Source organism: Rattus norvegicus, chromosome 5, assembly GCF_036323735.1.
Source record: "Rattus norvegicus strain BN/NHsdMcwi chromosome 5, GRCr8, whole genome shotgun sequence".
NCBI lineage: Eukaryota > Metazoa > Chordata > Mammalia > Rodentia > Muridae > Rattus > Rattus norvegicus.
This window is the reverse complement of record NC_086023.1, coordinates 146,481,111-146,601,480: the sequence shown is the minus strand read 5'-3', so window position 1 is coordinate 146,601,480 and position 120,370 is coordinate 146,481,111. Positions and strand designations below refer to the sequence as shown.

The 120,370-nt window shown below is 50.2% G+C and overlaps 2 protein-coding genes across 2 annotated transcripts; one reads left to right on the top strand and one right to left on the bottom strand.

Annotated features, from left to right (window-relative positions):
- The first annotated feature begins 6,703 nt into the window (after positions 1-6,703).
- Azin2 (antizyme inhibitor 2) lies at positions 6,704-33,294 on the top strand. Its single transcript, NM_001014261.3, has 11 exons — positions 6,704-6,829; positions 6,927-7,047; positions 7,573-7,769; positions 9,146-9,319; positions 16,725-16,897; positions 18,647-18,781; positions 19,416-19,581; positions 20,267-20,426; positions 21,842-21,954; positions 30,025-30,239; positions 32,949-33,294. Exons 3-11 carry the CDS (start codon positions 7,665-7,667, stop codon positions 33,085-33,087), a joined length of 1,380 nt encoding a protein of 459 aa, NP_001014283.2. The 5' UTR covers positions 6,704-6,829; positions 6,927-7,047; positions 7,573-7,664; the 3' UTR covers positions 33,088-33,294.
- Positions 33,295-56,465: 23,171 nt separating this feature from the next.
- On the bottom strand, positions 56,466-85,132 carry Trim62 (tripartite motif-containing 62). Its single transcript, NM_001427672.1, has 5 exons — positions 84,112-85,132; positions 70,398-70,493; positions 66,992-67,248; positions 65,145-65,260; positions 56,466-58,728 (listed from the first exon to the last, which is right to left on the bottom strand). The coding sequence occupies exons 1-5, from the start codon at positions 84,517-84,519 to the stop codon at positions 58,178-58,180; spliced, it is 1,428 nt and encodes a 475-aa protein (NP_001414601.1). The 5' UTR covers positions 84,520-85,132; the 3' UTR covers positions 56,466-58,177.
- Positions 85,133-120,370: the final 35,238 nt, after the last annotated feature.

Sequence of the window (120,370 nt, the reverse complement as noted above, 5' to 3'; positions counted from 1 at the left end):
AGGGAGGGAGAGGGGAGGAGCTGAACTCTTGTCTCCAACCCCCAAGGTATGCTAATGTCTTAAGCGGGGGCGATGGCTCAGTTTGCAAAGTATTTGCTGTACAAGTTTAATTCCTGGCACTCCAACATAAAAACAGTATGTATGTATGTGTGCATGTATGTATGTATGTGTGTATGTATATGTGTGTATGTGTGTGTATGTATGTGAGTGTGCATGTATGTGTGTATGTGTGTATATGTATATGTGTGTTATGTGTGTGTATGTATGTGAGTGTGTATGTATGTGTGTATGTATATGTGTTATGTGTGTATGTATGTGAGTGTGAGTGTATGTGTGTGTATGTATGTGTGTATATATTGTGTGTATGTATATGTGTGTTATTTGTGTGTATGTATGTGTGTGCATGTATGTGTGTATGTGTATATGTATGTGTGTCTGTACGTATATGTGGTGTGTGTGTGTGTGTAAACCCAAATGCTGGCAAAGCAGAGATGGGAGGATCCCTGGGGCTCTCTGGCCAGACAGCCCAGCCTTGTTGGTTAACGTTAGATTTAATGAGAGTTCCTATCTAAAGTGATAAGACAGAACGTGATTGAGGAAGACACCAGGCCTTGACCTCTGTCGTCCACAAGCACCCCCCACCCACACACACACTTCATCGTCACACACGTAAGAGTAAGTTAAAGTTGTAACTGGCAGGACTTCGTCCTTGTTTGGCACTTGTCAGAGCTCAGTGAGTCAAGTGGAACTCATTGTGGTAAGTCCCAGTCCAGTGTAAGGCTTGTCCTCCACTACAGGAGATTTTGAGCCTTAGAGCCAGACTCCTCCAGAGTGTGACACGAACACCCTCAGAGAGAAGACAGCTGTATGCTGGGGCAGCAATTCTCAACCTCTCTAACTCTGTGACCCTTTAATAGAGTTCCTAATGCTGTGCTGACTCCCAACTACAAAATCATCTTCATTGCTACTTCATACCTGTAATTCTGCTGTTACGAGTCATAAATATCTGATATTTCCGGTGGTCTTAGGCGACCCCTGTGGAAGGTCATTCAGTTCTCCCCTCCAAAGGGGTTGCGACCCACAGGTTGAGAACCATTGCGTTAGAGTGATGTACCCACAGGCTAAGGAACGCCAAGGATAGCTCGAACACCAGAGATTGAGAAGGAAGGCAGGGTTTGATTCTAGAACAGAGGGGGGAGGAGGGGGAGAGAGAGAGGGAGGGGGAGAGAGAGAGAGAGAGAGGGAGAGAGAGAGAGAGAGAGAGAGAGAGAACCAGTCTGTTGACACCTTATTGCTGATTTCCAGCCTCCAGAAACGAGGACTGATACATTTCTGTTGTTTACAGCACCAGCTGCTGCTGCTTGGTTCCGACAGCCCTAGGAAATTAATTCAGACACAGTTTTGGGAAGCCTGAATAAATAAACATTTTGCCAGCTCTCTAGCTCCCAAGGGCTCTCTGTACAGCAATCAGGAAGGTTTGATGATATGGAAAGGAGAGACAGGCAGAGAGGAGCCTGGGCTGGATGCCAGCAGGAATGGATTTCCATTCGCTGCTCGGCAACTGAGAGGCTAAACGTCAAGGGTGAGGGGCTGAGGAGAAGTCCCAGTCAGTAAGGCAAGCATGGGGACCCAAATTAGAACCCAGAACCCATACACAGAGCCAGGCATAACATGTGTTTCCAATACCAGTGCTGGGAAGGAGGAGATAGGTACAACCCTAGTGTTGGCCAAACCAGTCAACTCGGTGGATTATAGGCTAGAGAGACCCCGCCTCAAAAAGACATGATGGATGCAACCCGAGAACTGACACTTGAGACACTCTTCTGACCTTCACTAGTGCATGTATCCATGTGCTTATGTACCTACACATAGTACATGTACCAACACACGTGCACACTCGCACACACACACATGCAATTAGATTTAAGAGTCACCACATTTTTTAAATTTTTGTTTTGTTTTGTTTTGAGACAGGATTTCTCTGTGTAGTTGCGGCTGTCTTGGAACTTGCTCTGTAGACCAGGCTAGTCTAGAACTCAGAGCTGCCTGCCTCTGCCTCCCAAGGACTGGGATTAAGGGTGTGCACCAACACTGCCTGGCTCTTTCTTTTTTCTCTCTCTCTTCCTCTCTCTCTCTCTCTCTCTCTCTCTCTCTCTCTCTCTCTCTGACAGACAGGCTTTCTCTGTGTAGGTCTGGCCATCTTGGAACTTGCTCCTGAGCGATGAGAATAAAGGCCTGTGCCATCACCACCTGGCAAAATATTACTTTTTGAGTGATGCTGGGGGAGGGGGTGAATCCAGGGCCTCTCACATTTACCAGAGCCTTACCTCCCCACCCAGCCACTAGGCTCCACCCTTACCTGCTGTGTTATTCTAGGCAGGTTACTGAACCTCTCTGAGCTTCAGATATCTCATACACAAACTGGGAACAGCTATGGCTCTCAGGACATCAGATTGTTTCATTGATTCAACGATGTGCTATTTACTAAAAAGAGAGAAAGAGAAAGGCAGACTCTGCACCCAGTCCAGGGTGTAGATTTCACCTCCTTATTACTAATCCTTTACGGATTACAGATGGGTAGACTGGATTCTGATTTGTCCATTCACAGAGATGCTAAATGTACCTACTGTGTGTCTATTAATCCCAGGCAGACTTAGCCCAGGGCACCCAAATGCAGTCAGCTCAGCGAACACTTGAAATGTAGAGCCAGGATACGAAATTGCCAAATAGCAGATTAATTTTAAAGCTGGGCTTGATGTTGAATGCCTGTTGGGCCAGAAGTTCAAAGTCATCCTGGCTACATGTCTAGTTTGAGATTAGTCTGAGTCACTCGAGACCCTGTTGTGAACAAAGAAACAACCCAAGTATCCCAAGATACTCCACAAACCAAAGAGCCAGATCAAACAAGCAAAAGTCACAACCACAAAATGCAGTAGAAGCCAGGTATAGGACCTGACATCTGTAACAGGAAGCCGAAAGCCTGGGGGATTGCTACGGGTTTAGGTCCAGCCTCAAATACGTAGCAAGTTCTAGACAAGTCTGAGCCACTAGTGAGATTTCTTTTCAGAAACAAAACACAGAGTCAGCAATGTTCGGGCGTGTTTCCCTTCCTCTGAGTCTCATCTTTGGAGGATTCTCCTGTGGCTTTCTTTTTTTTTGGTTCTTTTTTTTCCGGAGCTGGGGACCGAACCCAGGGCCTTGCGCTTCCTAGGTAAGCGCTCTACCACTGAGCTAAATCCCCAGCCCCTCCTGTGGCTTTCAAGGTCCACTCTTTTCCCACACTTGATCTCAGGAGAACCTTGCTCCTTCAGAGAGAGGAAGAGGACTCGTGGACAAGAACTGTATGTCCCATGCTGCAAATGGTTGCTAGCTCTCAGAGCAGGAACCTGGGAGTGGCTCTGTGCAGTGGATACTCCTGAGCACAGAAAGTGAAAAGCTTCCAAGCAGAAGGACCTAGAGAAAGCGGTTTGAACCCAGTTGGTTCACAGGGTGTAAAGCAGGCTGCTCAGTAGACACATATGGCTCTGGTAAGTTGAGGATTGGAAAATGGCTCTCTCCGACTTCATGGTCCCACACTGCCCCACTTGTGGAGTGTATTTTCATTAGGTTGTAAAATACGTCTTGGGGAGATATAGAGGCTGGTCAGGAAGTGCCTCTGGCTTCACAAAGCCCACAGTCCGGCAGGTGAGTGAATACTGACAGCCGATCAAACGCTTATCTCCACTGGTTTGAGACTCAAGCTCTCTCTTCCAGATGACTATTCTGTGGCCTTTTCCTGCCCCAGAACCACACTGTTTTCAAGACTACAACCTAATAGAATGTCTTGTGACATCTGGGGGAGGAAGTCCTTTTCTCTCCCTTTTTGATGATGGGGATATAAACGGGGCCCCACACAAGTTAAGCACAGGCTTTACCATAAGCTCCACATAAGCCACTTGCTTTTCTCTAAGAACACCTTGGCTGTTCTTCAAGAGGTGTTACAGATGGACTAGTGACTTGCTTTTCCTTCCTTCCTTCCTTCCTTCCTTCCTTCCTTCCTCCCTTCCTTCCTTCCTTCCTTTCTTTCTCCTTCCTTCCTTCTTTTCTTTCTTTCTTTTTTCTTTCTTTCTCCTTCCTTTCTCTTTCCTTTCTTTCTCTCCTTTCTTTTCTTTCTCTCTCCTTTCTTTCTTTTTCCTTCCTTTCTTTCTCTCTCTCCTTTCTTTCTCTTCTTTCTTTCTCTCTTTCTTTTTTCTCTTCTTTCTTTCTTTCTTTCTTTCTTCTTTCTCCTTCCTTTCTCTCTCTTCTTTCTTTCTCTCTCCTTTCTTTTTTCTCTTCTTTCTTTCTTTCTTTCTTTCTTTCTTTTTTCCTTCCTTTCTTTCTCTCTTCTTTCTTTTTCTCTTCTTTCTTTCTTTCTCTCTTCTTTCTTTCTTCTTTTTTCTCTTCTTTCTCTCTTCTTTCTTTCTCCTTTCTTTCTTTCTTTCTTTTTTCCTTCCTTTCTTTCTCTCTTCTTTCTTTCTCTCTTCTTTCTTTCTTTCTCTCTTCTTTCTTTCTTCTTTTTTTCTCTTCTTTCTTTCTCTCTTCTTTCTTTCTTCTTTCTTTCTTTCTTTCTTTCTTTCTTTCTTTCTTTCTTCCTTTCTTTCGACAAGGTCTCCTGTAGCCCAGGCTGGCTCTGAACACTCCTGGTAGCCAAGGATGACCTTACACTTCTTCTTTTTTTTTTTTGGTTCTTTTTTTCGGAGCTGGGGACCGAACCCAGGGCCTTGCGCTTCCTAGGTAAGCGCTCTACCACTGAGCTAAATCCCCAGCCCCAACCTTACACTTCTGATCCTCCTGTCTCCACTCCTACTCCTGAATGCTCTGATTACAGGCAAGTACCAACATATCCTGTTTATTTGGTGCTAGAATGCACTGTTAACTGAGCTACATCCTCAGCCCCAGACATACTTCAAACAATAATTAAAAGGCAGTTAAGATTATCTGTAATTAAGATTATCTGTAGATTTCTACCAAATAAAACTTGACAAGTCAGTAGCATTTGTGAGGTACTTATTTTATGCCAAGGGTTTTTCTTCCTTCTTTATTTTATTTTTTTTTAAGATTTATTTATTTATTATATATAAGTACACTGTAGCTGTCTTCAGACTCACCAGAAGAGGGCATCAGATCCCATTACAGATCCATGTGGTTGCTGGGATTTGAACTCAGGACCTCTGGAGAAGCAGTCAGTGCTCCTAACCACTGAGCCATCTCTCCAGCCCCCTTCTTTAAAAAAAAAAAGACTTGCTTTATATGTATGAATGTTTCACTTACATGCATGTGTGCGCCACATTTGTGCTTGGTGACCAGGGAAGCCAGGAGAGGGCATTGGATACCCTAGAACTGAAGTTAGATGGAGTTCACATGTGGGAAGTAGGAATTGAACCTGGTCCTTTGCAAGACCAACAAGTGCTCTTAACCTCTGACCCATCTCTACAACCCTATCAAGGGTTTTCTTAAAATTTGTAAAATTTTTTTTTTCTTTTTTGAGACAGAATTTCTCTGTGGAATCCTGGCAGTAGATCTCCTGTAGAACAGGCTGGCTTTGAACTAAGATTTGCTGGGATTAAAGGCATGTGCCATCACATCCGGCTTAAAACTTGTAAATTCTTAATGTAGTGTACATAACACATATAACAGGACATTAATCATATGTGTATAATTCGAGGAACACACACACACACACACACACACACACACACACACACCTTTAACCAATACCAAACACCCCAAAAAGTTCTACTATGTCCCTTCCCAATCAGTAGCCACAGGCTCAGAGACAAGCAGCATTCTGACTTCTACCGGGAGAACTCTTGAATTAGCTTCTGAGCATCACCGTGTGCACGCTAAGCGCTCTAAGGAGTCCTGCTCTCAGTCTGTGCTTGGAGTGCACAAATCTGAGATGTTTTATCAGGCAAAAAAGTGAAAAGTAGAGGCAGGAATCTCAGCATCCGATATTAAGGCTCAAAAGATGGAGGAAGGGGTCAGACAGAGACAAGAACTCTGAGTCCCATTGCGTTTCGTGGCCAGGGAAGGCTCGACAGAGGAAGACATTACACTGGACTCTGATGGATGAGCAGGAATTTGTGTATAGAAAAGGAGACATGCTTTGAGTCGAAGCCACATTTCACCTGAGTCTGGTGGATTCTGAGAATGAAGAAGGGAGGCATCGCCCCGAGCTTGTGAAGCCTCAAAACCCCTCTCTGAACACATATGAGCTGCCATTTGAGTTGGGAGTTTAAGATGCCTAGGAGAGGCGATAAAGTAAAAGGTCATATTACAAAATAGGACAGCGAGAGGCTTGGGCTCCAAGGAAGAAGCCAGAACTTCACCAGGGGAGGAGCAGGGAACCATCGACTTCAGGCAGGGACAGAAAAGTTTTCCAGAGTCAATTTTTGAGATTCAGGACTCAAGATCCGCGGCTCCGACTACGTAGTCGCCTAGGATTCGAAGGATTTCCCCGCGTGGACCTCTGCGGACACCAGCCAGGCAGCTTGTCTAGCTGCGCAGCTTTGCGGAGTAGCCTCGCAGCGCTGAATGCTTTATGCCCGAATCGACCAATGGGCTGGCGGCACCCGGTTGCCCTGGCTACGGAGCGGACAGGGGCGGGGCCGGAGCACCGGGGCGGGGCTAGGGCGGGGCTTATATAAGCGAGCGGCGGGCGCAAGGCGGGGCGTGGGGTCGGTGGCTGCTGGGCGCGCGGGGCGCAGGCCGCGGGGCCGGAGCCGGGGGGAGCGAGCGAGCGGAGGCGCCGAGGATCCGATTCACTCGCTGGGGAGACCTATGGGCCGAAGCCGTGTAAATGCGTTTTAAGGCGAGTGCAGGAGATGGCTGGGGGGAGCCTTGGGGAGCGGGTGCCCACTAGGCTTTGGGCGCTGACCTGTCCCCTGGTCCCCCTTGCCTCCTCTCAGCAGGGGCCTCGGCTCCGCAACTGCCACTCCTCCTCGGGGTGTTGCACAAGTTTCGAGGTCACCGGCGACCCCCCCTAGCAGCGCGCCTGGCTCTGGCCCCCGCGAAGGAGGACGGGGCTTGGTAAGGAGGCCTGGGGCTGGGGTGCGGGACCCCTGCCCTGCACTCGAGGGAGCGGTCCCGTGGACAGAACCACCGGTGGCTCTTAGAGCATTCTTAGCGTGTCAGAACCAGCCTTTTATAAATGGGGAAACTGACCCAAGGTCATGAAGCAGAGAGCAGACTCGAACTTAATAAGCTCACGGGTTTTGGCCCTTTAGGTAGTCGTGGTCCGGACTGGAGGATTCCTTCAGAAGGAAGGCGACATCCTCACCTAGGTTTCTCAGATCTGTCCACCACACTTTCTTTTCCTTCCAATCCCAAATTTCAGAACTGGAAAAGAACTCCAAAGCAATCCAATTTAACCGATGGGGATAATTGAGGCTCTAGCAGAGACATCATCACCGTTCCCAGCGAACCTCAGCTTCTCAGGCTTGTGCTTGGGGGTGGGGTGGGGTGCAGAGCATGACCGTGTAGGGAAGCTAGGCCCGGGGAGGTGAGGGTGCAGCCTGCTCCCCAGCGGTCTCCTCCATCTCCCTCTCCCCACAGTGTGTTGCATACTTTCTAAGGCGGTGGCCAAGGCAGCCAGCGGTGCTCCAAGGCAGCAGTTTCATCCAGCCCCTGGGCTCCCCCTGCTCAGCATGGCTGGCTACCTCAGTGAATCGGACTTTGTGATGGTGGAGGAGGGCTTCAGCACCCGGGATCTGCTGGAGGAACTCACTCTGGGGGCCTCCCAGGCCACCACGGTGAGGGGATGGAAATGGGTGTGGGTTGATTGCCTGTCCTCTCTCTGTAGGAGACCCCTCGTTCTCTCATTTGGTTTTGGTATTTACTTGATATTTTCTAGACTGCCCCCTTTATCCCCAATTCTTGGTCCTTGCCCGACACCTGCCCTCCCTGTGTTCTCTGCCTTGAGAAAAGAACAGCATCACCACAGTCGCAGCACTCGAGGTGGGAACTTAGGAGTTCCGGCCTTCTGCTCTCTCCCCTCCTACAGGCAGGCGTACCCAGCTCTGTGAAGCTCACCTGTAAGGCTCTCGGAACTTCACCGGAGAATCTCCGCTTGTAGTTGGTCCTTTCTCTCCCAAGCCCCCGGGACCTTCTCCTGGTTCTCTCACGTCCCGCAACTCTCCTCCAAAACAGAATCCTACAACAGCTCCCCACTGCTCTGTACCCACAGCCACACTTCTGGCTCCATACTCCCAGGCTTGTGCTCTGAGAGTTGCGGCGTGTGTGAGGCTGTTTCGCTGTGCCTTTGCAGGGCTGTGCCCTCGGGGCACTTCCTCTCCTTTACCTGTCTTCCGTGTTCCCTCCCACCACCGTTCCCCTTTTCCAGATTTGCTTCTGGCTAGTTCTGTAATCTCTGCCTCCGTGGCCACTAACCTATTTTGTAGAGAGTCCCATCTGGCATTTATTAAAGGGAAGTGTAATTAGGTAAGGGCTACTCTCTTCAGTTCCAAGCCCTTTCCAGGTTTTTGGCCTTTCCTCTCTCTTAATTATTATGTTGGACACCAAGTGGGTATTTATTAAAAGAAAAAAAAGTTGCATGGGAAAACGAGTCCCAGGGAGGGTTTACCTCAGTCTCATCCATGTCTGTGAAGACCAGGCAAATGGGATAGGCACCTGTGTGACAGCGGCAGTGGGCTGTGAGCCACGGTATTTGCCTTTTGTGGAGCACACCCCTGTATGTACAGGTCTGCTGCTTTAAAAGGACGTGCAGAATGCGGCCAGAACATTAAAAGTTATGGATTAAAATCTATTATGCAGAACACATATATGTTATATATAACTATATAACTATATATGACTATATAACTCTATATTTAGGCTGAATGACAGGAGATTGAGAATTTGCCAGACCCAACAGAGGGCATGGTGGGAACACAGGCTTGGGGGGGGGGGGATGGGAAAGACAGACAGTTGGCTTTGGCTGGACTGAAAGGAGGGACTGGAGCTGGTCACACAGCCTTAAGTGTCAGTCCTAGATTGCCTTCCGTCCTGGAGGACATGGGAGCCTCAGAAAGCGACAGCAGGGTACTGGTGTCCAGTCTCCGGAAGGATTGTAGACAGCATGCCCAGGGAGGGAGCTGGGTCTCACATCCGTTCGCCTCTTGCTGTGCAGGGCAAGGTGGCTGCCTTCTTCGTGGCCGACCTGGGTGCTGTAGTGAGGAAGCACTTCTGCTTTCTGAAGTACCTGCCTCGAGTCCGGCCTTTTTATGCTGTCAGGTGCAACAGCAGTCTTGGCGTGCTGAAGGTCCTGGCCGAGCTGGGACTGGGCTTCAGCTGTGCCAGCAAGGTGAGCCCTCTGTCCCTCCCGCACACTTAGCCTTCACGCTCACCAAATGTGGTCCTCCCGGTGCTGGGGATTCCAGGGAACAGGAGGGATCTGTACTAGGCCATGACCTTCCGGGAAGGACACCTACTCAGGAGAAGAGGAGGGTCCAGGGAGGAGGGAGGAAGAACTTGTCAGCTCTGAAGTTTCAAATAGGATCCTGAGTTGTCCCTGGGCACACGGGTTGCCTTTTAAATGGGTTTGGGTTTATCTTTCTGTTTTATATTATGACTTTTTTTTTCTTTAAGATAGGGATTCATGTGGTCCAGGCTGACCTTAAACTCACTATGTAGCTGATGCTGGCCTTGAACTCCTGACTCTCCTAACCTCCATCCTCCACAGTGGTGTGGTATATCATCATGCTGGGCTGTTTTTCTTCTTTTTAAAGAAATAGCCATATTTTAATTTTTCTACTTAGAAAAAAAATAAATCTAATAGCAGTTTTAAAACGGCTTGGCTTAGAGCAGTAGGTACTAAGCTTGAAATCACAGAACAAACCAAAGCCACCCCTGTGTGGCTGGTTTTTTCCCCCCTTTCATAAGCTTAACATGTGACTGTGTTTTTCAGACTAATCTGCTCAGAGTTTTGTTGTTGCTGCCGAAGGCCGTCTTCCTAATTTGATTTCGGCTTTTAATTCCCTCCTGGTGGCTTCTGATTGGCTTTGTATGTGTGGTCTGTAGTGGAGTGAGTGGTGGCTGTCTGGGTGGGGCTCGCAGTGTGGCGCTGAGCAAGACAGTCTGTTCATTCACCGAGTCTCATCCATTCTGTTATGGCTGGATTAAGAGCCTTCTCTCTTAAGTCTGTCTCATTCATTCACTCAGCAAAGTGCTCTCCCAACTGAGAATTTAAGTGTGAGCAAACAAAAACAAAAACCCCCTTCCGGAAAATTAAGCGATGAAAACCTGTGCTATTGTAGGTAGGAAGTAGTGAAGTCGGGTGAGGGGGTTTGTTTTGAAGCAGCGTCAGTCCCTGTGGACTGAAGGCTAGGCTAGAACTCACTGTTAACCACAACCTGGCTTGGAGCTCTCAGTCCTCCTGTCTTAGCTCTCTAAATGCTGGGATTCCAGGAGGATTCATATCACCACACCTGGCTGGATTGCATTTGTAGGTAGTCGTCCGAGGAAGGCTTCTCTGAGAGTTTGCATTCACACTTGAATGAGGCAGAAGACTGAGCCAAGTGGCAAATGAGAGGAAGAACTTTCCAGCCAGAGGTTAGGGCCAGGGCCAAGCCCTGAGGAGGAAGTCAGCCTGCTGGGCATGCCTTGTGGTGTCAGCACCATCATTCTCTTGATGCCTCCTAATGGCTGCTCTGAGGAGATCAGCATCATGACTGGGTGACATGAACAGAGTCCTTGAAAGAATTCTTGGAGAAGAAAAGACAGCTAGCCTGGCCAAGCTAGAATGATTGCAAGTTAAGGAAAATGCATGCACTGGGGTGGGAGATGAGCAGGCAGGTTAACCTTGACGGTTAGCTGTTTCACTCGTTGTGGTTCAGGAGTCTCTTCTTTGTCTTCTTTGTAGGCCTTGTTCTCCCCCTCCCCCTCCCCCATCTCTCCCCCACCTATGTGTGTGTGCGCGCGCTATGAAGGCTTTGCTCCCCTGTGGCCTTCCATAGCAAGGCAAGTTCCTTCCAGAGGCAGGAGACAGGATCCTTGTTCCTCTGAACTAGGGTTGCCAAATAAGGCAAAAGTCCACTGACTGCAGATCCCTCAGTTTCTGGAAACTCAGGAGTGAGGTGCTGGGTCCTCTAGTTTCAGGGGGTAGCCACCAAAGGACAGATTTGTGGGGTATTCGAGTCTTAGAAAAGCTTCAAAGACAGGAGAAAGGGGTATGCTGAATGTATCTAGCACTGACTGCTTCTGCTGGGTCGGGCTCTTTGCCAGGAGTTTTCTGCAAATGATCTCATTCTCAAAACGGCTCCGTGAGCTTTTTCCTTTACTGTGAGGTCATTCTCTTACCGGGATTCTGACAACAGTCCCCGGAATACATATTTGATAGATAAGGAAGTGAGTCACAGAGCTTCAGCCACCTGCCCCGGGTCGTGCCCTGGGAAATGCCAGCTCGAGTCTGGCACTGTGATCTCAGCCTCTATTGGCCCTGCCTTTTCCAAGATTCTTGGAGAGGGTTGTCTGTGCAGTGTGGCTCGTGAAAATGTTCTCTCCCACAGTGGCGGGTCACACATTGCTTGGTGCGTTTTACTTGAGTGGAGGCCTCTGGCACTTACAACCCAGGCTTTCCATGTGCTAGGCAAGCACCGGACCCCTGTTCCACATCACCAGTGTCCTTACAGGTGTTTTTTTTTTTTTTTTTTTTTTTTTGGTTCTTTTTTTCGGAGCTGGGGATCGAACCCAGGGCCTTGCGCTTCCTAGGTAAGCGCTCTACCGCTGAGCTAAATCCCCAGCCCCTTTAACAGGTGTTTTAAGGGTGGAGGCTGCCCTCTTCTGGTGGGTCACAATCGGTGACCGTGCTTGATGGTATCTTACCTTTCCGGACTTAGGGACCATGGATGGAAGTACAGACAGACAGGCAATCAGGCTAGAGGCACAGGCTGCAAGTGCTCTGAGCCTCCTCCTACTTCCCAAGGGACTCTTGCCTTTGATCTGGCCTCCTAGCCTCATTCCGGATTAATGTACCTCCCCCAGCCTACTCCCTTGCTCCCCCTTGTGGCCGAACACGGCAGAGCTGTCTGGTTTGGATACACCTAAGAATTTCTTCTAACCTGGTACTCAGGGATCAGAGAGGATGCAGTGACTATATATATAATTTTATATATATAATATAATATATAAATATAATTTAGATGGGATCTTATGTAACTGAGACAAGTCCAGAACACTTGATCCCCTTAATTCACTTACTGAATGCTGAGATTAAAGTCATCAATATACCACCACACCCAACTTATTTGATCTTCTCTTTCTTCTCCCTCCTCCCCCCTCTCCCCCTCTCCCCTCCTTTCTCCTCCTCCTTCCTCCTCTTTTCTTCTTCCTCCTTCTTCCCTCTTCTCCTTCCTTTCTTTTTCCTCCTCCTTCTTTCTTCTTCATTTTCTCTTTCTCCTCCTCCTCCTTTTCCTCCTCCTCTTCCTCCTAAATTTTAGATAGAGTCTAATTATGTAACCCAGGCTGGCCTTGGACCTGTAGCAGTGCTGAGATGATGGGCATGAACACTGCTCCTAGATTCTGGTGAACACCTTATTTTCAACATGATCATGTAAGCCCAGCGTAGTGGCACATGCTTGTCATTCCAGCACTCAGAAGGCTAAAAGTGGGAAGATTGTTGTGACTGTAAGACTGGTCTGAGTTATATAACAAGAACCTACCTCAACACAACAACAACAACAACAAAATAATAGCAGATAGCAGCAACGCCACACCCTGGTCCTCGCGAGTATTCAAGTGGCGTATTGATTATCCACTCAAAGAGGACATGAGGATGCTGGTTCTATGCCTTGGTAGAGGGCCTGTGTTCCAGGTTTGGTAGAATAGTGTTTAGGAACACACTCGGCGGCTGCCTGGAAACGCAGTAAGCATCTTGGGAGCCAGAGAACGCCTGTGGTGTGGACTAGTCCCAGTCAGTCACTTCAGTGCAGCCCACAGGCTAAACATGCTTGGGAACGTGTTTGCATCTAGTCAGGGGAACTCTTTTCTGTGTCGTCTTTTAACAGTGTTCAACCCAGCAAGTATTCTTTCAGATAAGATCCAACAACAGTATAAGTTCTGAGAGAGAGAGAGAGAGAGAGAGAGAGAGAGAGAGAGAGAGAGAGAGAATGAATTGGTCTCTGGATCTGCCTTCGCCCCCAGAGATCTATCCTGTGCGTATTTTTCTCACTCTTTCGTCTGTGCAGGGCTCTGAGCGCTGGCTCCTCAGGTACCTGCTGTTTGGAATATGCAACCCTCTGGACTCAAGCTCTCCCACCACCTTAAATGCCGTTCCCTGTTGCCTGCCTCCCTTGCTTGAATGGTCACCTCACACCTGTCCACTCATTCGGTGCACCGTGTCACATCCTCGCCCCCCACATCCATCATGCCATCCTCCCTCCAGAGCACCTCTTCTGTCCTTTCTAGAGCGTCTTTGCCATTTCTCTCGGGTGGTTGTGACAGGCACGGGCCAGTCTCCACAGAATCCCATGAAACCTTTCCTCAAGGAGCCAGAATAAGCGCTCAGACCTTTCACTTGAAATGCAAGACTGACTCCCTCCCTCCCTCCCGCCTTCTGTCAGTCCCTTCCACAGGGTCTGCAATAGTCCAGGCTGGCCTTGAACTCCCAGTCCTGCCTCAGCCTCCACGTGCTGCTATGGCAGGTGCACATGGTCACATCTGGCCGTGTGCCTGTCTTTGGAACTCCTGAAGCTGATGTTTCATTATGCAGGATAGCATGCAAACCCACACACGGCTTCTTGGTTCCTAGGTGGCTGGCTCTGCCCACATCCTCAGCCCTCATCATTCCCATGGCACGACTCCATCCAGGCCACTCCAGCATTTCAGCCCTCGGGTTGGCCTCAGAACCTCTGTGGAAGCTGCTCCCTCTGCTAAACTATTGTCCCTGACCTGGCAGGGCTCAGTGGGGGCTCCACTTGCCCTTCTGACCCCCGGGGCTGTCCTTTGTCCTTCACACCCAGGGCTCCTCATTCTCCAGTGTGTGGCACACGTCATGATACCTTGAACCCCTCAGCCACTCTGCCATTATTGTCTATGTCTCTCCCCCACTAGTCTGAAAGCTCTGAAGAGTCAGAGATCCAGTCTTTATTCACCGCTTGTTTTTTTTTTTCAACACCTGTCACAGTCTGGCAAATTAATAGAGGCCCAGGAGATGCCTGTCAGGGTAGGCTGAGCTCTGACAGTTAAGCTGTATGACTTTGAATTAATGACTTAACCCTCCAAACCTCCAAACCTGTCTCGTAAGGTGGTTTATGAAGATTAAATGAGAATGTATAGGACTGGAATGCAGTGGCTGAACAGAGCAGGTCTTCCCCGAGTGAGGCTTACTGTTGACATATTTATGACCACACTTGTTTAAATCACAGGCCCTCACAGGGCTACCTCTGCCTCTTTGCACCTTGTGTAGGGGGAGAGGGAGCATTTTCATAGTCACCCAGACTTGGCTTGGTGACAGATCTGTGTCTGGGATGTGAGCTGTGACAAGTCCAGCTCCAGAGATCAATCTTTGTGTCCCACGATGCCTGTTATTGACTGATGCCTGTTATTGACTGTCACCAACGGCAGATGGACCCCGGTGTGTGTGTGTGTGTGTGTGTGTGTGTGTATTCACGTGGTTATCCTGATGTCCCGTGGACCGCTGGAACTTAACTGCTTTTAAGCTCAACAACATCCTTTGGGCAATCTCTCCCTGCTCCTCAGCTCCTCAGCCCCTCAGCCCTGGACTTAACCATCCTGCTCTCTGCTTCTCTGACTCTGGCATTTGTACATTCCACATCGTTAATGGACTATAGTTAAAGGACTCATTTGATACAAGCCTTAGCACCTGAGTTTGTAAAACGGCAGGTGATGGGGCTGTGGTTGTGGTCGCAGTGCTGGGAAGGCAGAAGACCAGGAGCTCGCCAGAACTTGCTCTCTAGACAGTCTAGCTCCATCAGCGAGCTTCCAGGTTCGTTGAGGGACCCTGGCCCAGAAAGTAAGGTGGTGAGTGACTGAGAAAGAAACTTGATGTGCCTTTGGCCTTCACATACGTGTGCACACACATGCACCTGCACACATACACGCAAACATGTATACACCATGCATATGCCATACACTAAGTGAGTTCATGCATTTTTTCTTTTCGTGCCCAGTTCATTTCATTTGCTGCGATGTCCCCTGTGTTCTTCGCTCACGTTATAAATGATAGAATTCCCTGCTTTCAAAGGAATGAATTGGAGTCTCCGATATTTTTGTGGATGGAGATGCATCGGCGAACAGATGTTTAGCTTGATTTTGTGTCATGTCTGTTGTGGTTGGTGCTGTATTGAGCTGGGGAGCATGGCCATCTCTTTGACTTCAAATCCTCGGGACGTTACCTGTATGGTGTTTCTGTATCATGTAGCAGTTTCACGATGACGTTTTCTACATGGCTATAAAGTATTTTGATCCCATTTATCTTGGTGCCTTCTCTTTTCTCTCACTCATTTCAGTGGGTCCTCTTTTTTCTTCTTTTTCTTTTCTTTCTTGGTTAGGGGGAGGGCCTCACCCTGTAGCCCTGTCTGGCCTAGAACTCACTATGGCCACGACAGCCTTAAACACAGAGATCCGACAGCCTCCCCCCCCCCCACCCCATGCTGGGACTAAAGGTGTGCATCACCAACCATACCTGGCTTTGTTAGTAACCGCCTCAGGCTGGGCGGGGCCTCCTAAGCTCCTCCCCCTCGGGCTGGGCCGGGCCTCCTAAGCTCCTCCCCACTCCTCAGTAAGATGTTCACAGCGGGTCTTGAAGGTCTTGTGCAGGTAATCACGGATGCCGAGTACTTTTCATCTGATTTCCCAAGCGATATTCATGAAACATCTCAGTTTGTCAGAAGCCAGTGATTCTATAACCAGTGTGAGTTAGAAACTGCATCTCTGTCCTTTTAAAAAAGATGACTCATTTATTTTCACCCATATGGATGGATGTTCTGCCTACATGTATGTGTGTGCACCGTGTGCATGCCTGGTGCCTGCAGAGGATCCTCTGGACTTGGAGTCATGGATGGTCGTGAGCCACCACGTGGTGCTGGGAATTGAATCTCGGTCCTCTGCAAGAGCAAGACGTGTGCTTGACGGCGGAGCTGTCTCCTCAGCCCATGTGGCTCCCTTTACCTTTTGGAATAAATACACCGACTGGGTTAGAATGAGATTTTCTGCTTGCAGGAGAAGAGTAAGTAAATATGCCCTGCCTTTGTCACGAACGGTGCAGTACACTGCTCTCGTGTCCGTACATGGCAGCCCTGCCGTCAGAGATCCGGTAGTGAGTGTGATGTGGCCGTTGTGTGTCTGCTGTCTTCAAGAGCTGCCACAGGGATGCTGTACAGCTTCAGTCCTAGCCCTCCGGAGGCGGAAACAGGGAGTTCTCTGAGTTTGAAGCCAGCCTGGTCTACAAAGCCAGTTTCAGGACAGCCAGGAATATGCAGAGAAACCCTGTCTAAAAAACCAAAACCAGGGTTGGGGATTTAGCTCAGTGGTAGAGCGCTTGCCTAGCAAGCGCAAGGCCCTGGGTTTGGTCCCCAGCTCTGAAAAAAAGAAAAGAAAAAAAAAAACACCCAAAACCAAAAACCCCCCAAAGCCAGCCAACGAGCCAACAAATAAGAAAGCTAGCCCACCTATGTTGGTCGTCAACATACAGTGTGCTCCTCCTCCGACTCCCCTGCGGCCTCCTCACCACGACCTTTGGAACTCCGCAGGCAGAGATGGAGTTGGTCCAGCACATTGGTGTCCCTGCCAGTAAGATCATCTGTGCCAACCCCTGTAAGCAAGTTGCCCAGATCAAGTATGCTGCCAAGCACGGGGTGAGACTGCTAAGCTTCGACAATGAAGTGGAACTGGCCAAGGTGGTCAAGAGCCACCCCAGTGCCAAGTAAGCTGAGGGCCACTTATGCAGGGAGGCTGGGCTGCTGGGTGAGGGTGGAGGGGAAGGGGTGGGGAGCTGGGGAGAGGTCCTCACCCTGGATGCCCTTGGATTGCATCACACTCACAGGAGGGTGGGGTGGTACCCCTGGAGGGGAGCCAGATCCGGGACAGACTTGTTATAGCCCCAGGTAGAAAAGGCCCAAAGGATTTCAAAGATCAAGAACCCGCAGCTTCAGGAAAGATGATATTTGAAGTGGGCTTTGAGGAAGGAGTGAAATCTGGGGCGGCATAAACAGCCAAGCAAATTCGTGGGGGCTGGTAAACAGTATGGAGCGGCTAGGGAGAAGCACCAGCAGCATGTTGCTTCTGCAATGGGCGCCAGATACTTTAACTGGGCATGGGGGAGGGGCCCAGGGCAAGTGCAGTGGGAATGGGTGTTTGCCCTGGTTCTGACTGTTACTAGCTCTCAGGCTTCTAAGGGAATAGTGGGGTGTTCAGGAGCCATTCTGGTTCACCCCAAACATAGCACTCCTCATGTCTGAGGACTCTCCGTAGGAATATATATATATATATTTTTTTTTTTTGGTTCTTTTTTTCGGAGCTGGGGACCGAACCCAGGGCCTTGCGTTTCCTAGGTAAGCGCTCTACCACTGAGCTAAATCCCCAGCCCCAGGAATATTTTTGACATGTGGTTTCCTCTTGTGTGATGTCTGAAAACTTAAGGAAACCTGCCTGGTGTGGGGTTGAATGACCCGGCAAGTGCATCAGAAGTTGATTGGCAGTGTGCAGGGTAACCTAGAAAGGCTGTGCGCTCAGTGACCTCTCAGCTGTGTGGTTCCCTGCCCAAAGAGGAGCAGCTGGGCGTGGTAGTGTGTGTATGCGTGTGTGCGTCTGTGTGTGTCTGTGTGTATGTATGTGTATGTGTGCATGCATGTGTGTGTCTGTGTATGTGTGTATGTGTATGCGTGTGTTCATATGTGTGCCTGTGTGTATGCGTGTCTGTGTGAGCGTGTATGTGCGTGTGTGTGATATGTGTGTGTATGTGTGTATGTCTGTGTGTATGTGTGTGTGTGCGTGTGTGTACATGTGTATGATGTTTGTGTGTGTATGATATGTGTGTGTGCATGTGTTTGTCTGTTTGTGTCTGTGTCTGTGTGTATATGATGTGTGTATGTGTGTCTGTTTGTGTGGATGTGTGTTTGTGTGTGGATATGTGTGTCTGTGTGTTTCTGTGTGTATGATGTGTGTGTGGATATGTGTGTCTGTGTGTTTCTGTGTGTATGATGTGTGTGTGGATGTGTGTTTGTGTGTGCACATGTGTACGTGTGTATATGTGTGTGTGTATGATGTGCGTGTGTGCATGTGTTTATCTGTGTCTGTGTGTGTATGATGTGTGTGTATGTGTGTGTGTCTGTGTGTGTGCGCACGTGCATGTGTATGTGTGTATGATATGTGTGTGTGTATGATGTGTGTGTGTGTATGATGTGTGTATGCACGCAAGTGTTTGTTAGTGTCTGTGTCTGTGTGTGTCTGTGTGTATGATGTGTGTATATGTGTGTCTCTCTGTGTGTGTATGATATGTGTGTCTGTGTGTGTATATGTCTGTGTGTCTGTGTGTGTATATGTGTATGTGTGTCTGTGTGTGTATATGTGTATGTGTGTGTGTGTGTATATGTGTATGTGTGTTTGTGTGTGGATGTGTGCGCGTGCATGCGTGTGTGTGCTCGCTCAGCAGGATCACCTCGTTTCTCCACAGGATGGTTCTGTGCATTGCTACCCAGGACTCCCACTCTCTGAATCACCTGAGCTTGAGGTTCGGGGCGTCGCTGAAATCCTGCAGACATCTGCTCGAGAACGCCAAGCAGAGCCATGTGGAGGTGGTGGGTGTGAGGTGTGCACTGGGAGCGGCTGCCCCGCCCAGGCCAGACTCACTACCCTCTCCCTAGGAATTACTTGTGGACGTGCTGGGCCTTCAGCTGGGCCTGCAGCTTTGCCCCAAAGAGTGTCCTCTCTTTAGAAGGAAGGTTTCCTGGCATTTCTTTCCGTAACTCCACAGTCCCCAGAAGGTCTTATCCCGGGAGGTTCTCCCACGGATATGGCTTCGAGGGAGTTCTGCATGCCTATAAGCCAGAGGCCATGACCGTGCTCTGGAGACGTTTGTGTCCGTGCAGGGATAGGACCTCCTTCTCTAGTTCAATTTATTCTGTGTCTCAGGCTCCATGCCCAGTGCCTCATGCCTAATCCACACCCTTGAATAATAAGGGTTTTTCTCTCAGTCTGTAGACGGTGAGACATAAAGCAAGTCTAGAGACTTGCTCTAGCCACATGATACCCTGGGACTCCAGCCTTCATCCCTAAAGGTCTCTCTCCAGAGATGCATGGAGGGCTGGGAGAAGTGCCTCCTTCCACTCCCTGCTTCCCATGTGGCCCTCAGTAGCCTAATGTTCCAGGCCTCAGTCATCGCATCTGTAGCACAGGGCTACCTGGAGCTTGTTTGTCAGCCGGGGTTCTTCCTCCCTTCCCAGTTTTCACATTGGTAGTGGCTGTCCTGACCCTCAGGCCTATGCCCAGTCCATCGCGGATGCCAGGCTCGTGTTTCAAATGGGTGCGGAGCTGGGCCACACGATGAACATCCTGGACCTTGGCGGCGGCTTTCCTGGCTTAGAGGGAGCCAAAGTGAGATTTGAAGAGGTAAGTGTGTGCTCAAGTGTGGCTTCATGGTTATTTTGCAGTGGGGGAGGGGCATGGCGAGCATGTAGAGCCCACTGTGCAGTACCTCTGGTCCAACTGTCTACACCTTGGGCTTGGTGGATTTTATTGCTATTTATTAACCCCGTGATGTGGCTCAGCTTGGCTCATAGTTAATGTCACTTCCCAAGTGCACAGCAGGGCTGGCTGTACCCTAGTTCTGCTTGACTGCAGCCCATGCCCTTAGCTAGCTAGCTAGAGGATCACCCGAGGAGTAGTTATTTTCCAAGAACTCTACAGTGGTCTGAGTATGTGTGCCTTGTTTACCCTCCAAAGAGCTGGTAAAAAAACCTGGTGAGAAGGGCGCAGAAGGATGAAAGGAGTCCTTCTAGATGTCCACAGTGATTAGGCTCACCCACCCCCGACCCCGGAATCTAACCTGCTATATAACATGCTAGTTGTCTATGGAGGAAGGATCCCTGCCTCGGGATCTGGAATCTGCGCACCAAGCGTTATAGGAAAGAATATCCCTTTCTATGTGGGATTATCTGGAGGAGTGAGCTATATGAGGTCCTCACTCCAGCTCCGCCCCCAGCCTCCTGCTTCCTGTCACCCAGCTACCAGCTGGGACCTTTCCACTGCCAAATTCTTCCCGAAATCTCATGGTCCCGCACGGTCTCCTCTCCAGATGGCCTCAGTGATTAACTCAGCCTTGGACCTGTACTTCCCTGAGGGCTGCGGTGTGGACATCCTTGCTGAGCTGGGCCGCTACTATGTGACGTCAGCCTTCACTGTGGCCGTCAGCATCGTTGCCAAGAAGGAGGTTCTGGACCAGCCCAGCAGGGAGGGTAGGTGCAGTGGCAGATGGGCAGCAGTGCCCAGGTCTTCCCTGAAGCTAAGACAGCGGCCGGCTAAGCAGGGGTGGGGCCTTCTGGAGAATGGGTGTTTGCTGTAGGGAAAGTTGCAGTCAGTTCCCCTCATCCCAAAGTAAATTTTATCCCTGTATTCCAGTGGCCCTCAACCTTCCTAATGCTGTGACTCTTTAATACAATTCCTCATGCTGTGGTGACCCTTACCATAACATTATTTTTCTTGCTACTTCATAATGGTAATTTAGCTACGGTTAGGAGTCATAATGTAAGAATCCGATAGTTCCCATGGTCTTAGGAGACCTCTGTGTTAAGGGTCATTTGACCCCCAAAGGTCTTGAATGACAAGTTGAGCTGCTTTCCCTGGTGGGAAATGGAGTCAAAGAATGTAAATGAAGGGTTGGGGATTTAGTTCAGTGGTAGAGCACTTGCCTAGCAATCGCAAGGCCCTGGGTTCGGTCCCCAGCTCCGGAAAAAAAAAAAAAGAATGTAAATGAAGAGGTTAATGGTAATAGAGGTGAGCTTGACCCCATGTCTGGCTCATGGGGTCATAACCTCATAACTTCAGGAGGACATTTTTGTTGACACAGGACAGAACATAGGCGGGGACAGGTTAGGTCATCAGTTCCGGGGCACAGGGTTCATAAGAGCAGGGCTGGAGTTCAGGTTTAGTTCAGGCTGACTTGGAGCTCATGTGTCCACACCACTGGCACCAGTGACTTACTTGCCCTTCCAGATAGACCATGCTTCCCACAGGGATCTGTCAGAGCCCTGTGAGTGACCCGTGTCAACGAGTCTGATTTGGGGTTCACCTTCTGCTCCAGGCTCCTCACTGTGGAGAGCCTCATGCTGTGCTCTCCTCCAGATAGGGCTTGTTGGCAGCAGGCGTGGGGTGAGGGGATGAGGGGTCAGGGGTTGGAGGGTGGGAGACGTGGCTTCAGGCAGCATGGTCAGTTTGTGTGTGCATTCCTGCTTTCTCCTGTCCTTGTATAGACTCGGGGGCTATCCTAGTGTGCTAGCCCACCTGGTTTCTTACTCTGGCACCCCTCCTCCCTGTCATGTGCCTCTGAGAAAGTGGCTCATGTCCTGGTGACCTGAATTTGACTGAGCTGCCTTCCTGCTCTGACTGGGGCCTCGAGGGGCTCAGAGGCAGCAGGGAAATATGGTGTCATGACTCAGCTGCTCCGGGAAGTCTAACCAACTCAGAAGTGGACCCATGCCACCAAAAAGATGACTTCTAGTGACTTTTGTTGCAGGGTCCATGTCACAGCTAAAGAAAAGGCAACCCTTTGCTGCACAGCCCTCTCCTTACTCTCCCACTGCGGTGCCCGCTTCAGACTCTCGGGCCCCTCACGTTCTGCTTGTGTGGCCCCTGTTCTCTCCCTTCCTCACAGAGCAAACCGGCGCAGCCCCTAAGAGCATCGTGTACCACCTTGATGAAGGTGTTTATGGGGTCTTCAACTCAGTCCTGTTTGACAACACCTGCCCCACCCCCGCCCTGCAGAAGGTGAGCCCACCCCTGTGAACGTGCCGCCGCCATCCCGTGCACGGGATTCTGTCTAACTCCTACTTGTTTAATTGGTCTCTGTGATGCCAGGGCTCAAAGCGGAGGCCTCAGAAATGCGGAGTTGCTCTGAGCATGCCTCCCACTGAACTGTGTTCCCAGAGTGTAGCTAAGTGGTAGAGAACTTGACTATCATGCAAGAGGCCCTGGGTTCAAGGCACACTAAAAATGGTTTAAAAAAAACAGACAAAAGATTTAGGCATGGTATGTACTTGGAATCTCAGCCCTCAGGATGCCGAGGCAGATGAATTGTGAGTTCAAGGCCAGCCTAGAATACATAGAACCTGTCAATAATAATTGATGATGATAGTGATGATGATGGTGATGGTGATACTGATGATGGTGATGATGATGATGGTGATGATACTGATGATGGTGATGATGATGGTGATGGTGGTGATGGTGATGATGATGATGGTGATGATGATGGTGATGGTGGTGATGATGGTGATGGTGGTGATGATGGTGATGGTGATGAAAGGGTGATGAAAGGGTGATGAAAGGGTGAAGATTAATGCTCATAGTCACAATGCAGAATATTGTATTTTTCATTCTTTTAGAAAACACAAAGTACTTGTTTTTGTAACATTGGGGTGATGTTGCTTCATAATCTTCCTTTCATTTACACGGGGTGTAGCTCTTGCTGTGCCGCTGACTCCGTTTACAAGGCTTCTCTGTGGCGATGTAGTGCTTCAGCCAAGGCAGAGCCGGCTGCTTGGCTTCCTGTTTCCAGCATAGACTGTCGGGACAGATATCTGTGGTCTTACTCTGGCATTAGTCCCTAGCAGTGCGACTGTCCTAGATTCTCATATGGACAGGGGACCTGGAACAGAGCATTCGGACCTTCAGTGGCTTTAGTGGGCACGGCTGAGTGGGGAAAGACGATCAGGCAAAGCCTCTCTCCCAGGCCCTCTCTACTCCTAATCCCATGGCGGGCGGGGCGGGGGGTATCTGCGCCTCATTCAGGGGCCTCCACATTGTGTACGGGCTTTGTGAGGTCTCGTTCCCGAGTTAACTGTAGTTTCCCGTCACAGCTGCTTGCCTGAGGAAGCCGCCCTGATGCACAGAAGAATTCAGTTTTTTCCATTCTGTAGTTCTGTGATAGTCTTCAGCCTACTATTCAGATTTAGGGACCACAGGTTAGACTGGGCCAGCCTAGGCACTTGCTATTTCCAGTTCCCATTTCCTACTTTTAAAAAAATAATTTACTTATTCTTCGACCATTTCATACATGCAGTATCGCGTCTTGATCACTCATACTCCCAGGCCCTCCTCTCACCCCCCCCCCCCATCTCAATGCACCCCACGGCCACTGCCGCAGCCCAGCCTTTATAAGCCACCAAGCGTGGCTAGAGCTGCCTGCTGGGATGCTGACTGAGCTTGGTGGCTGAGCTTGTGCAGATAACCACAGCTGTAACTCGTTCACGAGTACAAAGGCCGGTTTCCAATCTCTGCCTTGCTGCTTATGACAGAGAGGCGTCTTGGGCCTCGGTCAGAGCAGCACTGATCTATGGTTATAAACAGTGGTTCTCATCCTGTGGGTCGAGAGCTCTCCGGGGGGGTCACATGACCCTTTCACAGGGGTCAGATATCCTGCATATCAGATGCTACGTCACAACTCGTAACAGCAGCAAGATCACAGTTACGAAATAGCAACGATTTATTATTTTAATGTTGGTAGTCGTCACGACATGGGAACTGTGCTAAAGGGTCACAGCATTAGGAAGGTTGAGAGCCGCTGGAGTAGACAATCATTTAGAAGGCACTTTGTCACCGTGTCTGTTTAGAAAGATAACAGTAACTGTTTTCCCCTAGCATCTCTGACCTCTGAGCCATGGGTCTCTGGTGAGGTCTACAGTACTGGGCATGGCACGAGTCCCTTCTGAGGATCAGGCCTTCATAAGGTTTTGTTTCTGTTTTTGCAACAGGGTTTGCCCATGTCTCACAGGCACCTCAGGTTAAACTTGCTCAGATCCGAGCTCTTCATTTCCAACCCATAGTTCCTTCTCTCGGTGGTCAGGACTTGGCATGGTGGGGTCTTGCCTTCCCTGTCTTCCCTCATGGAATTCACCTGCAGTTCTTAAGTCTAGAGCCCAAACCCATTGGTGTTTATCTCCTTTTTTCCCTGTTGTCACTATCGTCCAGGCCACCCCCTGTTTGAGCCACCCAAGTGATCATCTGGACCCTCCTCTGGACCCTCCTTTGCCCCCCCCTGCCTGCCTATCATCCATTCACTACATTGCAGAGAAAATTACTTTTTCCACCCCCTTCAACTCTCCCCCCTTTTTTATTTAAAAAAAAAAAAAAGAACAGGTTCTTGCCATGTTGCCGAGGGTGGCCTCCTATTTTAGCCTCCTGAACAGTTGGGACTGCCACAGCTGAGTGTCGATGCTGGAACCAGAAAGACTTTGGAAACATGTATAGGCAGTTAGAGTTGAAAGGAAATTTTCAGAAAGGGGAAAAGCCCACCGCCCTAATGAACGCTGCTCATCGTCATCCCTGCCCCTCTCATGCTGTGTGCACGCAGTCCCTCATCCCTGCCTGCCTCACGGATGTGCTGGGCACAGTTGATATGATGTGCTTGTGGCCGTGCATTCTCTGTTGAGCATTTCACAAGTCGTTTCTCTCAATTCTTGTAAGAATCCTCTAAGGTTCATGTTACTGACCTCCGAGGGGTGCAGTTCCTTGTTCAGGGTCTCAGACTTGGAATGCTTATTCCCTGCAGACTGGGAGCCGCTTTGGGGTTGGGGGGGCTTTGTTCATTTTTGATTATCTGCTCCAGTCAGAGAAGAAGCTCCTGTGAAAAGACTCCCTTCCTTCTCGTCCTTCCCATCCGTGCATGTCCTCCCTGTTAGAGTGACCCTTCTCGAGCGGTCATCTGACACCAGTGAGATGGAATTGTCTTTAAGAACGATGTGCTAATGACGGATCCCTAAAGTCTTACCAGGCTTAGGAGCATTTTCAGGCCCCTGGCTTACCCATTTCCAGATGACCCTCTGACGGTCTTACATGCCATCACCACTGTCCTACACACTGTCACCACAGTCTTACACACTGTCACCACTGTCCTACACACTGTCACCACTGTCCTACAAACTGTCACCACTGTCCTACACACTGTCACCACAGTCTTACACACTGTCACCACTGTCCTACACACTGTCACCACTGTCCTACAAACTGTCACCACTGTCTTACACACGCAATCACCACTGTCCTACACACCGTCACCACTGTCCTACACACCGTCACCACTGTCCTACACACCGTCACCACTGTCCTACACACTGTGACCACTGTCCTACACACTGTGACCACTGTCCTACACACTGTGACCACTGTCCTACATGCCGTCACCACCGTCCTACACACTGTCACCACTGTCCTACACACCGTCACCACTGTCCTACACACTGTCACCACTGTCCTACACACCGTTACCACTTGTACCCTTCCCATAGCAAGCATAGTGGCCTTTTGTTGGCTAACTCATCTGAAATGACGTACCTTACGATCGTTTTCATAGAATCGTTTGGTTTGTTTATTGCTTTGTCTCCTTTGGTGCCAATGCCTTTACAGAGATGTTTGTTTTTATTTGATGCTGTATGAGTGTTCTCTGCATGTACGCATGTGCACCGTATGCATACAGCACCTGCAGAGGCCATTGCATTCACAAGAGCTGCAGTTAGAGAGTTGTGAGCGGTTGGAACCAGATCCAGTTCCTTGGGAAGAGCAGCCAGTGCTCTTAACCACTGAATCATCACTCCAGTTCTCTCAATGGTTTTTAAAAACAAAATATAGTCTTACCCCAAGACTCTCATAAAATCCCCTTGTACTCTACCATCCCTCCCCCCACCCAACCTACCATCTCTCCCCCACCCAATCTACCATCTCTCCCCCCACCCAATCTACCATCCCTCCCCCACCCCATCTACCATCTCTCCCCCACCCAATCTACCATCCCTCCCCCCACCCAACCTACCATCCCTCCCCCCACCCAATCTACCATCCCTCCCCCTACCCAATCTACATCCCTCCCCCCACCCAATCTACCATCTCTCCCCCCACCCCATCTACCATCTCTCCCCCCCACCCAATTTACCATCCCTCCCCCCACCCAACCTACCATCCCTCCCCCACCCAATCTACCATCCCTCCCCCACCCAATCTACCATCCCTCCCCCCACTCAATCTACCATCCCTCCCCCACCCAATTGTACTCTGTATTTATAGAGTACTGGAATATATGCTGTTGTACACAACTCAATATTTTAAATGTTTGTATATAGCACGTACATCTAGGTACCGTGGAAATAGTTCAATCGGCAAAGTGCTTGTCACACATGCATGAGAACCCGAGTTTAGTCTCCACCACCTGTGTAAAAAGAAAATAAAGCAAACAGGTTTGGTGGTGCACACTTGTAATCCCAGCACTGGGGATGCCGTGGGAGTGGAACTCTGGGGATTCCTAGCCAGTAAAACCTACGCTAATCATCACCAGGTCCCGCTGAGAGAGCCTTAGTCACTGGTCTCTTGCTGTGAAGAGACTCCATGACCAAGGCGACTCTTAGAAAAGAAAGCATTGAATTGGGGCGTGCATGATCATGGTGGCAAGGAGCCGACAGGCATGGCACCGGAGCAGAAGCTGAGAGAAGGGGGAGGAGGGAGAGAGGAGGGGGAGGAGGGGGAGGAGGAGGGGGAGGAGGAGGAAGAAGATGGGGAGGAGGGAGACTGAGCCTGCCATGGGTTTTTGAAACTTCAAAGCTCACTTCCAAGGCCACACCTCCTAGTCTTTCTCAAACAATTCTACCAACTGGGACCAAGCATTTAAACACATGAGCCAATGGGAGACATTCTCATTTAAACCATCATAGAGACCCTGTCTCAAAATCCAGGGTAGATGACTCCCGAGGGATGACACCAGAGGTTGACCTCTGGCCTCTATGTGCATGGGCACACACACACACACACACACACACACACACACACACACACACACGTTCACTTGAATACACAAGAATATGCATATAGGCCATTTTTCTATATACATTCTTCCCATTGAAAATGCTACAATGCCAGTATTTCTCATTATGTGTGTGTGTGTGTGTGTGTGTGTGTGTGTATACACACACATACATACCTATACATATATATACATACCTATATACATACATACATACATACATACATACATACATACATACACACAGATATACATATAGAGAGTAATGATAACAGAGAACCTTAGATTTGGAGTCAGAAAACACAGGTTCGGGACCCAGCTCTGCCACAAGGTAGCAGAGAAGTCATAGGCGGGCAGGCTACTGAATGGCTACTGAAGCCCACCGCTCTGGTTTCTTTGGAAAATAAGGGTGCTGACCTCTGACTCCTGCAGTCATTTCTGGTTCTAAGTGAGGCTATTCTAGCAACCCTCCATATAGTTAGTGTTAGCTCACTGGCGTAAACAAACTCTTCCTGTGGAGGGGCTCTGCTCTGTCTGCAGTTTTAATCAAGAATGCCACCATCACTAGACAGCAGAATGGCCACTTGGCGTGTGCTGGACATTGAGCTGGAGTCATTGGCCTGCAATTTCAGCGTTAGGAGGACAGTGATGGCATTGTGAATCTCGCCTCTCCTTCCCTTTCAGGGGTGAATTTCTTGGTCCCTGAAGGGGATGTTTTTGACTATAAGGATGGACTTGATTAGCTGAAATTTCTTGTCCAGTCTCTGTGTGTCCACAAATAGGGTTTTGATCCCCAGGTTCTGTTCCAGTGTCCCTCTCTGCTTTTGTTGCTGCCCGTCAATCTCTCTTTTCCATTGGAAATATTTTTGAGTGTTTTGTATGGTATAGGGATTATTTACTTTAAAACATTTCAGGTGTGGTTAGGGGCCCATCAAGTCCATGTACCCCACCTTTCTGTACACCCCAGCCCCTTTTAAAGATGGTCTCTCACTGGGCCAGAAGCTCACTGACTAAGCAAGAATAGCTTTCATGGATCCCCATGTCCGCCTTCCCGGCCTGAGGTCACATGCATGTTCTGCCACGTCCAGCTTTGTACAAGTGTGTTGAAATCAGGTCCTCATGTGCCACATCCCCACACCTCCCCAGTGGCTTATTGATTTTTATTTGTGAGACAGTCTTGCAGAAACATCAAGTTCAAGGCCTGTGTGGGCTACAGAGTGGGTTCGAGACCAGCTTGGATGACTGAGGGAGACCCTGTCTCAAACTTAAGAATGAAGCGAACTGTGGATATGATTCCATGGTAGAGCGCTTGTGTAGCAAGTGCTGGGTTCTAGATTCAGGCCTAGTTGTAAACGTTAACTTTTGTACTCCTGATGTAGCTTATCTCCAAGGTTTACTACCTCTGTCTGCTAACCCAGGCCTAGTCCTGGAAGCTTCCAGCCTCCGTACAATCTAACCTAGGCCCCGAATGTTTTCAGCCTCTGAGACTTGCCACTGAATCAGCTCACCCTTCCTAGCTCTCTTTGAACTCTGGCTGGTTCAATCCAGCTGCTCCTCTTTAAGCTGACTGATTCAATCTGGCTTCTTTTCTCGGCCTCTCTTGAATTACTGCTCTGCGTAGCCTCATATTAACTCTTGTAATCTGTTCTAATCTTTGGACTCCTCATTCTCTGGCTTGTTCTGTTTTCCCCTGTGTCTAGCTTGTTCTCTCTGCAATCTGTCTCTATAACTGCCTCGTTCTCTCTTTGTGCTCTTAAGAGCTTCCCTTTCTCTCCTCATGAGAGTTGGGCTTATCCTATGCTATCAAATCTTTTTCTGATTTGTCACTTTGTCTGCCACTCAATTAGGCCTCACTTTCAAACATGGCTGTTTTCTTTCTACAAACTAATTTTACAATCATTGTTTGGGATCAAAGGTGTGTACTAAGGGTTGAGTCACTCCACAATTAGAAAAAGTTTGCTGTTGTTGTTTGTTTTAGTAAATAATGCAGTCTCAGGTTTCACAGTGTGTTCAGGTGTCCTACAACACCTAGTCCCACAAAAAGATAAATGACTGAGTAAGTGAGTGGATAGAACGAGAGACAGAACAGTCCCACGGTGATGATTTCAACATAGAAATAAAAGCAGAAAGGGCTGGCTGTGTGGCTCAGCAGTGGAGCTCCTGTCTAGCACGCACGAGGCCCCACGTTTGACAACCCCAGCATCACACACGGCTGCTCTCTTGTCTGTTTTTAAGCTTGTGCCTCTAACAGACAAGAGGATGGTAGCTTATAACCCAGTGGTGTCCTTTCTCTTTGTTGTGGAGAAGCTTTTAAAGGATTTCCCAAACACAGCACCTGCCTTTCAAGACAGACCATCAACTCAGTGTTTTCTAGAGATTGGGGCTAAGTGGGACCTTTAGTCCCAGCACTCAGGAGACAAAAGCAGGTAGGTGAATTTATGTGAGTTCGAGACCAGTCTACGGAGTCAGTTCCAAGATCACTGAGGTTGGGAGTCAGTGTGTTTGACCCGTGGGCCCTTTGTAGACTCTACCAGGTCAGAGACTCGGTGACAGTCTGTTGGTCTGGGATCTGAGTCATGGCACTCTTATTCCCCTTGGGCTTCTGGCTTCTGTCTCCTGGGCCTGCATCCTAGAAGAGGAAGCTTCAGGGCTGGAAGAGAGGCTGGGAATGAGCTCGTGGAAAGGGCTGTGGAGGTGTGATGCAGAGGAGGTCTGAAAAGTGACCCCTCCGGCTGGAGCCACAGACCCAGGGACAGCAGCAGCCATACTCTGCCAGCCGGCTTTAAATGATCTGTGTGCACTGACTTATTTCCCCTGTCAGTGGCCAGGTAAAGCTGGCGATATTTTTCCCTATTTCACAGACAACCTGAGGCACAGAGAGGTGTATGTTCTTGCCCAAAGTTGCACTGCTAGTGTTGGAACCTGGAGATCGGGTAGTCCTTGAATACCACCCATGTCAGCTGTGGGAGCGACGGCAGGTGTCTGGGGAGGAGGTTCTGAGCGTGTGGTATGTCCATTGGAGCTGAGGTGTCCCCCCTTCTCGCCTACAGAAACCATCTGCGGATCAACCGCTGTACAGCAGTAGCCTGTGGGGCCCAGCAGTTGACGGCTGCGACTGTGTGGCTGAGGGCCTATGGCTGCCGCAACTACAAGTAGGGGACTGGCTGGTCTTTGACAACATGGGTGCTTACACCGTGGACACAAAGTCCCTTCTCGGGGGGACCCAGGCCTGCAGAGTCACTTATGCCATGTCCCGGCTAGCCTGGTAAGAGGGCCCTGCTGTGAGGTGGGTGAGGGAGTTGGGCAGAGCAGTAGGGAGACAGAGCTTAGAGTCTGTTGCTTTGGAATCCAGTTTAGCCACCGAGGTAAGGCCTGTGCTGGGCACTTGGCTACGGTCACAGGGGATGCTCAGCCCCAAATGGGGCACCCAGTCCTATGGCTGGTACTGTGTTAATAGGGGCTTCATCCCGACCAGAGCCCCACGCCTGCTCCCTGAGGAGGTGAGGGTCAGCAGGCCAGTGGGGAAGGAATGGGGTGTGTTCCTCAATGGAGGTTGCTTGTGACTGTATGGGGAAGCAGGGCCGGTTCTGGGGGAGGCCTTGGAGGCAGAAGGATGCAGAAAGCGAGGCAGGGTTGAAGCGTGGTCTGTTCTGGTCCTGGCAGCATTTTCTAAAGATCACTGCAGCTGTAGGTGCAGGAGCGAGGATTTGAACAGATGCAGGCAGAGGTGGTGGCTAAGTGACAGCTCCATGACCTGCACTCACTCTGCTGGTCAGCGAGCTCAGTCTTCTCGTCTAGGAAGGGGCAGTAGTGGGAATCCTGCCTGTCTCTTCTGAAGTCAGAGGTAACTGAGGTGGAGATTGCCAACACCGAGGGACCCTCACGTCTGTCAGGCCTCAAGCAATGAACTCCACTTTCTTTTTTTCACCGCACAAATCGCGGTGAGGGTCAGTGTTATTTCCAGAGAAATCATGTGGTTGGTGTCAGGCTACAACAGGGCGTGGAGGGCAGAGCAGCCGGGAGGGGCTTCTATGCAAGTCCCTCAGAAGTGAGTGGGGTGGACATCCTGAGAGCCCCCAGGAGCACCACAAATGCCAGGTCTGGAGGGCACTGGGAGAGTCTCATTTCATTCATCCATTCAATGTCCTCATCGTGTCTACCCTGTGGGGTACAGGGTAGGCCTAGGCAGTCATTTTGCCATTGGGGTATATTTTGATAAAGCCAAAACAAAACAAAAACCAAAATAAGACAGCACGCAGACTCCCTGGTGAGTCCCTGGCCGTCGTCAGCAGCACCATGTGGATGAGGCTGTGGAAAGTCACCACATGCAGGGGCTCCAAATACTGACGTAGACAGGCAAGTGGGCAGTCAGACGATTTCCCATGTCAAAAATACCTCTACCATGTTTGGCTTTGAGGCCTACTCTGTACCAGGCCCTGAAGGCACAGGAGTGTCTAATGTTGTCAGTTGAACCTAAGTGCTGATCTATACTCAAATATCCTGGTGCCGAGTGGGAAGGGCTCTGGGGAGGGGGCCGTGGTTTGACTGGTTGTTCATTAAAGCTTCTCAGAACTTGACCTTGGAAGCCTGGGAGCCCAGGTCAGCAGCCAAGAAGGTGGCTTAAAAGTAAGGAGACCTGAGAGGGACTTGGTTTTGAAGGCATCAGTTTTTTTTTTTTTTTTTTTTGGCTCTTTTTTTCGGAGCTGGGGACCGAACCCAGGGCCTTGCGCTTCCTAGGCAAGCGCTCTACCACTGAGCTAAATCCCCAACCCCGAAGGCATCAGTTTTTTAATGTAGACCCAACCTATATTTACAGACAAGGAGACCAAGAGGGCAGAGCCTCCCACCTCCCTCTGATTTGCTGTCATATGAAGCAGTCAGGAGGGAGTCTTCCTGCCCTTAGGGGACTGGATGTGCAGGGCACGTGGAAAATGATGTGAGGAATTGAATAGAAGAGGAGGGGTAGACCCCAGAGGTGAAAGGCAAGCGGGTGCGGTCCTGGGACCATTTCTCCAAAGCGCCCTCTAGTGTCTGCCCCGTGAGTGACTGTACGGTGCTAACCTGCTGAGGCCTGGCAGCAGTGAGGGTACAGCCACACCCCCTGCCCCATTGTTGTTGAAGGGATGCCAGGGATGCAGACACTGAGCCCTTGCTGCCAAGGAGAGAGCTGGTCTGTGAGGAGGGCCCGCCATGTCTGTAGGGCTCCAATCCTAGATAATGCAGATAGGACAGCATGGCACTGGGGAGGATGTGTGACAGGTGCTGTGGTGGCATCTGGGGGTGCCCCAGGGAACACGGGGTGCACAGGGGCCTAGCTCCTGGACTGTGAGTCTGGCGGCAAGGTGCTGGAACTGCAAGAGGAGAGCTTGCCTTCCGTGCTGAGTCTGTCAGGGAAGATGGTGGATCCTAGCAAGAGGCAGAGATGAATGAGTGGGTGGCTTAGGAGCTGGGCTTGGCAGGGCGGGGCTGGGTGTGGGGCAAGGTTCCTTGCCGGGGCCAGAGCAGCTGATCAGATGGTGGGACTGCTCTTTCGAGGAAAAGGGGCAGCTGTGAGAGTGGGGCGTGGCAGGCAACGGGCTAAACCTGGGGCGTGAAGATGAGAGCTGGGTTCAGTCCTAGCCCCCCACCCGTGAGGGAGGAGGAGTCTTGAACAATGGCTGTTCCTTTTTCTTTGGTGGGGGGAAACAGAGATGGTTTGGTTTTCCTATAGTGGGGGCGGGGGAGGGGGAGTAACCTGGCACAGAAAAATCTCAATAAATATGAGCACCTTTCCTTTATTAAGTGGTGGGAACCACTGGGGAGAAACACTGAGGACAAGGGCCACAGGCCTCCCTTGTCCTTGCTCTTGTCTGCTTAGGGCTCAAGTGAGAATCCTGTGTGTAATGAGCCCAGACTCTATAGAAGCAGGGGCCACAGGAAGCTCTGGGCCTCTGTCCCATGCCAGACACCATCACCACGCATCTCTTGCTCTCAGGGAAGCCCTTCAAGGGCAGCTGCTGCCTGCAGAAGAAGACCAGGACGCCGAGGGTGTGTGCAAACCTCTGTCCTGCGGCTGGGAGATCACAGACAGCCTGTGTGTGGGCCCTGTCTTCACCCCAGCAAGCATCATGTGAGTGGGCCTGCTTTCCCAGAGAATCCCAGCGGGGCCAAGGAGATGCCTCCGGAGAGGTGGGCGAGGCAGCGAGCTGGTACCCTCTGGCCAGGACTCTGGTGCTCGCTCTGCCGCCCCACGCTCCACCTGTAGTGTTTCTGCCCTGTAAATAGGACCAGTCTTACACTCGCTGTAGTTCAAGTATGCAACATAAATCCTGTCCCTTCCAGCCTCGTCTGCTCTGTGGGGTGAGGGGCCTGGCCATCCAGGGGTGGGGTCCAGCCGTGCCTGCCTCTGTGAGGGGCCTGGCCATCCAGGGGTGGGGTCCAGCCATGCCTGCCTCTGTGGGGTGAGGGGCCTGGCCATCCAGGGGTGGGGTCCAGCGGTGCCTGCCTCTGTGGGGTGAGGGGCCTGGCCATCCAGGGGTGGGGTCCAGCCGTGCCTGCCTCTGTGGGGTGAGGGGCCTGGCCATCCAGGGGTGTGGGGTGTCCTTAATGTTGCTCTCAGTCTCCTCCCCACCTTTGTAAATATGAACCAAATAAATATTTAGTTTTTTAAAAAACACTTTGGTGGAATCATTCACAAAGCAGCCTAGCAAGGCTGAGAGACTGGCCCACTGGACATGTAGGAGCCAGATCCTCACCTCAGCCCCTACTCTGCTCCTGAACCCCAACATTGCTTCTCTGACTCACCACTGGCTTCCTCACAGGCCTCCATGACTGGCATCACGAGGTGGGGGAGTTGAGGTGGGAATCAGAGTTGAGACCTTTCGTAAACTCGTGACTGGCTATGACCTCTGTGACCCTTCACGAAGGCTAAGCCCAGAGAAGCTTCCGAAATAGAGAGCAAAGAAGTGGGGGATGGGCATTTGTTGTTCCAGGACTCAAACCCAGGGCCTTGTGCATGCTGGGCCAATTTTAGCCACGTCACCCTGTCCCCAGGATGTTTTGAGTAGACTGTGCAAGCTGACAAGGCAGTACAATAACTCACACATTTGGCTTCCTCGTGCAGCAACTGTCAGAACAAGGAGGGCACAGAGCATCGCTGTGTCCAGGTCCATGGGTCCTGATGTCGCCTCAGACTGGCAGTTCTCACCAGGATACAGGCTCCTTCCTACTGCCACAGTCTTAAGATGTGCGCCTGGGCTGTGTGTGCTGAGCAAAGCTATTCAAATTTAGACTTCCCCTGGCTTTTGTGGGCATCCTAAAGATTTTTTCTTCCAGATTTAAGGAAAACTGAGACAAGGTCACAGGCCATAAAATTATCTTTATTGTTTTGAAAAACTGATATTTATTGTTTTGAAAAACTGTTATTTATTGTGTGTATGTGTACAGGCACACATGCTATATGGTGTGTGTGTGTGTGTGTGAGTATGCGTGTGTGTGAGTGGTGTGTGTGTGTATGTGTGTGTGAATGTGTGTGAGTGGTGTGTGTATGTATGTGTGTGTGTGTGAGTGTAGTGTGTGTGTGGTGTGTGTATATGTGTGTGTGAGTGGTGTGTGTGTATATGTGTGTGTATGTGTGAGGGGTGTGTATATGTGTGTGTATGTGTGAGTGGTGTGTGTATGTGTGTGTGAGTATGCATGTGTATGAGTGTGTGTGTATGTGAGTGTGTGTGTATATGTTTGAGTGTGGTATGTGTGAGTGAGTGGTGTGTGTATGTGTGAGTGTGTGTGTATATGTTTGAGTGTGGTATGTATGTGTGAGTGGTGTATGTGTGTATGTGTGTGTGTGTGTGAGTGTGCATGTGTGTGAGTGGTGTGTGTGTGAGTGGTATGTGTGAGTGTGATATGTGTGTGTGAGTGGTGTATGTGTATGTGTGTGTGTGAGTGGTGTGTGTGTGTGAGTGGTGAGTGTGTGTGTGTGTATGTGTGTGTGTACGTGTGTGTGTAGGTCAGAGAACAGCTTTTAGTTGTTTCTCCCATTGTGTGGGTCCTGGGGCTTGAACTCAGGTTGTTGGCCACATTCGCCCTGTAAAATGCAAAAGTAACTACCCCTCAGTATATCACAGCACTGAGCCTTCCCCTTCCATTTTCCTTGTCCCCAACCCCTGGCAATACTAACCTTTGCTTCTTTGTGCTTTCGCCCATCTCAGTATGACAATGTTTGTCTTTATGGAGGATTTCTTGGGATAAGCCTGGCCACTTGGCTTCAGAGTTCAGAATCTCGGGCTTATACACGGCTTTGTGGTCATCTGATGAATCTGTGCTATGTGTTCACCATAATCAAGGATATCTTCCTCCTCAAGACTGGACCTCGTCTTCATACATTGAATATGAACACATTGAAAGCTCATGGTGTCAACTCAGGAAAACCACAAGGAGCTACTCTCATGTTCCTCCGCCAGCCACCCCGAGTCATGCCTACAGAACTCCCATGCTGCTCTCAGTGCTACGGGAGGCCATTTCTGAGATGTCCACATCAGCTGTCTGAGCAGATCTGTCCCCACTTGTGCTTCATTTCTGAGGGGAGCGAGGGGCAGGACACACAGGTCATTTTCTTTCTGGAACTGGCCCCTGCTTCCAAAGGTGGAGGGCACTTTTGGAGCCATGGGTGACTGAGCTGCAGCTCAGGACTATGTCGTTACCTCACTGGAGGGCCTTGGTGACTTTCGAAGTGACTTCCTGCTTGGTATGGGACTCATTCAGCTCTCTCTTTCACTGTCATCTTCTGTGTGCTTATGTCCCACTTCCTTTTCTGAAGACAGACCTTGACATGACATATTTGTGAATATTAATGCGCACTCATTTCTTTTAGAAAGATTTATTACTTATATATAAGCGTGAACTTTTGCCTGAATGCATATGTGGGCACCACATGTGTGCAGTGTCCACAGGGGCCTAAAGGGGACGTCAGATCCCGTGAAACAGTGGTTAGTAGCTTCCATGTGGATACTGAGAACAGAACCTTGGTCCCTGTGTGAACAGCAAGTGCTCTTAACCACTGAGCCACCTCTCCAACTCCAGTAATCATTTCTTTCCCAGCATTTCTTATTTCCTTTTCCAAAGAGGAGGAAGAAGGGGAGGAGGAAGAGAAGGAGGCGGGGGAGAGAGGGGAGAGGAGGAGGAAAACATTAAAAGTAAAGGATGCTGAGGTTTTGGGCCTGTTTTGAAGAATTTGGCCATAGATGTCCTCAAACCTTGACCACATGGGCTTTGTCCCCTTGGAGCACCCGTGGCCCTAATAGACGCATTCTGCCGGAGGACCTCACTGAGGGGCATCTTCCTTCTAACACTCCTCACGCCTAGCCCATGCCCTCCGAAGCTTACCCTTGCATTCGTGTGCTCCCAGGAGGTCAGCAGACCTGCTGCTACCTGGAGCTGACACCCAAGCTCTCCCTCTACAGGCTGGTCTCTTTCCTTTCCTGCTCGACAGTCTATCCCTCACACAGAAGCCAGATCCCATGACTCCTGCAGCCTGGTTTCTCTAAGCATGATCCCCAAATCCCCAACCAACTACCTCCGATTTCTATACTATCCCCCATCTCTCTAGTCCTGGTCACGCCAGCCTCCTCTCTACTGCTAACACCCCGTGGCCGAGCTGGTGTCTCCTGATCCCTCTCCTCCTAGGACAGTCGGTGCAGCTCACACTTCATTCAGGTTCTTGCACCCCAGTGTTCCCTTTGGGTGAAGACTTCTAAGCTCAAAGCGCCTTTGAAAAGCGGCTCTTCCCAGTCTGTCCTTCCACATAGCTGACTTTCCTTTTCCTCAGAGCAGCTACCGTCAGTCAGCACGTTTGGCAGCGAGCCTGTCTGTGCGTCATCTCTCAGGCTTTCTAGAATGTGAGCTTCCTGACGGCAGGACCTCCTTTGTCCACTGTGTTTTAATCACCCAGACCAGAGTCAGTGCTCAAAAGTACACAACAAATGAGTTTGTTCAGACTCGTGAAGCAATGAGCACTGGCGTCTGTCTCACAGGATCACTCAGAGTAAGTGGCTGTCAGGTCCATTGCCCGAGGCCTAGCATTAACACCAAAAGTGATTTCTTCAGCCCTAATGTGTCTGTGACCTGTGGCGGGCACAGAGATAAGTCCCTATGTGTCCTCTCGTAGTGCAACAGGGGATGACAGAGTATGGAGTCCTTCATACTTCTGAAACACAAGACCTTGGAAAGACGGTATTTAAAAAAAACAAACAAACAAACAAAAAAAAAAACCAGAACCCCTCTCCCCCGATAATGGGCAAAGAGACACGGTGTTGGTGATGTTGTTACGTCAGTTGGGGCAGAGCAGATGGCCGGCCTTTGCTCATCCTAGCTTGATGTCTGGCTTGGTGGCCAGAGCTGTCTTATGCCAAGGAGTCATAAAAATCAAACCAACTCAAATTCAGGCAGCGCAGTGCAGGGGGAAGAAAACAGACGTAGACCTGTGGATCACCACAGCAGACAGAGGCCTGCCCTCTGGTGCACGGCATGGGTGGGCCGTAGATAACCCTCTTGGCAACACAATCCACAATCCGAGGCACAGATGGAGAATGTCGCCCAAGGCCCCACCAGCAGCATAGTCAGCCTGCAGGAGGAGCCACCACAAGGGTGAGTGTGTGGTGGTCAGACAGGAAAGAGATGTGGAGCAGCTTGAAGAGGGATGTAACTGGAGACCCGAGGGTGGAGAGGACTAGTCTCTTGTGGGTGCCTAGCCTCACCACGGTGAGGTCCCAGCCTGGTCCATGGCTGTGCAGTGGCAGGTGTCAGTGTTGATGTCCATGGCTCATAAGACCACTAGAGAACATGGGGGTGTCCATGGTTGGGGCAGTCGCTGGGGACCACATGGATGCCCAGGAGCTGTGCATAACTGGCCGTGCCCTTCGCTAGGTTGCAGCCCTCTGGAGAGCTGGCCCTATCTCTCACCAGAGGCAGCAGGGAAAGCAGGCCTTGTGCCTTGCCCAGGCAGCACAGTGGAGCTGGCTCTGGCGGCAGGAGTGTGGTTTACTTGGCCAGAGGGCATGTGTCGAAGAGCCGACCCCATGATTCCTCTGCTGTAGGGTGGCCCGGGTGCAGAGGTGATGCCCTGCCCCCAAATTCCTAACCGTCAGGAAACTTGTCCACAGATTCATGAGCTCGGGAGAGCTAGCCTTTCCCCTCACCAGCTACAACACTCAGGAGAGTGGGCCCTGCTCCTTACCTGGACAGCACAGCAGGCAAGTCAGCCCCAAGACTAAGAGAATGGGTGACCTGGCCCAGGCCATTCCAGGCTGCAGCACTTGGGAGAGCTGGCCTAGCACCTTGATTGTGCAGCACAGCAGGAGAGCTGACCCTGCCTTCTACATAAGTCAGACCTGGGTGGCCTAGCTGGAGCAGTGCTGGAGAGCTCCCCCTGGTGGTGAGGGTAAGGGAGAGCCACAGGGTTGGTTGCTCTAGTTCATCAGCTACTACCCAAGCCCAGATCCAGGGCTCTGAGTTGGTCCACCCCCAAATCTGTATCATCTGTGAATGGTTGAGATTCGTGAAAGAACCAGTCCCCACTGTTCCAGAGCTTCAGGGTCCCCATGACACAGGGCAACAACAGGATAACCAGGAGGATCCACTATTGATTGTGTCACAGAAGGCAAAGATCTCAAACCATACCATTGACTCATTCATTGCAACGAAGAGATTTGTGGACAGAGAGATACACTGTGGGACACATTGTGACATACTACAGCTTCCACAACGAGATGTTTTCTAGGTTTTGTTTTTATTGTGAGTGAGTGCTTTATTTGGTCACAGCGGAGGCTACAAGAGAGATGGACAGATATTAGGGGACGGGCAGATGCGTGAGACACAGGTACGTGATGTGAAACTCACTACAAATCAATATAAAGTTAAAAAGAACGGAACAGAACAGAACAGAGCGGGAGACCTGGTGGTAGTTTTTCCTTCCTCTCTCTCTCCCTCCAACCTGGGAGAAGCAGGCCCAGCCACACAGCCTCATGAGGTCACAGGAGATGCGTTGTCTGAGAGCCCTCTCCCCTACCCCAATCCAGGATGCCCACCTGTCCAAACTGGCTCTCTTGCTGCAGTAAAGGGCCCACCGGGGAGGCAACAGTACAAGGATTCTCTCACTTCTTTGCTGTGTTGTCACCCCCTGTGAAAAATCACCGGCTATGACATCCTGGTGATCAGAAAAGTGTTCTGAAACACGAGTCCTATTTTTTAGTGATTTCCCACATTCTGCTGAAAATCCTTTAGTTGATTCCCACTGAGATGCCAATAAACGGTAGAGTACGCTTTCTCTGTCCAGCCTCCTCTCAGCCTTCCGTTTATATTTCAGTTCCTTTTTCTTAAAAAAATTTTTTTATTTATATGAGTACACCGTATCTGTCTTCAGACATGCCAGAAGAGGGCATCAGATCCCATTACAGACGTTTGTCAGCCACCATGTGGTTGCTGGGATTTGAACTCAGGACCTCTGGAAGAGCGGTCAGTGCTCTTAACCGCTGAGCCGTCTCTCCTGCCCCATATTTCAGTTCTTAGTGTCATTGGAATACACTCATCTTAAAAGAGAGGACCTTTGGGCTGGGGATTTAGCTCAGTGGTAGAGCGCTTACCTAGGAAGCGCAAGGCCCTGGGTTCGGTCCCCAGCTCCGGGGGGAAAAAAAAAAAAAAAAAAAAAGAGAGAGAGAGGACCTTTGATCTCTTAGCTTCCAAGTAGCCTTAGATTGTGCAATCGCCATTTCGATGAGCTAGAAGCCATCCAGATAAACTCAGGGTTACAGCTGGTCACAACAGAGCTCTGAAACTTCTAGTTACTATGAGAGAGACATGCGGGCCTATATAGAAGGCCTGAGTCTGGCTTCCTAGGTAGCGTTAGAGGTAGGATTGCCAGGTAAAATACAGAACACCCAGTTAAATTTGAACGTGTGTGTGTGTGTGTGTGTGTGTGTGTGTGTGTGTGTGTGTGTGTATGCGCGCGCGCGCAATGTCTGGCATATTTCTAAGCAAAGACATTACTTCTTTATCTGCAATTCAAGTTTAACAGGGTGTCCTGCATTTTATTTGGTAACTCCGGCAACCCTACCCTAGCAAACCATTCCTTGGACTTGGGAAGTCCCTCCCTCCCTGAATGGGAACAGTGCTGAGACACTTGGCCTGGACGTCCTTAGGCCCTGCACCGCCTGCTTCTCGGGGTTCTCTTTCCACTCGGAGAAGCAGTGAGTGACTAGAGAGGTCCTTTTGTCCAGGACACTGATTTAACATTTAAAAACATAAATGAGAGTGTCAGAGCTGAAAAGCACATTTAAACTCCACTTTGTGGAATCAGAAGTGGGAGGCAGCGAATTCGGCTTCAGGGAACCGCTCAACACTGCACCCAAACCCCGCAGAGTTCCGTTTTCTTGACGTCACTTCCGTTCCCAAGAAACGTCGAGCCATGTGCTCTTGCGCCCTCTGCCGGTCGGGAGGAGGAATCGACTTTACCGACTTGACTGCGAACTGCTAACCCATAGGTGGAAAGCCAGAAATGTGCTCGGCAGCCTCTAGGCCACTAAAGGAAACTCGATCCTTCGCCGAGGGCCGGGCTTCCACGGACAACCTGGTACAGCAGCGACATGGGGCGGGGTCGACCTGGTGTCGGCCGACTCAGAAATGCCTGGGACCCAGGCCCCTCAGCAAGTGGCCCTCTGGTCCATCAGCTACCCTTGCCTTCCAGAGCCTTCCAGAGTCGAGAACCGCAAAGCAGTGTGGATGTTCTCTGCTAAGTTCCTGCAGAAAACTGGAGGTTTTGAATGAATTCTCCATTTCCAAGCGATGATACTGGGCATTTAAAAAAGAAGAATGCCGGGGCTGGGGATTTAGCTCAGTGGTAGAGCGCTTACCTAGGAAGCGCAAGGCCCTGGGTTCGGTCCCCAGCTCCGAAAAAAAGAACCAAAAAAAAAAAAAAAAAAAAAAAGAATGCCTACTGTCAGGCCTGCCTTGGCCTGCCTTTGCCCTTAATTTGCATTATTTCGTTTTACCCATGCAACCCCGTGGAGTGAATTTTATGACAAAGATTCGCACCCTCACTGCCTGTGTCGTAATCTTAATTTTACCATTTATCAGCAGCGTCTCGCAGTGTAAATTACTCTATGCCACCATTACTGTATCTGTAAAAAGGATATATAGTACCTGCTTTATATGTTGGTAAATTAACATATTTAAAACGTATGGAACGGTCCCTGGTGTGTGCTAACCATCAGTGACTACTTGAATCATTTACACTTACAAATGAGGCAACAGAATCGTAAATATGAAGTAACATGTCTAAGAACAGACAGTAACTAGAGGAACAGGTTAGGAAGCCTCTTTCTTCTGTTTCTTCCTGCATGTGCAGGCAGATGGTGATGGGCATAAGTGCTTTTATTTATTTTATTTTTTGTGTGTATTGACTTAGTATCACCCTATCACAAAAGGCTGTTCTCTAGACATTTTAATAACACTATTGGAGATGGCGAGGGTCTTGTATACACCAGACCAGGGGCGCCAGGTTTCTGTAGGAAATGGGAACAGGTGGCTCCAAAATGTACCTCTGGCTAAATCCCTGAACATTTTTTTTCCTCCATCTTTATTAACTTGAGTATTTCTTATTTACATTTCAATTGTTATTCCCTTTCCCGGTTTCCAGGCCAACATCCTCTAACCCCTCCCCCTCCCCTCTATATGGGTGTTCCCCTCCCCATCCTACCCCCCATTACCGCCCTCCCCACAACAATCCCGTTCACTGGGGGTTCAGTCTTGGCAGGAACAAGGGCTTCCCCTTCCACTGGTGCTCTTACTAGGCTATTCATTGCTACCTATGAGGTTGGAGCCCAGGGTTAGCCAGAACATGTTAAATGTTCAATCCCATGACATATTCAAGTGGAGAGAGTTTTAATTTGGTTTGCTCAGGTTTGTTTTAGAGAAAAGCAAGATCTCCAAAGGATGCCTAACTAAAAAAAAAACACAATGGCCTGTGCAGTCCAGAACAAACTTGCTAAGAGGCAGTGGCATTTCATGGGAATGGCGTGTGACAGGAATAGTGGCATGATAGTTCCAAGTCCTTGGGAGCTTGGGGGTGGAACGGAAGGCGAGACTGGGCTGGAGGGTGGGGGCTTATTAGGAAAGAGTGTGTTCTGGCTGTACAAGTGAGTCATCAGAGTTTCTCAAGAGGGGAGAGAAGATGTCATCTGTACACTTTAGGAGGCCTGAAGAGGAGGTGTCAGGCCGTCGCTAAGATTGTTCTCAATGATCCTGCATTCCTGAATGCACATCCTGGTCCAATCCTCTCTCCTAGAGTAGGGCTTAGTGATCCCATCTCTATGACCAGAGTATGTTAGAAGCGATGGCATCAAGACTGATATTAGGTTTCATCTTGGGTACCTACGCTTGCTCGGGGGACGACACCAGCCATGTCCTGAGCTGTGTTGTGGTCAGGTCTGTATGCACAGGAACCGATGACTGACCAATGGCCAGATATGAAGTCTTGTGAGAGTCATCTGAGTGAACCGTGGTGGATCTGTCGCCAGGCTGGGCTTGGGACCATGGCAAATTAGTCTAACAGCTGACTGCAGCCATGTAAGAGGCCGATGGCACCTGTCTAAGCCGTATCCAGGCTCCTGACTCATAAAACCTGGGGTTTTATGTTTTACCTGGTTTCAGGGTAAACATTTCACACCATAGATACTTCTACTGAGATTAGAAGTACAGAGAATGGAGTAAGGTCAAGACCAGAGCAGAGATGACAAAAACTAGACAATGGTCATGGAGGTAAAAGGCAGGAGATGACCTTAGGTGCATTTAGAAAAAGAATGGAAGACATTTGTCCATGCAATTAGAGGAGAACAAAGGGAAAGACAGGAGAGAAGGGCACTAGTAACACGCGGGATGGGATCTGAAGTGTTTTCAGCATACAGGTCGCTGGACATGAGTTAGAAGGAGCTCCTCAAGTTCTGCAATTACAAGAGAGATCAGCGGAGAAGACTCAAGGATGCACAGAGGGAAGACAGCCAGAGAAGAGAGAGGGGGAAAAATAGACTAGACGCTAAGTGCTGGAGCCAACTCTCTTTCCCAGTGAGATTTGCTTACCCAAGTGTGTACGTAGTGTACCGCTCTCCCTGCTTGATCAGACCACATGTTGAGCATGTACTGACCAAGCATCTTCTGTAACAGGCACTGTTTCAGGTACTGGGGACACAAAAGTCGACACAGAAAATCCTCATCCTCATGCCATTCATCACTCGTTCTCAGGTAGAAACAATAAGATTTGATTTGTGGCCACCACTCCTGTGCTGGGTAGCAGTTTCCGTCTTGGAGGATTTTGGAATGCACGCGGATGAGCCTTTCAATGCCGCCATCCCTGTTTCTAGACCTCTTTCGGAGATCTTGTCCTGACTCCATCTCTGCCACTCTCTACAGTGGCTATGTGCCACGAATCTGATTCTCTGTGCAGCAGTATGCACTGTATTTCCAGCTCCTCTCTCACTCTTGTGGCCTGACTCTGTCAACACCAGGCACTGCAATGAAGTCTACATTTTGTGTTAACTGTCCCACATTAATATTCTTTCTTCCGGTTCTATAAGTGAGGTAGGCTAAGTGATTTTGCAGTAACAACCAGTCCCCACATTTCGGTGTTTCAGACTGTAAGATTTAAAAAGGGTATTCTTTTTTTTTTTTTTTTTTTTGGAGCTGGGGACCGAACCCAGGGCCTTGCGCTTGCTAAGCGCTCTACCACTGAGCTAAATCCCCAACCCCAGGGTATTCATTTCTTGTTTATGCCTCTTAAACACCATGGGTCTTCCGGGGATACCACTGATAGTCCCTGAGTCACTCAGGTAATGGAAGAAGCCAGCATTTCAAATAATGCTGGCCACCTGTTAGAATAAAAAGAGAATTTACTTGGGGGGTGTTTTGTTGTCAAAATTGTCCCATCTAGGACTTAGCACCATCAAATTGGCCCAAGTCAGGCACATGGCCACACCCAGGCAGAAGAGTGCTTTCCTACTCAGTGTTTGGAAGCAGAGTAAAGAGGTGACGTGAGAGCTGGAATAGTTATGAACAGCATGGAAAGATTCTTATACCAACTTCATCGCCATGGGTCATCACCACCATGGCCACCACCGCCATGGGTTATAACCACGCTGTCACATTAATCTTCAACATCCTCACCTCCCTTTCATCTGTTGAACTGTCTTAGGTGAGGCATAATCCAGTAAAATACAATCCTGCCCACATCCAGACGACTGGAAGGACTTCCTACTGCCGCCCTTCTGCCCCATCATAGATACTTGGTGGTGGGGGTGGGGCATCGATATTTCTTCTCGGTTCTTCTGTTTCTGGATTGGGGATTAGATGTGGGAGGGAACACTCAGGCGTGGGCCTCAGCCAAGAGTTTCTTATCTCCTGTTGTGGCGTTTCTCTTTATGAAGTCACAACAAATGTTGACCAACAAAGGGTGGCAAAGTGAACCAGTACCACAAAGAGTCATCAGCGAAGACCAGCGTCAGCAAAGCCCAGTGAGGACCAACGAAGGTGGCAAGGTGAACCAGTGCCACACGGCGTTCGTTGTCCACTGTCCGTTGGGTTGTGTTTATAGCCCTTCCAAACGTCACACGTTCTCTCAAGTGTCTGCTCTAGTAAAGCATCAAAGCAGTCTGCTGCCCCAGACTCCTGGCCACCTCCTGACTTTGTTTTCTCACAGTTAAGTCTGAGACAGCGTGGCCTCATGTGGAGTTCTTCAGCTGCCTTGTAACCTGCCTCCCAAACTCATCTCTTCTCTACTCTGGTCTTTAAGAAAGAGTCAGATTTGAACGCAGGCTTCCTGGTTTGAATCGCCTTAATGGCTACCCCTTGCTTTCAGAGAGAAAGACTGATGCCAGTCCCACCCAGCCCTGAGAGCCCACATCTACGTCCTCACGTTCTGTCAGTCACGTGCCTATGGCTGAAGAGCACTTGCTATGGGTTTAGTCTGAGGTGAGAGTAAATATATATCAACTTCAAAGCAATAGTCTAAAGAGAGATTGCAAAAAAAAATCTAATTTTAAAGTATCAATTACACACTGACAGAATCTTATGTATATATTGAATTAATAAAATATAGTCACAAAGCTTTTCAATGTGGCACTAGAAATGTCTCATGTATACTGTGCTATGCTGACTAATGCTGTGCCTGTAAGTTTCATTCCTTTTATTTTAGCTAATAAACTCCCCACCCCCAAAACCCCAAGCTTGGCTTGGTAGCATAGGCCTGGAGTCCCAGATGGTTAGGAAGTTCAGGCAGAAGGATCATAAACTTCAGAAGCTGTAGTGTGAGTTCAAGGCCAGCCTAGACAATTTAGGCTCAAGAGTAAAGAAGACTGGGGATGTAGTTCAGCTGTACAGTACTTGCCTCGAATGTCAAAGCCCAAAGTTGTATCCCTAGGACTGGTGTATGTGAGTGTGTATACGTATGTGCGTGTGAGTGTGTGTATGTACATACATGTGTGTATGTGTGCTCATTCTTCGTTAAAAGTACAAAAAACTTTCCAGGCATGGTAGCATATGTCTTTAATCCCCAGCACTCTGGAGGTAGAAAGAACCAGATCTCTGTGATTTTGAGGTCAGCCTTATCTACAAAGCTGGTTCCAAAATAGTCAGGGATACACAGAGAAACCCTGCTTTAAAAACCAAACCAAACCAAACAAAAAAAACCTAGGGCCAACGAGATGGCTCAGCAGACCGGCTTGCTTGCTAAATTCACAGAATTCATGGAATGGTGGTGAGGGAGAACTGTTAGGAGCCAGGCTGATCAAGGCTTCTCTTGAGCCCTTGTTGTTTGGAGAAAGAACATAGATCCTTGTCTAAAGGCAGGAACACGCTTGGCAGAGCCAGGAATAGCCTGGGATCAGAGCTTTAGGAGAGCTTTCCCTGAGGCTCTGCTGGATGGAGAGGAACATAACTCCCCATCTAAAACCAGGAATATAATCAGCAAGGCCAGTAACAGCCTGGGTCCAGAGCCTTAGGGGAGCTGTGACTTCATCCTAAGAACCCCATCTTCCCATCCTAAGCTATGGTTGTCAGTTCCAAGGCAGTGGAGTGTGCTCCTGTGACACGTGAGGTATCCTGCGTTTCCTTCCTTTGTGCTCTTTGTTTGATTAACTTCCATTAACTTCCCACTGACTCTGTCCCACTCCCGCCCCACTGGAAACTGTATCTAAGATGTTGGACTTCTTAATAAACTTGCTTGGCATAAGGCAAAGCTTGCATTAAGACCTCCTGACCCCAACTTCCCTATCTTCTGTAAATTTTTGATCCCCTGGTCCTTCCTCTTAGGAACCTGACATTGAAGAGCGACCTGCTGGTTCAGGTCAGAGAGACAGCTCCACAAAGTTGTCCTTCACGTATGTGCAAAGGAATGTGAGTGTACATTCACTCCTTTCTCTCCATCCCCCCTTCTCTCTCTCTGTCTCTGTCTCTCTCTGTCTCTCTGTCTCTGTCTCTCTGACTCTGTCTCTCTGTCTCTCTGACTCTGTCTCTCTGTCTCTGTCTCTCTTTGTCTCTCTCTGTCTCTCTCTCTGTCTCTGTCTCTGTCTCTGTCTCTCTCTCTCTCTCTCTCTCACACACACACACACACACACACACACACACACACTCACTCAAGAGGCTACATGGAGGGAACATATGACTCACAGTCATCAGGTCCATGGTAACAAAGGTGACTGAATGAACCCTTCTAGATCTGAGGGGTCCTTGAGGAATGTTCAGTAGAGCCTGGGTAGGGCAGGGGACTCTAAGAGGCCCATAGCCTAGTTCTGGCTAAGGCTCAAGGCAATGGAGCACTTCATGGCTTATTGCCTTGACAGAGCAAAGAGAATTTCTCATCTCTATGTCACACAGAAGTGTCATGAGTGTGCAGAGAAAGCAGGGCTTTCATTGGGTATTTGTGATGATGTAACTAAATAAAAGACAAGTCCCCCTTTCAGCTATAGTAGCCCCCTTTTCCTTTTCCCTTTTCCAGACAGGCTCTTCCTATGTAAACTAGGCTGGCTTTGAATTCACCATCTTCCTCCAAAGTGCTGACATTACCCATACAAACTGAAATAGCCATCGGGGTCCCGGAGTGGTTCACCTGGGTCCTTTCATGGGGATGGAGGGCTGGGATGGGTGAGTCGGGCCCGCCGTCGGCACGTCTTCCATAAGATGCAGCTGACGACCAGCAGCGTGGACAAGGAGTTCAGAGCTGGGATGACGATCACCACAGTTTGCATGCTGCCCTTATCTGGACAAAGGGATGGGGCGTCAGGCGGATTGCTCTCCCAGGGCATGCTATGCCTCTGACCTCTGCAGCCATTTCTCACATGACATTATTGTCCTGTGTCATCAAGGAGGGATGGGACAGGGCAACAGAGGCAGGGATTGGAGGCAAAGACTGTGGGATCTTGGGTGAGTGTTTGGGCACCTGGCAGGTACTTGGTAGAGGCTGTGCACTGAAACGAAGGACATGACGCTAACACCCCATGCTTTTTATACCTTGTCTTTCTCACCCCAGCAAGCCACTTCCACTAGCATGTTCACCAGCTGGGGAAGCTGCAGGGCACAGGAGGAACCACAACCCAGAGCTGCAAGCCTCTACACTTCCATGTCACCCACGAGCTTTCTCCAAGCACGTTCTGAACACCGACGTGAATGGGCCAGGTGCATGGCTCACACCACAGGCTCCCAAGAGTCCCTCAGAAAACTCTAGCTGTCCCCAAGTGTCAAATAGCCTTGGCCTGCATAGCAAACCAACAATTTTTTTCTGTAGACATTTAAAAAAGCTATTAATAGGGTGTGATGGTGCATGCCTTTATTCCCAGCATTCGGGATGCAGAGGCAGGTGAATCTCTGTGAGTTCGAGGCCAGCCTGGTCTACAAAGTGAGTCCAGGATGGCCAAGGATATCATACAGAGAAATCCTGTCTCAAAAAACAAAGAACAAACAAAAATTAAAAAAAAAAAACTGGGGGACAGCATATGCATGCCATTGTGTGCGCGCGCAGAGAACAACTTCTGAGAGCTTGTTTTTCCGACTCTGGTTCTTTGGGATTGAACTCTGACCATCAGGTTGGGCAGCAAGCGCCTTTACCTGCTGAGATCTCTCATGGGCCCCACGGGCCGATGGGAAAACAGGCTGGTGAGGTGAAGTGTCTGACTCAAGGTCACCCAGCTGGAAAGTGGCAAAGGTCAGGTCACACACTGGTTGGCTCCACCACTGCCAGCTCTGCTCTGCCTCTGATTACTCCATAGAGCAGCCAGAGGGCGTCCCTGAGAAGGGATATAACCGAGGGCACAAAAGCCTTCTCTATTGGAAAGAAAAGGCTCAAGCAGGGTCGGGGCTCAGAAGACAGTGAGGACCAGTGCACACAGGTGCACACCAGTGACTTATTTTTCTTTTCTTTTCTTCCTCTCTCTCTCTCTCTCTCTCTCTCTCTCTCTCTCCTTCCTTCTTTCCTTTCTTTCTTTCTTTCCTCCTCCTCTTCCTCCTCCTTCTTTTTTTTTTTTTTTTTGAGACATGGTTTCTCTGTCTGGATCTGGCTGTCTTGGAGCTCACTCTGTAGATCAGGCTGGGCTCACACTCAGAGATTCGCTTGCCCCTGCCTCCCAGCTCAGATCAAAGGTGTGTGTGACCACCTCCAGGCGTAACTTTTACTCAGTAATGGGCCATAGTTGTGAGGCCCCTGTCCTCGCACACTCTCACACAGGGACACCGTGTTGGAGGAGACTGAGCTCATGAGTATGGAAAAGGGGGCAGGGACATGGGCTCTGCTGTCCCACAGCGGGTGTCAGGTAACTGTAACTACTATGTCCCATGAAACAGGAGACCCAGGATGAGCAATCCAACTTTAAAACAGTCACAGCCTTCCCAGGAGAAATCCCTGACCCCTACTCCCTCCATCTCTCCTTCTACCCCATGGTCAGTCTCCCAACTGTTGCCGCCTTCTCTCAGGTCTCCCTGCGTCCAGCTTGCTGCACCCTGAACTTTAGGAGTACACACACACACACACACACACACACACACACACACACACACACACCCCACTTAAAAATGCTGTCACGGCTCCCTGTTGCCCCCAGGCTCCCGGCATGGCACAGCCCATCCCTGCTCTCCTCTCGGGCTCAACTGCTCTGTCTTTTGCTCTCTGCACTGGTTAGTTTTGTTGTCAACTTGATATAACCTGGGCTCACCTGGGACACGAGAACCTCAATGGAGGAGGAATCGCCCTGATCAGATTGTCTGGGAGAGATTGTCTAGATTGGTGATGGCTCTGGGAGAGCCCCGCCCACTGTGGGTGACATCATATCTGGCTCACCTGGGCTGTATGAGAAACCAGCTAAGCATGAGCTAGAGACCGAAGGAGCAAGCAGTGTCCCTCCATCGCTTCTGCTTCAGTTCCTGCCTAGTGATGGATCATGACCCGGAAGTGGAAGCCAAGCAAACCCCTTTCCCTCAGTTGCCTTTTGTAAGTGTTTTATCACAGCAATGGAGAAAGAAAACTAGATCACCCTCACATTCAATCCCGGGAACAGAGGCGTCCTTCCCTCTTCCTGTCCCTGAACACTTTGCCTAACTCCTCCACATTTTCCGGGTCTCAGCTTCAGGAAAGCACCTCTTGTCTGAGTTCCAGTGACCCTGCCTTCTCCTAACCCTCAGTATTTTGCTGTGGTGAGGGGTCAGGTCACTATGCACTTCCTGACAGAGCCCAGGACCCTGTTTGCTGTTGCATACCTCAGTGGGTAACGCACAGTAGGTATGAGATGGGGTCTCTGGCATGGGTGACCACTGTGGTCTGTCAGAGGAGGGGAGGGAGGAAAGGTCCAGCCCTTGCCCACCCCACAAGCAATCTGGAGACTTGGCCAAAGTCAACACTTCTCTGAAGGGATCTTGTTTAAACAGCCCTTCTCAGCTGACCCCTCCCCCAGCTCCCACCCCTCCTTCAGTCCCAGCCATTTGGCTCTAGTCCAAGGCTGTTGTTGGTTTCCCATCATCCCTTTTTGAACACTGAGTTCTGGGCAGGAGGTGAGGGTGGGCTGAGGAGCACATAGCCTGGGTTTTCCCTAGCTCTGCCCATGGCCTTGCTGTGTGCTCTGGAGGAGGTCATCTCCCCTCTCTGGCCTCAGTTCCAACAACTGTGGCCAGGAAAGAATTCTCTCCGCGTGCTTTGCCAGGCAAACAGTGATTGCAGGCTACTCAGGAGCATCGTCTGGGTCCTCCCTGGCTTAGACTCTGGACTCCTCTGTTGAGTTGCAAGATCTGAACTCAGTGTTTTCTTCTGTAACGGAGGGATAAAAATGGCACCTCCTGTTTTAGGCTTATTGTGTGAGTTAAATGAGGTGACAGCTAATAATTATCATGTTAAAAATGTCTCAAGGCCTGGTGCGTGACTGGATTAAACCAATCACAAGATGTGCTGGGACTCGGAGAAGAAAGAAAACAAGGATTTGAATTGAGCCTTGTATTTGAGAGTGGGGGACGAGGCTCAGGAAGCACATGGCCCGTGGTTCCCATTATATAACGGAGGAAGCTGAGATCCTGGAGCAGAGAAGACTTACTTGCCCCAAGTCACACTTAGTTCAACACTATTTGGATCATCGCCTCCCCTGGCCCATACCCGGTAATCACTGGTCCTTCCCTCAGCCGGCCAGGCAGAGAGGAAGCCGGCTTAGGTACCAAAGCAAGTGACGAGTCCTCCTACCTAGCTTGAGTCCAGAGACCCACCTACCTCAAGGTCTACACTCTCCCCATGGTGGGTCTTGGATTTGCAATGAAGATGGAGGAGCCTAGGGTCCCAGAAATGGCAGAGGGAAGGGCTGGCATCGACTTACTGCACAGGTGGGCAGCAGTGGAGAAATTGCAGGAGGACCCAGTGCCCATCAGGGGATGTTGGAGCTTCAGTTCAGGCGGCCTGAATGAGGCAGGTACTCAGGATCTTTGAGTGCGTTTCCTTTCTGAGAGGGAGTGGGCAGGAAGTGTTTCACTCTGGGCCAACAGGCTTTGGCCTCCCGCTGCGGAGTGCTCCCTGCTCAGAAGGGGCCGGACAAATAGATCCAGATCAAACCCTGTATTAAACAGATACTGTAAAAGGATATTTAATAGGGTGAGTGGGTGCTCACAATGTTTTATTAAGTGGGGAAAAGTGAAACATAAATTGAGTACATTTTGATTGTGTGTGTGTGTGTGTGTGTGTGTGTGTGTGTGTGTATAGGTCAGAGGACAAACTGTGAGAACTGGGTCTTTCCTTCCAATACATGGGCTTCAGTGATCAAATCCAGGTCATCAGCATTGACAGCAAGTGCCCTTAGCCATTGAGCTATCTCACCGCCCTTACCCACTGAGCTGTCTCACCGCCCTTAACTACTGAGCTATCTCACTGTCCTTACTCTCTGAGCTATCTCACTGTCCTTACCCTCTGAGCTATCTCACTGCCCTTACCCTCTGAACTATCTCACTGCCCTTACCCTCTGAGCTATCTCACTGCCCTTACTCACTGAGCTATCTCACTGCCCTTACCCACTAAGCTATCTCACTGCCCTTACTCACTGAGCTATCTCACTGCCCTTACCCACTGAGCTATCTCACTGCCCTTACCCTCTGAGCTATCTCACTGCCCTTACCCACTGAGATATCTCACTGCCCTTACCCTCTGAGCTATCTCACTGCCCTTACCCTCTGAGCTATCTCACTGCCCTTACCCACTGAGCTGTCTCACTGCCCTTACCCACTGAGCTATCTCACTGCCCTTACCCACTGAGCTATCTCACTGCCCTTACCCACTGAGCTATCTCACTGCCCTTACCCATTGAGCTATCTCACTGCCCTTACCCACTGAGCTATCTATCTCACTGCCCTTACCCACTGAGCTATCTCATTGGCTCCCCTACATTGATCGATATCCCACTGACTGTAAGGCTGCCTATACAATGAGCTCCCTGGGTCCACCCCTCTCTGTCCTCCTGGCTCTGGTGTTATGGCTGACTCTGTCACTCTGGGGTTTTTACATGGATACTGAGGGTCAGAACGCAGATCCTCCTGTGTGAGCAGCATCGCTTTGTGGACTGAACCATCTGCCCCACACCCTGGCCTTTGTAAAATATAATCACTTGAGAAGAAGACTAAACTTTATGGGCAAGATCCTTCGTGCAGTGACTAATAAAGCAGGAATTCTGCTTTGGACAACTTGACTGTGTTTTCCATAATTATACAAGAAAAACCATTTCCTGGGGAAAGAAGCAGGCAAACGTCTTGACACTGCTCCACAACAGAATAGTCAGAAGGAGGAGTAAAGAATGATTGTGCTGCTGTAGAAAAAATGTAGAAAAATTTTTGTTAATGTAAAGGCAAAAACTCCTGGAAGAACACACATGGACCGTTAGTAGCTGATGGTTTCTAAATGCAGAAAGAAGGGGATTCTGTTCTTCTCTGTCTGTTTCTCTTATTATTTATTTTATGTGCATTTTTTTTACCTGCATGTATGTCTGTGTGAGGAGAGGCTGTCAGACCCCCTGGAACTGGAATCACAAACAGTTATGAGATGCTGTGTGGATGTTAGGAATTGAACCTGGGTCCCCTGGAACAGCAGCCAGTGCTCTTAACCACTGAGCCATCTCCCTAGCCTCTGGTTTGTTTGTTTGCATGTTCGTTTGTCTTAATGAATTTGTTACTTTGTAAATTGTTTCAAATGCAGACAAACCGCTTACTGGGTCTCTGGCAGTTCTCATGGCTTCTCCTTGAGCACAGTCTAAGGTGACCAGTGAGGTGCCTCCTGGCATCCCTCCTTCTATGTAAGCCTCTGTCAGGTGGCATTACATTTATGGTCCTAAGATTTCTCCCAACTTGGAGACATGACCCCAGCTTTGGCCACATTGGCTAGTCCCTGTGTTCTGGGGCCCTCTTTTGTCTGCATCTGGCAGAAGTGAAAGGCTGCCCTTCATCTTAAGACATGTAGCAGTGGAGACCAAATGTGCTTCAGGTCCAGGGCAATGGACTCTGAGGGCCTTGGATGTTCTAGATGTGACCGGTTAAGCCAGGTTTCAAGGGAAGGAAAAGGAGAGACTGAGTGCTCTAGACATAGGGAGGGTGTTACCCAAGCAGAGGTGTGAGGGACCGAAGCACACCGTCCATTGTATTAGAGACCTTACTAGCCCAAGTGCTACAAATGCCACTGTATGTACAGCATCTTCCACCTCTGGAGGAGACTGTGATGGGGGACCATTCCCTTGCACTGGAATGACGCTAGGCGGAGTAAGGGCTGAGGGTCAGGTGGGTGGGCCTGGTCGACAAGAGCCCTGGTATTTCCAGCCTGTCTGGGTTAACAGGGTGGCTACTGCCACCTGCACAGTATCCTATGCAACCCTGATGTCATATTCATCCCAGAGGCTTGCCACAGTGCCTGGAATGCCACCATCAGCTGCCAACCTTCTGGATGACCTCTCTATTAGAAATACGAATGGGTTGGAGATGGACGCCTCCCAAGCCATGCACCAGTTGTCCTGAGAGAATGCCCATTCACACTCAGTCTCCATTCAGAAGACTTCCGAATTCTGCCACTCCCATCCTTCGTCCCAGTCCCTGACAGGCATCCCTCCACCTTGGACCTCTTTCCATGAGGCCCCTTTCTTCTGAGCGCCCTGCCTCCATCCCTGCCCCTACTATGCTGAGCTCACCCTTGTGGCTCCTCTGCTCATCTGGACAGGAGCCCTCTTCGCTGGCTTTTCTCCCTCCCCTGTGAGCCTCCTAGGAATCAGAACACAGAGATTCTAGACTTAGCTTTGTCCCAGGCTGCGAGCCTTGGGCATAAACTAACCCTCTCTGAGCTTATCACCCAGGCTCCTTCAGGATTCAGACTCACTCACATCTGGGTCCATTGTTTTGGGAGGACTGCACCGGGACCTGGTCTTTTGTGCCTTTGACTTTAGCCCCACCCCGTGACTGTCTATGTTTGCTGTGACATCAGGGTAGGACTCTCCTGGATATCTGGTCCAAAGTGTTGACGCTTTTCTCACTTCACCTCATTCCTCGAGTAAGGGAGGAGCACTTTACAGTAATAAGAAAGATGAGAACTGTCAAAGCCTTTAGGGGGGATAAAACCACTGTGTGCGCTGTGCGTATGCATGTGCATGTGTGTGCTTGCCCAGTGTGTACAGTGTGGGCATCGGAGGTCGAGTCTGGGTGTATTCCTCTATTGCTCTCCTTCTTAGTTTTGAGATAGGATCTTGTCAAACCCGGATCTGCCAGTCTTCACCCACTCCCCCTGGTGCTGGGCTTGCAGATGTGGGCCGATGCCCTTAGCTTTGGTGTGTGCTTTACGGATCCAAATTTGTATTCTCATGCTTGCACAACAAGTGCTTCGCCCACTGAGCTATCTCCCCAACTACTGGAAGACCGTTCTGTATTTAGGGCAATTTTTTTTTTATACAAAGACAGAAGAGTAAAACAGGAAAATGAGCAGAGTTCAAAAGAAGAGCATTGACCTTTCTCCTGATATTTCTGTGCGACCCATTTCTGCCCTGCTTCCCATGATCTTTCCTTCCTCCTTCAGGTGGTCCAGAATTTTCAGGATTGGGACCGAGTGGACAGCTAGGATCCAATTCAGCACCTTGGCCAGCTCCCAGGACCTTCACCCAGCCCCCAGGATGTAAGCCTGTTCTAACTGACCTCTTGGCGTGGTGGTCCTGGTTCTAGCTGAGCTGGTGGTGAGCTTGGGGGTGTTAAACAGAGCCGAGACCCAGGCAGGAGGGGAGGAATCTGTCCATGTGAGCAGTCAGCCTCTTGGGATGGCCTCCCTGGCAGGAGGAAAGGCCTGTCCCCAGGGCCTCTGAGGCGAGCTGTGTACTGCCAAGAGACTTTATCTTTGTTGTTTTCTGTCTCTGCCACTGCCCCAGAGAGAGGGACAAAGAGATAATAGCCTCATTTATCGGAGACCAAATAGCCCAAGCTGCAAGACCCAACATTCCACTTTCCCTGGTAATCGAGTAGATCTCTGAACTCTCCCCAGTAGACATGGGGAAACTGAGGCCAGCAAGGGTTAGGAGCCTGCTAAAAGTCACACCTTTAACCCATAGGAACCTGTGGTTTAAGGTCCCTCTTTGAAGTTCAGGATCCTAGTTCTGGTGGCTGCCCTGTCACCCGGCAGTCATCCTCAGAGTCGAGAATGCTCCTCCAGGGAGGTCCAGTGGAGTGCGGCCTTAGTGCTAACGGGCCTGCTTCTAGCCCTGCCAAGGAACAGCTGCGGATCCCCTGGGCAGCGTTGCTTCGAGGTTCTAATGCTGAGCTAATGACACTACCCTCAGGGGCTCCTCCCTGTGGTTAGATAAAGCATAAAAATGTACTAGCACTTTGCTTGCAGGCTGTGTATGGGGACTCAGAATGAGCTTGAGACAATCAATTAGTCCTTCCCTACCCTTCCCTCTCGACTGCTTTGTCATCCTGACAGTCCCAACATCCTCCTTCCCCATATCCCTTTCCCCTTCCCCCAAGCCTCACTCTGTAGTCCAGGCTTCTGACTCCAATGCTGGATCTTCCGGCCTCTAGCACCTCCCCTTTCCTTGTCCACATCTCTCTGCCTAGGAACAATCCAGGGTCTAGTATGGGGTCTTCTCTTTCATCCCACCTCCGCCTTATAAAGACACAGCTAGTGTCTTACAGGATCGGATCTAATCTCCCTCGCCCTGCGGGTAAGGAGAGAAAGAAATGACCCTTTAAGGTAACACGAATCAGTGAAAAGCTAGGAGTGGATCCCGAGATTCCTGTCTCCCATGGCAGAGCCGCGGAGTCACAGCCTGTGTGCTCATGGGTAGCACCCTGGTGGACTTTGGCCAGCATGCTTCCCCATCAGTTGGAGGTAGGATGGACTTCCTTCTCCATAGCAGCCTAAGGACTTCCCTGTTTACCTTGTTCCAAGCTCCACACAGCGTACAGGAGGAAGGTGGACTTCTCAGCGGTCAAGGGAGCACAGGAGGTTAGAGAATCTATGTTGTTTCAGGTTTGACTGCAGGAGGCAGTTAAGGAGAGGCAGGGCCTCTGCAACTGTACATTTCGTAGCTCCCTAATAAAACATGCCAACTCCGTGCTATTAGCCCCATTCTCTGAGGGGAGTCACCGAGGCCCCATGAGGTTAAGTTGTTTTTCCTAAAGTGAAGCCTGATAGAGCCAGGCCTACATCGTTTAAGAGACTAGACTCTTGCTGCTGTTTATCTGCTTTCCAGGATACCCCATCCTCCCTTAGGCAGAGACAAGGTCTTTCCCGTTTGGCGAGCTGGCTGAGAACACAGATCTCACTGTCCGGTGTGGGCTGGAGGCTTCTCGGCCGTCACATCCTCTCTCTGGACTTCACTGTGCTCCTGATCTGAATCCAGCAGGGTTGCCCTGGGGAACTAGAATGGCCACCCTAATGGATGTCCCCTCCCTGGGGTACGACAGGCCGATTTGTGTTCAATCGGAATGAATGGGACGGACACCTGTGCCCTGTGATTTTAATTTAATACAAACTGACCAGAATGCACAAAAGGGGCCATGTTTTAAATAAAAATACTGCCAGGCATGGCCTGGCATCTGGGAGTGAGGGCGAGCAGGGCTCAGGGTTCCTCTTGCTCAGGGAAGCCTAGCGCATGGCAGGTTAAGTGGGAGCCACTCGAGTTCATCCATTCAGGCTCCCTGAGGATGGGCATGCTCACTGAATCCCAAGTGCAGAATTGAGGTCCCGGGACTACAAAGGAAGGCTGAGGCTGGGGAGCCATTTTGTCTATATTTCTGGTGCTACCCACTCCTTAGGTTGTTGCCTCTGGGCTGGGACAGGCAGGGACAAGAGCCATGGAGCAGGACATTTTTAGTGGTTCTGCTTCAAAGCCAAGGCCTTGAGGTGGATTCATGGATTCTCCTGAGTTCTTCACAGTTGGATTCATTGGCAAGGAAATTGTAGATGGGCCTGTTCCACCACCATGCTAAGTTTTGTCTATGGCTGAGGCTGGAAGAGAAAGACTACATTTCCCAAGCTGCTTTGCAGTCTGAGTCTGGGTTCAGACTCAAGTGTCCACGAAAAGAATCCCTCTGAAAGATGTAGAACTGGGACCTGAGTTGAGAGGGGGTGGGGCAGGCTCGGACAACCACTTGCTGGCATGGATGGTGGCAGGCAGCAGCTTGTGGGGCAGCTGCAAACGGAAGCGACACTCCTGGCCACAAGACACAATCCCTCTAGCTGCTGGGAGTTGGTTCTCCCCTTCCAGCCCTTTCAGTGATCTTGCAAGCCACCGGGGAGCCGATTGCAAATTCTTGTCCGATGAAGTCAACTAAAGTGGGTCTCGTTTGTGCATCAGGATCCTAAGGGAGCCAGATGTCAAGTCCAAGGTGGTGCCCACTAACAGTCCTCCTGCGGTTCAGGTCCTGACAGAAAGAACTGCTGCTAGCACCCTCTGTCCCTGCAGCAGGTCAGAGGCCTGGCTGATGAGGATTGGCAGGACCTCTGTCCTCAGGAGCTGTTGGGGACTTGGATCATCCATTGGTGCTCTGTCCTGATGGTATTCTGTATTGGCTTCTAGGTTCCTTATACCTCACCCTGCCCCAGAATCCATGGGCTAGAAGGTGGTGGCATGGTGTGGGCTGCCTGTCTTGTGTGACTTGCAGATTAGTGAGAGAGGAGGAAACCCACAGCTCTCGGCTTGGAGCACGGGTGACAGGAGAGGGTGACCCTCAAATAATCCTAGAACCAGCGTCTCCCTGGGTCCCTTGTGGACTTGGATCAAGAGTAAAGTGGCCCATAATTCTCCTGGTCAAGGGTGAGTCAATTCTTCCATGAGCATAAGAGGATTCTGTATATCTTATGGGCCGCAAGCGACTGATCACATCTGATCTGTCACGATGCTCGGTTAGGTGGGGGGGGGGGCAGGGAGACAAGGGGAGATTCCCTTTCCCTGGAGGAATGGGGATGAGGGGTTCGGCAAGGGCTGCCCTGGGGAGAAGCCATGTCATATCCCATTAGGATCAGAGCTACAGGATATCAACCACAGAGCACAATCTCCAGCTCACAGATGGGGAAGAGGAGGCTGGGGGCGTTAAACAACTGGCCTGAGGTCTCAGGGTGGCCACAGTGGGCCTGCGTAGTGCAGACTCTCCATCTGTCAGGCAAGGCTCTTGCTGGTGGTCACAGCCCCAGGAGGCTTCGGTCTTCCTCTGCCCCGATTAGATGCGGACCGTGTTGATCCGCAGTGGCTGGACGTTCTTGCCGTTGGCATGGCTCTGGCCGGGGCTGAAGTAGGAGCAGAGCTTGCCAGGGAACTTCTCTCGGAAGGTATAGAGCCAGGACATGTCATCGGCATTGTAGAAGATGAGGAGGCCCTGGTCATAGTCCAGGAAGACACCCACCTTGTCAAGCTTGTCACGGACGTTGAGCCTCGTCCAGGGCTCTGTGCACGCGCTGTACTGGTTGCCGTCGTGCATAACAATGCAGTAGAAGCCACGGCTGGGCTGGATCTGGATGCTGCCCTTGCGACTGGCAGCCTCGTGGGCTAGCCCAATCACCCACTGGGTCTTCTCTGCCACCACCACTTCCCAGTAGTGGACACCACTACTGAAGGCCTCAGAGCCCAGCACTGACACCTCCACATCAAAGCGCTTCGGTGAGTCCTGAAGTGGTTGTGGGTGTAGGTTCCCATAGGCCACGATGGTGCAGTCGTCAGACAGGATCAGGCGCTGGTGGGCAGTGCCTGGGTCCAGGGTCAGGGCAGCCGGTACTAGATGGGAGAGAGAGGAGGGAGGAGAGATCATTTAGAGAGAAGGCTGTAGACTTACTATCCACTATCCCTGGGAGAAGGTCCTGGTTGGTGTCCAGGAGGCTGCTGACCTACTGGTGACCCTGAATAGAAAGCCTGCCCTCTTGTCTATTTCTTCCTCCTCTGCAAAATGGAAAGCCTACCATCTTTGCGCCAGGCTGCAGGGGTGTTAACTGGCCGCTCTGTGGTCACTGGAAGATTACCATGCAAAGTAGCAGAGGAGGTCCAGAATTGCTTCAGAGCTGGGAGGGAGCGTGAAGATTAGCCAGATGATACTGCCCCCTAGAGGACAGTCTGGAAATGTGCATCTCTAAGACTAGTGGGATGGGGCTGTTACCAAGTGAGCTGGGATCAGCTTGTCTCAGGAGGGGCTGCTCACCCCCACCACTGACTTCCAAATGCCCTGTCAGACACGCAAGTGGTCGAGAAATCTTTGTATGATGATCCAAAAGTACAAGCTGCCTCCGTAGTGATGTGTAAACGTGAGACCGTTTTCCTTTTGTTTTGTTTTGAATTTTAAAACGCATTGAGGGTTTTGGAACACAGGGACCCATCAGGGAAGGCTACATTCTATTGTTATTGTTCGGAACTAAGAGTCACTTGCTCTTTTGGAAAACACATCTCTAAGGGTGACACCACTGACACAGACAACCCCCAAAATGCTGTTTCAATTACAATATGAGCACCTGGTTACGTTGTATTTTCCAGGGTAACTCTGCACGGGCTTCTACGTACTGACCTTCAAACCATTTAATTATGAACTGGGGATGTAGTTCAGTTGGCGAGGTCCTTGCCTGGCATGGACAAAGCCATAGGTTTGATTCCCAGAACCTCATAAAACGGGGCCTGGTGATATATTCCTGTAATTGAACCACTCAGGAGGTGGAGGCGAGAGGACCAGAAATTCAAGGTCATCTTCTATTCCAATTTGAGGCCAGGCTGTGCTGCACGAGGTGCTGTTCCAAAGAAGTTTAGCTGCAATCTGCTTCTGTTTTCCCTTTATATAATGGTCAGTTGTTATAAACATGCATGCACACCATTGTACGATCACATATATTAAAAAGTTATAGGTATGATCTGAGATTTTAAATTTTGTTATTAAAAAAAAACCCAGACAATATGTCCCTAAAGGTTGTAAATCTCTACTCTTCCATTTAACAGACAGGAAAGTCGAGACCCTCAGGAGCCCTGACTGATCTTAGGTCAAAAGATCCTATTCAAGGCCACCTGGCCCCTGGCCACAGCCTCCCTCTTCATTCAGGCCTAACTCCTTTGCTCACGCTGTCCACCCTACCCCCACCTGCCCTACATCCTCTCTGCCACACAGATCGCCCTAAGAGGCTCTTTCAAAGGTCAACCCTTTAGGAGCCGTCATGGAAGAGGACAGAGCCTCTGGAACTCCAGCGCTCTCTCTGTGTGGCTCTCCTACACGGGGCATGGTCTTCTGAGCACATTTTCCACCGGCTGTGCATCCGAGACCAAGGCCTAGGTTGCAGTGAGCTCAGCTCCTCCTTGAGAGATCAGGGCCAGCATGGAGCCCAGGATGGGCAGGCTCCTGGGCTCTCACATGTCTCTGACAGCGTTGAGCTGGTGGTGCAGGTTGGGTCACCCGGTTCTGAGCTGGCCATACCGGCTTAGCAGGTCTGATTTGACAGTCTCTTGAACGCTTGTCAAGGCCTCTGGTTTATTCCTTCTGCTTACTTTGATAACCTGCTCTGGGAACGGAGGGAACCTGGGACTGGCACTTGTCAGCTAGATGAGTCTTTCCAGGCCAGAGCATGACAGATAGGAGGAGCTGGGAGAAGCAATGGATTATGACTACAGTTCCTCAGGGGCAAGGACGTTTCCCAGCTCCTGGCTCTTTTCTTCTCAGCTAGAGCAGGGTCATGATGGCTCTAGACCGGGATCACTATCACTCCCTAGTCAGTGCCTCTGCAGACTGTACACACACAGAGAAATAAGACGCCCCAATGCTTGTGGCTGTCTCACTAGGCAGCCAGAGCAGATCCAGCATCATGTTTCTTATGAATCCCTCACAGGCTGACTGACGTGTGTGCGTGGAGCTTCTTCCACAAGCTGGGTCCTGGGAATTCACTTCTGCATCTCACGCTTCCTCAGAGCGCAGGGAGCTGTGCGAGAACCAGGAGCCCTGGTATAGAGGGGCCTGTGGAACAATCCTTTGTCCAGGGGTGTGAACAGGGAGGTTAACGGACACACACGTGAACTTTTGCCTGGATTCTGTCAGTCCCTGGGCAGTTGGTCGGAACAAGAAAGCTCCTGCCCTGTGCAGTGTGAAGAACTCCCACAGTAAGAGGAAAGGCTAGAAGGACGTGTGAGCGTGTGTGTGCATGTGTGTGTGTGCACATGTGTGTGTGTGTGTGTGCACACTCAGAAACTATTTAGATACAGAGGCTGCATTGTTCATACTATAGGCAGTGGGGATCTGTTGGGGTGGAGAGGATGTGTGGGTGCTTGGGTCCCAGGGGAAACACCAGCATTAAGGAATTCAGGCTTCGGGCTGGAGAGATGGCTCAGTGGTTAAGAGCACTGACTGCTCTTCCAGAGGTCCTGAGTTCAACTCCCAGCAACCACACGGTGGCTCACAACCATCCGTAATGGGATCTGATGTCCCCTTCTGGTGTGTCTGAAGACAGCTACAGTGTACTCATATACAAAATAAATAAATAAATCTTTAAAAAAAAAAGGAATTCAGGCTTCTATGTCCCAGGTGTAAGGAGATCGGTAGTGGGGAGACCCCAAAGATCAAGGAAATGTCAGGGGGAACCCAGCAAGCAGCATGAAGACTCATGACTCTTAAGCCTGTGTAGGACATTGTGAGCCCCTTCTAGAGTCCCTGCTGAGTGGGTCGGGCTCCTCCTGGTGGTTCTGAGACCAGTGTGGCAAGGAACAGCCTGTAGGCAGAGGACGGCCTGACCCAGGGGAGTCCTGCAAGTATAGGAGGCAGAAACATCCATCCTCTGTGCAGGCCCTGATTCTCCAGCGATGGGGCCAGCTCCTTGGGGCTAGGGCTAGGGCAGAGCCTGGAATTTTCCCTAGGATAGAGGTGTGGCCTGACTCTGAGTGTCTTTTGTACTCTAGAGATTGTGAGGCTACGACAAGGCTCCCATCTCGTCTTAACAAAGGATCCTATCTCCAGACCTTGAAGGTCTCTCCCTGAAGCTGGCTGAAGCAGTGGCCTTCAGAGGGAGCAGTCAGTGATCTGAGGGTCACCCTGGTGTCGCAGCTCCCCGACCCTCTACTCCCATTAAGAAGCCTGAACCCTCAGGATAGTGGCAAGACCCAGTGGAGCCAAAGCCTTTCCCCAGGCTCACTCAGGTCAGAGTTCACCTCTAGCTGTGACATTCTGACATTCTTGATTTATAAACAAAAGGCTGGGTGGGCCTGAGGCCTGCCTCCTCTCCAGGTGTGTCCTGAGTCTCTGAAATCTCTCTAAGGTTTGGGTCAAAAGGCATCCAGGAAGGGTCACAGATTTCCAAGCTCCATGAGGATGCTTTCTGTTCTTCAACTGTCACCCAAGCAGCAGAGAAAGCAGCAGAGAAAGACCGCCCAGGCCCCCAGGCCAGAACACTCTTTGTTCTCCAGTATAACAAGGGTATGATGGACAGGAAATACTCCTGTTTTCCCCCCTTCCAAGCCAGGCCTTAAAGAAGAGATCTGTTCCCACAGGCCTCCCACTTCCTCAGGCCCTCAGTCCTCTCAGCTTCCCTTCACAGTCCCTGCACAGAACAGGCATTGCCCTAGAGAGAGCACCACAGCAATGCCAGGGTCAAGATGATGGTTGCCCTTTCTCAGAAGGGGAAACTGAGGCTCTCTGAGGTCAATGGCTTGCTCAGATTCTGTTTGGTGTGAAAAGTGAGTTGGAACATGAGTTAGGCCTTTCCATCACGTGGTCCCAGAAAGTCTGATGGGCTTGTGGAAAGTGTCCATCATACAGAATAACAAAGAGTAAAGCTTTTGCTTACTAAGTTACAGATCAACTTTACAAAGAAACCAGTTCCCTCCCTTATCTACCCTGGGCAAGGACCAGGACCATCCCTAAAGTTTAGGTGAGAAAACTGAGGTTCAGCTGAGGGGGAGCTTTGCCTTGGGTCGTACAGTGGGGTGGGGAACATTCTAGCACTCACAATGATTCCATCCAGATGAGTAGCAGTGGGGGAGAGGCCAGACAAGGCCGGGGAGACTGAGGAGGGAGAGGAGTGTCTGGTGTCCTTGGGACAATGGGTTGCCTGGCTCTCTGGGAGTTTGCACCTGGGAGTGTGTGATTAGGCTGGCTCGGTAGAGAGGATGGTGGGTGAAGGGCTGGGGGGCTGGGCGGTGGGCTGGAGGTGGTGAAGCATAGAAGCTCCAGAGTAGGGGACAGGTGTTAGATGGGCTTCTCAGGTGACCCAAATGGGCAGGTTGGGCTGTAAGGGAGGGGTAGGCAGGAAGCCACTGGAAGCCATAGCTAGGTCCCTGGGGGAAAGCAGCCCTCCCATCTGGACATAAAAGGCTCTGGTGCTCACTGAGGAGCCGGAGTGACTTCATAGGTCCTGCAGACAAAGAAAGGGGCCCAGCCAAACAGGTCACTGTTGTCTGAAGTCCCAGGGGAATTTACTCAGGGAAGAAGGCTCAGGTCACACACCTGTCCCTTCAGTCTTTTTGCAGGCAGTGTTCTCAGGGCCTGTGGTCCTAACTGAGGCACTTTTGTTTTCACAAGAAGTCTGACCATGGCCAGAGACACTTTGGGTTGCTATAACAGAGGAGAAGGGACAGTGGCATCTCCTGAACAGAGGTTGAAGGTGTTGCTAGCCTCCTGTGTGTTGGACAGGACCACTAGCAAGACCCTGTTGGTCAGTGGTACAGAGGGAGGTACATTTGCTCACTTGTGACAGAGGCAAAAAGGAATACTACCATCCCTGTTGTTTAAAGGATGTAACTGGCTTAGAGGAGGAATGGGGGCGGGGGTATCTAAGGGCCTACAGCAAGGCCCTTCATTCAACACTTACATAGTCCCTACTATATACGCTAGGCACTATTCTAGAAGCAGACCTGGGTCTAACATCTGTCCTTTTAATTCCTTCATGAACAAACACTGATTGCTGGTTGTTGAGGATCAATTGAACCCAGCATCTATGATCTTAAAGCTCAGAGTCCAGAGAGAGTGAGCCCCCACACATGGATCAGGCATCATGACCAGGAAACCAAGAGGGTGGCAGTTCAGCAGAGGTGCTTAAAAGCAAAGCTACAAAGGAGAGTGAGTTTTGGTCGTCAAATACTGACGAAGATGCCAAGATCCCCAGACAAATGTGCAGAGGACAGAGAATTTAGCTGGCTCAGTACAGCCCAGTGTGACGTCTTGGGGAGCTTTGACTGATGGGGTGAGGTACCTATGACAGGGATGGAGCAGGTGACAGCAAGGCAGAAAACATCTAGACCACCTACTCAAGGGGTGCCCCTACTCAAGGGGAGGAGAGACAAAGATCTCAGGGTTCCTGTCTCTGTTCAGGTGTCCTGCTTCACCAGCACATGGTGACATTCCCTTAGAGGCGGGGTGCGGGGGGAAGGCACACCCCAGGAAAGCAGTTGAGTTTATTAGAAATTGTTCTCTCCCCCAACCCATTATTAGGCACTGAATTAGGGGCCGCCTTCAACCCTAGGACAGCTGGATGGTATACTCGATGAGGCCTGTAACCTGTACGAGAGCCCCAGCTCTGTGCCCCAGCATCTATACCCTGGAAGACTGTACTCCGTCTCTGCTGGGGCTCAACTGGCGACATCCTGAGGTGACTCATGCTTCCTTTGGAACTTCTGATTAACCCCCCATCCTCTCTTCCCCCAGATGCCGCTCCCACCCCTGCGACTGCCATATCCGAGGCTTCTGTGATATGTGTAAGTCTCATGTCAGAGCCCTTATCCTGCTAGACTGTCAAGGGCTGGTCACTTGTCTGTCTCTTTTGACTCTTGAGGGACATTCACTATAGAATAAAATAATCAGCCCATCCAGGCGGATGGCCTCTGACGCCTGTGTTAGGACAGGGCACATCTGTCCCTCCGCTTGGGGAACAGGCACAGTAATAGAACGTCTAGCGGAGGGTTTTCTGGAGACACAGGGAGCTCTGCATAAGCTCTGGGATGAGGCACAGCAGATGACCCATCCCATTGCTTAAGCTCCAAGCCTCCAATTCTACACGGGTGACATGTGGATGGCTGTGGTAGGTATCCCAGGACCTGAGTGGGTTATAAGGGCATTAAACATTTAAAGAACCAAACAGAACAGGAACAGGCCCTCTGCTCACTTCCTGCTCTGCCACCTCTCACCTCGGGCCCAGGTGGCAATCCATACTTCTCCCTGTCTCGCCAAGAGGACAGAGTCTCACCTGGGTGGATGTCCTGGAAAAGAGATTTCCAGATGGTGTACTGCAGGGGGCCCGTGTACTTGGAGGTCGGGAAGTCTTCGTACGTTAGGTTGGTCTCATGAGTCTTCCCTTTGAGCCTGGAGGGAGAGCGGGAGAGAAGGCTTTGTAGGGTCTGGTACCCACCTCCAGGGTGTGGTCAGCCATGAGTGATATGTCTGTGGGACTGAGGTACAAGTGCCAGCTTTTTCCATGCCTGACCTTTCTGTTACCTTCGGTTTGCTTGCTCCTCTGTAAAATGGGTACTGTGTGGTTGTTTCTCAGGCTTCTGGGCAAAGTCAAGTGCAGAGGGGTACTGTGTTAGAGCCTGCCTTTCTAGGACTGCATGGAGTACTGGACAGAAAATGCTTAGCTCAGTGGCTGGCTCAAGGCCAACATCTAACACATGACGTTAGTGCTAAGTGTTGATCTCCAGCAAGCCAATACTCAGGGAAGCCATGAATGGGAACTTTGAGAAGCCTGGCCTTGACCCCTGGCTTCCCCACCAGCCCAAGTAGCCTTGACTAACTGATCTAATCTCTGAGCCTCAGACTATACTCGTGAAATGACTATGAAAGTAATGTAACTCTGTATGAGGCTCAGAAGGTTACAGTGATATAACGTCTATGTAGAATGATACATTGTATCCGTAAATCGGCTGAGGAGATGGCTCCTTTCCTAAAGTGCCCGCCTTGCCAGCAGGAGGTCCTAAGTTAGACTCCCCATCACCCACATTAAAACCAAAACAGGTGTGGTGGTGCACACTTGAAATCCCAGCACTGGAGGATTGATTCTCTGGAGGCTTGCTGGCCAGCCAGTCTTAGCCTGCTTGGAGAATTCCAGATCAGTGAGAGACCTCATCTCAAAAGACAAGGTTGGGGCTAAAGAGACACCTTAGTGGTTAAGAGAGCTGGCCCATCCATACATTGTTGGTATACATCCAAACACACACACACACACACACACACACACACACACACACACACACACACAAAATAGAAGCCTTAAAAAAACCCACAGTGGGGGTTGGGGATTTAGCTCAGTGGTAGAGCGCTTGCCTAGCAACCGCAAAGCCCTGGGTTCGGTCCCCAGCTCCGAAAAAAAGAAAAAAAGAAAAAAAAAAACCCACAGTGACTGGGCTGTGGTGGTGTGTGCCTTTAACCCCAGCCCTTGGGAGGTAGAGGCAGGCAGACCTCTGAGTTTGAGGCTAGCCTGGTCTACAGAGTGAGGTTTAGAATGGCAGGGCTTGACAGAGAATCCCTGTCTCAACACCCCCCCCTGGCACCCCCCCAAAAAAACCCTCAAGGTGGAAAACACCTGAAGAATGACAGTTGAGTTTGTCCTCTGGCTTTTGTACATATGAACACAACATTTCTCCACAATGAAACAGCCTAAAATATATGTGACATATAATACAAAAGTGTGTTAAATGACTATAAACATCATCAAATATTGCTTATGCTGTTATAATACAGATAGAATATATATATATATATATATCGTTCTGAGATACGATTTCACTATGTAGCCCAGGCTGGAACTCACTACATAGCCCAGGCTAGCCTCAAACTTGGGACAAACCTCCTGCCTTAACATTGCTAGTGTTGTGATTACAGGTGTCAGTCACCATGCCCAGCTCAGAATATATTATACTCAGGATAATATGGAAGATCTTCAGCCTCAGCTCTAATACATTTATACCAGATTCCTTTAAACGATCATGATGTGATTAATGAATTATCTGCTGGCAGCCCCAGCTCCCTGAACCCCCCTCACTGCCTTGGTTGGGTTGGGAGAGGCACTGGGGAAGCCTGCAGGCAGGCGGCACTTACCTCTCAGACAGGGAGGCCACTCCAGCAAGGAAGGTGTGCCGGTCGGTCTCAGCCAGCCGCTCCTGCAGGATCTGGGCCCCCTCTTGCACCTTTCGCAGTTGCTGGCTGTAACGCTGGACCTTCTGTTCAATATCGGTCAGCGTGCGGGCGGTGTCAGCCTCCAGCTCCTCCAGCATGGCCTTCTGCCGCTCTCGCAGTAGCCGGTGCAGCCGCTCAAAGGCCTCCCCAATGGTGGTCCGCAGGCTCTTGGTAGAAGACTGTGGGGCGGGGTGGGGAGCAACTGTCAGGGAAAGTCTAGGTGGCACCCAGTGTGAATCTTACTGTGTTCAGTTGCCAATGGGAGGGGGAAGCCGGAACACAAAGATGGGGAAGGGGGGGGCTTGCTGGGTAGGAAATGGCACATAGAGTAAGGGAATGAGATGGGACCTGCACACACCTAGAGACACTCCCTTCCCTTAGGCCCAAGAGGAGATGAGGGAGTGACTGGGTCTCTAGCTGTAGTGGGCTCAACTACCTGAGCTCGGTGTTACCTCGTTTCCCTATCTGCAAGAGGGGTTACAAAAGCCATATTGCAGGGGCACGTTTATCACATGGACCCTGGGCAGAAGGAAAGCTAACAAGATGGTGGTTTCTAACAGGCATCTGCATGGAGAGATAGCTTCTGATTGGGCTCTTGGGTTGGGAGGAGTGTTGGTTGGGGATGGGGAGGTGGGAGCAGGCAGGCAGAGGGGGCAGCCAGAGGAACACTGACATTCACACAGGCTACACAGGATGTAGCCACAATGTGGGGCCTGCCTCTGCAATTTCACTTTGTGAGCCTCTGGCTGGCAGTTCATAGAGTCAGAGACCCCACTGTGCTCAGTGCCTGGGGCTCTGTGGGAGGCTCCACAAAGGCTCAATTAGGGCCTGTTCTCTCCTGTGGTAGTTGCTGGCCTGCAGGAAGAGCAGCTGGCAGTGGGCCAGACTCCCTGCGCATGCCCACCCAACACGCCAGGAAGACAAAGAAGGAGTGGACTGAGAAGCTGGGGATGGAGGCACAGACTGCCGGAGGCCTGGAGTCTCTCACCCAGAGAGGATGAGGCTGCCGCTTCTGGGAGGATGGGCTCCACCCACCTCCCCCTATCCTCCAGAGCAGTCTTCCAGGGCCTCCAAGTTTCAGGGCTACCCTGTCTGGTTCCTGCTAACCTGCTTTGCAGCACCGTTCACCCAATGGCTGCTGCTGGTCTCGGTTAGTCTCCATTTCTGTGTCCGTGCCTCAGCAGTTGGGGAGAGCTCCTCCAGAGAAACTTTTGTTTCACTTTTGCAGATGTTAGGCAGGCTCTGTCTCCCCCACAGTGTCCCTTTAACATTTGCACAAGCCCTTCCTAGGTAGGAAGGTCATGTTCCCTGCGAGCATCCTGCTCATGTCCCTGTGAGCATCCCCAGGCCTGATTCATACTGAAGGTCAGGAGCAGTTTGTGTGGTGGAGGGGACAGGGATGGAGGGGACTGGATGGAGGGACTTGCTTAAGATTGCATCACAAAGCTGGGGGCAGACTATGACTCCTTTCTAACGTTATGAATCCAGGACTAGAGAACACGAATGGAGAAAGCGGATGGGAGGCAGAGAGAGGGGATCAGGAAGTGTGGCATATCAGAGTGTCAGCCCAGGAGTTCTGTACACAACCCTATTGGGTCTTCCAAACTCCTTACAACGTCATACATTTTGTCACTAAAACAAGCTTCGGGGAGGAGCTGGGGGCTCAGGTCTGTCTGTCAGTCTCTCCCAGCTGAAATTTCCTCAGTGATAAAATTGGGATTACACTTTCCTACTTCCAAAGGTGTTTTATTATTGCTGTTACTTTCTCATTCAACTTGCTCAATAACTAGTTACTGTAGGTCAGGCACTGTGCTAGGTCTGAGGAGTCTAGCTCTCATGACTCCTTTCATCTTGGGGGGTTCCAGGGATTGAACTTAGGTTGTCATCCAGTTCCTTGGTGGGGAGGGCAGTCCAGTTTACCACATTCCCAGACACACACTGGGTCTGGTGCAGCTGTGGCCATTTCAGAAACACTGCCAAGAACATGTCATCTCAGAGCCTACCAAGGAAAACACAGTTGGAGGAGGGAGAGCAGACAGGCCCCCAAGGCGAGGCCATTGGAGGGCAGGCAGGCGCGGCAGCGAAGCCAGTCAGACACCAGGTGAAATATGGCCTCAAAACCTCCATCAGCATTTCTTATATAAATACACCCAGTCCAGACAGGAAGCCAGGCTGGGGAAAGCGAAGGGGGTGGGGCCCCCAGCAGCACACAGATGGACAGGAAAGGTGGGCAGGAGGTCAGTGGAGGAGAAGGAATGTGGGGGGAGAAGAGGGGTGAACAAGGGGAGTGCAGCCGGAGGGGAGAACAGGCCCATTCAGACAGGTTCCCATCTGTCTCTCCTCATGGGAGCAGTGCGGAGTCGTTGGACAGAGAAACTAAGAGGAGAAACACTGAGGTCACAACCTTGTAGCTGTTTCCCATCTCTCTCCCACTGAGGGGTCCTGCTCAGAGGCCTCTGGAATGTCCTGAAGAAATGTTTGTCGTGACCCTCCCAAGACCACGCTGTGGGTTGGTGACTACAGCTGATGTGCAGATGGAGGTTACCAATGGCTTCTCCAGGCCAGGTGACCCCAAGGCTCTGCTCCAGTGACGCTGGCTTTCATCTTGTAGAGCAGGGTCATCCTAAAGTCATTTCCCAGAGTCCCCCTGTATGGGAAGCTCTCCTTCCAGCCCTGATGTTCTAGATTGAACTGGTCAGAGTCCCTACTGTTCAGACAGGAATAGGCTTTACCCAAGGTCACGGGGTCAGTGTTAGGACTGGATGTGAGAACTCCTCTCGGGTTAGGGATAAAAGGCTCTTTCCCATCACTGTAGCCAGAGACCACGGAACAGAATTTCCTCCCACTTCTCAGAGTTAGAATCAGGTTCCCTCAACATCTTGAGATAAGGTCTTGCCATGTAGCCCAGGCTGACCCGGGACTCAGCATTCTCTTGAGGTAGCATCCTTAGTGCTGAGTTATAGGTGCGCCTCATGACCCCTGGCTTAAGAGTCCTTTTCTCTATGCTTGAGTCCAAGAGGGGAGATGACATCAGTCATGGCTTGGAGGGGACATGCCACAGTTGGCTTCTGGGCATTGAGGGAGGAAATAATAAAGGAGAGAAGGAACAGGAAGAACAAAAGGGACCAAGCAGATGTGTTCAGGCCCTCAGACAGTCAGAAGTCTTCAGAAGGTCCCTGGTCCCACCACAGCTCTGTCAAAGTTGAAGAGAAATGGCCCCACTCTGGCACCAACCTGCTCTGTGACATTGGGGGTGGGTCTCATTCACTTTCTCAAAAGCTCCTACCTCTCTGCTGCCCGCCCCACCCCCACACGGGGCCGGGCTCACCTTGGTTTCTGCCAGCTGTCGCTTGAGTAGCTGCAGCGCCTCTGTGTGCTCCCGCGCGCTGTCCTGAAGGGCCTGAAGCTGCTCCTTCAGTTCTCTCTGAAATACACACAGGGCCTGCATGGGAGAGCAGGCCATACCCAGCCAGGGCAGTCCCCGATGACAGAGGGCCTAGCTCTGTGGACAGCTGGGGCCTATCCTGCCCTCGACCCCCAAGCCCAATATCCATCTCCCCGTATAGTTTACCACCATATCCTGTTCAGTTTGTTCTCAAAATCCAAGGGAGAGCACCTTGCCTCTCAGCCATATCCTAGACCTCTTCTTATTTTGAGGTAGGGTCTCATTCTGCAGACCAAGCTGGCCCAGAACTCACTATGTAGCCCAGGTTGGCCTCAAGCTTGCAGCAAGCCTCCTGTCTTACTTTCTTAAGTAGCTAGGGTTACAGTCATGAGTTACCAGGCCTCACTCTCTGGTGCCCCTGATGCCAAACACTGCATACATTCCCTCAGCCTGCCCCTTAGCCACGGGCTGGCATCCGTGTGGTGCTCTGATGGAAACCCAGGCTGCAGCAACACAGACTCACTGCCTACCGTCTCTGCTCACCTGGCTGGGCCCTGCTCTCAGCCTTCTGCTGGTAGGAGGTCCTGGGAGCCTTCCTAGAGCACTATTGCTACCCTCATTTTCAAGTAGAAAAAAGGGAAAGAGGTCAAGAACCTGGTCCCAAACACACGGCCAGCAGGTACCAGTCAGGACTGTCATGGTGAGCTGGAGCCTACAAGCTCAAAGCCAGGTTTCATAATTTCTGCAGTGATGACACCTAAGGCAATCCACTGTACAAATCCAGACAGGCAGGTTGTCGCCGATAGAAATGAAAACAGGACTGGGGCTGGGAGGTGGCTCAGTCAGTGATGTGCATGCCACACTAGCTCGAGGTCCCGAGTCTGAAGCCCAGCACTGATGTACAAAGCTGCCTGTGGTAGCACATGCTTGTAACTCCAGCACTAGGAATGGGACAAGGGGACTCCTGGGGCTTGCTGGCCAGCCAGCCTAGCCTAGTTGGCAAGCCCTAGTTCCCATTGAGATGTCTTGTTTCAAAATAAAGCAAAATAACACCATGGTTGGTGGCTGGGGAGATGGCTCGGCTGTGAAGAACACTTATGGTTCTTGCAGAGGAACCAGGTTCGGTTCCAGCACCCGCAACGTGGCTCGCATGTCTGTAACCTCAGGGTCTGGGATGAGATGTCCTCTTCTGGCCTCTGGCCACCACATGTGCATGTTATGCGCAGACAAGCATGCTGGCAAACATTCATACACATACAATAAAAATAAATAAATTTTAAAAAGAATAACAAAGATAAACTTTTCTTTTAAAGAGTGGATTGCTGCCAAGCACAGGTGAGGTTGATCTCTGCCTTCCATGTGTGCGTGCGGGTGCACACATATAAATACACACACACACACACACACACACACAGAAACACACACACACACAAACACACACATACATATACACACAGAAATGCACACACACAAACACACACATACACACACATGCACATATATACACACACAAACACACACACAAAAACACACACATACACATACACAAACACACACATACACACAGAAACACACACACATATACACAGAAACACACACACATACACACAGAAACACACACAGAAACACACACGCACAAACACACACACATACACACATACACACACAAACACACACACATACACACACAAACACATATATACACATACACACAAACACACACATATATACACACACACACATACACACAAACACACACACATACACACACATATATACACACACAAACACAAACACATATATACATACACATATATACACACAGAAACACACACATACACAAACACACACATACACACAGAAACACACACAGAAACACACTCACATACACACAGAAACACACACACATACACACAGAAACACACACACAGAAACACACACACACAAACACACACGCACATACACACACAAACACACACATACACACACACACACACACACACACACACATGCATGACCCAACTGCCCCCCCAACCAGGCTCAGGGCTGTGATTTTTCCTGTGTAGAGTTCCATTTAGCTTACTTGTGGTAGCCTTGCTTAAAATACTGATAGTTTGTTCCTTATAGATTTTCTGGCATTAATTTTTATTGAAGAAAACATTGTACTCGGTGTTACCACTGAGGTGTTTCACTTCAATTCTGCCGCTCTCCCTACCTGACTCTCCCCAGTCTCCTCCATCCTCCCTCTCCCTCTCATCCAGCCAAAAATGGCGCCCCTCCTTCATCCAGAGCTGGCTCAAAACTTGGGACATTATTTTGGTGGTGGGGATGGGAATGGGGATGGGGTCAGGGTGAGGGAGGGGGTGGGGTTGGGGTGGGGGTGGATGGGGGGCAGGTGTGGAAGCTAGGCAAGCATATTGCACTCTTACACACACACACACACACACACACACACACACACACACACACACACACACACACAACATACATACCAGCCTCGGGACTTTGCACATACTGTCTTCTCAGGGTTAGTATCTTTCACCAATCACCTAGAATCCTGTCTGACCACCCCACAGACAGGCACCTCCCTTACACAGCCTTGGGGGGGCGTGTCTTTGCTGTACCTTTTCTTTTTTTTTTTTTTTTCCGGAGCTGGGGACCGAACCCAGGGCCTTGCGCTTGCTAGGCAAGTGCTCTACCGCTGAGCTAAATCCCCAACCCCTGCTGTACCTTTTCTTGACAGAAGGAACCAGACTAGCCAGTGGCGCGTGCGTGTTGCTTTCCTCATTCACTGGGCTGGGACTTTTATGAGGGTGGTAATTCTGTGCAGTGACTTTGCTGCTCTATTTCCCTGTATCCTCAGTGTCCAGAGTGGTACCAGCACATGCCAAGTGTAGTTGTTTATTTGACAAATACATAAGTTGGGGAGGCAATAGATGGTCCTCAATAGAGTCCAGCTGTCTGCATTACCGAGGCTCTAGCCTCAGTATCATAGGGAAGTGTCCTTCTGCCTATCTGTCCGTCCTCCTTCCCCATATTAGACCTTCAGGTACTTCACAGTTTACTGCTCTAACTCCCTCAGTGGTCTGCACCTGGTGGCTATCTGGTACTTGTTGGGGCTCCGAGAAGAGGCTGGGTGAGTGAATTTCCATGAAAAGAGACCATGAACGAGTCCTAGGGACCTCAGTCAGCTTAGGCCAGGGGGTGCCAGACAGGAACCCTGTGTAGTCCTGGCTACCCCGAGACTCGCTCTGTAGACCAGGCTAGCTTCAGATCCTCCTGCCTCTGCCTCCTGAGTGCTGGGATTAAAGGTGTGCGCTACCACTGCCCACCTGGATCCTATCTTTCTCTTTCTCTTACTCATCCATCTTGTCAGAGCAGAGGGGATGCTCACGAATGACTGGTCCAAGTCATTCTACAGGAAGAGATGGCTGTGATAACACGAGAAGGAGAGATGGAGAACAGACTGCTTACTATCCCTCACTCATTTATCAAGTGTTTCTTGAGCAGCTACGATGAAACGGGCCGCACTGAGGCCCCGAAGATACAACAGAGAACAAGACAGAGGTGGTTTCTGCCCAGGGGGATCTTCCAGGCCAGTGGGGAAGGCTGATAATAAACCAGAAAAATAAGCAAAGAGCAAGGGGATGACCAGCGTGGTCCACACTCTGGAAAAGGTGACAGAGTGTGCAATGGGCAGGCCACTCTGGATGTTGTGGTCATGGAAACAGGGGTAACCAACAAAAGGGGGGGCGGCATGTTTTATGAGAATAGAGAGCTTCAGCAGACACAATGGGGGAACTCTAGCGGCCATCGCAATGTGAGACAACAGTAGAGACAAACAGCACAAGTGGGAAGAAGGGTTAAAGGAAGAAGTGTCTGTGTCTGAGGACTGGGGGAGCAGGCACACCACCATCAGACCTGTTCCCAGGGTCGGAAGATAAAAGGGAGGGAGGGCAGAAGAAAAGAAGGAAGGACGGGAAGAACAGAAGGAAGGAAGGAAGAAGAAAGGAAGGAAGGAAAGAAGGAAAGGAAGAAGGAAGGGAAGAAGGAAAGAAGAGAAGAGAAGGTAGGCAGGCAGCCCTAATACTGCTAGCTAATTCCTATGGTGTCAATGCTTACCTCAGAGTGGATCTCAAGCCACCAGTGTGAGATTCTTAGATGGACATTGACAGAGACGACCAGGAGCCAGCTCCGTGTCCCTGGCACACCAGAGCCTCAAGTCCTCTCAGATAGGCTTGCTTTCCTGAGAGGGACACCCACCCCCACTGGATTTCAGCTCCTCAGCCAGCACTACCAGCAGCTGAGGGTCTTTCCTAAGGCTCCCAGGCCCCCATTCCTCGACAGGCAGACCTACTTCACCACAGTGCCGAGAGTGGCTCCTTCAGCCCCTGGCAGCCGGGATCCGATCTAACTTGGGAACTAATCTGATCAAGAGGTAGTTGTTTGGAGAGATGGCTAGTACAACATTCTCCCTCATGGTGGTTCCCAGGGGTTCTCTAAGGCCCTGCAAACCACATTTCTTACATTGTTGGGAACATCCTGGGCAAACCACATTTCTCACATTGCTGGGGACATCCTGGACTCCTCATTGATTTTGAACCCAGGGTCTGAGGAAAACTGGTTTTCTCTTCCTTCTATATCCATCTAGGAGACGATGGAAACTCTTCGCCTCTCTACACAAACACAGCAAGGCCTCCTAAGATGCCTATGGCACTGTCAAGGGTGGAGAGAGAGACGTGGGGCTGGGTGGACTGGGAAGTGAGACCTAGATAAACTCATCACAATGGATTTAGAGATAGCGCTGGGGACATCACACCTGCCCTTCCTTACTGAGAACGGGTAGTTCTATCTGGTGAAGAGGACCCACTGGTGCCAACGTGGCTAGAACCTTGGGACTCATCTCTGAACCTGACCAGTCGGCTCTCAAGTTGTGGAGCCTGGTCCTGTCTCCACACCCACTCTTAGTTTGTCCTTCATCCTTCTTTCGAAAGCTCCAGCCTCAGGGCCAGGCCAGGTCATCCGTGCCCTGTGCCCCACCCAACCCCCAGCATCTTCAATGGATATCAAAAGGTTTCTCCCAACCCCCAGGGTTTCTTGAGAGTCTGGAAAGAAGAGCGCAAGGCCTTGGGGCAGCATTCAAGGCCTTCCACACCACCCCCACCTTCTAGCCCTCTCTGTCCGTACCAGTGTTGTTCATCGTGACAGTCATCAGCTCCGAGTGGCTATTTACTTTGCAATGGGTCAAAATGAAATGAAGTGGAAAATTCAGTTTCTTGCCTGTACTGGTCTCGTCTCATCTCAAGGACTCAATACCCACTTTGGACTGTCAGCTCTACCATTAGGCAGCACAGATGCAGAACTCTCCAGCGTTCCAGAAAGTTCTATTGGACAGCATTAAGCATTGTGCAGCGCTTGCCTCCCGGCCCTTGCTCAATGTGGCCTCCGTTCAGGGTACTCATATGACTCAGAGGTCACCTGTCCTGAGAGCCCAGCTCCCCAACTCTCCCCTGCTGTGGGACATTCCTCTGTGTAGGGCCCAGCCTTGCGCTGTTGTGGCAAATACATTTTCCCCCTTTGAGATACGGTCTCAGATAGCCCAGGTTAGCCTGGAAATCAAATCAGCCTGGAGTGAAGAAGAATAACCTTGGACTTCTAATCCTCCTGAAGGTGTTCAACCCCACACCCAGCCTATGTGGTGCTGGGAATCGAACCCAGAGCTTCAAGCACACTAGGCGAGCATCCCATTAACTGAACCCGATCCCCAAGCTCAACACGCTGTATTCCTACGGTAAGGTTACCCATCAGTCTCCCTTACTAGATCTTGGGCTCTTGAGGGCAGGGACCATGTCCTGGAGCTGTTCTCACCCGTAGTACCCAGGACAGGGCCGGCTTCTGACTTTTGCAAGGGGAACCTGCCCAAAGACCTGGACCTTGGAAGGGTCTGGGCTCCCTGATGCTAGGATGGGAGGAGCCAGCTATGACACTGACAGGGGTTAGAAAGACAGAGCAGCCTAGAAGGTCCCAGGCAGGCAGTGCTGGGCCCAATATACAGCCCTGGAAACAGCTAGTCCAGGAAACCCAAACCCTGGAGCCCACAGGGTGGGTGCAGGGTACAGAAGGGAGCTGTGTTTCACTTCCCACTTCTGCGTCTTTTCCAGCCCAGAACCAGAGAGATTTGGGTGAGAAAGTTGGCTCAGTCACCTGCTAGCTTTTGTGTCCCCATGATGTCATCTAACCTCTCTGAGCCTCAGGGCCTTCATCTGCAAAATAGGGGTAAATCCTAGGTCCTATGGTGGGGAACATGAAGGGAGGTAATAATGGTATGATGTATTTAGACCTCCAGGGCACATAACCTGGCACTTACAGGGTATCTGAGATGCTGTCACTGTGTCCCATCTGAGGCTCCTGTCACTACTTCATGTTCTTGTTCCACAGTGTGTCCAGGCAGCCCCTCCCTGCTTCCTGAGGTGGCAGAAGCAGGAAGGGGTGGGAGGGACCATCTGCTCCAACCCCTGCCACTGCCAGGATGGGACACAAATCTAAGGGAAAGACTGACTGGCCCATGGCCACACAGCTTGCCAGGGGAGAGTAAGCCAGAAAACAAGTACTCCTAGTTGAGAGGCAAGTTAGCAAACAGGAAACTGTCAATAAACTCCTAGGTGACAGAACAGCCACAGAGGAAAAACACTGTGAGCATAGCTGCCCTGAGGGGTCGCGAAGATCGAGACAAGGTCTTGGGTGATTCTAAAAACCATGTTTAAGACCCCATGAGCTCTCTGATCCCTTTTTCAACAGCAACAAATTACCAGCACCCTCTGGGTATCAGGTTTGTGTGGCCATCCCAATCAGAGAGACATAGTCCCTAAACTTCCAATAGTCTGCAGCTAGTTATAGAGACAAAACCTCAGATGGGTGGGTGCTGGGGGATCAGGGTTCACATGGGGTCTGCCTGGAATCCAGTGCAGCTGTCACCACTTGGCCATGTTGGTAGCACCTTCCCTCATTTTGGGTCTCTAACCTGTAAAGTGAGTGTGTAATAGCATAGGTCTCAGAGAGGTGCCGGGACATCAAACAGCGAGGTTCCTGACGTGACACGCTGCTCAGGGTGAGCTCGATCTCAGGTGCTACTGTCAAGGCTGTGGAGCCCTGTCCACCAGGCATGACATGGCTGCCATTGTCTCCAAAGCAGAGTGGCTGTGACTGCACGCTCAAGTTTGGGAGGCTAGCGTTCCCTCGCAGAAGCAGGAGGGAGAGGGCTCAACAGAGGCTCACTGGGAATTCTGGCTATCCAGTACCTCCTGCTTCCCCTGCTGGATTAACCTGGCCAGCCTTGAGAGTATACAGGAGGTAAGAGGCTAACTGAACGGGGAGAGCCACACACCATTTGTGTGATCTGTCACCTATGCTAGCATGGGCTTTTCTATGACGTGGCTCCCCAGAGCCACCCATGTCTGTATAAGCAACCTCTCACACATTCTCCTGTAAGGAACCCTAGTAGACTGGCTGGTTCACCAAGCTGGACCTGGGCGCAGTCATTTCTCTGGTTTGCCATTGCCCTCTCTGTCCAGAATCACAGGAAAAGTCATGAGAAAAGCCACCCCAAGACAGAGAGAAACAGGACCTTGGAACGCAGAGAACACTGGGGTCTGACTTCATTTCTGATGGAAGGGCACAGAAGGCAGGTGACAGGGCTCCTCTGGACACTCTTAAGTGGTAAGGACTGGTCAGGCAGGAAGTGGCCGGAGTCAGGCAGGTGACAAGTGGGTAGAGTCAGAAACTGGAAAGGCTGGCTCAGGCTAGCTGGGCTGGAGTGGAGGCCTTGGGTGTCAGTTGTGGGAAGTTAGACTCCTCAGGGCCCGTCAGAGCTGGGTCATGGCAGGAGAGTGAATGCAGGGGCACCTTATAGGACCACATGTGCACCTTATAGGACCACATGTGCACACGGCTGTACAGTTCTACCAGCTGTAAGGCCCTAGGGCTCTCCATTGATTCAGAAGGATCAGTACAGAGGCAGTGATTATGGAGGCCCAGACACCCCTGCTACGAGGTTGTCTCTCTTCCTGACCCCAGGGGAAGATGCTACAGACGCCATCTTGACTTGAGCCTCAGGGATCCTTCTCATGACCATAGATTCTAACCTCCAGAATCCTGGCACTGCTTGCTCCTTTTCCTACCCGGGGTGGACTTGTTTCCTTCCCTCTGCCTTCTTTCCAGTCCCTCACCTGGGTGCTCCAGGTGCTCCTGGCAGACATGAGTGCTCCCCTGGCACGGCTGTTTTTGAATCCAAGCCCTCACAGTCCCTGGCAATACAGCTGCTTCCCCGTGCTGGGGCCTCCCACAGATGGCCACACACAGGGCTCCAGGTATGTAATTGACAGGCCACACTGGTTTGCTCACACCTGTCCCTGGTTCCTCGGCACCTTCAGGATCAATGTCTAATCCCTGAAGCCTGTACACCCTCCTGCCACATCCATACCCAGGGCCCATCTTAAGCAAGTCAGGCCGCTTTCCCGTCTTTATGCCCGTCCCCAACAACTGCTCATCTGAATGTGTGCCCAGACATCTGTGCCCCTGGTCATATTCATGACCCGAATTCAAGGTCCAATTGACTTACAAGTCACCTAAGAACAGATTCTGTGCCTCACTTTCCTCATTTGTAAAATGGGTTAGTGGCTGTATTAAGAGAGAAGAAGGGGTTGGGGATTTAGCTCAGTGGTAGAGCGCTTGCCTAGGAAGCGCAAGGCCCTGGGTTTGGTCCCCAGCTCCGAAAAAAGAACCAAAAAAAAAAAAAGAGAGAGAGAGAGAGAGAGAGAGAAGAAAAGGAGAAAAGGAGAGAGAGAGAGAGAGAGAGAGAGAGAGAGAGAGAGAGAGAGAGAGAATGTATGAATGTCTGGTCCCTTCACAGTGCGCCAGGTCCCGTGTAGTGGCTGTGTATTTGTTCCTTTCCTCTGCTCACGCCCTCTCTTGTCCTGGCCTGGATTACTTTAGCAAGTTGGGTAGACCTTGGAAACAGCTGCCTATCCACGAGGGTGGCCTTACTCCCAGGTAGGGTCAGGATTGAAGAGTTATGTCCTGAGTTCAACACAGGACCAACCTTCAACAGGGACATAGGTACGAGGCCAGGACAAAACATTAAAGTCAACCTTGAATCCAAGTTTGATCCCACCTCCAAATCCTCCATGCCCACCCTGCGTCTGGCAGAGCTCAGGGTGAGGTGGTCAGCCAGGCTATGACTTGGACTGACTGGGTACAGAGCTCTGCCGAACCTGGTTTCCTATATAAAGTGGGGAGAGCGGTCCGGAGAGTGTCTGAAGCTCTAATGCTTTTGGTTGCTTCTGGAGGCAAAATGGTGAGGTCCAATGACGATGACGAAGCGGCTGGCGCCTCGGGCTCTTCCCTGTTTGTAGGAAGGACTCAGGCAAGTTCCCAGGCTCCCGGCCTCAGGGAGTGTCTGAATCGTGCAGCTGTTCCTTAACCCTCTCAGGATGTAGGGACTGGAAAGGCTGTCTCAAGGGACTGTGCCCATCACACAGTACCAGGCAATTCACTCTGCTACTCAGAGGTGGCAATTTGTCACCGTTGGCCTTGTCATCAGATTGCTCTGTTCCAGAAAATGACATTTTTGGGCCCTCAACTTCAACACCGGCCTCCCAGCTCTCTCCTCCACTGTGACCTGTGCTCTGTGCCTCTGGGTGAGGCATTCCCGGCTGCTCAGATGCCTTCGAGGAGACGTATGCAGTGCAGACGCCAGTCTCACTCACACTCTTACAGGCTGCTACGTGCACAGAACCCCTAAAGAAACAAGACTGCAGAGTGCCATTTCCCCAGGACAGAGACATCCATCCGTCTGTCTGACCGACCAGAAGAGGGCTCAGAAAAGCCCATGCCTTTCACCCTGCAGGAAAAGTCGGAGCCAAGATTTGAGCCCTACCGTCCCCAACCCTACTCTTCCCTCCTGGGGCTGACTCCAGGGCTCTCATCCCTGTGCCCAGCCTGTCAGGCTCCCATCCAAGGCCCAGCCCTGATGCCTTTGCTGGCACTGAGGCTCGCCTTAGGAAAAGCTCCAGTGATCACATGAGGCCTTGAAAGGGAGGCTCGGATGAATCGGATCCTCTCTCTGGGGGTCAGGAACTTGAGATGGCTAGGGAGCCGGATGCTCTGCTTGGTCAGAGTGACACCCAGCCACCTGCCCCTGCGGCTGCGTCAGCTGGAACCAACAGACACTGCCCCTAGTCTGGCTGGGCTAAGTGCTCTTGACACAAAAAAAAAAAACCAGGCGGGACAGGTAGGAGACAATTCTGGATGATAAAGGGGAGGCCAGGGAATGGCCTTCAGGGGCACCAGAGAGGCTGTCTGTGGCCCAAGTTGGACTGATCCCAAGTCCTGACCCTGACACTCACTACCACTTAGTTTTGTGTGTCTGCCTCCATTTACAAGAGAATAAATCTCGACATCCCCACAGCAGGTGCTGTGAAGATTATGCGAGGACAGCTGGGGCAGCCCTTGGCTCGGGAACCCCAAACTCTTTGGAGATGGGCTCCTCCCTTCTCTTTGCTCTGTGGTCCAGGTGCTCAGCAGTAGTTTGGGGGGGGGGCATGCATGCACGTGTGCACACACACACAGACACACACAGACACACACAGACACAGACACACACAGACACACACAGACACACAGACACACAGACACACACACACACACACACACACACACACGAGGTTTCTACACAACTACACAGTAATTCTAGTCATGCTTAGCCACAGGTAGGATGAGGGGTACTTGGCTTTTTATGTCATATTGTCCCACTTTCTATGTAAACACAGTCACTAGAATAAACACAGATGTCTAAGAGTTACGGTTGCCAGCCACCGTTCTAGGCGCTTTGGATCAGAAACTATTAACCCTTACATCACCTTTCCTGGGGGCGTAACGTGACACAGGGAGACTCAGACAACTGAGGTGACTTGACTGAACTCAGGCAGCACACCAGGCAGGGCACATACCCACTGCCCTCCAGCATCTAGGGCACAGAGCAGTTCTGCACAGCAGGTCAAGGGGCCAGAAGCTCAGAGGTAGCAAGTCACTTTCCTAAGGTCACACAGCCAGCAGATGGCAGGGCCAGGGTGGAGCAGCCTGCTGATAAGGACAAAGCTACTAATCTTTGCACTCCGTAGCCTCAAGCCTTAGAATAAAGGTAAAAGCAGCAGGCCTAATTCTGGGTTGGGGGCCTGGAGTCCCCAGTTGTGTGTGAGCCTGGCCTCCTCTGCCTTCAAGGCCTTGGGCAAGTCCCCTCCCCCACCAGTTCTCCATCTGTCAAGTGAGCTCTGCACCAGATGATCTCCAAGGCTTTCCCAGCTTCACTGTCATTCCCCAGGATAGGGGCCCGGCACAGGCTCCAGCAACCACTAGCTGCTGGGGGGAGCAGACCTTGAGGACGGAGCTTGTCCCATTCTGTCCCATTCCCAGCAGCTAATGACTCCGGTTTCCCAGGAGGCAGGAGAGGCAGGTGGGGGTGGAACGTGGCCTGAACCCCACCTTTCAACAAAGCCTCCCCAAGGGGAGGCAAGTTTCTCTGCCAGCATCTGCTGTAGTTTAAAGGGGGCATCATGGCAAGTCTCTTCCTCAGGTGAGAGAGGGGGAGCTCGCCAGCAGGGCACACAAGTTCTCCAGAGATCTCAGGAGAAGCAAGGACTGGGACGTGAGCTGCTGATGCTCCCACCCTAGCTGACACTTCAAATAGTTCTTTCTGGGTCAGCCTCATCAACGCCCAGGCAGGAAGATAGTAGGTATTTAAATTCCTGATTAAGTCTCTTGAGGGATGGAGGACTCACAGGCTAGCGACTCTAGTTCCATTTCTTTTAAAAGATAAAAACTTCCACTTCTGAATCCTTCAGTTGAGGTGAACTTAGACCAAGCGCATTCATTCATTCATTCATTCATTCATTCATTCATTCATTCATTCATTTTACTGATAGGACCTGTGGGCTGAGCCTGAGCCAGGTTCGGGAGTAATAACAATGCCAAGGAAAGAGCTAGTGCTGCCTCGAGGGCTTCTCTACCAGGGGGATCCCAAACCCCGGGAAGAGAACGGCTGGGTTGAAATAGGTCAGCTTGAGAAAAGGATTCAAAGAGACTTGAGAATCGTTCAATAGACTTCAGTGGGTGTCTTTCCATCAAGCTTTCTCCAAGGGAGAACGTGTAACTGAGAATTCTCTAATGGGGAGAATATGGAAGATACACTGTATTCTCCAAATCAAGTTGATCCTGGAATGCTTCCCACACTCAAAAAGAGTCTGACGTCCGGGGCTGCCACAGGTGTATCCTCGGCAACTGAGAGCGCTCGATCCTGCAGAGGACCTGGGTTTGGTTCCCGGCACCCACGCTGGTGACTCACAACCATGTGAAACTCCAGCCCCACGGATCTGACACCTTCTTCTGGCCTCTTGGGTACCATACACGCACATGGTGTATACACACACAGGTGGGCAAGATGCTTGCACACAGACAATAAAATAATTGATTATTGATACCAATACTATCTTTTTGATAGAAGACATCCAGGAAAATGTAGTTCTCAGCATGTGCATCTACCTATATTTCTCTCTATATATACATTTCTTTCTATAAAACACACACGCACGTGCCAATGGAGCTTGAGGAAGACTTTTAAGGGAAAATGTTTGAGTGGGGCCTTGGAGTATTAAAGACACTGAGGGTCTTTCCCTCTTGTCAATAACAATGGAAAGGTTTTGGGGAGACTAGTTGCAATTAAAGGCTGTGTTTAGTTGGGTACTCAAAGATTGTATAGAAGACAAGAGGGGTCATCAAGAGGCGTTAGGGACGCCTAGAGACCTGTCTTCACCTTCTCCAATCACCTCTGACTCTAATTCTCCAAATCTCGAATCTTTTTTTTTTTTTTTTTTTTTTTTTGGAGCTGGGGACTGAACCCAGGGCCTTGCGCTTGCTAGGCAAGCGCTCTACCACTGAGCTAAATCCCCAACCCCAAATCTCGAATCTTTAATTCCTGGTTCCACTCTCAATTGGCTCCTACCCTTTTTCCTGTTTAAATCCGGGAAAAAGTTCTTGTCATTACTGAACTTGATGCCAACCTTAGACCCTCACACACCTCGATCTAATCTTGGCACCCTAACCTGCCATCTGAACAATTTGTACGTCTTAAGCTTAACCCTCACTTGCACGGTACAACCGAGGCCCTGCCCTTACTCGACATCTCTGTGAACACCTGGAGCAGCAAACCGCTTCCCACAATGCCCCAAACATGCCAGAATTCTGTGGTTCCATTTAGAGCAGCTTACCTCTCCCACACACCCCACTCTGACTCCCAGGTTAGTTGTGATGGTGGTCCTGTCCTTGCCCAGAAGACCAGAAGGAGCTGATGTCTCCCATTCTGCCTCAGCCTCAGCCAGCATCTGGTCCAGCTGTGGCTCCCTCTCTCCATTGGCCCACCCCACCTTGACCTGTCTGTCTCCCACCCAGATCTCTCTCAAGTCCATTTGACACAGAGATGCCCAAGGGCCCCGCCCCTGCCCCGCCCCTCACCCGAGCCCTGCCCCTTTAGCTTTAAGTCTGCCTGCGTCCCTTGCCCCTATTGGAACCCTGACCCCACCTACGCCCCCGCCTGTCCGCCTCGCACCTGCAGCTCCTCGAAGGCGTCGTCGATGCCAGTGACCTGGTGTTGCTCGTGCAGCGCGGGCTCGTCACAGAAGAAGCAGAGGAGCGCGCGGTCCGTGAGGCAGAAGAGCTTGACCTTGTCGTGAGCCTGGCAGGGTCGCGCGGCTCGGCGCGCGTTGAGGATGGCGTCCAGCGGGAAGGCGCTGTAGCGCTCCACGATGTTGGCCAGCTTGAGGCTGGGCGCGAGCGCGGGCTCGGCGAACGTGCGCCGGCACTCCGGGCAATCGCGGGCGCCCTGAGCCTCCTGCCGCACCCAGTGCTCGGTGATGCAGCGGCGGCAGAAGTAGTGCTCGCAGCCCAGGCTCACCGGGTCCTGGTAGATGCTCAGGCAGATGGAGCACAGCAGCTCGTCCTTGAGGCTGCACGCCATGGCGCCGGGGGCGGTGCGGAGCGGAGCCCGGGAGGCCGGCGGCCGGCGCGGCGCGATTGGGGGCGGTACCCGGGGGCCAGGCCCACGGGGGCACGGGCGACAGGCACCGGGGAGCGCGAGGGGAGCTATCTGAGACGCCGGAGGCGCGAGGGTTCGGTGCCGAGTGGGTGCCACCCGGGATGCGAGCACCGGAGCTCGGTTTCGAGGTCCTAGGTGGCCACCAGCGATGAGCGCTGGAGGAGAGAGGCCGAGGGCGTCCCAAGGAAGGGGCTCCAGGCGAGGAGGATCTAGAGGACCAGACAGTCCCAAGGGATAGATGCTGCGAGGAGGAGATCCCGAAGAGGGGCGGAGGCCACTGTGGGGCTGGAATCCCGGGACCCGGACAGCTTTGGGAGGGGGTCGAGCTGGGGATGGGGATTTCTGCGGGACAGAGCAGCCAGACCGAGCCGCACCGCGGCTTTGCCCGGCAGAGCAGAGGAGGGGTGCTGGCCCGCTCAGCTGCCCGACCCTGGCCGCAGATCCCGGCCCCGCGCGGCCCCTTACCCGCACCAGCTCAGAGGCCACCGCTTCGGTCCAGCACAGCCTCTCAACCCGGAACCAGCCGAGCCGAACTGCCCGGCGCCCCGGCTCCCTCTCCGCCCCCGCGGGCGGGACCCGAGCCGCTCCGCCCCCGCGGCGGGCGGGGGGAGGGGAGGGGCCTCCAGACCCCGCCTCGTCGCTGCTGTGCTCCTGACCCCCAGGGACGTGAAAAACAGCTGTTTCTTCTGGATCTGCACAGCTGTCAGGGTTGCTTAGGGTCCTGGCGGCAGGGGGCGAGAGGACAGCTAATGCAGAAAAAGTGAGAGGACGGCGCCTAAGTAAGAAGCCTCTCTCTGGATGATCAATTTGAAGAACTAAGGGAAATAATAGCTATGTACTAAGACAAGACGATGCTGTGTAGTCTGCATAGAATGTAAGGTCTGCCTGGATTGTAGTGATAAAATTAGAGACGTGCCCTACTGTTGGCTTAGGCTAAATTCGAAGCCGCACTCCTAAACCTTCAGGTTCTGTTTCCTCTTCGCTTTCTAAGGAGAAAAGCTTCTTAGTAGAAGATTGTGGAGAGAACCCTGGCTAATGCCTGGCCTCAAGGGTTCTTGCCATTCATCAAATGTTTCTGCATTGCTGCGTATCTGTGAGTGAGTGTGTGTGTGTGTGTGTGTGTGTGTGTGTGTGTGTGTGTGTAAGGAGGTGGAGTAAGAAAAAAGTATAATGGTAGACCTTGTAATCTGTGCCAGATGGAGAAGAAGAAAGGGATTTCTAAGAAGGTGTGTGTGTGTGAGAGAGAGAGAACAGAGGCATGAAAGGGAGAAACATGGGGAGCTGCAAGCCGCTCTGTACCGTTGGAGGTGGGATAAGGAAGAAGTTTGGGGAAGGTGAAGGCATGGGCATCTTAGAGAAGAATTTCTTGAAGGCGTTGGGCTTTCAAGCAGACAAATGTTTTGGTTCCGGTTTCCTGGCGTGCAGGATGCTCACTACATAACCAGTGCAGTGGAGGATGGGGACCCTTTGCACGCAGTGCTGGGCACAGGTGAGCAAAGCGGAGGCTTGTGGGAGGGAGGAAAGGCTGGCCCAGAGAGGCGGTTGCTGTCTTAGTACCTGCAAGAGGTCAGTTTGGAGCATGACTGTTAGTCAGGATAAGACCATCAGATTACAAAAAAAAAGTAGACACTATGAAAATCAGTGGTGGATAAGAGGGGATGACGGAGAGGAAGTATTGAGAGCATGTTGAGTAACTTACCCCGTGGTGATATGAACAAAGGTGTATTCATCCAGACAGGGCACCTCAGGCATAGTGAACCAGTCGGCTTATTGGGGTTACTTAAAGGAGCATGGGTGACTCAAAGGATCCCACCCCAGCATGGCTGACAGATCACAAAAGTCATGTCCATGGGATTCCCTGCACCTCTTGCAGGCAGCTGCATGCCTGACAGTCTTTATCAATTGCTTTAAGGCTTGTATACCCTTGGGGTGGGGCTCAGTGAATCTTGTAACTGCCTGAGGGTCTTGAGCCTTTTTGCTTCCTCTTGGAGTCTCAGGAGCTTTCCTTCCAGAACACTTGTTTCATCCATTGGAAATGACTCTGCATGAGGGTGGCTCCTGTCTTCACCAGACTTAAACTTTATTGAAGTACAATTTAAGAAAAACGCATTTCCTTCTGCGTGTATGCCTCCCATCACCCTCACCTGGCTCCTCTTTCACCATCACAAGAGACAGCTTGGCTGCTCCTGTGACAGCTATCCCTTACATCCAGAGCCTGGATGCTGTTCAAGTGACTCTCTTCCCAATATGATCACAGGAAGGCAGACCCCACCCAGCTCCGGGAGAGAATTGTATTTCATCCAAATCACGATGGTTACGTCCCTCTTGTTGGTAATGGGTTGGTGGTGTCTCACTTGGAAAAACCCAGAGAAAAAGACAAAGGAGAGCGGAGAATTCTGGAAGCACGCTTTGGCATTGGGAGTAGCCATGCTGTGCTTAGTCTGAGCAGCCGGTCCCGAGGGGAAGAGGAAACTAACTTTGGTTCAGAGCCTGGACTTTTGCTTAAGCAAGTTTCATAGTGGCAGACTGTCACTTGGAAACCTAAAGAATCTTAACTGATACGTTAACACATATTCCATATATATATATGTATGTATGTATGTATGTATGTATGTATGTATGTATGTATGTATATCTAGAGAGAAATGAAAAAACAACCATAGAAATGGCTTGGTGATGAATCAAACAGGCTTTGATACTCAGCGTGTATTTTGATAGAGCCAGGCCTTTTTCTAGGACCTGAAATGCTCTGTGCGGTTGGCAGACTCGCACACAGGAAGAACGAGAAGACATCCTTAGGCTTGCGCAACGCATTATTGAATGTGAGACCCAAAGCGGTCTTAGCCAGTTTAGACCACGATCCTCTGGTCTAAACTGGCTAAGGAAGGTACCAGAGTACAGAAAGTGGAGATGGAGCAGAGTCGCCAAGTTGTCCGTCCAAAGCCTCCTTCCTGTTTGCGGATGATAATAAAGAAGCAACTGGAAGTGCAGCCGCGCTGCTAGAAACCAGGCTTTCTCTCACAGCACGGTGTGGCTTTGGTAACCAAGCTCTTCCCAGTGGATGGTGAGGAGAAACAGACTTTAGGGCAATGAGTTTTTGCTCTACTGTGAGCTGTGTGCCCTTGAGTTGGAACAGAGATATATACACCAGGGATTTGGCTTCAGTAATAAAGGGCTAGCAGAGCAAACATTTGGAAGGAACCTGAGCTTCTGAATGACTGTGTGGAGTGGGACTGCCCCCCCCCATGGATGCGAATGAACTGCCCCCCGCCCACGTGGATGTGAATGAACTGCCCCCACCCCCCACGTGGATGTGAATGAACTGCCCCCCGCCCACGTGGATGTGGATGAACTGTCCCCACCCCCCACGTGGATGTGGATGAACTGTCCCCACCCCCCACGTGGATGTGGATGAACTGCCCCCACCCCCCACGTGGATGTGGATGAACTGTCCCCACCCCCCACGTGGATGTGGATGAACTGCCCCCACCCCCCACGTGGATGTGGATGAACTGCCCCCACCCCCCACGTGGATGTGGATGAACTGCCCCCACCCCCCACGTGGATGTGGATGAACTGTCCCCACCCCCGACGTGGATGTGGATGAACTGCCCATCAACATGGATGTGAATGAATGGGCAGAGCTAAGACAGAGATCCTGATTACTGTGTCAGCCACTTGTTGCTAAGAAACACTTACTACTCTATGAAATAGCATCAGGAGTTTTAGGAGGGGAAGAAGGAGCTCTCTGAGAAATACTGTTCAGTGAAAAAAATCTACACTGACACTTAGACGTGGGCACACGGGGAATTCTACACGGATTATTTCCGACTGAAAGTTCTGCAGAGCCACAGCAGCAATTCTGAGTGTGTTCAGCTGCGCGCTGGAATTCTGAGGGATTTTCGCTTTCGTCCTCTTTAACTCTCCTTTCTTTATAATCAGAAAACTGAAGATTTAGTTGGGCCTTGTTACTTACTGGTGGATTTCATGTTGGCAAATTCACTTACTCTTAAAATCTGTGACCTGGAAACTGAGACTCGAGGTAGCGACTATAGGTCAAAGATAGTTGGGAAAAAAAATCGCCAGTGCTAAACATGAACAGACTTTTAAATTGTCACTTCCCCCAAGAATGCTATAAAAAACTATGTAAGTAGCATCTTCCTATGTAGGGTGCTACAAGCAATCTATTGATTTAAATCTAAGGATAGGAGTGTATAGGTTATATACAGTACAGCACCATTTCACATGGATGTGAGCATCCATGGTATTGGTTAGCGTGAGAGTCCTCCAGGATCTTGAAGGACCGCTGGATATTTTTAAATAAAGTGTCTTTAAACAAAAACACGCATAGAATGAAGTTATATATTGATCGGTGGCTGAAAATATGCTCAGGGACTTGCAGGAACCTGACCCTGTGTTTCCTCTCAGGGCAATGATTCAGGATTTGCAAAGTCCATTCTTGCAGTGACTCTATAGACCGCAATGCCACAAATAGTGGGAGGCGGTTGTGTTTAAAGTGGTTATGTGTAACAGCACCTCCTAATGCACGGTACCAACACCTACGCCCCTTTCCATCTAGGGAATGCTGGCTCAGGGTGTTATAGGCAGGGGACGAGGAGGGAGAAGATCTGAGGAACCCTCTTGGGCCTCACACTGATCTAGATGCCTCCCGCCATGCCATTATCTTATGAAAACCTCACAGCAGCCCTCTCGAGCTGACATTACTTTTCTGTGATTACAGAACTAGGAACTGCTCAGAGGTGCGAATGGCCTGTGTGAAGCTAAATCCAGTAGGTGACGATGGAAGAAACTTCCTTACCCCAAGCTGCTGGAGTGAGGTCCACCAAGTCCCCTGTCTGGTCTGCCTATCCACTTGATTTGCAAGACTCCAGTTCCCAGGCTTTCCTTATAGGCTAATTCTAAAGTGGGCCTTCCATTCCATCCCTCCCCATCACCCAAAGCCTCACCCTGACTTTTCTGACTCCAAGAGACACCCAGTTGCTTCTCAGTGAGGGTTCTTGCCTCCTACTGTAGGAGCCCCTGCATGGGACTTCTCCATTTCCCACCCCTCAGATCCACCAAGGTCTCTATAGAAACACTGTCAGTGCTGGGCGGCATGGAATTAGCCTACTGATAAAGTCAACACACTCCTGCCTTTATTCACCCTCCTCCCCCCAGCCTCTGAGGGTAAAGCTAGCTTGAGGTTCAAAAGGAGTTCCTCCACTTAGGCCATGGTCTGATCCCCTCAGGGCACCTCTGGGATCTGACTCTTTCAATTATCCCTTTCTTGACTCCATTTCTGCCTCCTTCCCTGCTATTGGCTACTTTTCTTCAGCCTATAAACATGCTCAAGTTTCTCCCAAAAGGACATTCCACAGTTCCTACACCATGCTCCCTCCCCACCCCCCAGTCGGCTGCTACCCCTAGGCTGGTCTTCCTCCAGCCCAGATTCTTGAAAGAATAATCTGTGCTTCCTCCCCTGCCATGTGCCGGCCTGCGACTCCACTGAATTCACTAATAATCGCCTAATTGCCAATTAAAAATAGCTTCTGATGTGCCGGAGCTGCTCATGAAAACAAGCCAAGGGTAAAGCTGAGGAAATGTAAAACATTCATGACTCCAACTATCAGAAGGATTAATACTTGTATTATACATCCTTCATCACACGAAATACACACACTACATACGCATAAACCATACACACTCACACCACACATACACACATACCATACACACATACTCCCCCACACACCATACCAAACACACACTATACATACACACATAAACCACACACACACACACACCATACACACCACATGCACACATAACACACACATACTCCCACACACACCATACACACCAAACACACACCACACATACATTACACATACATACACCACACCCACACATATCATACACACCAAGCACACACCACACATATACACACACCATACATACATACTCCCCCACACACCATACATACCACACAGACATATATCACACACATACTCCCATATACACCATACACACAAAACACACTTCACACATACACATATTCACTACAGACTTGTACACCACACCCACACACATCATACACACCAAGCACACACCACACATATATCACACATACCAGGAGACAATGCACACATGCAACACACACACACACACATATATACATGCACACATCACACACATACAACATACATATCTCCATATCCATACCACACACACATGCCACACACACATCACATATCACATACACACATACCCCTCCCCATACCATAAACATCAAACACACATAGTCATCACACACTACATATACATCACACACTACCAGGAGAGGTTACACACACATACACCATGCCACACACATACACACATTCATCACACCAACATACTAGGAGAGGGTATACACACATACGTGCATATGTACAAATAGTCAAATAGACACACACACATGCACACATATCACACACACTACACCACACACACGCGCTACACACATATCACACACAACAGAAAGAGATCTTTAAAAATAGCAGCATATTCTTTCTCTAAACCAGTGTGCCTTAGTGTGGTTTCTTCGAAGAGCTGAGCTTGAGAGAAAGGCTCCAGTAAATATAGTTTGTTTGGGGCATGCAAATAACAGGACCGGGGAAGTGGGAATCAAGGTGTGCAGGGGCACGTTTTTTTATCTTAGAGGACGGCTACCAAGTTGCCCGGCAGGAAACCCTGGGTAATGGCACAAAACACTTATCTCAGAGTCATCTGCTCAGAAAGGTGCAGGAGCTGGGGGCCTCCATTTGCCACGGGAGTGTGGAGACAGCTCTCCAAAGGTGTCTGATTCCTTGGCACCACTGAGCAACACTTCAGCTAGCTCTCAGTGGTGCTGGCTCGGGGCTGCCACTCTTGGGGATACACTGGCAGCTTTAAGCAGCAAGGGTGGGCCAGCGACAGACCTTGTTATGTCTCCCTCCTGTACAGGCTCAGAGTCCTCTTCTTCCACCGCAAACTCACCAGCCGGGCAGTGCTTCTCCGTGCTGGCGGCCACTCACAATGTATTCAAAGGAGAAGAGCCGGGGTGTCTGTCACATGCTTGCAATCTTAGCTTTAGGGAAGCTGATGCAAGAGAAAGGAGAGGGGAGAGAGGGGAGGAGAGAAGGGAGGGAGGGAGAGAGAATAAAGTGGGGGATGGGCAATCAGGAGAGTAGAGGATGCTCTTCCTCCCCTAGCTTAGACTGTAATGACTCACCTCTTCTTTCCTTTCTCCCCTCCTGGGTCAGCACAGGTAGTTTTATCTGCCAATGGCAGGCTCCTTTATTTGCCTGTGGATCTACTGGTTGTGAGAGGCCCCAAACTACCAGGGAACAGACACAAGTTTGAGTTGAGTTAAGCTGCGAACAGGCCCTCTGTGTTCTCTCCCTACTCTGAGATCTAAGATCTTTATCCTGACATGGACTAAAGCGTTGGAGATAAGGGAGATTGCTCTGTCAGGTGGGGCGTTGACAATAAAGGTGACGGGGTCTCTTGGTTCATAGACTTAGATTATAGGGATTCCCTCCATCCAAGGCGCTGTTTGTTCAAGGGATAAAAATCACATTAAGGACAACTCACGGCCCACTTTCTAGGAGATGCCTTAGCCTCCGCCGTCAAATGCTTACTTCAATGTTTTGTTTTGTTTATGATGGCGGCTGGTGATACAGAGTAGGACAGGTGGTATCTAGTAAGACACCATGAGTGTCAGTCATGACGCACCTCTTCCATGGTCACGTTCTTGAGGATTCCACATACTGTTGCGGCTCAGAGAGTGGTGCTATCCAAGAGACTGTGGATGCAAAAGGTACTCTAAATCGATCAATTCTGCGAAACCCTAGAAGAGTTAATGTCCTTCTGGGGTACTCTGGTCCCCGATAATCTGTGGCCAGATAGTCTCCAAGAGGAACAGTATCAGGGCAAGAGCTCAACCTGTACCTGTTCTGACAGGTTGGACACTTAGTGGTGCTAACTTGGTGTTAGGGACTCCATGCTGTTGGGCCACACACAGTGTCTATTCCCATCACTGTGACTTTTGGTTCATTAGCTAAACGGGCATAAATGTTTGAGAAGAGAGGCGAGTTCATTGGATGAGCCATTTGAGCTGCCTGGATGTTTGGGGCTTGCTAACGGGTGTCTGGCAGACAATCAAACGAGACGGAGCTTCACACATCTGTATCATTGCCTACTGATCAGCCCACAGGCTTCTTCTTTAGACCTTGTGCGTAAATCATTAAAATCTCACTCTTCACAAGTTCCTGAGAAACTGGCTAAGCCCTTCAAACAGCTCAGGAGCCCCCTACCTTATTCTACTTTTCTTTCTACATTAAACTGATGAGTTGATTGGCGAACTGCTTGAAGTGCTCCCTCCTGTGGGGATGAGGGTGGGGAGAATCTTCTTCCCTAATGATCTTTCTTCAGGACCGGTGAGAGGAACCATCGGTCAATCTCCACTGGCACCTGGAACCTATCTGGAAGAATGAGGAAATGAAGCCAGTACAGACACACAGACGCACAGACACACGTACAGAAAAGCTGGGGTCCAGTGGGCCATGGGCTCTCTGATGGAGTGGCGCCAGCTTCTGCAGCAACTTGGAACTGCCGTGAGTTTCTCATATATGGTACAGTCAGGAGGAGTCAGCCAGTCTTAGGACACATCTGTAGGGGAGCAGTCTCAGGCTAACATCTGGGAGGAGGAAGCTGCAGCTGTTGTTTTCTCACACACTGACAACATCTGGACTTGGACCAGACGGAAGAAGGCTTTGCCATACCCTGAGCCTGGCCCCAGGTTGGAGAAAGGCTCTGCTGAATTCCCATGGACGTGGGTCCTTGACTTGGCTGTGCCCAGGAGGACACAGATTCCCTCTGAGCTTCTTTGGTTCCTCACACGCCACAAGCCAAGGCCAGATATTCTTCCTCCTTGGGTCCATTGGTCAGAAGGAATCTCCCATGACCTCACAGGTGTGAGAGAGGAGGCTCTGGTATAAACAGAAATGATAATACAGGCTTGCTGGTCCGGCTTCTGCAGTCTGTTTTTGACCTCTGGTACTGCGGGCTCCATTGCCAATCTGCTGTGGATTGTTGTGCACGGGCCAGTCTGGGTTGGTGCAGATTGGCGGATAAGACACAACCTACCATGGGAAGTTTGGGTTGCACGGTGAGATCCTGTATGGCTAACGGCTCAGTATCTAGTCAAAGCGAAGCTAAGTATTGGATTTTAAATAGAGACTGATCCTTTGATCCCTGGCTACATGGCACAGAATCCCATGAGTCTCTTACAGGGACTTGCCAAGGGCTCCACAGTGTCCCTAGACACTAGGACACTCCTGTCACGTGGGCAGTATCCACACAGTAAATGGACTGGAGCAACATTCCCAAATGAAATGAACCCTGTCTCCAAAACCTAGCAGCCCACTGAATGCCTCTTTCTAGGTAGTAAGTAGAAAGCCCGATAGTGTAGGGGGTTGGTCTGGTGCTGCTTGGATTTAAATGCTAAATTCTGTACCCCAAGATCATGTTGCTCCAAGATGAGGAGACCCTCACATATACCAGCTTTTGTTGTGTAAGCCTTGCTCTCCAAGTCATCCTTGGTTGGTTAATAAAGATGCCTACAACCTGGGCTGGCAGAAGAGAGGAGGTAGAGTAAAGGTTCTCAGGCTCAGGGTCTCAGGCAGGGACCAGGAGAAAGAGAGAGGGGAAAAAGAAGTCGCCATGGCATAGTTAAGTCATGAGTACTGGCCATGAGGGCCGGCCAGTTGGAGTAGGAGCAGCCCAGGTGGACCATGGGAAGTGATATCTCGGGGTTATTGGCAGGGAAGTAGACAAAATAGCTTGGAGGGTTGATATCTTCCCAGCTCTAGTGCTTTAAAGACTTACTATGGGGGTTGGGGATTTAGCTCAGTGGTAGAGCGCTTGCCTAGCAACCGCAAGGCCCTGGGTTCGGTCCCCAGCTCCGAAAAAAAGAAAAAGAAAAAAAAATGACTTACTATGAATCTGAAGGCTTCTGTATCTGTAATTTGGGAACTATAAGGTTTAAGTGGGGTAAAACGGCCAATATAACATTGACCACAACATGATAGTCTGTCCGTGTCCTTGAAAGGGCGGTTACCACCTGTCCTGGATCACGTTATCCCTAGGAGTTGGTTCAGAGCCCTGAACCTTTTGTCTCGGGCCCACTCATTCTCTCCTAGTATGACACAGCCCTTTTCATTTTGGAATCAGAGCAACCAAAATTACCCTCAAGGGACAGAAGATGTGGCCCACCGGGGCTGAGGGGATGGCCTACTGGGGATGAATGCTTGGTGCACAAGCACGTGGACTTGAGCTCAGATCTGGAGCACTCATGTGAGGAGCAAGCAGTGGCTGTGCTAACCCCAGCCTCGTGGAACATGGATCACTAGGGCTAGCTCCAGGTTTAGTGACAGACCCTGTCTCAAGGGAATAGAAGGGATGCTGCTAAAACAGGACACCCAGTATCCTCCTCTGACCCTGTGCATGCATGGGAGAGAGCACTCACATACATATGTGGGCGACAGACACAGACAGACAGACAGACACACACACACTCACGCATGCATGCACGCACGCATGAAAAACAAATAAACTCAGTGATTCACCAACCCACACCAAAGTGGACTTATTTTGCCCTGAATGAACCTTTGCTCCCGATACCCCAGGAAAATTCACACAACACCTGCCTTTGTCTTATAGGGCATCCATAACTCTTGCTGCTTCCCCTTCATCAGGCATGTGATGAGCATGTGATCCTCGTCACAGTGAACCAGAACGACAGTTCCCGTAATGTATCAGAATCCCGAGATACGACTGCGCATGCGCATCGCCATCTGTTCCCCGTGGACGCATATCTGCTTTTCCTGCATACGCAAAGTCCTGGGTTTGACCCCAAGCACTCTATAAAACTGGGTATGGTGGTGCATACCTGTAACCCCGGCACTCTAGAGATCAGGTAGGAGGAGCACGAGTTCAAGTCCATCCTCAAATACAGAGTGATTTTTTGGCCAGCCGGAGTAGCACAAGACCTTGTCTCAAACAAAATAGAACCTAGTCTTTCCTTCTGACAATGGGCTCTGGATCCGGTGATTTTCAGTAGTAATGACTCCTTGGGCCTTCGCATCACACACCCCTGGTCTATTTGGCCAACAGTGCCCACTGCTCTCAGTTTAGGATTTTCAGGTTCCCATAGATTCCTGTGGGTAAAGGCCTTTGGCTGGTTTTCTGGCTTTGCTGGTGGTGGCAGCCACATTGCTCTTGATGTGTTGAGCGTCACTTCCTGGCCCTGCAGCAACTTCGCCTACTGTCCACCTACCTGGAATGGATGGATGGCCACTGGCGAGCTGCTTGGGGGTTCATTTCTGTTTATTCCAATGAGAGAAACAGCAGGGGTGGCACACAGCTGGCGGGCCCTCTGTATTTTATTTTATTTTATTATATGTGGGTGTTTTGTGTGCCTTGTGAGTGTGTGCACCCTGTACATACAATGACTATGGAACCCAGGAGAGGGCATCAACTCCCCCGGAACTGGAGTCACACATAGTGGGTGCTGGGAATTGAAGCCTGGTCCTCTGGAAGTGCAGCCCAGCGTTCTTAGCTGCTGAGCCACCTCTTTAGCCCCTAAAGGGCCCTGTGGTTTTAAGCAGTGTCTTTCTTCCAGCAGGCTCACTTCTCTGACCCTCTCAACTGAATTCTCTCGTTCTGGAAGCTTGTGCGTTCCTTCCTTTATGTTAATCTGCGCTTCTGTTAGCTCAGCAATGGCCTCTTTTTGCTACATTCACCTTCGATCCGTGCTGTGCGATGCTGGAGTTGGCTCAGAAGACCCACAGCTGCTTTCCGCTGTGCGCTGCCAGGGAAGGGTGCAGGGCAGAGGCTGGGAAAGCCGCCTCAGGAAAAGGGGCTTGCTTATTTCTATTGGCTTCCTGTCCCTGTAACTTCGCCCTGGCATCGCTTCCGCACCCTGGCGTCAGCAGCGCCTTCCTTGGCAGCAGCTGAACCCCCCTCTGCAGTTTCCCCAACGCTCTCTAGCACCAGTTCCCAACACGCGGGCGCCCATCCTCCCAGTCGTAAGTTTCAGGCTCTCCGAACGCTTCCTCAAAAGCATCTAAACTTGAGAGCATTGCCTTTTCCTCTTGTTTCACCAGCCTTCCCTGGTATCTGTTCCTGATGTTGCTTCCTGTGGGATAATGAGCACTCCTGGGAAGGAAGGAAGGAAGGAAGGAAGGAAGGAAGGAAGGAAGGAAGGAAGGAAGGAAGGAAGGAAGGAAGGAAAAAAATCTGTGTATGTGCACACGTGTGTATGCATGTGTGTGCATGCATGTGTGTTTGCACGCGCGTGAGTGTGTGTGTGTGTGTGTGTGTGTGAAGTTCAGGTACCCACAGAGTTCAGAAAAGTGTGTCAGAAATCCCTGGAGCTGGAGTTCCAGGCAATTGTGAGCTTCCTGATATGGTTGCTGGGAATTGAACTCAGATCCTCTGAATGAGCAGTAAGTGCTCTTAGCCACTGAGCCGTCTCTCCAGCCCCGAGTGCCCCTTTTACCTTTCCAGTTATACTTTCTAATGCTGTCCATACCCATCAATGATTTACTGAGAGTCTCAGCTTAAATTAGTGCTGGGATCTCTGTGTTGTAGTGGACTCTGATGGTCTTCCCTCCAATACCAGAAACTGCTCCAAGTATCCTACGCAGAGAGGTAGATGCTCAGGGCCAGAACAGAGATTCCTCATCAGTAAAGCTCCTTCTATCTAGTTGTCCACCCCTTTCCCCACTCAACACCCTCAGCATCCATTCCCAGCCAAGTCCTTCATCTCTCTCTTAGTGCCTATTTACTGGGGCCTGAAGTTCTCTTTTAAAAGCATCTCATTTCCCCAGGCAGAGATAGCATTTCTCAAGGCTAACACTCTGAAACTTGACCCTAGTCATGGCCTTAATGGCACAGAGGAGGTAACAGCGGGTTCTGAGGAGAGCGGGTATCAAGTGAGGCCTCTGTCTGACCTCCAAGCAAAGGAAGGGACCTACTTCTCTCTGGCAAAGGGTTGTATGCAGAGACACGGAACCCACTGTACCTCCAGTTAACAACACACAGGTCTTTATAACGGGGTTCTGGAGTGAGAATTCTGGAATTTCGGTTTCTTTAAAGAACACAGAAATATTATAAGAATATGTTTTCATTTTTAACCCCAGGTAAGGGATAAGGGGCTGCTTCGGACTGTCCGCAGCAGCTGACCGTGATCTGCCTGGTGCTATAGCTGAGGCGTGATTTTGCCAGCTGCAGATAGTCTCTGCGATTGTGTGATGTTTGGAATTCTGGGAAATTTTCAGAGGCTATATAGATGCTAGGGCCCGGAGAGGCAGGGTTGGTAGCTGGGAGGTTGGTTTCAGTGTGTTGGTAGCCGTGCTCAAAGGGAAAACAAAAGAAGAAAGAATTCAGGGATCTCTCTCTCTCTCTCCCCCCTCCATTCTTTTTTTTCCTCTATCTAGTGACAGGGGTGAGACTAGGCTGGGGGATAAAGGGTGAGCAAAAGAAGAACTCACAAAGTAGCAAAAAACAGCTACAGGGTCTCTACCACATGAACTAAAGGGAAACTTGCTGCCTTGACTGGCAATTTATTCAATTCTTGAGTGTATCCTAAGGACTTGGTTTAAACAATATTTTTAAAAGTATTTTATTCTATATGTGTAGGTACTTTGTATATCTGCGCACCACATACATGCCTGATGCCTGTGGAGGCCAGAAGAGGGGATCGGACCCCCTGGAACTGGAGTCAGTCGTGAGTCACCATATGAATGTAGGAAATGTGACCCAGGTCCTTCAGAAAAGCAGCCAGTGCTCTTAACTACTGAGTTATCTCTCAAGCTCTGTTTAAAATTTTTTTAAATCTTTTTTTTGAGAGACAGGGTTTCTCTGTGTATCCGTGGCTGCCCTAGAACACACTCTGTAGACCACTGTGTCCTCAAACTTAGCGATCCTCCTACTTCTGCTTCCCAAGTACTGGGACCAAAGACGTGCACCACCACCGACTGGCGTGTTAAAACTTTTTAAAATTGCATTTTCTTATTCCGTGTGTTCATGTGCACATGTGCCATGGTTTGTGTGTGGAGGTGGGCAACTTGTGAGAGTTGGTTCTTCCCTTTCACCGTGTGGGTCCTAGGGACCACACTCAGGTCTTCAGGCTTGGTGGTAAGCCTCGTTACCTGTTGAGCCATCTCACTGGTCCGGTATCTGCTTTATAAGATGCTTATGGTACAAGCACCTTTGCTAAGCACACCAAAAGCCAACCCCCAAACAAGGACTTGAGTTAAACCAGCATTCTGGGGGACTTGGTTACAGTGGAGAGACATGGGAAATGATAAGGAAAAGAAAAACTCAGCGGTGAACTGTGCAGAATCTGCCTCAGAAACAACCTGTCTCGGGAGTAAGAAAGCAGGGATATTTACACAACCTTCTCCAGCGTCCTTGGTGAAGGGTGGACTCGCCAGTCAGGAGGAAGTTATTGGAGAGATGAATGGGAGCTGATAGGTTCTGCCACAGCTTCCGCCCACATCTGAGCCCTCAGGTCACCGTGTGACTTCTCTGCCACTTTCCGAGACACGACAGTGTTTCTCAACCAAATAAGAATTTTAAAAAGAGATAAGATGACCGAGTCAACACGCTGGATGGAAATAGCTAAACGTGTGTGGAAATATACGTTTAAATTTTAATCGATATTGAAATAGAGATTTAAAAAACCATATATGGTGCCACGTGAGGTATTTTTTTTTTTACATTTATTTACCTGCTTTGCATGCGTGGGGGGCACACATGCCGTAGTGGAGGTCAGAGGACAACATATCAGGTTGATTCTCTCTGTCCGCCATGAGCGCTCTGGGGATGGAATGCAGGCTGTTAGGGTTGGCAACCAGCACCAGTGCCCAAACCCACAGGAATATGGGTGAGGTGTCAAGTGGGCGTATCCGAGATGAGGAATGAAGACGGGGAGTCTTGCGTAAGCCAATGATTTGTGCCAAGCGAGTTATTAAGAAGTATACAGCATCTTGTTTTTGTCTTTTGTTTTGCTTTGAGACAGGGTCTCTCTATTATGTAGCTCTTTCTGCCCTGGAACTCATTATGTAGACCAGGATGGGCATGACTAGCCTGAACTACTATCTCATATACTATTTGCAGGGTGGAAGGGTTGGGTGGGGGGTGGACAAGGTCAGCAGGAAGCCAAACCAAACAATGTTGGCAAAGAAAACATAGAATACCTCAGATGCGGCTGCCTCTGGATAACCACAGACATTCAGGAGGGTTCCAAGGAACTAAAGCCTTATTTCCTTTGAGACTCAGCCTTCAGCCCTAGACTGGGCCTTACTAAGTCTGCTCCTGGACAAGGACCCAGAACCAATGTCCCAGTTTGTCATTTTATTAGGGCGTCTAAGAAAGCCTGGGATCTGTTTGACTCCACTTACCACTCACTGGCCCTATGGACTGCACAGAAGACACAAGTGAGACTTCATTTAGGATTTATACTCGTATATATATGATCGTATATCAGGTTCCTGGGTTTTAAGTCTAGTGAGTGCAATGTACTATAAGATAGGCAGAGCCCTTTTCAGTCTTTTGCCCTAAATATATAAAAACACTAGATAAGAGACGAGTTAATTTTATTTACTTATTTTAAGGGTTTTGTTATACAGTCCATGCTTGGCTTCAAATTCAGTTTATTTTTATTTCATTTTAAATTATGTGTATATGTGTGTGCATGGGCGCGCGCGCGCACACACACACACACACACACACACACACACACACACAGAGCAAGGGTTTGTGTACCTCAGTGCAGTCCCCACAGAAGCCACAGGAGGGCGTTGAGCTCTTTAGAGCTGAAGTTAAGGGTGATTGTACTCTGCCTGAAGCCGGTGCTGAGAACTGAGCTCAGGTCCTCTGCAAGAGCGGTCTACGCTTTAACTGTTATCTCTCCCGTCCTTCAAAGTCCTTTTGTACCCCAGGCTGGCTTTGAGTATGCAGTCTTTCTGCTTCAACCTCAGCCTCCTGAGGGCTGGGATTGGTGCTGTGTGCCACAATACCTGGCAAATACATTTTCAGATATGAGGCCGGACTCCAAGCATGTAAGTAGAGAAGAGGCGTGTGGGCGCAGTGGTAACCTGTGTGAACCAGGAGGGTGTGAGATCGCATTTCTCTCAGAACTGATTAGACTAAGGGAACTTCTTGGTTCGTGTCCTGCATGGGATGGGTCCTTCACAAAGTCAAGTCACGGAGAGAGTTAGGAGGGAAGGGGATAATCCAGGGACAGTGACTACGGAGTGAAAGGTCAGAAGCAAGCAGCGATGGGGCTGGGCAGGGAGAACCTCAACCGCAGTGAAGGTCTGGCAAGGGCAAAGAGGATCCACAGGTTACTGCCCCTCAGAGAAGCCCATTGAGCAGCTGCGGCAAGCGAGGTGCCCCGCCCCCACCCCTGCTCAGGTAGTGTCAGGGGCTTCCAAGGAAGGGCCTGGCTCTGACTCAGAAGCTTAAGATTGCCAGCAGACAGCACTCCCTATGGCCAAGGGACAAGTTCCTTCTTGAAGGAGCACATCTTCCCCCAATTAGGCCGGCAAAACAACCCACAAGACTTCAATGCAAGTGTGCTCAAAAGAAATGAAATTACCGGCTGGGGAGACAGCTCAGGGGTTTTGAGGAGAACTTTTGAGAAAGGAACCGAAGGATTGCCTTCCGTTTAGTTTTCGGGCCTCTAGGCAGGCTCCATTTCTGAGGTGTTTTGTTTTTATATGGTTTTGTGTCTTGTTTTTTTGTTTTTGTTTTTGTTTTTGTTTTTGTTTTTTTGAGACAGGGTTTCTCTGTGTAGCCCTGGCTGTCCAGGCACTCTAGACCAGGCTGGCATCGCACTCAGAGATTTGCCTGCCGCCCCCCACCCCCACTTCCCTCCTCACCCCACCCCCACCCCACCCTGCTGGCATCAAAGGCATGCGCCCTCTGCCAGGCTCTTAGCGATTGTTAATAGCACAGCAGGGAGCATAGGTGTGTAGCATCTTCAGGATAGCATTTAGAGTCCCTGGGGTACAGAGCTAGGGGTGGCATACCTGGGTCCTGTATAGTAGCTGGGTATGGTCGTTCTATTTTTATGGTTTTGTTCTGTTTGGAGAAACTTATGTGCTGATTTCCATAGTGACCACACCAGGTCACACTCCCCCCAGCACTGAGTAAAGACTCAGCATCCCTGCAGGTATTTGATATGATTTGAGTCCTAGATTTGAAATGGTATACATGAGTACCTATATATGTTTGGGAGGTGGGTTTAAGTTATGAACCTGAAAGGATTCTAGGCTGGCATGAAGAGATCTTAAGGGAGGGGTAACAGAATCAAAGTGATGAGACAGCAGCATGGGGCTCAGGAGGAAGAGGGTGACCATCAGACAGAGGGCAGGGGTGTGGGGGAGGACCATCAGACAGAGGGAAGGGGTATGGGGAGGACCCTCAGACAAAGGGCAGGGGTGTGGGGGAGAACCATCAGACAGAGGGCAGGAGTGTGGGGAGGACCATCAGACAGAGGGCAGGGGTGTGGGGAGGACCATCAGACAGAGGGCAGGGGTGTGGGGGAGAACCAACAGAGAGAGGGCAGGGGTGTGGGGAGGACCCTCAGACAGAGGGTAGGGGTGTGGGGAGGAGGACCATCAGACAGAGGGCAGGGGTGTGGGGAGGACCCTCAGACAGAGGGCAGGGGTGTGGGGAGCACCATCAGACAGAGGGCAGGGGTGTGGGGTGGACCATCAGACAGAGGGCAGAGGTGTGGGGAGGACCCTCAGACAGAGGGCAGGGGTGTGGGCAGGACCCTCAGACAGAGGGCAGAGGTGTGGGGAGGACCATCAGACAGAGGGCAGAGGTGTGGGGAGGACCCTCAGACAGAGGGCAGGGGTGTGGGAGGAGGACCATCAGACAGAGGGCAGGGGTTTGGGGTGGACCATCAGACAGAGGGCAGGGGTGTGGGGAGGACCATCAGACAGAGGGCAGGGGTGTGGGGGTATAAGATTGTGGGTTCCATACACCACCAAAGGGTATGGCCACTCCAGCTACTCTGGCCACTCGAGGAGGCAGACCGGAAATTGAATCTGCTTACTTCATGCTGTAACTGAGCGGGTGATGGGATGTAGGGAAGCCCCAGGACCCCGTTCTGGGATGGGGAAGCACAGTCTGAGAGGTGCAGGACAGCAGGAGCTGGCTCCGTGGTCCCCAGGCCTGCAAAGAGACCAGGGCCATCAGGTTCTCAGGCTCTCAGACATGCAGGCACCCCTGGAAACCGCAGAAGAGATGAGAATGGAGTGGGTACCTGTGGGTGGGAGGAAGTAGGAGCTCTGGCTGGTCCTGCACGGAGAGTCCTTGGGTCAGCAGGCTTGAGCTTGGTGGCTGGGAGCACAGGGAGGCCTTCTATGGGGGATTAGATGGTGGCTCTGTAGGCAAAGGCCTTCTCCTCAGCTCCCCCACAATGGATCCTGATAAATGAAGCAGTCTGTGGTTTTAAGGCATTTATTGTCATGGTGGAAAGTGGATGTGTAGAACCATACCCACTTCTCAGGGTGGGCCTGAGGTTAAATATATTTTGCAGGGAGGGGTGCCTGGGAAGGAAGGAAAGTTCATTGGCTAAGCCCCCAGGCCTTTAGGTACTCATTATAATGGAGATCTGTCTTGAGCCTATGTGACCTGTGGTCAGGTCCTCTAACTGTGGAGGGACTTGGGGCATTGCCCTTACATGACTGATGGCCACAAATCTATGGGGGGGCTGTGGCTAGTGACAGGGCCTGGTGCCTTGGGGCAGGTGAAGCTCCTACCATCCCTTCAGGGTCTCCAGAGCTTTTAGTCTTAGCTCAACCAAAACTATGCTACCTTTCACAGTCCCACATGGAGGAGAAACAGAGAGAGGGCAGGGGTGTGGGGAGGACCATCAGACAGAGGGCAGGGGTGTGGGGAGGACCATCAGACAGAGGGCAGGGGTGTGGGGAGGACCATCAGACAGAGGGCAGGTGTGTGGGCAGGACCCTCAGACAGAGGGCAGGGGTGTGGGGAGGACCATCAGACAGAGGGCAGAGGTGTGGGGGAGGACCCTCAGACAGAGGGCAGGGGTGTGGGAGGAGGACCATCAGACAGAGGGCAGGGGTGTGGGGAGGACCATGAGACAGAGGGCAGGGGTGTGGGGAGGACCATCAGACAGAGGGCAGAGGTGTGGGGGAGGACCATCAGACAGAGGGCGGGGGTGTGGGGAGGACCATCAGACAGAGGGCAGAGGTGTGGGGAGGACCCTCAGACAGAGGGTAGGGGTGTGGGGAGGAGGACCATCAGACAGAGGGTAGGGGTGTGGGGAGGACCATCAGACAGAGGGCAGGGGTGTGGGCAGGACCCTCAGACAGAGGGCAGGGGTGTGGGCAGGACCCTCAGACAGAGGGCAGGGGTGTGGGAGGAGGACCATCAGACAGAGAGCAGGGGTGTGGGGGAGGACCCTCAGACAGAGGGCAGGGGTGTGGGAGGAGGACCATCAGACAGAGGGCAGGGGTGTAGGAGGAGGACCATCAGACAGAGGGCAGGGGTGTGGGGAGGACCAATAAGATCAACTAGGGTATGAACATGCCCTAATGCAATCCCTTACATTGCACACTAATTTAAAAAAAAAAAAACGTTTTGAAAGGAATCAAGGAGAAGTAACCGATATGAACTTTTAAAGACTGAATGGGCATGAGGTATGGAAGAGGATGCAAAGCTAATTGTTTTTCTAACTCTGTTTTGGATTTTTCATTTTTTGGAAGTGGATAAGTATGTAAAAAAATATATTCAATAGTAAAAAAGTGTAAAATCCAGTGTTAAGTTCCACAGTTTCAGAATGGCTATTCTAATTGTATAGAAGGTCATTGAGATGTGTAGATTTGGGGCCTGGTCAGTTTCACTGTGTGGGTTTTTCTTTTAAACTTTTTAAAAATAAGGTGTAGATACACACACACACACACACACACACACAAGAATGTGTGCAAAGCTTAGGGTTTGATCTCAAGCTGGGAAAGAAAAAAGACCCAAGTCTCCTCCAAATGCAGTATATGGAGGGCAGACTAGACATAGAGGGAGAGAGAATCGATTCCTAGTAAGACCCCAAGTGTAGACCAGAACAAGCAGAAAAATGGAACTATGGCTGACAGGTAGAATATCAGTGCAGAACCCAGGCTCTGATGCCCAGAGCCTCCTGTGTCAACTGCGCCATTTACTACAATAAAGTCTTGGGCATACCTTAAATTAAACTCATTATTTCTTATTTTATGTATGTGGATGTTTTGCTGGCATCCCATGTCTGTGTCCCATGTGCCAGAAGAGGATGTTAGATCGCCTGGGCCTGGAGTTGGTGGTGGTTATGGGCCGCTACCTTTCAGACGTGGGACTTGAACCTGGGCCTTCTAGGAGAGCAACCACTGCTCTTCTTAATGCCGGTCTCTCCTGCCTCTCTTAAGGCGGAAATGTCCAAAAGGAAATTGTACGTGGTTTTAATTGAATGATTTTATCAGTTAGCATATTAATTATTATTATTTATTTGTTAGTATATACACTGTTTCCCACTCCTGCCTACCCTGCCCTTGCCCACCCCTGCCATGATTCCTCCAAAATTACAGCCGTCTCTTCTTTAACCACTGTTGTCACACATGCAAACAGGTGAATGAACCTAGCTATAACTGCTGACTCTGTTCCTTGTTCCCAGCCTAAGGTGCATTTGAACACTTCTTCGTGCTTTGATTTTTCTCATCTGTAAAATGGCGATCACCTAGCAAGCTACTCCTGAGGGTACTATGAAGATCAAGTGAGTTTGCAGTCCTTGGCACAGACGTCCACTCATGAGGCTGGAGCAATGGCTCGGTGATTAAGAGCATTGGCTGTTCCTCCGGAAGACCTGTGTTCAAGTCCCAGCATCTACGTGGAGGCTAACAATCATTGTTAACTTCAGTCCCAGGGAATCAGAGACCCCTTGCACAGACAGTATACAGATGTGGTGCACAGACATATATGTGGGCGAAACTCTCATTCACATAAAAATAAATAATATTTTTTTTAAAAAATCCTCTAGTTAGTAGTCAATATTGCAGAGGAGTAGAAAATAGAAAATAGAATTAAAAGCAGTGGATGGGACGTTACAATTACATAAGACCAGTAGATCGGTAGCTTTGGAAAGAATCCATAGCGGAGAGCAGCATTTGAAGAAAGACAGGTAAAGAATTTTCTGTAAATGATGACAAAGAAGCCTCCGGAATGAAAAAGACACAACGAGTTCTGAGTAAAAATTCCATTCCTAGCCATGTTGGAGAAAAATTTCAAACCAATAAAGCCCAAGGAGAAAGCGTTGAAACCCTAGAGAAAAGAAACACCCACAAATAAACGTATTCTGTCTGAAGCCAATTTTTCAGCAGCGGCGAAAGATGCCAATGTCCTAACAGCTTCGAAGTTGTTAGAGGACAATTACAACCCTACATTCAGCCAGCAGGGCTTTGAAGACAAAGGAACTGTCAATTATCCATGGACCGGATGTTTATTCATAGTTTACTAAAATGTGACGCTCGCCTTTCATCTAAATGTAATATTTAAACATTTGCTCAAATAATTTATGAAGGATGAATGTTAGTAAAAAGTCACTCAAGACCCTGTCCGTCGCCAGCTGCAGCACTTGGGAGAGCCGGCCCAGCACCTTGCTTGGGTACAACTGGCCCTGGCAGAGGGGGTGCAGATGAGGCGCCCCGAGGGTGAGAGCAGAGAGCACTGCAGAGCTGACCCCACCGCTCTGGTGTGGGTGCGTGGGTGCGGGGCAATACCCTCCCATCTCCTCCTCCTCATCCCTGCGGCTGGTCCGGAAAGCTGGCCTTGAGGGCACGCGAGCACTCAGGAGTGCTAGGCGGCCCCCCCCCCCCCCCCCCCCCCCCCGGTCGTTAGCAAGAGCTCTAGGGAGTCTAGGGAGAGCAGTCCCTGCGCCTTGCCTAGGCACCTCTGCATGCTACCTTGACTGGGTAGCACAATGATGCTGGCTCTGGAGCTGTGGGTGCTGGTGAGCCACACAGAGAGCATGAGAGCCGAAGAGTTGGCCCTACCCACTGCCGATGGTGGCATTGGTGGCCTAACCAACCGGAGCAGTGCTAGAGAACTGGTCCTGGTTCAGTTCAGCTTCCACCCAGATCTAAGGCTCTGAGTTGGTCCACCCCAAAATCCGTATTATCTGCTAACAGTTGGTTGAAAATGCCAGTTAGGTTGACCCAAAACCACAGAATCTCCGCAACACAGGGCAACAACAGGATAACCCGGAAGAGGCCCGGTGAAGATCCAATATTGATGGTGTCGCTGGAGCCAGAGATCTCAAACCAGACCAATGACTCATTGCAGTGAGCATTTGCAAGAGATGTGTGGACAGAGGGATACACTGTGGGACACACTGTGACGCACTACAGTTTCCACAGAGATGCTTTCTACGATTTGTTGTCTCTTTTTATTTCAGGGGAGGCGGTTGCAAGAGCAAAGCAGCTATGAGGGGACGAGGAGATGAGCGGGACTAGGCTGCAAGATAGGAAACTCACAAGAATCAATAAAAAGTGTGTGTGTGTGTGTGTGTTTTTTTAAAGGTTGTTAACCTCATGAAGGGAAGAAGTCTCTTCCTGCCGGGATGAAATCACAGGAAGTAGATTTATGTCCCCACCTGGAACAAATAAGCTGGGATAAACTATGTAGATGATGAATCCGGGACACTCGGGAGCAAAGGGCGCTAAGACAAACCAGATGAGATCCACCCCGTGCACCTGCTGAAGACCTAGAGCGAGACTCCAGCCAGCCGACAGCCCACGCTGGACCTTGGATGCCTTCCTGGGATGAGGAGACAGAGCCGGGGCTCCAGGGAGGCCCGGGAAGCAGTCTGTAGGACAGAGAAGCACAGAGAGCAGGCTCCATGTTTCTGAGTTCACCCACAGCCGACAGCGACCTGGAAATTAACTTGTGTTTAAATGCTGACCCTGGCAAACGTGTTAAGAGCAAGGCAGAAAGAACCAATTTATTCCTAAATCGCTCAACCATGTTTAGAATAAAGCCAAAGTTTACAGCATAAAAAATATCTAGTACCCAAGAAGGCAAATGAAATTTACAACATCCTGTTAAAACAACAACACTAACAACAACACTAGATAATTAGAGGGGGAAAATTCTAGCTATCTTTATATTTTATTTACTTTATTATTTTTTTCTGTGTGTCTATGGTGGCAGGGAATCAAATCCTAGTGCTTTGTTCATAAGAATATTTCCCTACAGGAAATGTTAAAGGAAGTTATTCAAACAGGAGAATATGGGACGCTAGATCCACATAAAGAAATACTAAGCAAACGGAAGTAATAACTGTGTGAACAAAATAGAACGGCTTAAATCACTTTAAAATGCAATGAACTATTCAAAGTTAGATAATAGTGCTTGACCACTGCAGTGTTCTAAGTAGGGATAAGATATGTGTCAGCTGTTCAGAAGCCAGAGGGGCACCACTGCCATGTGTGCCATAGGAGCTCTTATACTCCTTAAATTTATTTTATTTTTAGCGCTCTCTCACTCTCTCTCTCTCTCTCTCTCTCTCTCTCTCTCTCTCTCTCTCTCCCCTCTCCTGTCTCCTCCTCTCTCCTCTCTCCCCCCTCTCCTTTCCCCTCTCCCCTCTCTCCCCTCCCCTCTCCCCCTCCCCTCCCCCTCTCCTCTTCTCCTCTCTCTCTCTCTCTCTCTCTCTCTCTCTCTCTCTCTCTCTCTCTCTCTCTCTCTCTCTCTCTCGTCCATAGAGACCAGAAGAGGGCATCAGATCATCATCATCAGATACCTTGAAACTGGAGTTACAAACCATTACGAACCACCATGTAGGTGCTGAGAATTGAACCTGGGTCCTCTGGAAGAACAGCCAACCCCCCCCCCCCCCCAGTTCTTACACTCCTGGTAAGTGGTATGGTATCACTATGGTGCTGATATGTATACTGTGTACATAAAGAAATTCCTAGAATCATATTGCCCTAACTAGTAAACCAAGAAATAACATCTAATATAATTATAAAAAATCCCGGGGCTGGGGATTTAGCTCAGTGGTAGAGCGCTTACCTAGGAAGCGCAAGGCCCTGGGTTCGATCCCCAGCTCCGAAAAAAAGAACCAAAAAAAAAAAAAAATCCCAAAGAAGTCAGAAGAAAAGAGAAAAGGGGGAAACAAAGAAAAAAGGAGGGACCAGAGAGATGGCTTGCCGGTTAAGAGAGCTTGCTGCGGAATTGTGAGAACTGGAGTTTGAAGTCTGACATTCACATCGCAAGCCAGACATCCTGCACAGACCTGTGACCCTGAGGCAGAGATAGAAAGGTCACTGGGGCTTATGGGCTTCCAGCCTAGCCAAGAAAGTGCATGCCTCAGGTTCTGGGAGAGAACCTGACTCAGAGGTGGAGAGAGACTGAGGAGAACATTTAGTACTCTCTTTTGGCTTTTGTGAATGTGCACAGGCACATTCAAACCTGCATATAAATATGTGCACACACTTACACATACACATACACACACACATACACAAATAAGTAAATCTTAAAAAATAATAAGTAGAAACAAAAGAGTAAAAATATATTAAATGTAAAAGGCCTAAAGACTCCAATCTAAAAGCAGAGACATTCAGATTGAATAATTATTAAAAAATTACGGCTGATTTTTGAAAATGTTTAAGATCTAAAAAGCATATGTATTTAAAACAAACTCAGTCTTAATATTAAAAAACAGGTAAATCATATGTGAAATATAATAACAGGAGCTGTGTAGATTATGTCTCCATTACATGTTGAAATGTGATCCCCAGTGCCTTAGACTATGTCTTTTAAAAAAATTATTTTATTTTGAGATAGTGTCTTTCTGTGTAGCCAAGGTTGAATTCATGATTCTCCTGTCTCAACCTTCCAAATGTTGGGATTGGAGGTGTGCACTACCACATCTGACTTTACAGCTTTATGCCAAGAGGCTTCTACTTTCTTGTGTAAGATTCTCAGCACTGCCACAATGAACATCTTTAAATGTTCCTACTTTTTCATTAAAAAACTTTAAAAATATTTTTATTTAGTGGTGTGTGTGTGTGTGTGTGTGTGTGTGTGTGTGTGTGTGCGTGTGTGTACCAAGTACAAATGTGGATGTCAAAAGACAGCTTACTGATGTCAGTTCTCTCCTTTAACCACATGGACCTTGATAGTCGAACTCAGGTCATCAGATTTCATGGCTTCTTTACCTGTGGGGATATCCTGCTGTCCCTCCACTGGCATTTCAAAACGTCACTGAGAATTTCATAGTATACATACAATGTATTTTGTTCATATCCACCCCCACCACTCCAACTCCATACTTGCCCCTACCCTGGTGCTATTTCTCCTTCCCAAATTCATGTCCCTTTTCCATGGTCCACTGAGTCTTTTGACAATTTTTTTTTTTGTAAATATTTCTGTTTCAATTACCCAGGTATGCGTGTGTCTGTGTGTGGGTATGTGCATGTGAGTGCAGTGCCAGCAGAGGCCAGCAGGGGGCAGCAGAAGGCACTGGATCTCCTGAAGCTGGCGTTATCCGCATTTGTGAGTGGCCTCAAGAAGATGCTGGGAAAAAAAAAAAAAAAAAGAAGATGCTTGGAATCAAACTCAGGTTCTCTGCAAGAGACTAAGTGCTCCCAACTGCTGGGCTATCTCTCCAGCCCTAGTCAATCCAGCATGTACTTCCTTTCTTACCTGTTATTGAATGTATACATGATGTGTGGAGATCCATGCCAGAGATTGCCCTGTCTCTGCCTCTCAAGTGCTGAGTTGGACTCAGACCTGAACACACACACACACACACGAGTGGGGAGAGAGAGGGAGGGGAACTGGAAGAATATAAACCTGAGCCAATGAGATGTACCTATTGTTTGCTTCCATTTTTCTTTTGGATTTATCTGTGTAGTCCTGCCTGGCCTGGAATTCACAGAGATTATCCTGCCTCTGCCTCTCAAGTTCTGGGATTAAAAGCACGTGCCAAAGATGTTCCATCCTATTGCGTTTTAAGAGCTCTTTGCTTATTAAGGATTTAACTTTTAGAGTATCAGGTCGCTTTTAGAGTATAGGGTCGCTTGAGCTGAGCCATACGTCTAGAAGTCCGATTCCCAAGAGATTGAAGCAATTCTGCCTCTGGCCAGTGGAGGGCAGCAGTGGGCAAGATTCACTTTCAGGAGCTCTCTCTCTCTCTCTCTCTCTCTCTCTCTCACACACACACACACACACACACACACACACACACACACACACACACACACAGAGGGGGGTGAGACAGAGGGAAACAGAGAGAGGGGGAGAGAGAGATACAGAGAGAGAATGTAAACCCGAGCCTAGCCCACATCAGCCTTTGTCCCCTCACTCACTGGCTGTGCAAGAAGCCCCGACTTCTGCTGTAGAGATGAGGATGTGCTCCTTCCAAGCCTGACTAAGTTTAAGGTTTCTGTGTCTAAACAGACTTCCTGTGGTTTAAATAGTGAAATTCGTCAGGTTAGCCGACCTGTGAGGACCCGCCATAGGGGAAAGGCTTGGAGTGATGGACCACTGGGTTCTAATGGTCAGATTATGATGAGCGGCCAGATGTTCTACCTCGGGGACCCAGTGGACAGCAGTTTTGTCAAAGAAGATGGGAGTTCTGCCAGCACCGTGCTCAGTTTGGGACTCTAGGGGTGTCCAAGCCCCTCAAAGTAGAAAGTCTGGCCTCTCCTCTCTGCCGTGCCTCTCATCTCTGGGTCCACAGACCCTATGGCCACTCCTGCCCTGGAACGAGATTTATCTAACACTAATTCAGAGCAGGGGGAGGGGTCGTCTCCTTCCTTTGTCCATCTTCCCTGCTGTTCCCCAATGCTGATAGAGGGACAGGGGAGCCATTTTCTAGCTGGGGTAACCCTGCCTCTCCCTTAGGCTAGGAGCAAGGCTCACTTGACTCATGAAGGGAAAACAGAGGAATGACTTTCTGATGGCACCACTATGCCTAAGGGACATGGAGTCACTTGACTCAGTTACTTGACTCACCAGTATGGCAGCCAACAATGAAGGGCAGGCTGGGACTATGCGTGGGCTTTGTGAGGGGAGCGACCAGCAGGTGAGAAGTAACACACTTCGGAGGACTCCACAGAGTGGAGGGGGGAGGGTGTGACTGCAGCTCCCTCACCTGCACCCTGGGCCTAAGCAGTTCTAGACGTCTGTTCTCTTGTTTGTATTGATAATGACAGCGACTGCTACACTGCTCACCTCCTGCTCAGCTCTTCCAGAACATTCTCTCATCGAATCTCACTTAGGTCATTGGTCCACCCTCTCTCTTAGGTGACTGCCAGGCGTGGTGAGGGCAATGGGGAGGTTTCAGCTCCAGGTCATAGTAATAAATCAAAGTCCTCTACTCCCCCCAGAAGCCAAGACTCGTCCTCTGGGACCCCCATTACACGGCTTGTTCTGTACCCAACGCCGGGTATCTTGGTGTGCATGAAGGTGCCCATAAAGGTGGCACTGATTGCAAGAAATCTGGGGCGCTGAGAGAGGAGGCCTTGGGAGTGTGGCTTATAGCATATCAGACTCAACAGGGGCTCTCCGGACCGCCATTGACACTCATATAAAACCATCACAGGTTTCCTTCAGGGGTCCCAGGTACATGGTATCCATGAGCCCACAAGAAAGATGTCTGAGGGTTTGGGGCATCTTCACTCACCTCTTAAGCCATGGTCTTCCTGACGCTGCATATACCGGCAAGTGCTTTTAACCTGTGGACTTCGTGATATCTTAGTTACGGTTTCCATTGCTGGAAACGCCACGACCAAAAGCAACATGGGGAGAGAAGTGCTTATCTCAGTTTGTAGCTTGTAGTCCGTCATACAGGGAAGTAGGGGCAGGAACCAAAACAGAAGTCACGGGGGCGTGGTGCTTAGTGGCTTGCTCCTTATAGCTTGCTTAGTCTGCTTTCTTACACACCGCAGGACTGCCTGTCCAGAGGTGGCATCTGCCACGGTGAGCTTGGACGTCTCACATTGATCACCGATCAAGAAAATGGCCCACAGACTTGCCCACAGCCAGTTGTAAGGAAGCATTTTCCCAATGAAGACTCCTTCCCAGATGACCTTCGCTTACATCAACTCGACATAAAAACTAGCCAGCACTTAAGGGGCTGGAAAGAATGAAGACCGTGGGGACATGGTGGGAACTGAGGATGGGAGCCCCACAAAATAGCTGGGAGCAGGAGAAGGAGCAGGGGCACTCTGGGGGTTCTTCGAGCCTACGAGGAAAGACTGGCACGTCTGTATGTGGAATGGCATTGGCTGCCAGCAGTCAGCCTGCAAGGTGGAAGGGAAGGTTGAGTGCCTCACCCCTATCTAGCTCCAGGAAGGTCGTGGGTAGAGGGTGTGGCTTTCAGAATCTTATCAATTCTAAAGGAATGCGGAATGTGTGGGGCTACAGCAAACCCAGCTGCGGGTAGAGGAGTGGGGTACAGGCCGGGACCTGTCCTGACTACGGGTAGGGAGCCTTGCAGGGTCCTCACCAGGCAGGTTTGGGCCAAGGCCAGCTTTGAGGTGGAATTGGCAGAGAGCCCTAGGCATTCCTGCCCCCTTGCATGAGCTGGCCTTTCCTCCCCGCTGCCAGGGTCCACCCCGACTTCTTCCTCCCTGTTTGCTCATGCAGATCAACTCACTGGGTTGTTTCTGGCTTGTCATATCTTCCTTTATCAAAATATAGCATCAGGGTATTTGTTGGCTGAGGTGGTGTGTGTGTGTGTGTGTGTGTGTGTGTGTGTGTGTGTGTGTGTGTGTTAGACAATGCTGCCTGCAGTATTCAGACTGGTTTGGCCTGGAACTCACTCTGTAGACCAGAGTGGCCTTGAACCCACTTGACCCTGGCTCCCTCGTACTGGGAGTAAAGGCTTGTGCCCCCCCCCCGCCCCCGTGCCTGGCCTAAGATCTTTTTTTTTTTTTTTTTGGTTCTTTTTTTCGGAGCTGGGGACCGAACCCAGGGCCTTGTGCTTCCTAGGCAAGCACTCTATCACTGAGCTAAATCCCCAACCCCCTAAGATCATTTTTAATTTTTGCAACCCACCCAAGTTATATATTTAACCTCTAGTTTATGCTGATTCTCAGAGAGAATAAAGAACATTCCTAAGTCAGGTGTCTGTCATACCTCAGAGTCACGGATCAGATCCCCAGACTTAGCCCAGTTCCAAGGCTGACCCACATTCCGCTTCTCACTGGGGGTTCAGCAAGACTGGAGCTTATGGTGTGTCCAGCCTGTTCCTGGAGGCGGAAGTTAATATCACCCAAGGTGTTAGCTGACCCCTAGGATGAGAAACTTAGGAAGAGAAAAGCGTTATGCTAGCTCACAGTATCGGTTTATCGTGCCCTTGGTTGGGGTGCTAGTTACGTTCCTGCCCCCCCGTAACAAAATACCTGACAAAGCAACACAAGAAAGGAAGGGTTACTCTGGCTTGTGGTTTGAGGGTTCAGTCCATTATGGCTGGAAAAAAATCAAGCAGCAGGGTTATGAGGTACATGCTATGGTGATGTGAATGGGCATGGCCCCCATAGATGTGTGTTTGAGTGCTTGGCCCATAGGGAGTGGCACTATTGGGAGGTGTGGCCTTGTTGGAAGACGTGTGTCACTCTGGGGGCAGGCTTTGTGGTCTCAAGCTACACCTAGTGTAGCCTTCTGCCTGCAGAAGATGTAGAACTCTCATCTCCTTCTCCAGCACCAAGTCTGCCTGCACACTGCCATGCTTCTCACCATGATGACAATGGACTGAACCTCTGAAACTGTAAGCCAGCCTCAGTGAAATGTTTTTCTTTAAGAGCTGCCATGGTCATGGTGTCTCTTCACAGCAATAAAACTCAAACTGAGACCGATGGTCACACTGTGTACCCAGGAAGGAAGAGTGATGGCGCACACCTTTGATCCTCACTCAGGAGGCAGAGGCAGGCAGATCTCTGAGTTCAAGGACAGCCTGGTCTACAGAGTGAGTTCCAGGACAGCAAGGGCTACACAGGGAAACTCTGTCTTAAAACAAAAGCATGACAACAGTAGTAAGTTGCCTCGGTAGTTGTGTTTGATTACAGCACTAGGAAAATCACTAATATCCCTGTTGATGAGAGCCCTGAGTCTGTGCGTCTCCCACAGTTACAGCACCTGCTACAGCTTCCTTGTGAGCTTCTAATTCTCACCAGTGTCAGCCAACAAGCTCTCATTTTTGCTTAGGTCAAAATGACCTAAGCAATTTTGCTACTTGCAACCAAAGGACACTGAATTAATACCACCTGTATAACACGTAAATGGCTACTCCGTGGAATGCTTGGCTTCTATCCCGTGAACCTACGCCTTCCCCATCCTCCGTCTTGGCATATGGCTCTACCATCCACCCATTTGCTCAAGTACTTCTTTTCCTTCTCACCAACCCCAAGTCTAAGAACCAGACGCAGTGTCTCTGCTTTGGGTCCGTGTTAAAGCACAAAGCCTTGTAAATTCTACCTTCTACAATACAGCTGATTCTGTTTGTCTTCATTTGCCCGGTATCCTCGTCCAGGTCAGCCCTCACTCTCCAGGATGAGTCCAGGCAGCCTTTCCGGTCTTTCTGCTTAGAGTGATCTTTCAAACACACCAAGCAGATTACATCACTCCCTTGGACAGAATTCCTTAATGATTCCCCACCGCACTTGAAATGAAAGCTACACTCGTTGCCAAGGCTTTAATGGTCAGCCTTGCTCTAACTTACACCGTCCTGCCTTCTTTATATGCCACGGAGATAGCAAGCTCGTTTCTGTGAGGCCACTTGTGCTGTTTGCTTGATGCCTGGAATGATCTGTACCTTCGAATGGCCGCTGTTGTTGGAGCCTCCCCTCGGGTGTCACTCTGAAAGAGATCTTCTTCCTGCAGCTCACACAGAACCCTCTCTCAGGCCGTTCCACAGCATTCACTCTGACATCACCACGTTGACCTCCATCATAATACTTTTCACGGTGGACGATCGTGAGTAAATCAGGTGGATTAGCTATTGAGCCATAGACGGAGAGTCGACTCTGAATCTGTGTGGGTTCACTAAGGTGAGCTGGACGCCTCCACTGCCCATGTGAATCGAGCACACATCGTCCCTGGAGAAGAAGCAGGTGAGGTGGGATATCAATTTTTTTTCAGAAAAATTTTTTAAAGATTTATTTATTTATTTAAGCACACTGTTGCTGTCTTCAGACACACCAGAAGATCCCATTACAAATGAGGCACCATGTAGTTGCTGGGATTTGAACTCAGGACCTCCAGAAGAGCAGCCAGTGCTCTTAACCACCGTGCCATCTCTCCAGCCCAAGGGACATCAAATTATCTCTATATTTTTTCATACATGATAATCAGTTTTAATGGAAAAAAAACACTAAACACCTTGTAATGGTTAGTCATGAGAGAAAGAGGAGAGAGAGAAGGATAGAGGGAGAGAGAGGGAGAGGGAAGGAGAGGGAGAGAGAGAGAGAGAGAGAGAGAGAGAGAGAGAGAGAAAAGATAGACACACACATACACACACAGAGAGACACACGCACACACGCGAGTGCACACACACACACACACAGATTGTATATGCTTGTGTCCATGTGCATATAGAAGCCAGAAGTTGATATCAGATGTCTTCCTCAGTTGCTCTGCACCTTAATTTTTGAGATGAGATCTTGCCCCAGGGGTCTTGCTGTCTCTGTCTCCTCATTGCTGAGATTATAGGCATGTGACAGGGCTCCGGATATTTGAAATGGGTGCCGGGGATTCGAACCCAGGTCCTTACAATGTATGGCAAAATAGTTTACTGATTGAGCCCTCTCTCCAGCTTGGTGGTATTTAATCTTGATCAACAACCTGACTGTGTTAAGTGCCAGGCAGATTAGTGATGCACACTTCCCGGTGTGCCTAGTAGGGCTTTTAGCAAGAAGAGCGACCAAGGAGGGAAGGCGACCCTAAACCGGGCAACACAGTTCCTGGCCACAAGGGGAGCTACCTTGCTCTCATTGCCCCCTTGTCCCCTCTTGCTGCTGTGTCAGTGACGCTGAGTCATGCCTCACTGCAGGCCTGCATCAATGGTGGAAACAACCTTGGGCTGAAACTCTGAAACAGAATAAATCTTTTCTTCTTTTAAGTCGCTCTCTCAGGGGCTATGCCTGTGACGAGTCGTGGGATTCACACGCATGCGAGGATGCGCACATTGACTAAACCCCCAGGAGAGAAAAAGCTCTCCATAGGAAATTGGGTCCACTATTGGGCATTTATTATTTATTCTTAATTTAAAATTATTGTGTGGTGGGGATTGGTGGTGGTGGTGGTGGATGAGTGGGTGTGTACTACACAGAAAGCATGTGGAGGTTAGAGGACAGTATTTAAAAGTTGTAATTGTTTTGTATATGAGTGTTTCTCCTGTGTCACCTGCATGCTTGGTACCCCTGAAGACCAGGCAAAGGCATCAGACGCCCCGGAATGTTGTGAGCTGCTCACGTAGTTGCTAGGCACCGAACCCGGTCCTCTGGAAGAGCAGCCAGTGCTCATAACCACTGAGCCACCTCTCCAGTCCCCTGGAGGACACTTTTGTCTCCAGTTTCCCCTCCCACCTTTATATGGATTTCAGGAATTGAACTCCGGTTTCTAGGGTTGTGCAGCCAGGGTCCTCTGCCCACTGAGCTATCCCATCAGCCCTGTGATCAGACTTTGAAATGGTAGTGATTGACAGGATTGATCACTTCCATGAGAAGATGGGGGCGTCTCGGAAGAGAAACAGAAATGATGAAAGTTGTAAAAATGAATCCTAGAACTAGCAAGGATGGCAGTGGAAATTAAGAACTCAGTAAGTGGATCGGATGGCCGATTGGACACCGGTAGGGAAAGAATTAGCAGATTGGGTACAGGCCAGAAGAAAATGTTCAGACTGAAGTAGGGAGACACTGAAAAGCAGCGTAGGAGAAGCCTGAAGCACGCACGGGGGGTGTCTACCTGATGTGTAGTGGGAGCCTCTGAGGAAGTGGAAACCACGGGACATCTGAAGGAGTAATTGTTGGCATCTTCCAAATCTAAAAAAGATATCAAATCATAAGATGCATAATTAACTGAATTCTAGACAGAGGAGCTCAAAGGAGGCCGTATCTGGGCAGGCGATCGTGAGAGTTATGGACATCAAGACAAAGAGGAGAGGTTAGGAGCAGCCAGAGGACCAAAGACATCACATCTCAGAGGGTCCCTGATGGAACTGGAGGCCGACTGCCCCGACAGAAACCATGGTGGAGGAAGACAATGGAACCAGCTCGACCTTCATACTCCTCCAAGAAAGCACTGTCTGTCAAGAACTCTGTCTCAGTCCCTGCTGTGCTTGCTCTCTCTTCCTCTCCCCCCCCCTCTTCCTCCTCCTCTTTCTATTGAGATCTCACTATGTAGCCCATGCTGGCCTTAAACTCACAGAGATGCCCCTGCCCCTCCCCCAGCCCCACGTCCTGGGACTAACCATGCCGGGCTAACATCTCAACTGCTCCTCCCTTCCTCTGGCCTCCCCCACCCCAGCTTCTCTGCTCCTTGCTCACTCCACACGCCCTCACCACACGTGTCTTCTACTTGATTTATTCTTGTCTCGGACATTCACGTGATTACTCTCCATTCCTTATGAGAGGTCAGCTACTCAGGAGGCTGAGACAGAATAACCCCAAATTCAAGGCCTGCCTGGGCTGTGGAGGAGGAGAGTCCAGAGTCAGTCTGGGCACCTCAGTGAAACCCTGTACCAAAACTTTAAACAAACAGACAGACAGACATAGAGCAAGCTGGGCATGTGTAGCATTTGCTAGCGTGTGTGAGGCCCTGACTGAAATCCCCAGTGCCACAAAACAGACAGACAGACAAACTCTCAGATGAAGCTGTGTTATATGGAGGCAGTGTGCTCGGGCTGCCCGAGCCTTATGAAGGCCGAGGTTATGAAGGGGTCACCCTCTGACTTCCAGCTTCTCAGAGCTGTCCCCACTCCGTCTGATCTCTTCTCCGGTGTCTCCAGAGCCGCCCACTCAGAACTGTGGAGAAGCAGGCGATGCCCAGCCTGGGCAGGGCAAGCAGGCTCTCGTCTGTCTTTTCCAGTTCTTCTCTGATGTGTTTCCTCCACAGTACACGCAGGCTGCTGAGGGTTTCACCGGTGCGCTCTGGAACGGCTGCTTGCCCTGGCTCTGGGACTTAAAAAAAAAATGCTCAGTTTTGCATCGATTTTTATTTCTTCTCCAAAATTTGCTGGCCCATCAGCTGTCCCCACTCCCGTCTCTGTCCCTGACCCAGGTGTCCAGCCCACTCCCTGCCTTAAAGTCAGCGTGTCCACTGCACACACGCCACCACCCTCCCTCCAATGGCTGCTCCATCTCCTGGGTCCTCTGTCTCTGAAGAAAGAATTCCATAGTCCCAGAAGGCCAAACTTAAAACCCAGCAGCCATATTTCCTTTTATGCTGGCTCCTAAATCCTCTTCTACATGCTATTCTCCCCCCCCCCCCCCCCCCCGGAGCTGGGGATCGAACCCAGGGCCTTGCGCTTCCTAGGCAAGCGCTCTACCACTGAGCTAAATCCCCAACCCCTACATGCCGCTCTTTAAAAAGAAAAACACTTTACTGAAGTTACTTATGTATGTATGTGTGTGTGAGAGAGCACACATGGGAAGTCAGGGGTTACTTTGTGGGAATTCTTCCTTTTCTTCCACCACATGGGTCCCAGAGATGGATCTCAGGTCAGGCGCTTGAAAGCAAGTGCCTTTACCTGTAAACCCAGCTCACCAGCCCCCTACATGGCCTTTCCAAAACATCTGTGCTTTGATGTTTCCAGCCCTGGCCATCTGCCCAGCACACACACACACACACACACACACACACACACACACACACACACACACAGGGATAGCTGACCTTGTTGTGGTTTACCCTGGAGTTATCTGTATTTTGATGCTAATTACACTGCCCCCAGGACAGTCACTCACTACTCAGGACTAAGGTGACTTCACCAGAACCTTCTTCTCTCCATTGAATTTGTAAAGTACAGGTGAGGGGCAGGTACAGGATAGAAGGAGGCCTGTCACTGGAGGAGAAGGAAGGATGGGCGGGAGAGAAGTTTGAAGGAAGAGGAGGAGACTGGAATGGAAAGGAAGAAGAGACAGGAAGGAGAGAGAAGCCGTAGCAGGACAATTTGGTAGGTGACGTTAAGATTCCGTTCTGTGTATTTACAGGTTGTTATTAATGTTCTTAAGGGATGGATGGTACTGGACTTTGTATGTTTAGGTGGGCAATTATATCTTACCAATTGGATCTAAGATTATTGTGTTGTGTGTTCTTTCATGTGTAGATTTAAGTGTAAGAAAGTGTGGGGCAGCTGGTCTGGGTCGCCTCAGAATTGGGATGTGTGTTTCTGGCATGGAAACCTGCCTTGGGAACTAGATAGGTAGAGAGAGTGCTGCCAGGCTCAGAGAGAGGCCTTTGGCAGTGTGATAGGGGATGGAGCAGAGCGGGTGAGAGGCTTTGCTGACTGAGACTTAAGATATCCAGCAGATATCTTGGGGCACTGTGATGCTGGGCCTAAGGGGGATAAAAGTCAAACATACTTTTTTATTTTTTATATTTTACAGCAACATGACTTCTCTACCCGGATATTTGAAAATCACCTTAAACCCTACCACCACCCCCACCTTCC

Coding starts and splice junctions, on each gene's coding strand:
- Azin2 (NM_001014261.3), top strand. CDS start 7,665: ATGGCTGGCTACCTCAGTGAATCGGACTTTGTGATGGTGGAGGAGGGC. Junction 9,320..16,724: donor GCTTCAGCTGTGCCAGCAAG/GTGAGCCCTCTG, acceptor GGAACTCCGCAG/GCAGAGATGGAGTTGGTCCA. Junction 20,427..21,841: donor GGACCAGCCCAGCAGGGAGG/GTAGGTGCAGTG, acceptor CCTTCCTCACAG/AGCAAACCGGCGCAGCCCCT.
- Trim62 (NM_001427672.1), bottom strand. CDS start 84,519: ATGGCGTGCAGCCTCAAGGACGAGCTGCTGTGCTCCATCTGCCTGAGC. Junction 67,249..70,397: donor GACAGCTGGCAGAAACCAAG/GTGAGCCCGGCC, acceptor CCCGCCCCACAG/TCTTCTACCAAGAGCCTGCG. Junction 65,261..66,991: donor GTGGCCTCCCTGTCTGAGAG/GTAAGTGCCGCC, acceptor CTCTCCCTCCAG/GCTCAAAGGGAAGACTCATG.